Raw genomic sequence first — 144,179 nt, forward strand, 5'->3', positions numbered from 1 at the left:
TTCCATTGTATATGTGTGCCATATCTTCTTTATCCATTCATCTGTCGATGGACACTTAGGTTGCTTCCATGTCCTGGCTATTATAAATAGAGCTGCAATGAACACTGTGGTACATGACTCTTTTTGAATTATGGTTTTCTCAGGGTATATGCTCAGTAGTGAGATTGCTGGGTCGTATGGTAGTTCTATTTTTAGATTTTAAGGAACCTCCATACTGTTCTCCATAGTGGCTGTGCCAATTTACATTCCCACCAACAGTGCAAGAGTGTTCCCTTTACTCCACACCCTCTCCAACATTTATTGTTTGTACATTTTTTGATGATGGCCATTCTGACTGGTGTGAGGTGATATCTCATTGTGGTTTTGATTTCTCTAATGATTAGTGATGTTGAGCATCGTTTCATGTGTTTGTTGGCAATCTGTATATCTTTGTTGGAGAAATGACTATTTAGGTCTTCTGCGCAATTTTGGATTGGGTTGTTTGTTATTTTGATATTGAGCTGCGTGAGCTGCTTGTATATTGTGGAGATTAATCCTTTGTCAGTTGCTTCATTTGCAAATATTTTCTCCCATTCTGAGGGTTGTCTTTTCATCTTGATTACGGTTTCCTTTGCTGTGCAAAAGCTTTTAAGTTTCATTAGGTCCCACTTGTTTATTTTTGTTTTTATTTCCATTTCTCTAGGAGGTGGGTTCAAAAGGATCTTGTTGTGATTTATGTCCTAGAGTGTTCTGCCTATGTTTTTCTCTAAGAGTTGTATAGCGTCCGGCCTTACATTTAGGTCTTTAATCCATTTTGAGTTTATTTTTGTGTATGGTGTTAGGAAGTGTTCTAATTTCATTCTTTTACATGTAGCTGTCAAGTTTTCCCAGCACCACTTATTGAAGAGGCTGTCTTTTCTCCATTGTATATGCTTGCCTCCTTTAACAAACATAAGGTGACCATATATGTGTGGGTTTACCTCTGGCCTTTCTATCCTGTTCCATTGATCTATATTTCTGTTTTTGTGCCAATATCATACTGTCTTGACTACTGTAGCTTTGTAGTATAGTCTGAAGTCAGGGAGCCTGATTCCTCCAGCTCCATTGTTCTTTCTCAAGATTGCTTTGGCTATTCGGGGTCCTTTGTGTTTCCATACAAATTGTAAAATTTTTGTTCTAGTTCTGTGAAAAATGCCATTGGTAGTTTGTTAGGGATTGCATTGACTCAGTATATTGCTTTGGGTAATATAGTCATTTTCACAATGTTGATTTTTCCTATACAAGAACATAGTATATCTCTCCATCCATTTGTATCATTTTTAATTTCTTTCATCAGTGTCTTATAGTTTTTTGCATGCAGGTCTTTTGTCTCCTTAGGTAGGTTTATTCCCAGGTATTTTATTCTTTTTGTTGCAATGGTAAATGGGAGTGTTTCATTAATTTCTCTTTCAGATTTTTCATCATTGGTGTATAGGAATGCAAGAGATTTCTGTGCATTAATTTTGTATCCTGCTACTCTACCAAATTCATTGATTAGCTCTAATAGTTTTCTGGTAGCCTCTTTAGGAGTCTCTAAGTATAGTATCATATCATCTGAAAATACTGACAGTTTTACTTCTTTTCCAATTTGGATTACTCTTATTGCTTTTCTTGTCTGATTGTTGTGGCTAAAACTTCTGAAACTTTGTTGAATAATAGTGGTGAGAATGGGCAACCTTTTCTTGCTCCTGATCTTAGAGGAAATGGTTTCAATGGTTTTCACCATTGGGCACGATGTTGGCTGTGGGTTTGTCATATATGGCCTTTATTATATTGAGGTAGGTGCCCTCTATGCCTACTTTCTGGAGAGATTTTATCATCAATGGGTGTTGAATTTTGTCAAAAGCTTTTTCTGCATCTATTGAGATGATCATATGGTTTTTACCCTTCAATTTGTTAATATGGTGTATCACGCTGATTGATTTGCATATATTGAAGAATCCTTGCATTCCTGGGATAAATCCCACTTGTTCATGGTGTATGATCCTTTTAATGTGTGGCTGGATTCTGTTTGCTAGTATTTTGTTGAGGATTTTTGCATCTATGTTCATCACAGATATTGGCCTGTAGTTTTCTTTTTTTGTTACATCTTTGTCTGCTTTTGGTATAAGGGTGATGGTGGTGTCATAGAATGAGTTTGGAAGTGTTCCTCCCTCTGCTATATTTTGGAAGATTTTGAGAAGGATAGGTGTTAACTCTTCTCTAAGTGTTTGACAGAATTTGCCTGTGAAGCCATCTGGTCCTGGGCTTTTGTGTGTTGGAAGATTTTTAATCTCAGTTTCAATTTCAGTGCTTGTGATTAGTCTGTTTATATTTTCTATTTCTTCCTGGTTCAGTCTCGGAAGGTTGTGCTTTTCTTAGAATTTGTCCATTTCTTCCAGGTGTCCATTTTATTGGCAAATAATTGCTTGTAGTAATCTGTCATGATCCTTTTTATTTCTGCAGTGTCAGTTGTTCCTTCTCCTTTTTCATTTCTATTTCTGTTGATTTGAGTCTTCTCCCTATTTTGCTTGATGAGTCTGGCTTATGGTTTATTAATTTTGTTTATCTTCTCAAAGAACTAGCTTTTAGTTATATTTATCTTTGCTATCGTTTCCTTCATTTCTTTTTCATTTATTTCTGATCTGATCTTTATGATTTCTTTCCTTCTGCTAACTTTGGGGTTTTTTTTTTTTTTTTGTTCTTCTTTCTCTAATTGCTTTATATGTAAGGATAGGTTGTTTATTTGAGATTTTTCTTGTTTCTTTAGGTAATATTTTATTGCTATCAACTTCCTTCTTCAAATCGATTTTGCTGCATCCCATAGGGTTTGGCTCCTCGTGTTTTCATTGTCATTTGTTTCTGGGAATTTTTTGATATCCTCTTTGATTTCTTCAGTGATCTCTTGGTTATTGGTAGTCTATTGTTTAACCTCCATGTGTTTGTATTCTTTACAGTTTTTTTCCTGTAACTGATACCTAGTCTCATAGCATTGTGGTCAGAAAAGATACTTAATATGATTTCAATTTTCTTAAATTTACCCAGTCTTGATTTGTGACCCAAGATGTGATCTATCCTGGAGAATGTTCCATCTGCACTTGAGAGCAAAGTGTATTCTGTCGTTTTGGATGGAATGTCCTATAAATTTCAATTAAGTCCATCTTGTTTAATGTGTCATTTAAAACTTGTGTTTCCTTATTTTCATTTTGGATGATCTGTCCCTTGGTGAAAGTGGGGTGTTAAAGTCCCCTACTATTATTGTGTCAGTGTCGATTTCCCCTTTTATGGCTGTTAGCATTTGCCTTATGTATTGAGGTGCTCCTATGTTGGGTGCATAAATATTTACAATTGTTATATCTTCTTCTTGGATTGATCCCTTGAACATTATGTAGTGTCCTTCTCTGGCTCTTCTAATAGTCTTTCTTTTAAAGTCTATTTTGTCTGTTATGAGAATTGCTACTCCAGCTTTCTTTTGATTTCCATTTGCATGGAATATCTTATTCCAACCCAACACTTTCAGTCTGTATGTGTCCCTAGGTCTGAAGTGGGTCTCCTTTAGACAGCATATGTATGGGTCTTGTTTTTGTAGCCATTCAGCCAGTCTATGTCTTTTGGTTGGAGCATTTAATCCATTTACACTTAAGGTCATTATTGATATGTATGTTCCTATTACCATTTTCTTAATTGTTTTGGGTTTGTTATTGTAGGTCTTTTCTTTCTCTTGTGTTTCCTGCCTAGAGAAGTTCCTTTAGCATTTGTTGTAAAGCTGGTTTGGTGATGCTGAATTCTCTTAACTTTTGCTTGTCTGTAAAGGTTTTAATTTCTCTGTTGAATCTGAATGAGATACTTGCTGGGTAGAGTAATGTTGCTTGTAGGTTTGTCCCTTTCATCATTTTAAATATATCATGCCACTCCTTTCTGGCTTGCAGAGTTTCTGCTGAAAAATCAGCTGTTAACCTTATGGGGATTCCCTTTTATATTATTTGTTGCTTTTCCCTTGTTGCTTTCAGTATTTTTTCTTTGTATTTAGCTTTTGATTGTTTGATTAATATGTGTCTCAGCGTGTTTCTCTTTGGGTTATCCTGTATGCTTCTCTCTGTGTTTCCTGGACTTGATTGACTATTTCCTTTCCCATATTAGGGAAGTTTTTGACTATAATCTCTTCAAATATTTTCTCAGACCCTTTTTTTTTCTCTTCTTCTTCTGAGACCCCTATAATTCAAATGTTGGTGCATTTAATGTTGTCCCAGAGGTCTCTGAGATTGTCCTCAATTCTTTTCATTCTTTTTTCTTTATTCTGCTCTGCGGTAGTTTTTCCCACTATTTTATCTTCCAGGTCACGTATCCGTTCTTCTGCCTCAGTTATTCTGTTATTGATTCTTTCTAGATTATTTTTAATTTCTGTAATTGTGTTGTTCATCACTTTTTGTTTGCTCTTTTGTTCTTTTAGAGCCTTCTTAAATGTTTCTTGTATTTTCTGCATTCTGTTTCCAAGATTTTGGATCATCTTTACTATCATTACTCTGAATTCTTTTTCAGGTAGGTTGCCTATTTCATCCTCATTTATTTGGTCTTGTAGGTTTTTACCTTGTTCTTTCGTCTATAACAAATTTTTTTGTTGTTTCATTTTTTTTTTTTTTTTTGATGGGTGGTGCTGTATTCCTGTTTTACTGATTGTTTTGCCTGAGATGTCCAGCACTGGAGTTTGCAGGCAGATGGATAGGCAATTGGTCTTGGTGCTGAGATGAGGACCTCTGGGGGCTCACTCTGTTTGATATTCCCTGTGGTCTCAGGTTCTCTGGTAGTCCAGGTGTTTGGACTCAGAGCTCCCACCACAGGAGCTTGGGCCCTACCTCTGACCTGCAAACCAAGATCCCACAATCCGGTTGCTGGGGGATCCTCCCATCCCCTTAGGTGTCTGTGTTCCCCCACCCATGCCTGGTAGGTGCCCTCTGTCAGTTATTTTTAAAGCAACAAGTAAAATTAATTCTAATGTGACATTCTTGATGAACCTCATGTCATCAAAAAGTGCATGATAGAAATAATTACTTCTATATGGAAGGGAAATAATATACTAAAGTGTTTCAGATGTGCAATAATAAAGTTTTTATAGGAATTTTAAAATAAAATTATTTTTCTAGGTAAGCTAAATATAGCTATAAAACTTAAACATGACTGAACAAATCTGACATTTGATTCTATGCAACTTTTAATTAAAAAAATTTTCTTTTTCTTTCACCACCAGCACTTGTTACACATCCTTATTACCTGTATTTATTCACTTAACAATTGTCTATCAAAATTTCTACTACGTGCCAGGCACTGTTGTAAATGTTGAGGCTCTGAGAGTGACCAAGGTAGACAAGAGTTCTGACTTCAAATGCATGGAAGCAATCAGATTAATACAAGAATTATGGATTTCAACTGGGTTATGAAGGAACTAGATAAGACCCTAAGATGAAGGTGGAGAGGATGGACCCACTTCAGAATGTGTGGGCACAGGAGGCCTTATGGAAATTGAGGTTTGCACACTGAGAAGAGGTTAGGGGGAAGAGCATTGCAGGCAGAGGAAAGAAGTGATGTGACGGGCCTCAGGAGGGAAGAGTTTGACATTGTCTTGGGAAGCTCAGGGGCACCCAAACAAGACAACTGGACTGCACCTGAAACAGCAGTGCTTTAATCATTATGTTCACGATAAAGCACCCAGCTATGCTTTAACCATGATGCAAGCCTAATCCTCTCATTATACCAAGTTGTATCTATTTCAGGTTATGAAATGTCATGCTGGAGGGGAAATGACTGCACCATTTTCAGAAGACATCTGTCTTCTCCTGCCCTCTGGCATTGGAGCTCCTGGTTCAGGTCTTGTGGACTCCAGCTTGCTGACAGTGGATTGTGGCATATTTCAGCCTTCATAATCACACGAGCCAATTCCCATAATAAATCTCCTTTTATATCAGTATATCTATACATATCCTATTGGTTCTGCCTCTGGAAAACTGACTACTACAGTTGTATAGTTAACAATACCTAATTCAATTGATGGCATTCCTTAGTTGGTGAGTACTCAGTTTAGAGGTAATTGAATGAGCAGATAGGTGAAAGATTCAACTTCACTGTTCAGTAGAAAATACTTTTCACATGTACCTGGAAGCATTATAAAATGTTCAAAGGTATATTTTCTAAAATCTCAGGTGCTTGATTGCTTCTGATTAAAATTTACTTAAAGTTCAAACCAGACAAACAGTTTTATATATTAATAGAAGTCTAACTTTAAGTTTCAATTATTGTTCAAGTTGTATCCATAGTTGTAAAGAATTATAATCTTTTGAATTGTAATGGAGCTTGTTCACAGACACAGTCCCCATAACTTAGCATATTACTATATATTGATATTAGTACCATATTCTTGCCATTTGGTGTATGATGCCCAGGTGCTAACATAATGCAGTTTCTTCTTCATCTTATACTAGCAGATGAAAGGGGGCCTGAAATAACCAAATAAGAGGGTAGAGCTAGGGTTAGAGCTCATGACTCTTAACTTCTCACACTAATATTTGCCTCCTTCCTCAAACCTGTTCTGATAATTTTCTGGAACACAGTCATGGACATATATTTATTAAATGGTTGCTTTTCCAACAAATTGCAGTTGTCACTGTGGTGAGCACATCTCATGGTTCTGCTGGATCTAGCCAGTGTCCTGTATGCTGAGGTTACAGCCATTAGCGCCTCCCATGTGAGTTTCGCAGTAGTGATGTAGCGAAGGCCATGATGCAGGTGCTAAGAGACTGCCAAGTAGTGAGGGCAAGAAGAGGAGAAATGGTATATCCCAGCTTGAGTGGGTGTGGGGTGGAGAGGAAGCTAATTGAAAGGAGGCTTCCCGGAGGAGTTGGCGATGAAGCTGGGTCTTGAAAATCTTCATAATCTGGCACAGTTTGATCTCTGACCTCATTTTCTGTTCTGCCCAGCTTTGCAGTTTGCACCCTAGACATGCACACAGTAGGCACCTTTAAGCTCTTTGCTCAGGCTTTTCCCTCTCCCTGAAATCCCCATCTCACCTCTTTTCTCATGGTTAAGTCATACATATTCTTCAAGCCTAATCTCAGTTTTTATATCTTCCAGGAGACATTCTTTAAATTATTAGACTGAGCTGTTTACCTTGCTCTGTGCTTTTGTGGCCCATTGTATATATCTCACCCTTGCTTTAATATGCTATTAAAATTATCCGTCTGGGGGCTTCCCTGGTGGCGCAGTGGTTGAGAATCTGCCTGCCAATGCAGGGGACACGGGTTCGAGCCCTGGTCTGGGAAGATCCCACATGCCGCGGAGCAACCAAGCCCGTGAGCCACAACTACTGAGCTTGCGCGTCTGGAGCCTCTGCTCTGCAACAAGAGAGGCCGCGATGAGGCCCGCTCACCGCGATGAAGAGTGGCCCCCGCTCGCCGCAAGTAGAGAAAGCCCTTGCACAGAAACGAAGACCCAACACAGCCATAAATAAATAAATTAATTAATTAAATTAAAAAAAAATTATCCGTCTGTTCCTAGAATTGATCATAAACATCTTGTCTTATTTATCTTCATATCGCCCATTCTATCTATCTATCTATCTATCTATCTATCTATCTATCTATCATCTATCTAATCTTTATATTCACTACTAAATGCTTGATAAATATTTTTAAGTTGAACTGCAATATAAATTTATGCTAAAACTCTCCTGAAAATACTGCAGACTTGACGAATGTTGCCTGGAGTGGACCTTAGCTCTAATCCAGAAGTGGTTGGAAAGACTTGCTTTATTAACCCCTGACTATAGTGTTCTGCACAGCTGTTGCTTACTGGAAACTGACAGCAATATGTTGGCATAACGGCTTTTGCTGACATAGCTATTGCTTCAAAGTGTTGCACGGTGTCACTGACATTCAAAGTGTTGAGTCCTTTCCTTCCATGCCTATGGGTGACACATTCTTTTCAGTTATACTGTTCTCTGTTGGGCTTCTGAAAGACTGATGAGATGGAAGTGTCCAGGTAGATTAAGGACCACTATAGCATCTGAAGCAGTTAAATGACAAGCAGCTTCAGCAGCTATTCCTTTGTAAAGACAAGCCAAGCAGTAGTCAAGACTATGTGGTATTGATGTGAGGACAGACATATAGATCAATTGTTGAGGTATTGATGTGAGGACAGACATATAGGTCAATGGTTGAGAATGAGAATCCAGAAATAACCCCCCACTTACATGATCAATTTATTTTTGACAAAGATGTCAAGGTAATTCATTTGGAAAAAATAGTCTTTTCAACAAATAGTACTGGATTAACCAGATATCTGTATGAAATAAAAAAAGAACCTTGAACTTTGCTTCACACCATAAATAAATATTAAATTAAATTGACCATACACCTAAATGTAAGAGCTCAAACTATTAAACTCTAGAAGATAGAATAGGGTAAAATCTTTGTGACATTGGGTGAGAGAAAGATTTCTTGAACAACACACCAAAACCAGAAACTTTAAGAGAAAAAAATGATAAAATAGATTTCATCAAGATTAAAAATTGTTGCTCTCTGAAAGACATAGTTAAGAACAGAAGAAGGCAAACCATAGACTGGGAGAAAATTTTTGCTAAACATATATTCAACAAAGGGCTAATATTCAGAATATAGGAAGAACACTCATGACTCAATTATAAGGCAATCCAGGTTTAAAAAAATACTAGACACAAGACTTGAACAGAAAATTCACAAAAGAAGATATCTTAATGGTTAATAAGCACATGAAAAGATGCTCAACATCACTAGTCATCAACAAAATTGCAAACTAAAACAATGAAGAAAAAGATACTACTTCACATTCACTAGGATGACTACAAAAAAAAGATCAACACTAATACCAAAGGTTGGTGAGAATGTAGAGCAATTGGAACTCTCATACATTGCTAATGGAATGCAAAATATGGTATAGCCACTTGGAAAAGAATATGGCAACACCTTACAAAGTTACATATATTTATTATATGACTCAGCATTTCCACTTTTAGGTGTTTATCCAAGAGAAACAAAAACATATATTCACATAAAAATGTGTGACCATTCTAGCCAAAAACTGGAAGAAATCCAAATGTCCATCAACTGATGAGTAGGCAAACAAATTGTGTACCATAGAATACTAATCTGCAATAAAGAGAGGATGACATATTAGTACCTGCAACACAGGGATAAATCTCAGAAACATAACTAAGTGAAAAAGTCAAACACAAAATATTATGCATTGTGTGATTTCAATTATAAGAGAATCTAGCAAAACTATAGTCAGAGAAAGTAGAGCAGTGGTTGCTGGAGGCCAGAGGTATGACAGAGGGAGGAGAACAAGTATAATAGAAACAAGGAAGGAACCATTCTGTATTTTGGTTGTCATGGTGACTATGATTGTATACAATTACCAAAATTCATCAAGCTGTATATTTAAAACTTGTGAATTTTATAAATAGCATTGTGAAAAAGAGAAAAAGAACAAAACAATACAAGCTAATGCTTGCTGGGAAAATTAACATTAAGTTGAGAAATAGCACATGAAAAGGAGAAAATCTAGGCAATGACATAAGAGAATGCAGCAGGATGATCCTGGTTGCTCTACCTTCCTGGGCTGCTTGCAAACCAAATCTGACAGAAGCATGGTTGTTGCATGATTCTGTGTCTGGAAAAGTTGGGAGAACATTTCTGAAAGGCCGTATGTAACGAATGGTTCGTCATCCAGTGGAGAGGGTTAAAAATATTAACATGGTCAAGATTAATACTTACCAATTATTTACTTGTTTGGTGCATGCACTTTACCATGATTACTTAACAGGAGATGGCATTTAGCTGAATTACCTTGTACATAAATACATATTCCTTTAAAGAATGAGGTCAAAAAAAGACATACACGAGACCAATTCCTATTTGGTCTTTGGGGATGTGTTGTGTGTGAAATTTCTCAAGTTTACCAAAGCTAAATGAGTTTCTCAATACATTTATTGAATGACACATACTACTGGTTATATCAAATATTTCACATGATTGACAATAACAATAAAAGGCCTAAAGGAGATATTTTAATCCTTGAAAATTATGACTGTAGATAATTCTCTGTGGCAGGTACCTTTGAATGGGCCAGATATGCTCCTTGATGCTGGTTACAAAATGATGAACAGACATGTTGCCCATGGTCTAGAATAGGAGTTAATGTACAAATATCTGAGTTCCTTTTTTCAACAATTTTCTATTTCTTTTTGAGAGTTTAAAAATTACTCATAGTGTGAATTGATGCTTAATATTTTCTATATGTACTTCACAGTTCACAAGGAGGTTTTTAAAAAATCCTATGGATCTGGGGTGCAGTTACCATGGAAACTCACTTTCTGATTTGGTTTTTGCATTTCTTCCTATGGTACTGTCACTCTTGTCCTACTAAAGCAAGCAGTGTTTTCTTGCCCATTTAAAAACAAACTTTTTAGTGAGGTATAAAACCTACAGAAAAATGCAAGAGTAATAATCATCAGTGTGATGAATTATTCACAAAACGAACAGCCTGGTTTGGGTGTGTGTGTTAGATACATGCATGGGGTGTGTCTGGAAACAAACCACACACAGTCATTTTAGGAAGTCAACAAGGTCTTAAGTTGAAAAAGAAAGAACAATGTAAGTGTGCTACTTAGCTGGAAGGAGGTAAATAACATGATACTGTAAAAGTGTTAACACTTAGAGTTAAAGGTGTTTGCCTCTCAGGAGGGAGAATTGGGGATGAAAAGGTAGTGGGGCAATATTTTACTCTTTTCATAATTTATGTATTTGACTTTTAAAAACAATGCATCTTACATATTACAATTTGAAAAATAATTTATTATTTACAATAAATTAATCAACATCTATAATCTATCCTCCTCCACTCCAAACAAGGCCTTTGTTATCATTTTAAATATTCATCTAGGTTTTTATTTATTTTGTTTAAATTGAGTTTTATTTTTACCTTAATGATGTTATTTTAAATTATGTCTCTACTATTCAGGACTTATTTATAAATCTTAGCCACATTTTATTTTTTAACTATACGTTAGACCCACAACAGTGTCTAGTATCCATGTTATGATTCTGACACCAATTATGATGTGTTTTTTCCAACACACCACCAAGCAATTCTTTGACACCACATAAATGTCCTACAACTCAACTCATTTCAGACAGTATCTACCTGGTGATAGTGTCAGATCCCACAGGTTAAGTAAGGGCTCAGTCCTACAAGACGGCCCCCCTCCTCCCACTTTAGTCGAAAAGTCCAGGTTGTCACCTGTGCTTCTGACTGACTGGCTATAGATTGAAGGTTCCAACAACCCCTCCTTGGGTCTGATTAATTACCAGTTTATTACAAAAGAATATAACTTAGGAACAGCCAGATGGAAGAGATGCATAGGGCAAGGTATGCGGAAAGAGCATGGAGCTTCTGGACCCAGCTGTCCCTGAGCCCACTGACCAAGGTGTTCACCAACCTGGAAGCTCTCCAAACCCTGTCTTTTGGGTTTTTATGGAGGCTTCCATACTTTGGCATGGTTGATTAAATCATAGACCATTGGTGATGGATTCAACCTCCAGCCCCTCTCCCCTTCCTGGAGGTGGGCCAGGTTGGGGGTGGGGGGGGGGTGGGTATAGGGAGATTGAAAGTTCCAACCCTTTCTTCCCCATCCTTAGGCACTTTCCAAAAGTTACCTCATTAACAAACTCAGGGTGTGGTTAAAACCAGTTTTTTATGAATATCAAGACCCCCTTAATCACTCTTATCACTTAGGAAATTCCAAGAGTTTTAGTTCTGTGCCAGAAACCAGATGAAGTCCAGATATATATCTCTTATTATTTTTTTTTCATGATATCACACATCTTCCTGTTTCCTGGATATTTTATTGTTATTCCCTTTTTGGTGGAATAGACCTTCAAGTAATTCTCTCAGAAACGATTTGTGCTAAATTTTGAGTTCTTTAAATTCTTTGCTCATGCAAAAATTCAAGTCAAATGCTAACTCCTATGTGAAATTCTTAATCAAGTAAAATCATTTTAAAGAAATGAAGTTATTTCAGCAGATAGTCTTTCCCATCACAATTGATACACGTTTACTGTATTTTATATTTTACAGTATATTACATTGAGTTTGAGTTAACCTGACTTTCCACCTACAAGGCTATGAAATGGCCTGGCAACCAAGGATCCTACATGGTTAGTGACCAACCCTTAGTCGGTGTTCAAAGTTTATTCTTTTCTTAAATAACAGAAGGATAGGGGAGAACAGGAAGACAAATGACCTTTATGTCAGCAGCAGGTGAAAGAGTCAAGAGAATGGGAAATTCCTGCTAAGTCTTAAAGATAGGCCAAAATGCAGAGGAGGCTCTTTGTTTTCGTTATGGAAGGGGACTTGTTGGGCAAAGAGAAAATAAGATTCCAAATAGAAAAATGGCAGCATATGCCAAGATACAGACAAGTGAAGATGCACGATTTGCTTGGAGTGCATGGGTGACAGTGGCAGGATGTGAGGGGCTGTCAACATCCAGATTAGCCCATTTAAGGAGGTCCTGTGATGTCTTGTAGAATATGAGGAAATAGTAAGTTTTACCCTCTCTGGGATACCTATGTCCTCATAGGTAAAAGAAAAAATTGGTTATAATCAGTAATTTTTAAAATGTTCTCTAAAAAAGCAATGGGACCTTTCTTCCCCCGGTCCCATGCTAAACACCAATTTTTATGTGAATCTCCAACTTTGTTCAAGTTAAAGGTAGAGCTGTTCTAGCCATAATTAGGCTGAGGAACCTAGATCCCAGGCTACTTATTCTATACCTTTCCTTCCCTTTCTCCCTCTACAATGTGGCCACTGAAGAACTCACAGACTGCAGAAAATAAGCAGAAAAATTTTATGACAAGTGGTTCACAACTAGATGGTACCTGAGAAAGCATCATGTTAACTGTGCATTTCGCAACATGGTAAACAGTTTTTAAGTACAGCATCAATTCAGATATAGTAACACTAATTATCTGTGATGACTGTAACACCAAAATTTCTATGGTATGTATGTGGGGCTAAGGGTGAGATGGGGAGGAACACTGATGCAAAGGGTCTTTGAGGCCCAAATACTGAACTAGATGATCTCCAAGGTTCCCTTGCAATCCTCACACTAAAATACATAGTGGCCTGGGCTTCTTTATAAAGCCATGTCACTCAGCTCTGTAAAAAATATTTTACTGGTGTCCATGGATATTTTGACAGATTTGGACTAAAGAATAAGATTCCACAACTATGCCAATAACTTAATAGTTTATTAGTCAGTCAACAATATTACAAATATTTAAAAATTACTTAATATAAATAGTTGGCAGCAAACTATTCCATTACAGAGTTAAATTACCAGTACAACAGACAGACTGGAGATTTAGACACCTGGAAGATAACAATAAAATAAACTAAAGTATTTTAACAAAAAAATTTAAGCTGAAGGCGTTTATCTAGTGTCCATAAAAGCATGGGTTCTCTTTTTATTTAGAAAAAAATAAAAAACGGCTTTAACATCCCATTAGGAATATAAAATAAAATCAACTGAAAATATTAATTTGCATATCAAAGAACCATTTATAATTACAATCCAAACACTCCATAAACCACTTGTGCGATTCTATACAGAAACTGGGAATTAGAAACTAGTTGCTTTAATATTACAAAGATTTCAGCTCCAAAAATAATTCAACATAAAATAAACTTTAGCAATTAGTGTCATAAAATTATATATTTCCACATAAAAATACAAAATAATATTAATGACAAGAATATGAAAAATTATTCCAAGTATTTTACTACTATTAAAATAAAATAAAACCCAAAAAAACAAAATAGAAATATGCATGAAAAAAGTCTTTCCTTTTGTTAGCAAAACACTATCCAAAATAACTACAATCATTTACATCAGTACAAAGATTTCTGGATTTAAAAAATAGTTGCAATGACAAAAGGGGTATCTTTTCTGACAGTAAAAAATGACACTGTGGATAAAATCTGCAAAATATGCAATGAAAAAAATAAATTTGCATTAAAAAGGTTTACACTGTTATTTTTTTTATACAAACATTAGAAACAGTATTGCACATCACAACACAGAATCGAGGTTAGTCAGCCTTCCAAAATGTGTTATATTCAAGTTTTGTAGCATCTTTGAGGAGAGGCTCTGTGCAGCCAGATGCAACAGGGATAAAATATCAAGTGTTTTCCATACACAAATATATAAATGCTAAATGTTTCCTTCTTAACAAAAAGTGTGGATTTTTAAAGTTTTTTTTTTCCTCCACAGTCATACTTTTGGGCAGCAATAAGAACATTTAGGGAACACAAATGAAGAAGCTTTGAAAATACAAAAATACAATCAAAATTAAGAATTTTCTACAAAAATAGTAAAATAAATATGATCTGTAAATTAAAAAAAAATTCCAATACAGTGTTTAACAGTTAGAAAATAAGAATGTAGTAAATAAAAGGAAAAAAAGAAAAAAAGAAAAAAAAAGAGGTAGGGGGAAGGTGGGGAAGGAATAAAAATTAGACTAATAAGCTTTAATTGTAACAGAAATGAAGGTAAAACAAACCATACATTTCTGTCATTTTTACCCATGGCGAAAAGGGTGTTCTATTACATTTCCCTTCATTTCCAATATTTATTTCTGTTTAAGAAGGGAAAGTGATTTTCAACATCTCCAATTATTTTCATCATATAATTTATTTTAGTGTTCATTATTTAATACATGAAAAGGCTCTTCAATTTTAAACATTAAGCAGAAATTATGAAAATAAAGTTTAAAAATCTGCGAAATTAAATATCTAAATAATTAACATTGCAAAACTACTGATTTCTTTTCTAAATTCCAAAAATTGAGGTATAGCAAAGGAGATGTCATCAGTCAAAAAAAGTGTGCCATAAAATAGCTGACTGTTGGAAAAATCTCTCACAGAGATATAAAAATAGTGCATAACAAATGTCAAATGGATCAAGGTTGGCAGGGTTAAGGTTAGAAAAGAATACTCCAAAAATCTGGAGGATCATGGTTAAGTAACAAATAGGGAACATTGACAAATAAATTAGTAAAAAGCTCTTCTGAAAACAGCATCAACTTTAAACATTAAAAACTTGAACCACAACCACAATAAAACAGCAGAGTTAGACATGAACCACATATTTTTACAGTACAAAAAAGCACACCATAGACAACCAGTATTAAGATCAACACTTTGCTCACGTGAAGGATTGTCCCAAGGGGCTGCAATACGGCAACACCCTTGTAATTTTCTCTCTTTAGAGTCAAGAATCTTATTTCAGCATTTAAAAAAAACATCTACCATTGCTGGGTGCTTTGCTTAGATTGCAGAGTAACTCTTACATTAAAATATAGGGGCTAGTTGCATTAAAAATGCTCTAAAGAGAAAAAATATCACTAATGATATTCTAATAGTGTTCAGTACCAAAAGAAACTCATTAACTATTGCATGTTTCCATGCCACTTTCTCAAAAAAACTGCAAGCAAAGTCATTACCAAAATTCCTTCATCAAAATTTTTTTTAAAAAAAGCAATTCTTAACCATTAAGAACAACAATTTCCATGCAACAGTGACCCCAGTTTAGACAGAAGACCCCAATATACATAGGTCAAACATGTATGCAAGTTTAAGCCAGATTTCACCATTATCTTTAAGGTAAAACTGAATTTTATGCAACTAGCCGTCTGTATATTTCCCCATCTCCATTTTGACTTTACTTAGGTTTACTAAAGTTTTGCATTCTTTGATAAAGTTCCTTTGTTTAAATATGGGCTTCCTGTGGGTCTTACATTTGGTGACCAGTCAGCAGTGTGCTGGCCATCTTTGGTTTATAAAGGATGTCTTAACCATGAACTATCAAAGGGGCTAAAATCAACTTTCTTTAAAATTCTAGTAATTTTCTTTTACTCAGTCTTTTATCTATAGTATATCACTGCACATGAATTAGAACCGCACATCACAAAATTGCACAGGGATTACAAATATTACATCCAGTCTGCATAAAATCAAAGTCCACTACCGACCAGATCACAAAATGGCTGCACTCTCTAATCTAAATCTAATTTGCATATTGTACACATGTAGGACATTTTTTTTTAACTTGAAGTCACAATAATGCATGCAAGTTTGCTTTTTTTAAACAAATTTTATAATTTGTTCATGCTACCTAGATTCAAGAGAGCTTTTTTGAACATTTGCAATACCTCACCTCTTGTTAGTTAATAATTCTAGTGCATGCATATGGTGTATACAGGTAAGTAAACATGCATTTTTTTTCACATTCTAAAACTATGGCAGTTTAGGCCATATTGTGCTGCCTGCATTTTATCTGCAATGCAGTGTGTCTCTAACGTTTTCAATCCCGTATTAATAGGTGGCATTTACACATAACACCTATATAGCAGCAAAGCTAATACAGCTTGTGATTAAAAATGTTTAAAAATAGCTAATAAATCAGATTATCTTGAGGTATTATTTCTTGCAAGTCAAAATGGAGAGCAAAAAAATCAACCCTAATTTTTAGTTTATGTATACACTGAAAATAGCAACAATAAAAATAAGCATTTGTAGCAGACATATTCCATCTTCACTATTATTTTGCTACCTTTGGTAAATTACTGGGGCAGATCTTGAAGTTAAAAACCCACGTTTAGAAATAAGTGCACGCTTCACCCACTATATAGCAGCAGACTGTTTGCCCCTACGCAAAACATTCTCATATCTAATTTTAACTTTACATATAAAAATAACTTGGAGAAAATACAAAAAAACATTTTATTTTAACATGAAAATATCACAAAAATTAGTAAGCCTGAGATGTAGGGTTTTGGTGAAAAACAAGAGGCTTGTAGTGTTTTGGCTGCTGATAAAGATGCATGTATTGATAGCTGGGGTGAAAGCAGAAGAATGCACTTATTTCTTCTGCATGTCAGTATCTTCAGACACAGTAAGCCACATGCACCCTTTCTTTCCTTGTTAAACAGAGGCAGGTTTGCTATTCTTAGTTCCAGCGGAAGTGGATCTGACGTGGGCGATCAGCACCTTCCTTTACCAATGGCTTATGGAACTCACGTCCTGCACGAGAGTGGATATTTGCCCAACAAAACTCACAGTAATACTGCAGGCAAGTGACATTGGCACAAAAAAAGGGAGCAAATTTTCCACCACAGCGTGCGCCCTGGCATTCATCACACATCTGGTCATCTAGCACATATGGCTTTACCTCCACCTAGAAAAAGAGAGAAAACATATCTCATTAAGTCTGCTTCAAAAGTCACTTTAGCAATGCTTTAAAAGGTTCATACAATGTTCTAGAGAAAAGGACCAACATTCAATGCTGAGATAGCAGGCATCTTCCCTGGGTAATAGCTTCACCATATAGTAGGTTAAAAAAAATTAAATCATTTTGTTCTTGCACTAATCTTTTTTTATGTTTCATGTTCATAATTGACCATGTGATTAAATGAGCTCTTAGTTTGGTAATTTTATTGTATTTTGATATGTTTTCTTCTGAGAACTATAAACTGAATAGTATTTAAATAACTCTCTTTTCCAAAGACAAAAAATAATTTAAAAAAACTATAGAATCCTAATTGATTTGCAAAACATTCCACTCTCATCTTTCTTAAAGTAACATCTTTAAAACACCTGTGTGTTAATATTTTCAGAGATGGGGGTGACTGTGAGTGAAAAACAGAAGGGTATGGAAGACAAATAGTATTTACACCTTTGTTTTCTCATTCCAGTGCCACTTGTGAGATGGCATAACCCAGCAGCCACTGATCATGGCAACACGTCTCTACTATAGGTGAGAGCGATACCCTGCTTGTAAATAACTGGTACAGACAAACCAGAACTGCGGATAATCTTATTAAGGGTATGTCTAGACTTCTGTGAATTTATAAGATATGAAGTCAAAGTCCCACTGTGAAAGCCTGACTCAGTAGAAGACCTCAGACTTAGGTCAGCTCTGAATACTAAACTTTTTAACCTCAGTTTCTGTATCTGTGAGATGAGAAAGGCAATAGAACCTGCTTTATAGAGCTGTAAGGATTAGATTATGCAAGTAAAAGCACAGAAGATGGTGTGGCACATGGTAAATACTCTGTATATTAGCATTAGCTACTAATAGCTGCAACAGCCTTGCTTTCTGGCTTGTAATAACTTTATGAATGAAAGGTTACTGCTTTTGTCTGACTGAATAGTGCCAGGCAGCCTAAGATCTCTGCCTTTCCTTAGGAGAGGAGAGAAAATTGAGCGTTTAAAGGGCTTGGTTTGCCCAAGGTAAAAAATAATGACCCAACAATTTCTAGTTTGAATGTATTCTACTGAAATACTTGCATGTGTGCAAAAAATGAATATATAAGGGTATTTTTCTTCAGCATTATTTTGAACAAGAACAATAACAGCAAACTAGAAACAACCTAGTTGATTGATGAAAAGAACTGTAAAACAAACATTTGATAGGAGGGTAATGAAATTACATTTTTGTTTGCATTTGTATTTCATGGTTAGGGTTAGGATAAACATATTTTATATATATTGGACATTTTATTGTCCTAAATTGTATCTTTTGCATATTTTTAAATTCTAGATATTATTTTATGAAGCTAATCTACTTAACTCAAAAGCAAAACTTCAAAGATGAGAAACTGGATTTCAAACTTATGATTTTAGAATACAGTCAAAACCTATTTGCAATTAATAATAATCTCTAACAGCTCTTGAATGTGTGAAAGGGAGTTTCATTGATTCTTCACTATTCTTATTTTCCATTATTTTCCCTTTTTCACTTCAGAGGAGCTATCTGTGATACACAATCACCTGGATTCATAACTAATAAAATGATTAATAATTAATTAGCCAACTTGAAGTATATCACAATTCACTTCAGTAACTACCAGAAGTCACAGTGAATTACACTACTCATGGAATAACATTTAAAATTTAAAATGATTTACATATTTGTGGTGATTGTTCTTCATGGCTATCAGGGAGATGAAAGTAAACTTCAAAGTGTTCATGAGCCTAAAAGGTGAGTTGAATAAACAATTTTAATTCCCTCCAAATAAGTATCCTGTGTATCTTTGGATTATCAGCTATAAATTTAAATTTAATCTGTTTTTATGGTTTAATAACTATATTCTTATTAGAGAGATGAAAGGTATAAAGATTAAGGGTTTGATTTTTTTGTATAAGCAAAACTAACGACTAGTGAAGTATTTAAGGCTCAAATTCTTTCAAATAAAGTTCAAAACATACCTTAGTAGCACATATCTTAAAAAAATAAACTTTTCTCTCAGGTAGTTCAATGCCTTTTTAAGAAGGCAAGTGTTTCTCAATTCACTTGCTTTGTATCGGGGTTTCTCTTTAAGAATCGATACTTTGCCCCAAATAATTGGTTCTCCACTATCATTTTGGAAATAAAGAGGTATGAAGCATGACACTGCAATAATCTTTTCCCTCTGCTTTGCATATTAAACAACTATAATTATATAATATGTAAATAACTTCCTCTGTGACCCTATCACCTCTCTGCAAAAGTAGGGGGTTAGACTAGATCAGTGGTCTAAAGCAGAGGTCCCCAAACCCCGGTCCGTGGCCCAGTACCAGTTCGTGGCCTGTTAGGAACCAGGCTGCACAGCAGGAGGTGAGCGGCGGGCAGGCGGGCGAGCAAGCAAACGAGCAAGAGCGAGCGAAGCTTCACCTGCTGCTCTCCAGCTCGCATTACCACCTGAACCATCCCCTCCATCGCTCACACTGCCGCCTAAAGCATCCCCCCCACCCCCCCATGCCCGTCCGTGGAAAAACTGTCTTCCACGAAACCGGTTCCTGGTGTCAAAAAGGTTGGGGACCGCGGTCTAAAGCATGGCTGGACATCAGGATCACCCTGGGGGCCTTACAAACTACTGCTGCCCATGCTGCATCCCAGACCAACTACAGCAGAATCTCTGGGGGTGGGACCCAGATGTCAAGGTTTCCCTAAGTTCTCAGGTAACTTTAACGTGCAGTGGAGGTTGAAAACTACTGGATGAGAAGAACTCTAAGGTTCAAATCAGTTAAACAAAATTTCATAGCACGTCTGAGTAAAAGCAGAGCCCCTTTTCTTAGATACTTAAATTTTTTCTTTATTGGGGGGCAACATTTTAAGTAACAATGCAAACAAAAATGCCACATTGCAAGTGTGAACTGAACTTATGCTGTACTTCTTTTCTAAATGGTGTGATTTGATAATTAAATTTTGGGGACTACTTCTAGAGTCTATGGTCTATGGGTATTAGTCAACCAGCTCCCCTGCCCCCAAAACAGTACAGCCTCAGAGAAGAAGCTTCGAGAAACTGTTACACCGGTAAAATAAGAACTCACTCAAGTTATACCTACTATAATGGGTATAAAAAAGTTAATTTACCTCATATTTTTAGTATATCTCATCTGTACTACAAATGTAAACATGATTATTCAGGAACTATTCACAGATTTTAACATGAGATAGATTTGTAAAGAAACAATTGAGTTTTGTTCACTCCCTTCTCTTATTTCAGATGGTAATCAGTATTAGAAATTATTCAATAGGGTAGCTTTCACAGTTATCAGCCATAACACCTCCTAAAAGTTCTTATTGTGATGACCTAAGCAATGCTACTAAAGAGTAAATGTTTTAAAGTTTAGGACAATCATCTTATATATTTAGTTTATTTACATATTTATTTTTTTGCATATATTTAGGAAAATATATAAAATGTGTTTTTATTTTAGATTTTATAAATCAAAAATAAGTAACACTTAAATAACACTTAGTGCCAAGCTCTGTTCTAAGTGCTTCTACATATGTGAATTCACTTACTCTTCAAAATAACTGTGAAAGAGATACTATTATTGTTTTCCACTTTATAAGTGAGGAATAAGAGGCATAAAGAGGGTTCACTTGCCCAGGGTTACAGAGCAAATGGTGGAAATGGGATCCCAGGTAGTCTGACTCCAGAGTACAAGTTCTTAAAACAAGCTCTAGCCTCTATAGGTAAAAGGATATTAAGACCTTATTGGCTGATAAAAATTTTTGAAATGCCTTTAAAATTATATTTATATTTTGTGTATTATACCTAAAATTTAAAGTCTGCTCAAGAATTTTACGTTTCAGGGATATTTTGATATAATACTCTTTAAGAGCTCAAGGAATATAGAAAAATAAACACTTGGTTTTTGAATTACATTATTAACTCTGTAGGGTAGTAAGCTTTGGATCAGCACCTCATGATAGGACTTAAATGATTTCCCAATATGCAACTTACACGTTTATCAATATCACCGTGCTGAAGCTGAACGAACCGAGCACTAATGGCAGCAATATAGCTCTGCTGATTGGAGAAAGCAACTCGACCAGCACCTTTTGGATATTTTAGCTCAGGATCTGTATCAATTCCTGCATAACAAACGCCACCATACAGCCGGTCCATGATCATAGCAAGCTCCACTTGAAAAGGAAAAGAAGTTCACATCAAATGGGAGAGAACACAGTAAATCAACCATTTTTAAGTACTTCTTTTTTTTTTTTTAAGTGAAAGTCAATAGGATAATGTTCTTTTCTAAATCTAGTCCTTTCTCTTGTATACGAGAGCCCACCTGCTCTCACCACAGAAGAACTGGACAACTCAACTGTCTACTGGACAAGTCATATTGATATTTAACAGACACTGCATCACTCAGTATGTTCTAAATGGCACTCTTGATCTTCCACCATCCAATTAAACCTGCTCGAGTGAGTTTTTGCTGACTCAATGAGCAACGGAAAAGATGAAGTTGCCAACTGAAGACCCTTGGCTTCATCCTTTCTATTTTCTTTTTTCCCCACTGTATATGCAATCCTGTGATCTTGATTTCCAAGACATATCTAGAATCCAATCTCTTTGCCTCCATCACTAACATCCTGTTCCAAGGTATCATTCTTTTTCATCTAGATCATGGCAATAGCCTTATCTCCTTGTTTCTGCCTCCTGCCTCCTCCCCTGCCCCCAGTTTATATTCAAAACAGCAGCAAGATTGATTCTCTTAAAAATATAGCAGATACCAATGGCTTAACTGAAATTTCTCCTTGGGAACTCTGAATGGTGGCACAAACTAGCTTTCAAAACCAATACCACAATCTTCTTCCAACCTGCTCTTTCTCCAGTGTTCTTTATCTTCTCAGTTAGCGGTACCAGTGTCTACCTAGTAGCTTAAGACTGAAAACTGAGATTCAGCCTTTGCATTTATCTTATAAACATCTGTGACATCTGTTCACTTGGCTCTTCCACCACCACCACTACCACTAACCCAAGCCACCACTATTTGTCTCCTGGACTGCAATAATAGGCTCCTAAATTGGTCTACCTATAATTACTCTCAACTTGACTCCCCTCTCCACAAGTCATTAACTGAACTGGTCTCTTAAAAATGAAAATATGATCATGTCTCTCTTTTACTTAAAAACTCTTCATTGGTTTCCCGTTGCTCTGAGGATAAATAACAAGTTAGCTATTAGACTTGTATGATCTGACTCCTATTTACTTTTTCAATGTCTTCTTGTATCTCTCACCTCATTCCTTATACCCTAGGCAGTGACTCTGGACTTCCCTCAGTCTCTCCGATGCACTCTGCTTCCCTCCACTGAAGATCTTGGAATATGTTGCTCCCTTTGTCTGAAACACTCTTCACAACCTCCTACCACCTAACCCTGCTCCTTCTGTTCAATCTTTATATGTCAGCTCAAATACAAGTATCTTTAAAATATCAGACTACATCACATTTCCTTGCTGTATGCTCTTCTGTTCCCCTTAGTCTTTCTTTGTAGTAGCTATGTCTGTAAGTATTTACATGTGTGAATAGTTCTTTAACATGCACCTCCCATACTGGAAGAGGATGTTTGCAGTGATGGAAGGCGCTAACACACTTCACAAGGGTACACAGTATCATAAAACTTGCTTGTATGGCGGGCATTTACGTCTATAATTATGTTCCTATATGACCTCTTCTGGTAGATCTCTGGTTCCTGATTATTGATGAACAGAAGTTTATCATTCACTTATCTAAAGTGCCTTTAAAAAAAATCCCATATTTCTTCTTCAGATATCAGAACCAACCTCCATAAAAAGACCCCAAATTCTCATTATCTTAGAGAGTTACATTTAAGAAGTCATAAATGCAGTATTTGAGTGGATTCTTCTTACAGAGTCTGTTTGGAGTTAGCTATCAATATTGATAGATGAGTGTCCAATTCTCCAGTTCCTTAATGGTCTTAAGAACAATTCTCAGAATTTGTCTCAAAATTCTGTAGCAAGCAATTATTGGAGCAGGAGAATCTGCCCTTCACCCACCCAGTGGTGACATGTACACAACAGTACCAAATGCGTACCGAATCAACTCATATTTAAATGATTTTTTTAAAAAAACAAAATTTGTTAACATTCTACTTACCAGCCCTTAATGGCCTAGGAACACCTCCAACAAAAATTGTTTTTCGAGGATCCAAAGGCTGAGAACCATCCATCACAAAATCGCTATCACTTAAGTTCCAAGGACGGATCTGAACCTATGAAGAAAATGACATTACTGTATTAGGTCTCACTCCTTTAATAGCTGATGAGTTTTGTGCCACTGTACTGTTCAAAATTTTGGATAGATGGGTTTGGAAACAAACTGTGAATATTTTATCCAGATACAATAAATTATATGAATTTTAAAAAATTGAACTCAACATGGTAGTTTATTTATTTATTTTTTCACTAACAATCATTTCAAAACAGTTTTTGGAAAACTTGCATTTGTAACTTAAAGTTTGAGTAGCATTTACTTACAGGTTTGTCCTTGATAGTAGGGCTGGAAACACACAGATAGAGTTTTCCATCTTCTTCAATACAAGCATCAATTAGTGCCTGAACTGAGCTCTCTTCTTGAAAGAGAAGGAATGCATAGCCTGTAATAACCGTTAAGAATGAGGCAATATGTCAAGGTAAGTGATTTCATCCCAAATTTCAGTATGGTTTAGAAAATACATGCCTTTGAAAAAGATGAAATATAACTATAAAATAGGACTACAATCATTATACTTTCTCTAGGAGAACATAATATCCTATGGAATACACACAAAAAGAGATACTCAGTAAAATAACTAGCTACTTTATATAGAGCACTTACTATCCGATACTGTGATAAGAGCTTTACGTGAATTATTTCATTTGATTCTCACAAGTCTATGAAACATTATTCCCAATTTACAGAAAAAACCCTGAGGTGTCAGGTGGTTAAATTACTTGCCCAAAGTCAGTCACATAAGCAAGCAGTTGGCTGATTAATTTCAAACCTAGATCAGCTCTAAGGTCTCCCATGATACTGTCTTCTTAAAGAATGTGGCAGGATTAACCAGTTGAGCATCGCAGGAGCTGAAGTTTCCTTCAAATGCCCTCAGGGTAAGACAAGTTCTAGAGCATACTTTTGGACAGGTGGAAAGAGCACATGTGGAAAGGCCCAGGAATTTCCATAAGTAGAGGGAAAATTCCACAATCATCCTGACAACTTCCAAATGGTACTAAGAAAACTCCCTTAGGGAGGTTGGAATGAAACAGGTTCCAGACTTCCCTGGTGGCGCAGTGGTTAAGAATCCGCCTGCCGGGCTTCCCTGGTGGCGCAGTGGTTGAGAGTCTGCCTGCCGGTGCAGGGGACGCGGGTTCGAGCCCTGGTCTGGGAGGATCCCACATGCCGCGGAGCGGCTGGGCCCGTGAGCCACAACTGCTGAGCCTGCGCGTCTGGAGCCTGTGCTCCGCGGCAGGAGAGGCCGCGACAGTGAGAGGCCCGCGCACCGCGATGAGGAGTGGCCCCCGCTTGCCGCAACTGGAGGAAGCCCTCACACGGAGGCGAAGACCCAACACAGCCAAAAAATAAATAAATAAATAAATAAGTAATAATTAAAAAAAAAAAGACTTTAAGAATCCGCCTGCCAATGCAGGGAACATGGGTTCGAGCCCTGGTCCGGGAAGATCCCACATGCCGCGGAGCAGCTAAGCCCATGTGCCACAACTATTGAGCCTGCGCTCTAGAGCCTGCGAGCCACAACTACTGAGCCCATGTGCTGCAACTACTGAAGCCCGTGAGCCTAGAGCCTGAGCTCCTAAACAAGAGAAGCTACTGCAATGAGAAGCCTGCGCACCACAATGAAGAGAAGCTCTCGCTCACCACAACCAGAGAAAGCCCGCGTGCAGCAATGAAGACCCAACAACAAAGACCCAAAGCAGCCAAAAATAAATAAATAAATAAATTCATTTAAAAAGAAACAGGTTCCTTCAGGATGGGTCAGACTTTTATTTTATTTTATTTTTTACATCTTTATTGGATTATAATTGCTTTACAATGTAGTGTTAGTTTCTGCTGTACAACAAAGTGAGTCAGCTATATGTATACATATATCCTCTCCCTCTTGAGCGGAGCTCCCTCCCATCCTCCCTATCCCACCCCTCTAGGTGGTCACAAAGCACCGAGCTGATCTCCCTGTGCTATAAAGCAACTTCCCACTAGCTATCTAGTTTACACACAGTAGTGCATGTATGCCAGTGCTACTGTCTCAATTCATCCCAGCCTTCCCTTCCCCCTCTGGGTCCACAAGTCCGTCTCAAGGTGGATGAGCAGCAGAACACTTTTTTTCAAACAGCCTGGAAACTATGTTTGCACTTTGGATCCAAGTTCCTGCTTAGATTCCTGTACCTTTTGAAAATATGCCCCTCCTTCTTTCCTTGTGACAAGCAATTGTCTATTTTTAATCAAATATGATGTATCTAGCAGGCAGAATAGAGTTCATTATAAAAAGAAGGCATCGAAATTTACATTACAAGTTTACTGTTATGTGATTATTCCCAGCAGCAGATGACTATAAATGACCTAACAATACCCCTTTTCCTTGACAAGATATCTACGCACAAAACCTAGAGCACTGAAATCTAGTCCCAATGTGAAGATGTCTTCAATCAGGCCAACCATGTCTGTGCCATTAAACAATGGGAAGTAAGAGGTCATCTTTTACTAGGAATTCAAAAAACACAGCTTATTGCCAACAATGGCTTTTAGTGCCATAAAGGTCTGATGTGACACACAGAAAAAGTACTTCATTTTAATAAAATTACAATAACTGATTGCATAAATAAGTCATAAAGCCAACCTACACAAATAGAAACTTCCAAAGGTATGATTATGCAAGATTAAAACCACATCTTAGAACTTTTTAATTGCTAGAAACAATTTAAATAGACCTGAAAAAAAAAAAAAAGACTGGTTTTCTTTATGTGAAGGCTTTAATTTTGATACAAGCTAAGGTTTTTTAATTTTTTTTTAATTTTAAATTTATTTTTTTATTTTTGGCTACACCACATGGCATGTGGGATCTTAGTTCCCCAACCAGGGATCAAACCCATGCCCGCTGCATTGGAAGCGCCGAGTCTTAACCACTGGACCACTAGGCAAGTTCCCAAGCTAAGGTTTTGAGAGCTGTAATTGTTTTGTAATAATTGAGGGGATATAAGACCGATTTACTAAAATAGTATTTTAAAGTCAATATTTTTATTGTTATGTTTTTATGATGTTAATTTCTGATATTAATATTTTAATACTGCTTAAAAATTTTTGTGATTATTATGGAAGAAATGTATCACAAAAATTAATTAAGCAACATGGCAGGTAAATTATGATCTAGCTAAGGCAAGCCACTAAATATTAAAATACTTGTACCAAAAATACCATCTAATAGTTCTTTAGAATTTATTAGCACAAGCTAATGTTTACATAGGGTGAATCTTATTCACTGCAAAGGACAGGTATGTATAAGTGTGGCTCAGTATCCAATGTCTCAAATCATTACCTTAATTACAAGGTAGCTTTGTCAACTGGATGCTTCTACACCAGTGTTTTCCAAACCATGGAAAATGATGAATTACAGCAATGACAAAAATGCTTGAAAGCACAAGGTTTAGGAACATTGGTCTTTGGCAATGAGTACGATTAACTATAATTGTACCAAAATAGTATGATTTGCCACCGCTAATATTTTTTGTTGTTTTTTTCTTGTTTTCAGTTTGAGAAAATAAACTAACAACTACCACAAAAACCACAATAACAATAACAATGCAACAGCAACAAAGACAGCAACTATTCTGTTTCATGAAATTAGTGCCAACCTACCTTTCTTACATTTCTGCCCATGCAGAAAATGTGTATCTGTCTCGACAAAAACTAATTCTAATACCTTTCTAAAATTATATTTCAACTCCTGCCTGGAACTCTACTGAACAACGTTTTAATCTATCTAAATTGTATAGTATCTTTTAGATTTAGTTCAAAATTTCTCAATGAAGCTTTCCCCTACCTACTTCAGGTCAAAGGATAAACTATCCTACAGTATTTATAGTTGTATATATCGTTTATTAGGCAACTATCAATCCATGAATTACTGAGAATACAAAGATGAGTAAAGACACAGTCTGAGAGATTAATGGAAGAATCTGACATTAATAAAATAAAAACATATTTATAAAATTGTAAACCTGTAATATTGCAACTGAGGGGAGTGCTATGAAAGGGCACAGTTCTAGAAGGGCCTACAATAGGAGGATTTGACCTCATTAGGTGGGTCCTTAACAGTTTCCCACCAGCAACTGATATTTAAGCTGAGAAAAGTAGGAGATACACATATGAAGAGGCAGGGGAAGCCTTCAGGTCAAGAGAACAACAAACATAAAATTCCTGAGGCAGGAGAGAGCAAGGCCAGTTTGCAGAGCCAGAAAGGAACAAGAAGCAATACTGGGAGAAGGAACGGGATGGGGAGGGCGGGCAGGGAGAATGCATTTTTGCCTTTATCCTAACAATAAGAGAAACCACTGATGGGTTTTAAGCTGGAAGCAAGGAGTAGCACCATCAGATTGTTTTCACAGATATTACTCTAGCTATGCTGTGGGAGAAAAACTGGAGACAGCCAGAAATGTGGACAGACTAGTCATACACCTGAAATAGTCCAGACAAGGGATGATGGTAATTTAGGCAGGAACATTAGAAACCAACAGGCATTTTTATTGAACACTCAGTAAAATAAACTGTATAAAAGGACAAGATCATAACACTGAACAACAGATTAAAACTAAGCTAAGAAATGAACATCTACATCAATACGGAGCTAATTTTCTCTCTACACCAAGGATTCAGGACCTCCACGTCCAGTACACTCCAAAATCATGTGAAAATTTAGAGTATATGGAGACAGGTCCATAGCTCTAACTAGACTCTCATGGAAGCCTGGGATCTAGAATCTCTGGTTCAAAGGATTCTGTAAGTATAAGATCTAAAGGTATTAAAAAAAAAATCACCACATTTTTCCATTTCTCTAAGGAACTACATAAACCACTAATGGAAGTTCTATAATTCTCAATGACAAAAAGTAGAGATGGCCCATATAATTTATCACCAGAATCCCTTAGCTAGTTTTTATATGCCAATAACTCTTAACATGTTTCCTTTCCTGGAGCCAAATTCAGATTATTCAATAGATCTACTGGAGTCTTTTTTCCAGGCTTGAAAATCCACTCAGCCATAAGAATAATAGTGTGTTTTTTCATTTCTAAAATTACATTTCAATAATATTCAAAGTAAAGTCTTAGCCTTTCAACCTCCCCCTTTCTTTTATTCACTTCAGAGAATGTGCCATTAGCAATCTGACTGACTGGATTCATGCTCAGTTCTCTCCCCTTGCCTCCCCTCCTCACTCTGGGCGGGTGAGGTGATCCTTCCTGTCCCCACTGACTGTGGCACTGCTTTGCTCAAATGAATGTGTGCTCAATTTGTGATTCTTGTACTCTGGTGACCAGTCACAGTAGTATCCTGGCAATATGTAACTAACACAACTAGGCATCCTCTGCACATTTTATCTCTTTCTGTAGTTGAGTTTTTTTCTGACCATTCATTTTCTTCTCTATCTGAATTAACCAACAGAGTATATACTGCTCTCTTGTTATCTGCTATTATCTGGAACACTTATGTATATCTTGCAATACTTAAAATAGTCATAGGTTTATATTTGATTCTCACTTCACACATTTCTTAATTTCACTGATCAGAGACACTTCATTATATGTCTGTACCTAAGTTACTTAGAATGATACTTTAGGCAGAGAAAATTAGCTCTCATATAACTTATTCCCTAGCAAATATTAACAAAAAAATCTCTTACCTTTTGGTGGAAAATAGGACTTGCTTTCTGCTTTATGAGGCCAATCTACTACCAAAGGCCCAAATCTTCTGAAGCTAGCAGTTATTTCATCTTAAAAAAGTACAATAATATGCATTAGGAATCAGTTTTAATGATTCATTCTAAAAAACTCCTATATTTTATATGTTATTTTAAAGATTTAAAAATTTAAAGTACCAAATAGCCTAAGATAAACTAGAATATAAATACTAGAAACATGTCTAATATCCTCACTAAAATGATACATAAATCTTAATAGCTATTTTAATCAAAATAGTTTTTAAGTAGCACATTGGCTAGAATAATCAATTCAGTGTGACTTCTAAAATTTTATATACTAATGTATGGACACTAATGGATTTATAGTATACCAAATCATAAATATCACTGGCTTGAAAAACATGCCAACATTATATCAAGTTAAAGATCCATAAGAGATCCATTGCTGCTTGATAAAGTAAAATATTGTAGGAAAAAAAGGGCTGCTGAAACAAGACATGTAAAGCTATAATATTTCTAAAATATACTAGGGTCTGATACATGCCAGGTAGTTTCACTGAAAGACATACAGGTCACATCCAATGACATGTTCTAGGTTATTTTATCACATGGAAACTTTATTATACTGATTAATACATAGAATAAGTTTGTCGATATTTGAATCACAATTGAAAAAATTCCCAAAATGTAGCAATATATTCTCTATTAGTAAGTTGTGAATGAGAGTGGCAGATTTCCCACAGCTTTGCAAATATTAGTTTCAGTATTTTTAATCTTGAATTATTTTTCTTTTGTTATTATTACATATGATAATTTTTACATATGCTTATTAGTCTTTGCATAACCTAAATTTCCTGTTTATGTACTGTTTCCATTACTTGCTTGCGTTTTATAGCCTCTTTTCTTACGTGTTTCTAAAAGCACATTTATCCTTAAAGAAATTGAATTTTTAACTGTCATGCATTACAGGTAAAGTTTTGTGGTTGGTTACCTTTAATTCATTGTGTGTGTGTGTGTGTGTGCACACGTGCATGCATGCGTGTGCGCGTGCATGCATGTTATAGTCATACAAAAAGTTTTAAAAAGTTTTAAATAAATACATAAAACAAAAAGTTTAATGTATTCAAATATGTTCTATATTTAAAAACATAAGTAGGATATGAACTAGATGAAAATCTTATTTACAAAAAATGCTCACAATAACAATATGCATAAGATATAAAGTAAAGAAACAAACTTAAAAAAAGTTATTTGTTCAATTATCTTTATATTTCAACAGGTGACAAAATATTTAAACAGAGATGGATATCCATTTTAACTGAAAATCTCTAGAGGTAAAAAAAACTCCATATCCCCATTCACATTATATTTCAGGTTTGTTTTTTTATATGCCAAATCATCATTTTACCTTCATCAATATCTGGAGGAAGACCACCAACAAAAACTTTTCGAGAGAAACGTTCTATTCGCTCTCCATTTTGATGAGCTGAGTAACATGTGGGTGAATTTAAAACACCAACTTGATCATTATGACCATCATCCAGCAAGCCATCATCTATTGGAAAGAGGGAAGAACGACCTAAAATATAAGAACAAATATAACTTGAATCTCAGATCTAAGAAAATGATAAATTAAAGTCAGGCATAAAAAGAGCAACAACAGATTCAAAGGCTTAAAATTGAAGGTGACATAGGCATAAAAAAATTAAGGAAAATTCAGAGAGTTTAAAGGTTTAATTACCTAGATTCAAGAGAGAAGTTGTCTGAGGAATGACTTAGAAATAAGCATGGTCATATGACAACAATTATATCACAAACAAACACTAAATCACTTCAATTTCTTATGGGAAGCAGCAAGAATCTGATGTATGGAGATGGTTAGACTGGATGTGTAACCTTTTAGAAGAAAGGTTTTAGGAGAAACCTTTTAGAAATTGGTGGCAGAAAGAAATGGCACAGACTAAACAGATAAGAAGACAATAAAAAACCACTTGCAGACTACAGTAAGGACAAAAGCACCAAGTAATACTTGCATATAAGACCTTGAATTAATTTACGGCATGTGTGTCAATTACATAAAAAGGTAGACAGGGCTTCTGCACATATGCAAAACAGAAAAAGGCACCCCCTCTAGGACTTCAGTCCCCGTCTGAGCCCACCCTCGTACGGGCACAGCCTGTATAATCCTCTGCAGCAATCCTGATGCTAGACTCTGTGGCCTGCATAGAATTGGGGTTGAGGTGAGAAGGAAGGGGCTACATGTCTGTGAACTATAGCTAGCTAGATGTTAGAAATAAGAATTTTAATTTTATAAGACCAAAAACAGGGAGAAAGATCATATTTGGTATAGGAAACAGAAATTATTCTGCAGATACCCATGTTCACTGAGTAACTCTGGATATTTAGCTTTCCCAATACCTTTCTCATTGGTCAGGAATAAGGACCAATGAGAAAAAAAGTCAATATTCTTTGTGATCAAAGGAAAGAAAGCTCTTCAAAATGAAACTATTTTCCTTAAAATGAACCTCATCAAGAGCCATCAAAAGTAATATTAATTATACGGGGCTTCCCTGGTGGTGCAGTGGTTGAGAATCTGCCTGCCAATGCAGGGGACACGGGTTCGAGCCCTGGTCTGGGAAGATCCCACATGCCGCGGAGCAGCTGGGCCCGTGAGCCACAATTACTGAGCCTGCGCGTCTGGAGCCTGTGCTCCACAACAAGAGAGGCCGTGATAGTGAGAGGCCCGCGAACTGCGATGAAGAGTGGTCCCCACTTGCCACAACTAGAGAAAGCCCTCGCACAGAAACGAAGACCCAACACAGCCATAAATAAATAAATAAATATTAAAAAAAAAAGTAATATTAATTATGAATAACTGGTTCAACTTTCTATGGTTGGACTTTAAGTAAATAATTGTATATTTTAAAAGGATTAAGATGAGGTAGAGAAACAACATGCACATTAACTAGTTTTTGATTAAAATGGCAAACCCAAATTTTATACTTATTTCAGACATGGCAATACTTAAGTAGAAATACTGAATGCAGTGACAAAGAAAATCACTACATAAGCAATGTCACACAACTGACCTAAAATGACTTAAAATTTTTTCTTAACTATAATATTGTAAGAATATTCATTATATATTAATGAATTATTCTATATTTCTAATTATAATAAATACTAAAGTTAGTAAAATAACTATCAAAATCTATAATCTATATGTCTAAAATCTATTAACCAAAGTTCAGCTGAACGAAGGATGTAATGGAAAGGCTAGGAATATGTCACATACTGGCCATACTAACAAGAATCTTCATTGCTGGAAAATCATGACCACTTTCTTTCTAGAAGCCATAAAAGTTATAGAGTTAAATACCCGTTTAAAAGAGGAGTTAACTAAATATATATCATCAACAAAAATATTATTTTTTACCTTTCCAATTATCCTTCCCTATAACCCAAATCAACATGACAATAAAAGGAGAACCAGTTAATAATTATGTCTTCCATGTACTTTAAACATACTTTCTAAGAATGATCCATGAAAATGACTGGCAGTAAAGGTAAAATTATATGTGTTGAGAAAAGTAGAGTTTGATCATAAAGTGATTTGGACTAAAATATTTACAACAGTTTTCAACCAAAATTAAACTACCTTTCTCCTTTTTTGCTCTGAAACTAGGATATATTTTCAGGTTTTTATACCTCAAAAGAATGAAATTGACTGATAATGAAATCACAATATAAAATCTGTGGGATGTAGCAAGAGGTACTTACTTAGAGGAAAATTTTCATACTTACAGGGAATTTTATAGTTTTAAATGCATATTAGAAAATAAGAAATGCTTAAAATAAATAATCCTAGTTTCTGCCACAAAGAGGTAGAAAAAGAATAAATTAAATACAAAAAGAGTAGCATCAAGGAAATGGAAAAAGTAAAATCAATGACACAGAAAACAAACTAATGTAAAAAAAAAGTCAATAAAGGCAAAAGTTGGATCTTTGAAAACTTAAAAAATCGAAACACTTCTCAGCAAAGTTCATCAAGTTCATGAATAAAAAAGAAAACTAAAATTACCAGGAGAGGAAAAGAAAACATTTGTACAAAATTAGTCAATTTACAGCTTAAAGCTAAGCATGGTTCTTTGATATCAATGTATAACTGTACTTTTATTTACTGATTGTTGTTTTAAAAATAAAAACAAACACAAAACAAACTATTATTATTAAGGATGAATATTCCTCCCATCCTCAAGATCCTAGCAGCCACTCTACTGGGTTAAATAACCCACCAGTGTGATTTTTATTTCATATGCAAGGATTAAAAAAACTATCAAAACAACAGAAGTAGGTCCAGGACTGATCTCTCTCAGGCACCATCTGTTTAATCAGATAGAATCACTATCACACATGTTTCTCCAAAGAACTGAGACAGGAGCTATAAGGTACATTTATTACTTAAAAGTATTTTGCTCCAATAATAGGTCTGTCCTTTTATCACAGAGAATGAATAAGATATTTAATTTAAACAATCAATTAAAACCTAGTACCCTGTATGTCTTTGTAAATTAATGTCTAGACATAATATATTTACTTTAAAATTAAGTTCACTAAAATTTTGTTTCTTGTAAAAATTGGTATGTCTGGGTATAGGTGTTGGGTAGGTAAGTCAGTCTCTTCGAGGAGGAGGGATTAGCAATTTTTTCTGTAAAGGGCCAGATAGTAAATATTTTAGACTTCGTAGGCCATACATTTCTCTGTTGCAACTACTCAACTGTCATCACTGTAGCTCCAAAGCAACCAGACAAAAAGTAACTGAATGGCATGACTGTGTTGTAATAAAACTTTGTTTAAAAAACCAGAATCCTTGGCTTGTGGTTTATAGTTTGCTGACCCTGTCTTATAGTATTACCCTGGCTTTTTTTTGGTCATGCTTTGAAGATTTCGTCCATTCTCTGACAGTTATCAAAATAATTAACATACAGAAATCTGTTGCATTTCTACACACTAATAATGAACTATCAGAAAAGGGAAAGCAAGAAAACGATCCCACTTACAATCACATCAGAAAGAATAAAATACCTAAATAAACTTAAGTAAGAAGGTGAAAGACCTATATTCTAAAAACTATTAGGCACTGATGAAAGAAACTGAAATGACACAAATAAGTGGAAAAATATACTGTGCTCATAGGAGAATTAATATTGTTAAAATTTCCATACTACTCAAAGAAATCTACAGATTCAATGCAATCTCTATTAAGATACCAACGGCATTTTTCACACAACTAGAACAAATAATCCTAAAATTTGTATAGAACCATAAAAAAAAAAAAAAAACAACAAAACCTTGAATAGCCAAAGCAATCTTGAGAAAGAAGAACAAAGCTGGAGGTATCAGGCTCCCTGATTTTAAGCTATACTAAAAAGCTAGAGTAATCAAAACAGTATGGTACTGACATAGAAACAGACACATAGATCAATGGAACAGAACAGAGCCCAGAAATAAATCCTCGCTTATATGGTCAATTAATCTATACGACAAAGAAGGCAAGAATATACAATGGGAAAAGATAGTCCCTTCAATAAATGGTGCTGGGAAAACTGAACAGCTACATGCAAAAGAATGAAACTGAACTACTTTCTCACACCATATACAAAAATAAACTCAAAATGGATTAAAGACTTAAATGTAAGACCTAAAACTCCTAGAAGAAAACATAGGCAGTAAGCTCTTTGACACTGGTCTTAGCAATATTTTTTTTTTGAATATGTCTCCTCAGGCAAGGATAACAAAAGCAAAAATAAACAAATGGGACTACATCAAACTGTAAAAAGCTTTGCACAGTGAAGGAAATCATCAACAAAATGAAAAGGCAATCAACTGAATGGGAGACGTATTTGTAAATGATATATTCAGTAAGGGGTTGATATCCAAAATATATAAAGAACTCATTCAACTCAATTATCAACAACAACAACAACAACAATAAGCAGAGGACTTGAATAGACATTTTTCCAAAGAAGACATACAGATGGCCAACAGATACACAAAAATATACTCGACATCACTAATCATCAGGGAAATGCAAATCAAAACCACAATGAGATACCAACTCACACCTGTCAGAATGGCTGTTATCAAAAAGACAAGAAACAACAAGTGCTGGCGTGGATGTGGAGAAAAGGCAACACTCATAAAATGTTGGTGGGAACAAAAACTTATTCAGGCACTATGGAAAACAGTGTAGAGATTTCCTCAAACAATTAAAAATAGAGCTGCCATACAATCTAGCAATAATACTTCTGGGTATTATCTGAAGAAAATGAAAACACTAATTCAAAAAGATATATGTACCCCTATGTTTACTGCAGCATTATTTACAACAGACAAGATATGAAAGCAACCTAAGTGTCCATCAATAGATGAATGGATAAAGAAGATGTGATATATATATGCCATGGAATATTACTCAGCCGAAAAAAAATTGCAAATCTTGCAATTTGCAATAACATGGATGACCTAGAAGGTATTATGTTAAATGAAGTAAGTCAAAGATAGATACTGTATGACTTCACTTATATGTGTAATCTAAAAAACAACACAAATGAATAAACAGAACAAAACAGAACCAGATTCATAGATACAGAGACTAAACTGGAGGTTTCCAGAGGGGAGAAAGGTAGGGGAATAAACGAAATAGAAATAGGTAAAAGGGATTAAGAGGTATAAACTTCCAGTTGTAAAACAAGTAAGTCACAGAGATGTAATGTACAGCATAGAGAATAAAGTCAATAATACTGTAATAACTTTGTATGGTGACAGATTGTTACTAGACTTATCATGGTGATCATTTTGTAATGCACACAAATACTGAATTACTATGTTGTACATCTGAAACTAGTATAATATTGTATGCAAATTATAATTCAATAAAAAAATGTCAAAAAAGTATTTATCAAAGATGAAAATTTTCAGCCTTTATGTCATCATAAAAGGGTTTGGTAGTGGTGATATTAGGGGGTATACACTTACTCTGGCTACTTCACAAGACTGTTAAAAGAGTCAAATGAGTTCAAATTAAATCTAATCATAGAAAATCCCAGGTCAACTTTTAAGCAATATTTTAAGTATAATGTATTATTAATAATTCCTTATTCATTATAGCACATGAATATGAATGGCTACATACACAGTATGAATAAATCCAACCTCTCTAATTAAACCTCCATATTTTCATTCCCTTTAAAAAGTATTTCTCCTATCTTTTCATTCCATATATAATCTACTAAAATCTACTAACTAAAGCTTTGCTTGTCTGCTAGAAAAGATTGCTTTGTGGTGTTTAGTACCACTAACTAAAATACTGTAGGTTCTTTATTTCTACTATTTTAAAAAATATTCTATATATTTTTACTCCTTCTGGAGTAGAGCAGCCCTTTAATCCTTTATTAAAGGGAAGATTGCAATAATAGAAATATTTTAGATTGAGAGATAGAGTTTAAGTTCCATTTCACAACTCCCTTCACAATCTCCCACCCTACTCCAAGCTCAGACGAGCATGTTCACTCTCAGAATGGAATAAACATTGAACAGACAATAAACACAAAAGATAGATGTGAGAGTCTTTCTCCTTTCTAATCCTGGCCCCCAGGCAGCACTGAAGTAGAACTCTTTATGGCTTCCACAGTACAGAAATACATAGGAGTTGGGGCAGGACACAAATGAAAAGCAGGGAGAGAAACCTTTGCTTTTTCTTAATTACTTTCAGTATAATTAAATTTTGATTATTCCTAAGGTATATTTCATATATTAATATCTGTACCCAGTTTGATTTAAAGTTCTTATGTTGACATTATTAAAGATATTAAAATATATAAATTCATTTTGGTAGTAATTTGGTTTTACTGCAGTCAAGCGGGAAATCTTTTAAATGAAAACAGCTACTCTGTGCCTGAGCTTAAAGGTGAGTCAAAGGTGACAAAAGAAGAAAAAATAGTTCTTCCTAAACTAGATTATAAAGTCAAAATGCCTTGAGAAAATAATACTGTCCACCCACCACTGCACTGGTAAAGAACAATGTCTTATTTTTTGGCAAAAATTATATCAACTCAGTGTGACACATCCCACATCAACAGATCTGATGTGTATGAGATTTTTTTTTAGAAAAGAAAAATGACTAAATAAACGAATAAATGTACTTCCTTTGATGGACCAAATCTAAAACATGAAACCCATAAAAGGGGTCCTTGGTAGTTAAAAGGTTATTGATGTGATACTGATATAACATCTAGCATAGGAAGAGGAAAAAATGAGTAGAAAATAGGAAGAGAGCCAGGCTACTTCTAGTTCTTTCTGAGTCATTCCTTTGGTATGTGGGTTTTTTTTTTTTTAATGTTTTATTACTTACTGTGTTAAACTACTTTCAAACTCAAATAAAATCTCTCAACAGTTATTTCTAATGGGTAAACTTCTTAAAAAATTTTATTGAAGTATAGTTGATTTACAATGTTAATTTCTGCTGTACAGCAAAGTGACTCAGTTATATAAAATATATATATTATATATATATTCTTTTTCATATTATGATTTATCACGGGATATTTTCATCTGACCATCAAATCCAAAATTGTAAAAGCAGACTCCTACTATTCACAGAGGATCAACTAAAAAAATTACTAATGCCATGTAATTTGAGAGGAAAATTCAGGTGTTACCCCCCCAAACTAAGCCATATAAATGTGACAACTGTCACTTCTGTCCTATAGAAGGCTTCTACCAAAAGCCTTAAAACCACGTGAGATCTTTCTTCCAATGCTGGGAGGCAGTTCTGAAGTAGAGGAAATCTTTATGGCTCCCAGAGGACAGAGATATATATGAGTAGTAGCAAGTTCCTATCTAAAAGCAGAAATTTTTCCTTTTTCTTGATATTATAGTCACAGTCTACAATTATTGAACTGAGATAAAAGAAGATAAACAACATGACTTTCTTATACCTTGTTCCTAAGAAATTCCTAGATCATGATATTTACATTGGAGTATACCAAATCAGATTAAATATAAATCACACTAAGGTTAAAAGATGAAAAGTGTATAAAAAGAAAAGAATCCTAAATTGCTCTATAGTTTCAAAAACACCTAAAAAATCACAGATTGGTAAATGGGATTTTTCAAGAGAATTAAAGCTCCATATTAAAATAGCATAGTGAAATAAGATAGTGCATAGAACTGAAAATAGGCACCAAAATTCTCAATTCTTCCCCTCTTCTCAGTGGCTAGTAACAATCTTTAGAAAGTTATTCAGCTTCAGTTTTCTAAGTCTTGAGTTTCTATAACCTCTAATTTCTTAGAAAAATAAAGAACCAAGAGATTCAGTGAAGCATTTGAAGAAACCAAATTCTGAAAATGAAGTTAAATTCAGACAATGTGAAATACAAAACTCAAAATACTACTTACAAATATAAAGTACTAGTTTCTGTCATCAATGGTGACAAATGGTTTTGCTTGTTTGTTTTCAAAGTAACATACTCCTGACTAGATAAAAAGAAATTGAAGAACTGGCACACATATATAAAATTTATCAAAAGGCACTATTATCACTGTCTATCCTCCATGGCTCAAGGGAGATTTTACGGGTCAAGGAAAATCCTTTCATTCAGTTTGGCACTTACAACAACTACATAAATAGTATGATTGTTGGTCACTTAGAGGACAATCTAGTGTAAAGTTACTTTTGCTTCTTCTCATCCCATCGTCACATCTACCTTTCTCCCCATCAATTTCTGCACATGAAAAAGAAAAGCAAAGTTTAAGCCACGGAAAATGTCAGCTGCTTTCCTAGGAAGCTGAATAGTACAGTATCATATAGTCCTGGCCTTTTCCTTAAGATAACAAGAACCCAGAGGGGAAGACTTTTGTGGGAGAGAGAAAGAATGTGTGTGTGTGTATGGTGTTAGAGACAGGGAGAGAGAAACTATTATATTCTTAGAAGACACAGAGAAATATTAGCAACATGATTTCTATATATCAGTGTTAACAGTAATCTGTTTGGTATTTGTCATTTTCAACTGGGTCAAACTAATAAACTAGAGTTGTAAATTACATACCATAGATAAGACAATCAGTTACAGACTGAGAGAGCATGTCACCTTCACTAGTATTTATTAAACAAATCTCTTAAAAAAACTAAAAACAGCAGGTTTATTTTAAAAGATACACAAATAACTTTAAAAACAGTTAAAATCTGGACAGCTTAAAATGGAAAAGTTTATTAAATAACCATATTAGTATGAAAATGTACTTTAAAGGTTAAGATATTTAGGATTCAAAACTTTGACAAGTAAGTGCTCAAATCAAAATACAATTTTTTCTGTGAGTTTCCAGACATTGCATAATAAATCTGGGATAATTAATTACAACATTGATCAGTAAAACCCAATTAGAAAGAGTTATACCATAGCAAACAGAAATGAATTACCTCGTCTTCGCCCATAACTCCTTGCTGCATGTAAACAAAGGACAAATTGTAAAATGTCAGAACTAAAAATAAGCCCACATATACAAAAGCTATGTGGGCATCTGGAAATTAGTGCTACTTTGCCTTAAGAGCTACCACAATGTCATCACATAACATCGGCATGGTGTTTTAATATTTACAAAGCACTCATATGTGTATCATCTGAACTGTATAAAAACTGTGAAATTAACAGGAAAAATACAATTTATTCTCATTCATGTTAAAATTCATGAATAAGTATTTGTTTCATCTAATCAGGATAGGAATATGTAACACTTTATGGTTAAATAGCATCCCAAATAATATTCCCAATGAATGGAAATAACTTGAATTAAATCCTTGTTTTTCTACTTATTATAAAAGAGTGATATAGCATATACTGTCCAACTAGTAATTCATATCTAAATCACTTTATACCAAGCCCTGCATGGAAAAAGTAAATGGAAGACACAGAAGAATGAAAATATATAACAACGTTAAATTCATTCTCTGAAGCCTGTAGAGTTTAGATAGAATGTAAAGAAATAAATCCATGTTCAAACTTGCTTAACTGAAGAAATAATTAATGATATACCATAGCTAATAATGCTTCCAATCTTTTTGGTACAATTTATAACAGCTAACTAAGCGCTTATGTCTCTACATCTGGAGTAAGAGGGATTTAGATACAAATTATTATTAGTATCATCAAAGAATAGTACATGTGTTAAATATTGTAAAACTATAAAGCAGAAAGCATTTCAACCTATGTTATTAGCAGTTTACATAGTTCCTCATGGATAAAAAAATACAGCATTTTTCATAAGAAAGTACCAGCTTGATAAAATTTGCAACTTGTTTTTAAATAACTCCTCCCCCCAAATCTGAGTATACAATGAGTATTTCCACTCTGGAATTAACAGTAAACCAAAAACGACTGTCGAAATCAAGATCTTAATTTATGTTCATGGATTTTTTTAGGCCTGGGAAAAATTTGATATTGAAAAATTTCAAATCAAAATATATATTAAAAGTTGTCAGAAATGTAGTTTCTCCAAAGGTATAAAACTTAAAGATCAAAGGAAAACATTTCATCTCATTAAATACATTCTATTATAGAGATTTTACAAAATTAAAAAAAGAATTTATACTAATAAGGCTTTAATATAAAGAAGTGTGCCTACAAGGTGAGGATACAGCAGTAGTTCCCCTATAATAAAAAGGAGGAAAATCAAACTTGAAAACTCTTAATCGTTTACACTTCAAGAAATAAGTCAATAAATATTAGTCTTTTATATAAAGTAACTTCATTGGCATCCCTGCCATTCTACTGTCTTTAGTTATATAATCTGCTGCAGACTTAAACCTGTCCATGACGTCCAGTTACCTCAAAGCCTGGCAGATTTACCTGACCTGTATACTAGTTTATACATAGCTTACCTCTGTGTGTGTTTCTGTATATATAATCTGTATATATATATAGATTACATATAGCTTACCTGACCTATATATTAGTTTAGGATGAGGGTACAGGTGGAACCAGCATTTAGAATTTTGTTGTGTAGGTCTTCTAAAACTTATATAGGCCTTAAGGAAAACAGGGTTTCAAAGAGATGGAAGTCAACTATGGAAAATCAGACAACAGGAATTATAAAAGGAGCTATCAAGAACAGGCTATAGAAGAATGAATTCCCTGAAGTCTTACTAGTTGTATTAAGCATGGAAATGGTCAATAAGCCCCAAAACACTTCACAGCATGTCTTAGGAGCTGGGCTTCCTGCTTATCCTTAGGCCTGGTCTAATGGCATTAATCCAGTATAAATTTGCTTTGGGGAATTTCATTCATAGCTGTAGAGGGTCAAACATTTATAAAGCAAATGAAACTGTTTTAATCAAATTTAAAGTCAAATTATGAATTATGATGAAATAATAATGTGTAACATAATTCATGATCTATTGAGAAAATTAATGACATCATAACCATTTACGCTTCTTAGCTGAGGCTACTCAATATTAAAATAGTGAAAATATGCACAAACACTCACAACATCTTAGGTTTCATCTCAGTCCTAGGCTTGAACACATTATTTAGAAAATTTCTCCAACTATCTCATACCTGAGGAATTTTAGAATCCTGTAAAGAGCTATTGCACTTATTTTTTGGACAACTCTCAGATTCCAAGTCTTTACATTACCAAAAATAGAACTGACTGCAGATGAAGCTAAACCATGTGAAACGTCTCCTCTTCCCTGTCATGGAAATAACCAATCTGCTACCACCACGCTAAACAGTGGTATGTGTACTCACTTATTCTACCGATATTTCTATGTGAATTTCAGGGATATGTCCCACTGCAACTGAATCAGAATTATCAGAAATCCTCAGTGAGAAAGAAAAATCATTAAATGTCTAGTATTCATTATGTTTTAATTAAAACAGACTTCGTAAAACAATATGTTCCTCCCAAACTCATTTAGAATATGATTTAGAAAAAAAGCAAATAATTTGTTGTATAAAACACTGTATTTATAATATTAAATTTCAGTTACATAAATTTATAAAGCCTTAGAAAAAGTGAGGAATTGGCTATTTAACATACATGTGTAAATATATATATATTATGCATGTGTGTTAAAATATATATTATACACACACACATAAATATATTTCTTTGTTTTAAATGAAGGTAATAAGAAAGATGTGAGAAAAGCCTGAAGACCTTGCTTATACAAGGGGCTTTACATTTTGGTCCTGGATTACCAGTGATCTTATTTAGATTCTAACCCACAGCTACTAAAAAAGAAACAGGATAATTCTAACATTCTCCTTAGGACCTCTGTGCCCTTATATATTGACTCTTAGCTATAGTTTGTGGTACCTGAATTACTGCAGCTGGAGGAAGGGATAGGTAAACATACCAAATCAGCTGGAAATATTTAAAGGTTAAAGTTCTCTTGGTGTGAAACTAATGACATTCTTATTTTTTGCTCTAAAAAAGCCAAAACCAAGGAGAGAAATATGCCTCCCAAATCATAATCCTTTTCAAGATCCAAAATAAATCTGCTGCTATCTACTTCACTTCCATCAGCATAAAAAAAAAGAACTGATTGCATACTCAAGTTTCCTAATTTCATAACTTAATATACTTAAAACAATTTCATTACTGAGTAAATTTTCTTAATTAAAAGATACACATAACTTCCTCCCAAAGTAGAGCAAGCTCTTGATTACAAACATGGCTGTATGTGGCTAATCACGACAAATCTGAATTTCAAACCAGTTTGCTAACGCCACCCCCTCCCCATACTTCTGCTCTATCTGTTCTCCTTTTGAAAAATCATATGTACTAATAAAAATGTAAGCTATTTTCCTTGGGAGACATGTGAAGGGAGTACAGTAATTCCTACAGTAATAGAAACAAATACTCAAATACATCATTTTGTATTGCTCCTTACTTCTATGGAAAACAGGGTGTTTTTCAAAATTTTGTATTTTGTTTTTTACTATTGATAATTAAAAGTATAAGATTTATACACTTAGAAATAGAAACATTAAAGCCGTCATTCTAACATCAGACAGTAAAACCTTTGGTTTTTAGACAATCTACCCATTCCTATATAATGTGACTTCCCTAAAGTACTTCTGGATGTTAAATTTGGACTCTTCTACAAAATTTGAATTATTCAATAGTGGCAGTGTCCACTAGTCAATTCAGCTGGATTTCTAACTGAATTGAGGAACGTGGTCTGTTCAGAAGTAGGAGCCTATTTGCAGTTACATTTCTATGGCATTTTTTACTGTTAAAATTTAAAAAAAAATGTATATAACAACTTCATGAGACATACAGGTGTGGGATTATAACTTTTTCTATATCTGAGTAAACAGAGGCTCAGAGTTAAAGGATGTGCCAGGGGTAGTTCATAGATTTACCTATTTTGACCAACTTCCTGACCTTTATTCCAGTCCCTGTTTATCCCTTATAGGAATATTTACATGTTTAGCCATAATGCTAATTAATTAGAAAGGCAGAATCACAAAATCTTTACAATGTTTGCCTTATCTTCATAACAACTACACTCATATTTATGTATTATTTTTTTAATGGACTCAATCAAGCCTAGCACCACTGTAACATCACAGATTTCTGCCAGTTCTGTATTTTCTAAGGAATGTTCTTAAGCTGTAATAGTCATGTGTTTATTTTAATGTGTATTTGTGCACCATCAGAAATCATCTTAGGTACCACAAGGGGTAAGTGTACCACACTTTAGAAAACACTGCTTGAGAAGTCATTTTACTTTTATTGACTCAAATTTTGTCCCTAAATAGCTTCTTCCAAATGGTTCTAGTTTGGCTTTTTGAAATAACACAAAACAAGCCTTCTTTGTCCACTATACATAACATTCTTCAGTTGAAAATATCAGTTATGTCTTCTCTTAATTTTATATTCTCCAAACAGATCTAACTCCATCTATTCACAGGACATGATTTTTACTCTTTCAAAGTCATTTTTGTCACTGTTCATCACCCATTGCCACAACAAACTTTGACTTTCAGGAACTGTTCTAAATACTGTACATGAATGAATTCACTCACTTCTCACACGATCCCCCTGAGGCAGGCAGCATGCTGCCTCTCTTTTACACATGAGGACTCTTGAGTCAAAGGGAAGTTAGGTAAGCTGCCCAAGGTCACACAGCTAGAAATAGCAAACCTGGGTGTAAACCCAGATAGCCTGGCTCCAGAGTCTGTGATGCTAACCACTACGAACTACTGCTAAACCACCACACAAAATACTGATGCATAATTTATTACCAATATTGATTTTCTAAGTCTGTAATATTAGCTATGCTTGTTGCTTAAGTAATACAACTTACTTAATCAATTGCCTAATAGTGAGTGAAATCTGTAACAAACTAAAAAGAGCAACAATTTAAAAAGCAGGTCTATGTGCCGAGATGCTATAATTTCTTTAATCAGTCAATAATATTTAATAATAATTTAGTATAGGCAGAGGTTTGGTATTAAGATCACTTAATTCTCACTTCTTTCTTCAATAACGTTGATGTCTACAAAAATTATCTAAATCCTTAATATTCAAATACTTTCTAACCCTATAAATATACCCAATTTTCTGCTCTTGCTTTCCCTCTTAACCAATGATCCCAAATGAGTGAAGTGTTTTTTTTTTCTCTTTGGATCAAATTATTTCTACTGGCCTAAACACTTTTGATGTCCTAGTTTCATTATAATTTTTCTCCCCTAGTCCCTTACCAGAAGAAGTTCAGAATTTCCAGGATGGCTTACTGTACTGAGCATGTACTGTAGCCCTAAAATGGCATTCTGTGAAAAATGCTCACATAATGAAAAAACAGATTTGTCCACAGATGCAACTCTTGCCTGCCTTAATTTTATATTCTCCAAACAGATCCAATTCCTTCATCTATTCACAGGACATGATTTTTACTCTTTCAAAGTCATTTTGAAAATATGAATTTGAAAATATGACTGAAAATATATATTTAATAAAATATGCTTTTGTCTACTATGTTATGAAATACTTTCAACCTAACATCTAGATTATTTATAAAGGCTTTAGACAACTGATAAAGTCAATTAGTTTAACAATGTTTAGTGCAACCAAAAAGTATAAGCTGTAAAAATAGTGCGGCTACTAAGCTCTGCTCACAGAACCAACACATTCTACTGTGATTACGATATACTTCTAAATCATCCTAGTTTACTATGCATTCAGCAGTCTAAGAACATCTGTGAATGATCTAACAAATTATCTCATACAGTACTTTCCTTCAGATGGATTTTAACAGAATACGTGAAACATATGCAAATTCAAATTTTTCAACTGAATTGGCTTTTTTTAGAAGTTAAAATAGAAATGTGAATGATCTTTATATACCACATAGACTGTTCCAAAATAAAAGAATTTAAGGAAGTCAGGATCAATATATTAAAAATTTATCGTTACCTAAAGCTATCATTATTTTATAAATCAAGACCTGAGAGTAATAAAGATTATGATCTATTTTCTGTTTTGTAAACTCAATTTCAACAGTCCAATTTTTAGTCACAGATTTAGAGTTCAGAGACCAGCTACTTAAATGATATGTTTTTTTAATTCCATGGTAGAAAAAAGAAGTCCTGGAATGTAATTTCTAGTACCTTTCTGGTCAAAGTCTATGGAAACACCAAAATTCCCTAACTTCATAAATGTGGACTACTAGACCGTTGTAAGATCTAGCCTGAACATGGCCTCAGCCTAGAGTGCAGTCTGGCCCCATTGTTAATACCTTGACGATTCTACCTCTAACCATCTTTGATGATCCTTACTAATAGTTAATCCAGTGCTTAGACTAGGCTGGCATGTGGTGGGCGACTCAATACAGAAGGGTCAAATGTTGAATGAATCAATTTAGCACCTCACTTAACGCTTTGCGTCTTCAATTTTTCTCTCATTCCAAAATCCTATCTACCCTGACAATCTCCTAGGTAGCCTAGACTTTATTCCTACCTTTTCATCTTTACTTAATATTAGTTTTTACTTAACACTAGAGTTCACATGGTCTAGCTTTACACTGGCTGTTTTTTCAGCCTTTGTTTTTCAATTTCATTGCCATCTTTTTTCAACAAAGCTTTAGCTGAAAAAGAAGTGCCAAGCCATTCTAGTAATTAATTATGTATTTTAAAGGAAGTCCTATGCTATCTTTACCATTCCTTCTTCATCCTACTTACCTCTCCTCAGACCCGCCCTCTGATTTAAAAATACCTTTGTGAAGGATATTTTAATCCTGCATGTCTACTCCCACAGTCATCGATGTGCTAGGTACTGTGACTCTGAATGCAATGTTTGCCCCACAGAAAGAAAACAACTTCAATGAAAGTTTATTTATTTTTTCCACCAGAATAAAATTCACTGTGTAAACTTTCTAGCTAGAATAAATTAAGTTGGTGTGACTCCCATAATTATAGAATCACCAGTATATTCCTTAGGTGAACATAAACACAAGTACTATAATAAGTAACAAGCTCTATGCACTTTGCAAATATTATCTCATTTAATTTTCATAATGAACCTTGAGACTGTTACTCCCATTTCACAGATGGGAAACTAAGGCTCACGGAAGTTACTTGACCAAGTTAATACAATAAACTGGAAAGCCGATATTCAAACTCAGGACTGTCTCCAAAGTCATGATGATTGAATTAAATCATACTGTCACAAATACACTTTAATGACTGCTTTGCCAGTGAGAATACACTCAAACTCCTAATTCTGCTTTCTGTACAGGAAGAGTTGTAGCTTTATTTTTATATTGAATACTTATAAAATGATTAACTTGTGTATATGGGGAAGGTTTAGAGAAACATGTATTCATTCATCTTTATTTATATAAATCAACTGGAAACATAAAATGTTGTTATAAAACTTACCATTTAACATCAACAGATTGTCAGTTCCTGGATGTGGATAGCTCAATCGACCTTTAAAAAGACAGGAAAGGGAAGTTTGAAGATTATGGAACTGTTTGAAAAGCAAAAAAATGGAAGGGGAGTAAGGAGGAGAAATGTATTGAGCACAGTACAGTTCTTAAGGAATAAAAAATTAATGTTTAGCTCAAATTGTATTAACTAAAACTATCCCTGAAAATTGAAAACAAAAAGAAACAGTTAACTTTAGTTCTTAGAATATAAGAGCACAATGTGATTTGGGAGCAATGCTTATAGAATAAAGCCTATTTGTTTTTTTTTTAATGTGAAAACGATGTAGGTATCCTAGTCTTTCAAACTTAATATAGGATGTGAAATTTTAAAAAATATTTTCAAATCTGTTTGTAATTTTTGCTAAAGATCTCTTTTCCCAAAAATGATATTTGAAGGAAAGAAACTTACATTCTTAAATAAAAAACCAAAATATCATAATAAAAAATAAGCCCCCAAAACTTATCACAACTTACCATTGAATTCAATACGATTTTATCAGTTTCATTTAAATAAAGAAGTTTAATAAAAACATCTTAAATGTTTTATTACAAATGATATTGGAAATTTAACTTGTTCAAAGTTTATAAATGTCATAAAAATAAAAATATAAAAAATGAAAATATTAAAGCTGAAGAGCATAGTACTTCTTTTGAGTCATCCTTCATTAGAAGTTTTGCATTTACTAAAATGCGGAAGGGACAGTATACTGTACTACATACTGCTGTGGAAGAGAAAAAAGGTATCCATGAATAAACTGTGGTTTATCCAGCAGTTTTACATCATAACACTTATTTGATTAAATGCCAATAGTGAGGATGATCGTTGTTTGTAGTCCATTAAAATACAGGATTTTCCTCTAATGCCTGAATCTCTGATAGTCTATTAGAAAGGTACATGAAAATCCATTTAGAAAACTTCTAAAAATTAAGTATTTGTGAGATTGCATTTCAGCAACCTTTAGCACAGCCCTTTAAAAAGACAATATGATAGTGTGTAATGCACTGACACCAGAGGGGGGGGATCAATAAATATCTGAATGGATTTGACATGATTAGTAAGGAGTACAGATTAACTGCATCTACCTTTACCACTTCAGCAAGTACTTTATACGCTAAGGGTCCTTTCCAAAATATCCCATGCAAAACAGATATTTTCTATTGGCTTTTAATTATGAAGTTAAAGAATTTGATTATCTCCAGTGCAAGAGCCAAGTGGCAAAGGTAAGCTAATTCTGACATTAAAATAGATAGCTATGTAGGTGTATCTGCATATATATATATATATATATATATATATACACACACTTATACATACACACACACTTCATCTGAGCTCTAATTTAACTACACATTTTGTTTTCAGACTCAACATAGTTAAAGTAAATGTTTCTGTCCTTCAAAGGACAATTTACCACCTCTCATTTACTCTTAAATTTCATGCAGCAAAGACATTAGTTAACTAAATGACCTCAAATAAAGCTGTCATACTCTAAAAACATACAAATACGTTTATTGTTGTGATACTTTAGTATGGAGTAAGAAATAGAAGAGTATGCACAAAAGGCACAAGACAGAAAGAGTCAGGAAGCAGAGCTTTCTTAAACTGGATTGCAACAGCATGGAACAGTACTTTGTCTGAAGGATCATAGTTTATTTTGGAAATATGCTATTTCTAAACATCTTGTTGCAGCTGACCAAATTTACAGAACAACTTAAAGCCATGAAAAAAATCACTGTTATTTCTTACTTGAGATTGAAAATCAAAATCCCTACAAAAGTGGCAACCTGTATTGCTCCGATCAGTGTAACAAGTTCATTAAGTCTTGTATACTGATAGTGCAGGATGCTGAGGATACACACATGAGTGAGATACAGTCTCTGCTTATGATGTGGTAGGAGAGACAGACACAAACATGCAATTTCAATAAACTCTGCCAAGTGTGAAGAGTTAGGTACAGTATGCTATATAAAAAAACACAAAGGAGTATTTAACCAAGCCCAGCGATTCAAGTAAGACTTCCAAGAAAAGTAAATTAAGCAAAGCCTTAAGACTAGTTCCACTTCAAAATACACTCAACTTTCAACTGCCACATAATTATCTTCTAATAGGTTCACTGTTCACTTTATTTGTCCCAAGACACAGGTAACAAGATATTTTCATTACTAATAGTTTTTTGACTTCTGGTCTCTGAATGGACTTAAAAGGCACACCTTACGTGGAAAGTTCAAAAGACAGATATCTATTTGCAAATGGATATACATCTGTAAATATGTTCTAAAATACAATTCTCCAGAGAAGAAAATCTCTCAGTATAACTAATGAAATATTCCAAAATGAAATAAGCAAATTTAGACTGTTTTAAAATTACCCAATTACTTTTCCTCTGCCACAGTGAAATACTAATACATCTTTACAAGTCAACTTTCACAGCTATATTTTACATGGGATAGTATTAAAATTACTTTAATTAAGAACCTGCCAATTGATAGTAATAACTAACACTGGAGGGCTTATGATGTGCCAGGAGCTTTTCTAAGTTCTTTACAACCAATTATTTAACCCTCATAATAATCCTGTGAGTTAGGTACTATTATCTTCCCACTTGAAGATAAACTTTGCCACAAAAGGTTAAATAGCTTGCCCAAGGTTACCCCACTGGCAGGTGGCACTGGCAGAATTCGAAACAGGCAGATTAGCTCCATACTTAGTCACTATCTTATAATGACTTCCTAGCTAATAAAATAATCTGGAGAAAAGTATGCATGGTTGGTTGTAGGGTAAATTCATCCATTAAAAAAATTCACAGAATGATTATGTAGCATAATAGCTAACTTATACTTTAATATAGAAAAGAAAAATAAGAAAAAGCCACATTGCTATAAAACCAATTTCTCCCTATTATCTAAGGGCCTGTGGCACAGACCGGTAGTTGTAGACTAACACCTGTTTCTGTCAATACTAGGACACCCAAATGGACAGACACAGGGCTGCCCAGAGTAAAAAAGTAAATTTCCCAGCCTTCCTTGTAGTTAAGTATGCCCATGTGTCTAAGATGTGGCCAACAGGATGTAAAACAAAATTGGTAAAGTGAAATTTCTGGAAGGTATCCTTAAAAGGGAAGATCTTCCCCCTTTCTTCTACCTTTTCTCCTGCTTGTTGGAATGCAGAAGCAACAGCTCAACTGAATCAGCCATCTTAGATCATGAGGCAGAAGCTGGGTGTGAAGGATAGCAGAACAGCAAGACAGAAGGACCCTAGATCCATGAAAATCACAGTACTGCTTCTAGGAGTGTTATGTTTATGTAAAAGAAAAAAAACTTCTATGTCGTTTAAGCTGCTTATGAGTTTTCTGTCATACCAGAAGAAACTAACCTTACAAATAAAGTCCTCTAGTAATGAGTTTGGGTAAACTGAATTTTAGGTAACTGGGCTATTATTTATTATTGTGAAAATATGATAAAGTATAATAATTTAAGGTGGTTTTAACATATCTATAAGTAATGGGTATATACTACCTCTTGGTACTTTTTCTTTTACATTAAAATACTATAAAATTTAAAATAAACAATTTTGAAAAATATATATTTATTCTTAGGTGTCAGTGAATAACTAGAGGACCTACAGTCTCAAAAATTGTCTTATTAGTCTATTATGATTTTAATATGCATAATACATATATAAAAAGACAATTCATGTTAGCCATTTCAGATGCATATTAGAGCATCAAAAAACACTGAGAAATATGACAACTGCATACAACTTACCAATTGTAAAGACAAATTACCAGTTACTAAAATTTTAACAAAGCAGTATTTAAAGACCTGCAATAAGTTAGGCCAATATTAGACTATTCACATATATACATTTATTGATATATATCAACATATGAGTTCTTTCTCTAAACAACTTACTACCAATAAAAAGAACTTACCAAATAGTGATAAAATTATAACATTTCTTATTTCACTTTTTCCTTGGATTTAAACATTCTTTTAAGTTATAGAAATATGAATTGGAAAGGATAAAATGAAGCAATCACTTCCTCAACATCTCTTAATGTTCGTGTATTCTCAAATTTAAAGTCTCTAGTTAACAAGAAGATATCCATCTGATGAAGTATCATCTTATTTCCTTTCCCAGATACCATACTCTCTTGGTTCTCCTCTATCAGCAGCCACTCCTTAAGTCTGCTTTGCTGTATCCTCTTCCTCTTTTCAACCTTTAAATGCTAAAGCCCCGGTGTTCAATCCTTGGACTTCTCTTTCTACACTGCCTCTCTCTGTGATATTATCTACTACCAAAACTTCATATGTCATCTCCAAGCAGATGACTGCAACTGCAACTCTCTACCTCAACTCCATATTTCCCCAGATCAGTATATAGCACTTTTTTCCATTAGTTTGCTCATCCCAAAACCTTGGGTTACCTTTACTCCTCACTCTGTCTAAGCTGTGTATAAATCTGTCAACTGTTCTATTATCAACATACAGATCAACCTGATTGCTCTTCACCAGCTCCTTCACTGTCTCCCTGGCCCAAGCCATCCCCATCTCTTCAGACTGCCAGAATAACCTCACTGTCTAGTCTCCACTCAGCAGTCTGTGTGATCCTTTTAAAACCTAAGTCAGCTCATGTTGTTTTATTGCTTAAAACCCTCCCGCACTTAGAATAAATATCTGGCCCCTCGTGCTCTACCATTCTAACCACATTGGCTTCTGCTATTACATAAACATACCAGGCATATTCCCATTTCAGGCTCTGTATTATTTCCTCTCCTTTCTGTTTGAAATGCACTTGCCTAGATATGACAAAAGCTTGCACCTCTCACTTCACTTAGGTCTTTAAGAGATGCCATCACAGACCATCCTGTCTAAAACAGCAGCTTCTTTCTTTCTCTATTCCCTTGACACTATGTTTCTTCCTTCATAGCACTGATCCCTGTTGTCTCTATCCTTCATTCAAACAGATGCATAAGGGCAGGACTTTGTCTTTTTTTGTCTTTTTTATTCCCTACTCTAGCATCTAAAACAGAGCTTAGTACATAACAGACTCAAATATGTATTAAATGGATGAATGAAATAGCTCATTCTGTTATGTGAAGCATAAGCTCAATCTAAAGCACAGTACTATATATGTTTGTATGTGGGGCATGGAAAGGACATTGTCTCAGTGAATGGAAAAATCACAGAACAAGCTTTTATCAGTTCATTTCTAAACCCCTTAAATATGGGGAGGGGAGGGAAAAAGACAAGTCTTGCTTTTTGCTCTTTGCCAAGATTAATTTTTCCCTTCTCCACAACTGTTTTCTTTTTCTTAATGAGTACATCCAAAAAATGATCTCCAAAGCCCCAATATTCACCGTTAATGATGCCTCATTACTGATGAGAAAATTGCTGAAGAACAATGCCACACATTCTGCCAACTCCTTTTAATAGGAAAAATAAACATTTAAATCGCATATTAGAATCATAAAGAGTTTGAGTTAGAACATTAAACCAACTAGTAAGAGAGGCAGTATGGTGTGGTGGTTAAAAGCACAAACTCAAGAGCTATTAAATTCCACCACTTACTAACACTGAAGCTTAGACAATTATTGTTAGTAAGCCACCACAGTCATCCAACTGTAATTGTAAATTAAGGGTAAATATCTACCCTTAGTTGTGAGAATTAAATAAATTAAATAAGTTAATACATACATGTAGAGTCCTCAAAACAGTGCTTGGCATACATCAAGTGCTCAATAAATGCTATGTTATATATTGTATACATATATTAAACACACACACATACACACACCCTCAAATGAAAAATTCTAATACTTCCTTTTTATATGCTTTAAATAAAGCATTGCTCCCACTGGTTTGGTACACTCTTTTCATATTTTTTTCATTATCTACATTTCACCTTTACTTTGAAATCTAATTAGGAAAAAAAAAAAATGGTTCATAGGAAGCCTGGTAAAAGCCACTCAGAATGTGGTCATTACCAACCTTGAGTAACTCCAATCTCTGCTCAGATCCTATGGGTAGGACAGTCATTCCTGACCTCACTCCCAAATCTCAATGCATGCCTCATAAAAGCCTAAGAATAAGATCATACAAATGTAGAAAATACCCTTAGATCCAGATCCCAAGAAAGCAACAGAATCATTCCTTACCTACATCTAATAAAAGCCATCAATCTACTTTAGTTTCCAGGAAAATTAATCAAGTTAACTAACTCTTAATTCAGGATCTCATCATAATTTTTTCACCTAATAATTATTTATAACTTTTAAAACTTTTATCCAATTAATGACTAGAAAATATATTAAGAAACACCAAGAAACATAGACTACCAAAAAGTTTATTTCAAGTAAAGTAGAACCACAAAGAAAGACAAAAAAACACAAAAGGCTAAACCAAAGTCATTAATCATCTGGTAAGATAATGTATTATCGTAAAATTACTTCAATAAAACTGGTACTAACTGATATATGCAATTAATGTTAAAATCAAGTTGCACTAATGGTCACAAAACTTTAAACTGTAAAAGGGTTTACTAACAAAAATAATATTAAGAATAACAAATGAGCAATCAAACATCATCAGTGGCAGTATAAACTGGCATAAAACTTAAAAATAAGTTGCAATATACATCTAGAGCCTCAAAAACAAATGTATTAAGTCTATTCTATGGAAATAAACTCAGAAAGAGCTCACTGAGTTTTATTTAAAAATTGAAATACCTAAATGTCCAACTGTAGGCGAATGGTTATACAAACTATTTTACATGTGTGTAAATAATTTTAAAAGTTCTAAACAAATAATGATAAAAAATTATTGTGGAAAAATGTTTAATCATTCAGCCAATAATTTATTGAGCCCCTTCTATTTGCTTGGCACTAAAACAGATGCTGATTAAAAATAAAGCAAAAACAGAAGTGGTCATTGCTCCCATGACACACTATCATGTGAAAAGTTCTATACACTGAAAAAAAAAAACAAAAAAAAACCAAAACTGACTGAATCAAAAATAAATGAGAAAGGTGCTCAAATTAAAAACGGATATGGTTCCTTAACAATCTTTACCAAAGTAACCTACTATTGACTATAGTGTTAGGGAGGCTTCACTAAGGAGGTAAGCGGACTAGGGGTTACAGAGACTTCCAGCTGAACACGGAGGACTGAACACAGTGCTCATCTCTGCTGCTTTCTGAAACCACTAAAATAACAGCACATTAGAACAAAGAGAATGGGAACAGATCACAGAAGAATCATATCAACACTTTCAAAAGCTGTGAACATGAATGGGTGAGTGGTAGCTGACTTTGGAGACCAGAAATCATTGAAAGCACTGAAAGCAAAACTGGTGTGTGCCTGGGGAAGATTATCAACAAACAAGCCATTTACTATAGCAGAAACCTGGAAAGGTTCAGAAATAAGAAGCTCTGGTTATTACTGAGAGTAGATATGAGTAGAACTGAAAACAGGAAGGCTGATGATTGCTTGTCAGTTTCTACATGAACCAGAGAGACACGCAGCCCCTCCTTTGGCTCTTCTAAGAAGGCTAGTAGGCAGGCCTACAGCTCCCAGGCAGAAGAATGGAAGACATACAACCAGGTTCATTCCACAGACCAAAAGAAAAGACATGAGTACAGACACTGTGATAGTTCCATGATTGGCTTACAGTAATGCTCACTAGATTATAAGCCCTAACTACATACACAGTTTCCAATCACCATTTTTGTCTTATCTTTAAAAATGAATGGACAGCAAAGGATCATAAGATATTTGACGACAGCCTCCAGCATGAGAAAACAAACAAATAGAAAAGAGGAACTTAAAAGAAGCAGAGACAATACAAGGAAATGGAAAAATAATCTTCAAAACTATAATACAGTGTTTAAAGATAAATACTCCAGAGAAATAAGATCAAAGAATAAAAATAGGAAAGTTTTCAGAATTTTTTTAAAGAGGGTCTTAAAAGTTGTTCAGAGAAAAATTTTAAAATAAAAAAATTATTAGAAGGGTTGAAAATAAGAGATGAGGAAACCTTTCCAAAAGCAAAACAACAGATAAAGCAATGGAAATTAGAAAAGCAAATGATGAGTATAGGAGGCTTAATATTTCAAGAACAGGAGTTTCAGAAAGAGGTAACATAAAAAATAGAAGGGAAGAAATTATCAAAGAAATATGGAAAATTTCCAAGAACTGAAGGAAATTAATCTCTTAAATAGGAGGGCTCAATGAATGTGCGGTGCAAGAAATAAAACAATGAAATGGAAGGAAGGAAGGAAGGAAAGATGGAAGAAAGGAAAGAAGACAGGGGAAGAAGACAGATAGGTAAACCATACATTGGAAAGACCCGCATTCATCATTACAAAATTTCAGAACCACAGGCATGAAAATATTCTAAAAGCTTCCAGTAAAAAAAAGCAAAAATTAAAAAACAGAAAACAAGACAATCAATCATACAAATGAACAGGTTTTATAATGGTATTATATTTACAGTAGCCCTGGAAGTAATGAAGCATTGCTTTCAATATTCTAAATTACTAATATATAATTCCACATCAGCCTATCATCTTATGTAGGTAGAATAAACATGTTTTCGTACATACAAGTCTCAAAATTTATATCCCACCTGAAGGAAGGTTCTGTAAGACAGGCCCAATAAAACAAAGGCATAAACCATTAAGAAAGCACATGGAGATCAGGACATGAGTTCCAAAGGAAAAAGGAATTCCTGGGATTAGGGAAGTCCCAAAATGACAGTTACGGTGGGCTACAAGGATACCTACAACAGCAGGAAAAAAAAATCTATCTAAATGACTATTTGATGTTTTTACATGTATTGAGAGCAGCTTCAGTGTTCTATAAATATATTTTGGGATGAATTAGTGACTAGTACTTAGAAAACTAACCAAACAAACCAAAAGAGATGATGATTAATTCCAGGAAAAAGAAAGTTATATGAAAAAGAAAATGTTATAGTACAGAACATATGAAGTGCACCTATGAATAATATTTGCATTATCATAGTAAATATACCCTCTAATTTAAACAAAAGTGGTCCTAAAATAATTTTGAGAGGACAGAGCAGGGAAAATGTTGGGGTATGGGTAAGTTAAAGTATATAGTCAAAAGATAATACCTAAAATGTAGGAAATATAAAGCATACACCACTTAATATTTACAAATAATTACATGAAGAATTGGTAAAATAAAGTTGAAAGTGGCTACATCTAGGAAACAGGAATCAGAAGTAAACAGAGAAGAATGAGGGAAAAGACTTCTATTTTTAGCTCTGTAAGTCTTACGGCACTATTTCACTCTTTTTTATTTTTTTAATTTTATTTATTTATTTATTTATTTTTCACTATTTCACTTTTTAATCTATGTACATATATTTTTCTTAACTAATTTTTTAAAAGCTAACCCAGTTGGAGGGAAGGTAAACATTGGAATATCTCAAATATCTTATGCTAACATATTTAAAAAGAAAAGACTAGAAAAATTTTACATCAAAAATATCAAACGTGGTTATTTTAGCTTGTGGAACTATTGATGATTTCAAAACTTTTTTTTCCCGAGTTTTTCCAAATTTCTTTTAATGAATACATACTACTTTTTGTAATAAGAAAAACATTTTCAAAAGGATAAAGTCCTATACTCTGGAGGGAAAAACCTTCATTAGAGATTCTCAGATCCTTTTCAAATACCATAAGCAGCTAAAATTCATAGGCCTAGTTATCCCATATACTTGCTTTTATCACTGCAAATTCTATATAAAAAGTATTCTTTTTGTTTTTATTTTCAATTTAAAAATAAGAGTTATAAGCCCATGTTTAAAGTTCTAAGAAAGATGCTTTGTGTGAATAACAAGCTTTTAATGAACACATATATGCCCTGAATAAATAAATGTGATTTTTAAGAAAATTCATTGCCATTTCTGTGTGATGGGTTTTAGTTTTTAAAAAAGAAACTGCAGTCTGATGTAACTCAGATCATTTAGTTGAATATTCAAAGATGCTTGGAAGAAATAACAACTCAACTATACTCTAAATTTAATAATATTTTTGCTAATTAAGACACATACATAAAAAGAAATAAAAATTTAAAATCTCTATCCATGATACCATATTTCAAATAAGTCTTCTAAAACAAGAACTTTTACAGCCACACTTTCAAAATTTCCTTTTCAATCTGCAGGCATTACGACAGAAGGTAAACTCTTGTAAATCGTACTTTCCTTAAGATGAACTAAATTCTGAGTAGTTGGGGGTAAAGGTATCAGGTATGTCACAACAGTGATCAACTCTTAAAGTCAGAATACATATAATAAAATGTATATGGCTTCTATATAAATACAATTTATTCCAAAGATAATGATTTTTTTCTCTTTATCAAAGACCAGTGATCTACAGGAAAAAGAAAAAAAAAATCAATGAAGTAAAGGGAAAAGAATATGTAAATTCTACTTGCTCCTTTTTAAAATAAAAGGAAACATTTTATTTAAAAACTGAAAGCATACATAGCAATCCATCCTTAATTATCTTTTTTTGAAGACATTCTAATGAAATGATTTTTGTCTATACTTTTTTTGGCACTTGTGAAAATTTTGACTCAGGAACCACAAGTGGCTAAAGAAAAGCAAAACTGGTTCTGAGAAATGCATGTCTCTCTCTGTCAGAGTGAGTAAGCTAGGGCAGTTTAAGAGGAGCCATGTAACTACTTTGGCATGGATATTATTGGTATCAGTTTTATTATTCACTCTGCTGTATTTTAATAAATTCCACTAAAATTTTAAAAATTCTTCACAGATCTCCTTGCTCTTGTTCTCCTATATGAGAGTTTCTCAAAGTGTACTCGTTGCATAGTCTGCAATGCACAATCTCTAGGAGCAGGGCCCTGAAACCTGCCCGTTAAACATGCTCTCCAAGTTTGAGAACCTCTGTCCAGCTTAGAAGTTCTTAAGTTCAAAACGTAAGTTCTCACACCAGACGTTTAGAAATTTATACAAGTTATTTTGTGACTCTGTATTTCAATTGTATACTAAGGCAGGCGAAGAGAATCAGAGGGAAAAGAGAAGTGTCTTCTTCGAAGAAATGCGCAAGAATTTACTTGGTACTACCAGGACCATTAGCACCTTATAGAAGTCATTCCTTATTTTCTCAGGGGTTATTTTCCTTAAAATAAGCAGAGATTTTTACTTCAGGAGTCTTAGGAGTTTAGCAGTCAAGTAATAAAAATGATGCTAGATATATAAAAACACATAATAAATAAAAACATTTTAAAGGCATCCACTTCTAAAATATGTTGGTATTGTAAAATCATGCTCTAAATCCTTTTTCCCGAATTCCCCTGAATTGTTCAGGGAACATTAGTAAAGGCATTGTGACTTGCTGAGACAGATCCTCCTAAGATTGTTATATAAGCTACATTTCTTCCTACTGTTCTCAAATGATCTTTTATGCGCTTAAATTAAATTTTTTTGTTTGCCCTTATGCTTTGGAGGAGGGGGTAAGCAATTTTTGGTAAAAAATGCTTACACAGTAAGACCTTTTTTGTAAATTGCTGAGAGCAGAGAGGGAAGAGAGATTAACAATAATCACTGTCTTGTTCTTTTGTTTAAAGGGGAATGAACTGACCCACACATACATAAAAAGATCACAGATTATTTAAAATAGGTATGCAAACACAAAACTGCAAAATCACAGAACTGCGCTTGGCAAAGCATGATTTACTTTAACCATTAAAAGAATTTATATTTGTCCTTTCTTTGAAAAGGAAAATATTTGTCAAAAATCAAGACAGTCATCAGAAAATAGGATGTTCATGGTGAGAAACCACTGCAGAATAAATAAAACAGATCAGTCAGTGCCACTCGTACTAAGGAAAGTATAAGACAGTGTGTTACTGTTCACAGTACAGAGGAAAAGGCAGCAGCCTCCCCCCAACTCCCCCCAACCCTTGGACTGGCTGAGCGGTGTTATACCCAACCAGCATCAGGCAGCCCTGAACAATCTATGCCAGGACTAGTCTGCTTTCAGTTCCTCAGTTGTGATGAGCTCTTAAATACAACCTGGTCCCTTTGTCTAGTTGACACTTTCCCCCCAATATATTTTCATCTTTGTGCTGCTCAGGTTTCAGGTCTCAGCTTTCTTTACTCCATAGCTACGTTAGGTACCTCCACCTATTACCTCCCTGAACACTTTATAACCTCTCTCCACACTATTTCTAACACTTGTAGCTATATCTATACATAATCCGCATGTACTGCATGTATACATCATGTTATATTAGTATATTCTATGTATCTATGTATATTACACATATAAGGTCTCTCTTTCCCCCTTAGGCTGTACATTCCACATTCCACAAGAACAGAGACCACGTCTGTTTCACATAATGCACAGCAGGGTCTTGGACACTGCCTGGTACAAAAGTAGAATAAAAGGAACAAAAGTGGAATAAAATACATTCAGAGCCCCATCTTTGGTTGCCATCACTTCACATCTTCAGAGCCTTGACAAGACCCTTCCACCTGCTATGCCAGACTATAAAGACCTTAACGTTAAACAATGACCTACTGACTTGTAAAAACCATCAGGCTTGCATTCTGGGCTTACGTGGGGGTGGGAGGGTCCTTCTGTTAGTATAATTAGTCAGTTATCAGTCATGCCAGTAACCTGCCATAGACTTTCTTTGGATTCCGGAGAGCTGCTTGATTGCTTTTCTGTCTATCAACATTAACTCTCACCTGAAGTACTTTCTCTTTCCCTTTAGAGAAGCAGAACCAAATGCAAATTTAGTTTTTGCCTTTCATCTCTGTGGAAGGCAGCCTCCATGACGGCCTCCGCTGATCCCTGCCTCCTAGTAGCCACAGCTCTTGAGTAGCTGACTCCTCCCCAGCTGAGCAGGGCTGGCCTATGTCGCTAGCAGGATGTCATGGAAATGATGGTGTGAGACTTCTGAAGCTAAATCATTGAAGACACTGGGGCATTCGCCTTGAGCTTTATCATTTGCTCCGGGGGGAATCCAGCACCATGCTCTGAGGACACTCCAGCAGTCCTGTGGAGAGGTCCACGTGATGAACTGAGTTCTCCTGCCAACAGCCTGCACTAACTTGCCAGCCACGTAAGTAAGCCATCTTGAAAAAGGATCCTCCAGCCTTAGTCAAGCCTTCAGATGACTGCAGCCTCACTGATATCCTGACTGCTACCTCCTGAGATCCTCACCAGAACCAACCAGCCAAAGTGCTTCTGAATTCTAACCCACAGAAACTGCATGTGACAATAAATGTTTATTGCTGCTTTAAGCTACTAAATTTGGGGGTAATTTGTTATGCAGCAATAGATAACTAATATAATCTTTCATCACTCAAGTTCACACAGAAAATTTTCTAGAAACTTTCACCATTAACACAAAGGGAAATAAGAAATTCATTTTTATTTTTGGTTTTTCAAGTTTACCCCACAACTCCCTTCTCCTTCTTCATTAGATCCCATAAAGAAAGACAAAGCAAATGGTTGGTTTTTTTGAAAATATTTTAGAAGGATAAAATAAGATTCATTCTGTTTTTTAGAAAAAAGAAAAGAATTTCCTTATATTAAATAGAGAATAGAATTTTCTGAAAGGGATGAAAAGATAAGAGAGATGGGATAGAGGCTGAAGTGATGACCTAAAGATCAGGAATGGAAGGGAGGAGAAACAAATTCAGGGATTGGTTTCGCCTATTTGTCATAACCTTGCTTTCGCAGATTTTACTGAGGCCCAGCACAAAGAAGATCTGTAATGATCAGAGTGCGGGGAGGAAGATACACAGTATGATATCCCAGAAGGCAGGGAAATTTGTACTAGTAATAAAAGAAAAAACCAAGTGGAAGCACTTGGTATCAAGATAATTTTTAAAAGGTATATGATGGCAATTTGGCAGAAGTACCAGTCTTATTTCTTAATTCTATGTGGAGAAGCATTCTCAAAATGTTTTTTTCTTTTATTTTCTTTCTCTGTTCCCTGTCATAATAAGTGTGGAACATAAAATACTCCAATTAGAAACAGAGATTTGTCACCATGATTCCTAAAGGTGGTGATAAGCATGTTTTTCCCCTTTCCACATCCAAAGATAATTTTTCTAACAAAAGAATTTTGAATTAACTTGAGTTTTTTAATTATTAAATTCCTCTTAGCCTTATGCTGCTTCCATTTTCTTTTTCAAATTCTTCTTTCTAGGTTTCCCTCCACTTTTATTATAAAACAGGCTAGAAAAAAAGAAAAACTGAGATAATTAATAGTGAGATAATTAATGTTTTCTCTTAACATGTTCAAAGGGCTTTTTTAAGGAAGACTGGGAGAAACAACAATGAAAAAGTTTTAATTATTCACTGGTAACAGTTAATACTGACTTTATCTTGTATTACAATTTCTAAGGGTTTTCTATCTACAGAAGGCAAGGAAATAAACAGAGGGAAATTCTTCATAATCACAAGCTGCTTGCCGGTTTCTATTCTTAAACAGTGGATCCAAGACAAATGCCGCTGGAACTGTTGGGATAACAGTGAAAAAAAAACAAGCCCTCAACTACAGATACTCAAAAAACTAGGCTGAATATCAGTTAGAAGCAACCGCTCTCAAAAAAACGAAAAACAAAAATCAAAATATAATTATCATTATTAGTTTGTGAGCAGAATTAACATTATCACACATCATTGACAATCACCAATGATCCCCTGAGCTTCTCTAACAATAAAGGAAATAGAAAGACAAACTCCTTCACAAGCAAAATCCAGAATCAGAACAAAAATGTTTAGATATCTGATCAATATTGCCAACTCAGCCAGAGCCATCATCTTGCTGCCAACTCTGAAGTTCTAGAGTGTTTAGGCTAACTCTTGTAAGGTAATTCTTGGCTTTACAGAATTAAAAACGGAAAGATTACAAAGTAACCCGTGGTTTTGATTCAATGAGAGATGCTGAGCCAGAACCAACCAGTTAAGCTGCTCCTGAATTCCCGACCCCCAGAAACTGTGTGAGGTAATAAACATTTATTGTTGTTTTAAGCTGCTAAGTTTTGGGATTGTTTATTAGGCAGCAACAGACAACTATTCACATAGTTTGCTAGATTTTCACCATTAATGTAAAAGGCAAGGAGATACTTTTTATGAAGAAATATAATTACTAACATGTAATGTGCAGACAAATGAAAACAAGTATGTTAACGGAATTTCTTCAGATACAGTTAACTGTAACTGTGATGAGACTGATAGTGTAAGATTAGTGGGGCTGATTCTTCCTAATTTGCTCCAACTTTTACGAAGAGCTTCTCTACCTTGAAACACTTTCAAATCCCTATGATATGACACGTAGAAGAAAAACGACAAGGGAAGTTAACCTAGAACAATTTTAGGATGGAATTACTGCAAACTGCGAATGCAAGTATTCCAAGAAAATTATTATTATTTTTTAAGATTTCTGTATTTGAAAGAATTCTAGAATAGTGACTATAACACCTTTAGATCCATTCTTCATCCTTTGGTGAACAGACGAGCATCTTTAAACAGTGGTTTTTTCTTAAATGACAAGTCAAGAGACGTAAGGTTTACATTTCTCTCTGTATAAATTGACATAAAGCTAAATAAGGAAAAAGTATGACCTTTCATAAAAACAAGGGTTCTTATTAACAAACAGAATTTTATAGATGAGATAGGTGTTACTTAGTGCTCATTTTCATGTGAAAAATGATAAGCAGACAAAATGGTGGATAATATAAGAAAATAAAAATCACTTACCCTTAAGAGGATCATGCTCTGCTCTCATAATATCAATAAGGGAATTTTCCAGAGAGTGCATATTCAAACTGTCATACATTCGACTTCGATCCTAGAAGAGAAGAAAAAAAAGAATATAATATATGCAATTTTTTCAGAAAGTGATGATTAAATACTATCTAAATCTTCTTACATAAAATAGGACATCTGACTAATATAATATTACTAGTCAGTTTGCATCCCAAGACAATACCAATACCTAAGGATCTCATGAGCTACAATATCTCTTGTACTGGAGGACAATATATTTCATACATTTATCTCCAAAATCACATATCAAAAGCAATCTTATTTCATTGGCAGTATTAATGCAATATAGTAAAATAATTTCTGTCGTTATCATTCTCAACTTATAAACATTTCTGAAATGTTATACGCACAGAAAGCATTTTTAGTTGTTATTTAACTTTTAAACTTTTCACATATATCTAGGAATTCAGACACTGGCACTTGAAAAATAAATATTTGAGGTGAAAGGGCTTAATTCCATAGTGCACCATACTTTAAACATCTATCAAACATCATATGTTATTTGATTTAATAGTCAGAATTTCATAATGAATGCATAAACATCTTAAATAGTAAAAATCAAAAACATTAAATACCAATATTGGAACCAAGACTAACATCTAGAATACTTATATTTAAATCTTGCTCTCTGAAATTCTCACATATTGGCCTCTGCATTTCTAAATCTTCCCTCCCCTCTACCCACCCCTGCAAAAAAGGAAGGTGGGGAGAAAAGGGTGAAAGAATTCTCATTGCAGCAAGTTTCCTATACCATCAAGTCTCAGAACGAAGTCTTGTGTGTAGTTGCAAGTTTTCTTTGCTGAATGTTATATCCCTCAACTTGCTTACTAGAAAGAATTTGATTCTTTAATGCTCATGAATATATACTGTATTCTGCTCAATATACACTCAATATACTTGAACAAATACATATATAGGGAACCATTACAGCAAGCCCTGGCCTGTGCTCCTCAAATCACCAAGCAGTCTACTCCCAAAATATGTCAGTGCCAGCCCCCACTCATTTAGGTATGTGCGTGTATGTGTGCTTGTGCAGTGTATGTAAATGAAGGAGAGGCAGGGCAGGCCATTTTTAACTCTCAAAAAATGATTAACATAGAAAAAGGAAAGGGAAGAACCGGAAAAATGGAAAAAACGTTTCCACAGAGATGAGAATGAGGCACTTCTTAACCTGGGTCTCTGAGCTTCAAGAAGGACCACGAAATCTGTGAGAGTATATATAATGTTCTGTACATGTATGTACCCATATTTTTTTTCTGAAAAGGTTTATGGCTTTCATTAGTTTTCCAAAGGAGTCCACAATCCAGAGAAGATCCAGAACCAGTCTTTTAGAAAGCTGAGGAAAAACATAAGAAGCTTTCCTGAGAATATGTTGATTTTTTATTCTACTTTGATGTTTAAATCAGGGTTGGGAGCTTTTAAAAGCTAGGGGGACAGAATCACTACTGTAGACTAAACAAGTTGCTGTCAAAGAATTTGAAAGTGTGAAAAAAGTAACAGTGAATGGAAAGACTGCTAGACTTGGAGGACCTTACTGGAGTTTTATCACTAATTACCTACATTAGTACCCCTTACTTATTTTTACTTAAAGACTCCTGAGATACAACACACCCATCAGTAATAGGTGTTCACTAGAACAATGATCTTGATTGGTGAGGGAGGCACAGAGAATCACTGAGCTATAACAGCGGTTCCCAAACTTGAGTATGCTTCAGAAACATCTGGAAGGCTTGTTAAACAAACAGGTTGCTGGGACTCATCAACAGTCTGATTCAATAAGTTTGGAGTAGCCCCTGAGCATTTGTATTTCCAGTAAGTACCCAGGTGATACTGAGACTACTGGTCCAAAGACCATACTTTAAGAAGCACTGAGCTTCTTAACCTGAAGCTACTAAACCTTTTTAGGCTCTGTGCCATCTTCCAGAAAATAAAATAATCATGTCGAACTAGCCAATGCCTAAAGTCCACTTTAAGAATAATAGAAATAATAGAAAAGCAAAAGACTCAAAGTGGTATATAATAAATAAAACCGGAATAGAGAAGAGCAAAAATGAGCAAATATTTCCACCTTTGTGTTTCTACTGTACTTGTTCATAGCTAATTTGTTGGTTTTCCTGCCTCTGCCACTACACTTCTAAGCTAATTAGGGGTAGGGACCTTCTAATTATGGAATATAGCTAGCTCTCAAATGTTTGTTGAATGAACAGTACTTTATCTTTACCATAAAAACTTTGCAAAAATGTTTAAGTTTAGCTCAGTGAGGGCAAAGACTGCACTTTTAAATGGTAATTATAAAGGACTATAAAGCCTTCTCAGAATCCTCCATGGAATAGGTACTCAAATGTTAAGTAACTAAACTGAGACAAGTATCAGATATTAATGTGACCTTGCTATCAACTTGAATTTCCAACCACACAATGAAAGATTAAGTACTACTATATTCAAAGCTCCAAAATGTACTTAAAATAGAATTTAGGGGCTTCCCTGGTGGTGCCGTGGTTAAGAATCCACCTGCCAATGCAGGGGACACGGGTTTGAGCCCAGGTCTGGGAAGATCCCACATGCCGTGGAGCAACTGAGCCTGTGCGCCACAACTACTGAGCCTGCGCTCTAGAGCCCGCGAGCCACAACTACTGAGCCTGTGCACCACAATTACTGAAGCCCATGCGCCTAGAGCCGGTGCTCCGCAACAAGAGAAGCCACCGCAATGAGAAGCCCGCGCACCGCAACAAAGAGTATCCCCTGCTCGCTGCAGCTAGAGAAAGCCTGCATGCAGCAACGAAGACCCAACGCAGCCAAAAAAATAAAATAAATAAATAATATTTTTAAAAAATAGAATTTAAAAAGTAAACTGTCATGACAAAAATTGTTCATGTAATGGAGCAAAAAAAATCTCAAAAGGTATGCTGTATCATATAGGTTCTAAGATGGAGTATATTCTAGATACTTTATTTCTATTTAACTTAAATTCTTACAAAGAAAATGTGTTATGGTTCAGAGCTATCTTCTCAGGCTGATATTTTCTGAACAGAATCAGACCATGCCCTGTCTTTAGTCAACCTATGAACTCAATTAATGGTGACTATTAATACCACCCAAATGATATTTCCCACACAACTTCTATTTATTTATTTTTTTGGCCAGCCACTACTTCCATTCCAAAGAGTATGCTCTTGCTTTACAGCACAGCAAAATTAATGTAGAATCCTACACAACTGTCAATGCCATGGACAATATTTAAGGTATGAGGAGAAAATATTTAAGCAAGCTATTCAATAAATATCAGTGACCACTATATGTCAACTCTGATAACTCTTATTCAAAAAAAAGCTGCATGTATTTATAGCTTTAGCTTTAATGCGTACATCCAACTGAAATAGTGAGATGCCCACTTATAAGGTCCCTTATTTTCCTTTGCATATCAAGTCTTTCATCATGAAACAAACTCCTACTTCAGCAAAGAAAACAGCAAAGCTATTTTAAAACTGTTAACTAAGTTATACTTTATTAAGTATCAGCTGCATCCCACATGATTTTTAAATCACTAAACACAAAATAGCCTTGAGCAGGCAAAGAGCTCATGACATCTCAAAAGTCACTTTCTGGATAATGAAACCTAGAGGTTCATGTTAAAAACATACAGATAATTCCATTAAGTAAAATGTGGGGATTAAAATACGACTTCTGAAAAAAATACGACTTCTGAAAAACAAATCTGATAAGACAAACACTCATGCATTCTTCTGAAATAGGGATATTAGAAAAAAATTGTGTTCACATAAACTACTATTGGTTCAAAAACTAAATGGAAATCCTGAAACCATTTTAAAGTAACCATAAATGCACCAACACTGATTACCATTAAAAAAATATGGAAAATCATGGCAATGTAACTTACATTTATTACTACATGGCTATTTGAAAACAGCCAAGATATTTCACAAAAGTAAGAATCTCTATCAGGAAAAGTTTACCCAAATCTATGTTAAGTATGAAAGCTATGTGGCAAAGAATCAACTAAATGGGCTTTCAGAAACTGAGATTACAGTATCCCACAACAAAAATGAACAGGCAAAAATTAGAACACAATGGTGGAAAAACTGTAATTTCTTATATTCTAATATTTTATTATTTTCTTCAACCCAGACATTTGCAAAGACTTATGGAAGCAACAACAATGAAGTCCTAGAAAGACTGAAAAACATAGAAAGAACAAAGTCATCCTAATTTTAAAAAGGATGACCTGAGAAAGACTACAAATGCTGAAAAATAACTAATGTGTTCAACAATGATATTAAAATACAACAAAAGGAATTTGAACTTAATTAAAAGGGAACTTTTTTATGGGATGCTGTATTTTTGCTTTGACATATCCAAAATCCTGTTTTACTTCAAAAGAAGTGATTAAGTAGAAGCTTTTCCTTTTGACAATGATGTATCCTTCCTAAGAAACAGGAGGTGGATTATAGAAAAAACCTGCATCATCATATTTAAAGTTATACCAATGCTTGGTCATATATTCTTCTGCCTAGGTAGAAAGATCAACTTTTGTTGTGTTTTTGTATTTAGTCATCCAATTTTTCCTTTAAAATAAAAAAGCAAATTTGTACTAATATTGTTCTCAATTTTAACACTGATTATACGTTTCTGATTACATTCTGCTATTGCACTATATTGAATTAGCAGATGATGTGTTGCTCTGCCTCACTGTACAATGTGGCTCTCAATCTCATACTCTCTAGTTGTTCCACACAGATATTTCTTACTCATCCAGCTGGACTTTGATCTTCTCAAAGGCAAAGAACACTATTTCCCCCACATATCCTAAGGGTAATTAAAGTACTACCACATATACAATGAATATACATTTCTCGACCTTCCTTCGTTATTCTGATCCTCAACAACGTACTATAACAGTGAATTTCAAAAAAAATTAAAAAAAAATTTTAAAGCCCAAAATGGCCAAAGCTAATCTAGTATCCACAATGGTTAAATAAAATGGAAAGGTAAGTAGAAAATATCTGGGGTACTAATTTATCAAGTACAATTAAAGAACTGAACACAGGATAGGAAACATAAAAAGGATCCATTACTTAAGCAGGTGTAAGAGATCCCATTCTGTCTCATTTTCAGTAGGTGTGACAGTTTGATAACAACTAATGTCCCTATAACTAATCTAGTTTAAGAATCACAACTTAAGGAATGTTTTATTAAATGAAAAATTGGACTTGGTCTTGTTTTTTTTTTTGTATAAGGTGAATAAAGTCTCCAAATAGTGTATTTTTCTGAGAGGTCCCCCATATTATCATTTATCATGTTATCATAATAGCATGGATATTAAAGATTAGCAGAAAATATCTTCAATTAATTCAAGATAGTTTATGTGACATGATCAGGAACTGCAAGCAGAACTTCTGTAAGACCAAAAGTCTAGAGCTAAATATATAGATAATCCCCCAGCTAGAGAGCAGGCCAACACTCATAGGCTTCACAGGCTGTATTACAGTTTTGAAGGCATCATGTTGCTCTGTTTACAGAAAACTGATATGCCATATGTAAACTTCTAAGTAGTAACCTCAACTACTAGTATATTTACTCTTGATTTAAAATATTCAAGTATTAATGAATAAATATGCTGTAGCCTTATTATCTACCTGAAAAATTCAATTTTAAGGTAATTTAGAATTTATACTTTTGAGTATGACTTCTTGCAAGGGTAACTAGCTAATAGCATTTTAAAGAAAAGTAATTCTTAGCTAGCCTTAAAGAAATTAATAAGACTATCTAACATTCATTTTAAAGTCAGAAGTGTGTACAACAATTTACATTTGTTTTTAAAAAGTTTTAAATTTAAAGCTTTTCCATAAAAAATAGAGGCCATTTTAAATAAGGAAATGCCAATCTGAAAAATTTTACATACAACTGAAATAAAAGCTACAAAACTACAAAATCTTTCCCATTTACTAAGTTCAATTACATGTCCAGCTCTTGGTATATTTAAGGCCAGGTACAAGAATTAAGACTTCAGTTCTAGAATTTAGTACATTTTAGGCTTAAATCAATTCGAGACCAAAAGAAATAAAAAAGTTAAATGTTTTTAAACAATGTATTTGTTAACTAAAATTGATTGGTATTAAAATGTTATATATGACGAAAAAATATCAGGAATGAAAATAATCTACCCAGATATTTAAGCATCTAAGTATTTTCTATAATTTAACTTTGTCAAATAGTGAGGAACTACCCAACTGTTTAAGATACCAAATACAGTTTGTAGCTTTTGCTGTATTTCTAAGAACCTCAACTTCAAATACCTCAACCTTTTATGGAAAGATAGAAACAGAGAACAAATTTTGTATAATAAGTACCCTTAGGGTACTCAAAGGAGACAACAACATTGCTTTTAAGACCAGGTGGGAGGTCATACAGGATACCTCCACTGCTTGGGACCAATGCCCACTGCTTCCTCCCCAATAAACCAAGACCCTTGTATTCTAAAAATAAAGGAGGGGGGAGCAGGAAGCAGGGAGCAAAATAAATGGCCACAATAGATGAAAGAAATCATAAGAGCTGGCTAAAAAGGCCTTACATGATCTAGTTCAAGGTCTTCCTTTTATAGATAAGGAAACTATGACCCCAAGAGATGAAAGCCCATAGACTGTGTCATCCAGTGTCACAAAGGTTGTGAGAGGAAGAATAAGAAGATTCAGGTTTCAGACCTCCTTTCCTTCTAGTTCAGTTCACTTTCCACTATCTTTTTCTTCACCATTCTCTTCAACTTCATCATCACATCTCTGGATCAAGAGTCCACAGGGAATGCCAATATCTTAGCGGTTTACCAAAAAAAATTAACCTTTAGCATCAAAATCCTTTTTCCTAAAATGAATTTACCTAAAATCCTAGGTTATAAAATAGGTAAGAGCAGAGAGGCTTTGAAGTCTAAGTGGGAGGGCTGGCCCTCATCCTGTGGCCCTCATCCTGTGGCAGCCCCAGGGGCACCTCTGCAGAGCCCAGTTTGAAAATTTCCCTTTCATTTTCACCTCTATCTACTCTAGCATTATTCTACCAACTGAAGCCATCTTAATAACCTAATTTCTCAACATCTGCCCCCCACCCCCATGGATCCTCATGGCAGCTAATCTTCTTTCTCCATAGATATATATCCCTCACACAGATCCTCTTGCTTCTTCCTGCACAACCTTTTCAAATAATTATGTCCTTTCCTGTCTAAAAACATGTCCCTTGCCACCTTCAAAATTATTATCATAATTTTCCTCTTCTAACATACCATCCTCCTAGGCATTTATGTATTTAATTTGAACACCATAAAAGTGCTGCCATAAAAATATCACTAATCTGGCCTAACTGAGGCAGAGTAGAGAAGAGAATAGAAATATATGGATAACATTACAGCATTAACAAGACAATAAATTACAAATTACATGAGACAATTACTTATTTCTAAGTGGAGACCCTGGCAGGACTACTTTGGTAAGTAGGTAGGACTTGTTTACAACTAGTGCTAATGGTTGATTATTGAAGTTACTGCCAACCTGCCAGGTTAGAATGCTATTTACAAATGTAATGTTAATCTATTTATACAGTCCTTACTTGTAAAATGATTTCATGTTGATAAAGTAACTAAGGATAACAGAGCTCCATTCAGTGGACGCCCACAATGTCAAGTCTATGCTCATTCAAACTTGGGCTCTGTAGGAAAGAATCCTCTTATGTGAGGACTGAGTGTTCTATTTGTCCTGTAATAATTCTCATCAGCTGGTACCCAGTATGCATTCAAATTTCATCTGCAGAAGAGAGATAGCATTTTGTAACCACAAAGGACTTGAAGGTAATTTGATTAAGACTGACTCTCAGCTTTTCGACTCAGAGCTTTTCCATAGGAAACTGATTATTTGGAAGAAGACAGTCTATAATAGCAGTAACAAAATTTAGAATAGAGAAATACTATAAAGTTTTTTATAAAGGTAAAAACCTGAACTAAGGGCTTTCTTAGAAATACATCTCAAGACAAATACAGCAGATTTCATGAAAAAAGTTTGCCAAAAAATTTTATAAATCATTTATGAAATGTAAGATTAGATGTTAAGTAAACATATGATTTTATACCTAATTGCAAATGATTCTGAAAAGAGATAAAATGTGCTCAGTTTGACTGATGTTTAAAGTCAGGTGCTCTTGGGTATATGATTCCTTTCTCCAAAAACAAATTTATTATGTTTAGGACATACAAAATGATTATGAATTACTTTTAAATTTAAAAATGAAGCATTTTATATTAAATAGTTTAAGTGACCCTTTAAAAATAAATTGCTTTAATGCTCTCTGACATATGCTTAAATAGGTATAATTGGAAAATAAATAATAAATCCTACTCATAATACAAATACTAAACTCCTAGCCAAAATCCTGAAAAATATACACTGTGCAGCCTACCTGGTCTATTCTGGATGTTCCGGCTGCAGTGCACCAACTATCTTGGAGTGAATCTGAGCCCCAAGCTGGCAACTGCAAACTAGATCTCACCTTCAATAGCATAGAAGTTTTCATCAGAAATAAGCAGTTCTCTTCCCCATACCCACCCACAAAAAAAGAAAAAAAAAGAAGAATGAAAAGAAAAAAACAATCAAAGTTTTTTCTATCTTGTATCCTTGTTCGATCCTCTAACAGTTTAAAGGGAAAAATATCTCATTTTAAATAATCATAAGGGGACTTTATTAACCTATAATATCAGCAAAATATTAAATGCCCTGAAAAAAATGTCTAATCATTATAAGTATTAGGCCACATTTAGAAAAAAAATAGTCACTGAACCAGTGAACAAATTTTAATTCGATGTAAAAAGCCCTAATGTTATTTTTTCATGATCGTAGCTGTACTAACTACATTTGAACATACATACAGCTGACCATAATTATATTTATGCACAATTACGAAACATTTTAGTTCAGCTATATTGGAGGAGAAACTCATTTTGGTGGCCTGTTAAAGATTAATGAATTAAGGCATTCTTAAGGAGCTGCAAAGTAAAAGCTTCAAGATGAATTTAAGAAATACAGCAGGGTTTTCTACACTTTATGAAGCTTATTTTCTATTATGTGTTTAGAGATTTTTTTAGTCTCAATTTTTTTGTATAGGTATTTTATCCTTTGATAATCAAATTATATGCTTAAAAATTAGAGCTTTCTCTTTTTTAATCCGTTAATTTTACCATACTATTACTACTGCCACCACCCAATTTCCTATTTTGAAAGATTAACATTAGAAATAAGGCCATTTACATACCATTCTTACCTGTAAGGGTAAGAGCGTATTACTATTGTTGTCTGTTCTGAACACATTATCTTCAATCCAAGATTTTGGAGTCAGTGATGGAGTAGAGCGAGTAAATTTCGGCGGTGCTATGACATTACCAGAAAACGGTTTCTTCAATGGAGATATCTGATTCATAGTTCCTGGAATTCCCATGTTTCCAGTTCTACGATGATCTCTGCCATGCATTGCTCCCCACGACATACTTCCAGTGCCCCAGCCACTGCTTTGATGGTTGCTCCAAGGAGATTGTTTCAGAAGAGGCTGGGGAAAATACATCTATTTAAATTATAGGCATTTAAAGAGTTTATAATTCAAATTCAAATTTAGGCGTGAGCTAAGAATTTATATGATCTTAAAAAAAACGAAATATATAAAGGCAACAGAATATATCATAACTAGTCTATAAAAAGTAATAGGCTTGACATCTTGCTTATGAAAACATATTCATTTAATGCTAGCTGAGTTTTCATACTCTTGTCTACTATAAATTATAATGAATCAAGCAGATATTTCATGACAGTCATTAAAATAGAACCATGCAGTTACTTTTTTCTCCCCTTTAGAGAGAACTGTATAAATGACAGATATGAAGAAAAAAATAAATACTTTAAAATTGAAATTAACTTTGAAGATCCTTAAAGATATAACCTACACTATGATCTTAAAGCAACCATGTTCCGCTAAGCACAGAACTAAAAATATGATCTTTATCAATTAAAATATACCAATCATATGAGTGAAATATCTAGACTTTAGGTTTCTAAAACAAACTGTACCACTGCAAAAGTGGATAATACCATTTGGTGTTATTCTACTGCACAGATTAAAAATGCCTTTTGAGATAGGGAAAATATAGCAAATATGTCTTTTTTTTGCACTGCTTATTCAACTTTTAAGATATTTTATTCCAGTTTTAATGTAGTTTCTTTTAAAGTTTTGTAGTTTTTATTTCACTTAATTATCCATGAACTGTTAAATAATTATCTGATAGGTGGATTACCCATAGGTGGATACACTAAGATAAACAACTATATACTTTGATCATTCTAGTAAAGATCTTAGTAATAAAAGTGTCCATTAACTTCATTCATTTTCAAAAGTAAAGTAATATTCCAAACTCGAACCAATAGCAAGAAAAGTTAAGTCATCAAAGAACGAAAAATTCACCAAGAGGATACAACTGTAGATTTTGAAAAGTATTAATTGCTAGCAATTTTATTGTCAATAAGCTTATAATTTAATAATTTTGTGCCAACATTTAGCCAAAGGGAATATGGGTCATGCACTTAACTGTAAGTCAATAGGTTACTTTAAGTCAAGCACTCTTAATATTAAACCTGCTTCTGTTTTTTTTTTTTGTAAACCTGGTCTATAGTGCCTATTACTTATTAAAAATGTTTTTTTAATGCTAATATAATCATGAATATATACTACCCTTTCCCCCTCTATGTAGTTCAAAAGGATAGCTAAGGGACCACGGACATATTCCATTCTTCAGGACCTTACTTTCGTCACTGATGCAGTGTTTAAAGTTCTCTTCCAGTGACCTAAAATTCCATGTAACAGCTGTGACCTCTTACACTCCATTGCAAGACCCATCTTTTGACAAAAAGCAGATTACAGTTAAATATGGATCTTGGTATACGGTCTTCTAATGATGTACCAAGGCCTTAAGAATACAAAAATACCTACAGATAATTTTCTGTGGCAAGTTTCCAGTTAAAAAACGAAGACACTGACACCCAAAAGACAGTTGTTCAAGATTATGTAAATCATGGAAAAGGGGAATACTATTTCAAAATTACCTATTTTCAACCCTTATAGGCCACATTCTCCTTCCTCAGGAAGAAACCAGTGATTCAACAAAACCTGTTGTTATTCTGGTTAATTTAAATAAACTGTTAACTGTTAACTTTGGTTAGTTTAGATAGTATTCACCTTTTTAAAAGGGTAACCCTTAAAAACTTTAACTGGGCAATGGAAAAAGTTATATGAGTACGTAAGTAGTGGTTAAGGTCCAATCTTGCTTCCCTCTCAATCTTAATCACGAAATTGGCCTTAGACAGAATGATCACTATAACAAATGCTGACTAGATCAAAAAAGAACAACAAAATACTCCTTCAATGTCAATTAACCAACCCAGCGGCCACTCAAACGTTGTTTTGAGAGGATAACAAAACAGACCTTGAATCAGAAAGGACCCGGATGAATTAAAAAACCTGCCTGCTGTGATTTCATAATTATACTACCCACTTAAAATACACACACCCTATCATTCAAGAGAAGGTTAAGGCCACCAGAAAAAAAGAAAAAAAAGAAAAAAAGTGAAAGTCTTCTCTTCAAGGTAACACACAAATAGCAGACTCGTTTAGTTTTAAAACCTACAGAATAGTACCCAAACATTAAAAAGCACAGAAACTAAAACCGTCTTGGAGCATCTCAGTCAACCATCTGACAGCTCGGGGGACCGACCCACGTCGGGAGGCAGGTGGGCAGGAGGAGCGCGCCCGGGACGCTCCTCGCCGACCCCGGTCCCGGTAGGTTGTGCGGGCGGCCACTGCCTCGCCCGCGACAGCTCTCGCCGGCCAATTAAGAATGAAACAAACTCAAAAGAAAAAAAGCTTTTCCGCCCGTTCCCTCATTGGACGACGGCGAAGGGTCACGGGCTGCCTACACGCACCGTCTCCGGTAATCATTCTCCTCCTTCCCGGGTTCGCTTCCCACAGGCGCTCCCCGCCCCTCCCCGAGGCCGCCGCCCGAGCCCACTGATCCCGCGTCCCCGACCCCAGGTCCTCCGACCCCCGAACCCCGGCCGTCTCGCCGTGTCTCCCGCACTCGAGGAAGCCGGACGGCCGCTCACTAGGCCAGGGGGCGCCGGCCGGGCCCCGGGGTCGCCCCGTACGAGGGACGAGAGGGACGTCGCGCCCGGCCGCCCCCCACCCCAGCCCCGGCGCCATTCCGCCCCTGCCCTAGACCCACCGCCACGCCGGGGCTTTCGAGGGGGCGCCCGGCCGGGGCCACTTCCAGCGGGACCCGACTCTGGAGCCCCACAGCCCACGGTGGCCACAGCCCTCCCGCCCCGCCGGGGTCCGGTGTCCCGAGTCCCGTCGCCCTTTTCCGCCCTCCGGGTCCTACTCAGTCGGGCGAGGAGCCCTCGCCGCTGCCCCTCGGGGCCGCGCCGGGCCGAGCCCAGTCTCCGGCCGCCCCCGCCCGCGGTCTCCCCGGCCCCGCGGCGCAGCCGGGCCGTCGCCCGCCGTACCTGGTGGTGGTTGTAGGAGTTCCTCTGCTGCAGGAAGGCGGCCGCGGCCGCCTGATGCTGCTGCTGGAGCTGCGGGCTGACGGGTGACCTCCGGCTCTGAGGCTGCTGCGGCGCCGCGGGCGGCGGGGGCTGCTGCTGCTGAGGTAAATTCATGGCGGGCGGCGGTGGCGGGGGCACGGCGGCCGCCGAGAAGGGGCCTCCGAAGCCGCCGCCGCCCCCGCCGCCGCCGCCCGCCGGCACGCTGAGCCCAGCGCAGCCGTGCGGGGACACGGGCGAGAAGCTCGGGAAGAAGGCCGGGTTCATGGACGACGGCAGCCCGGGGTAGAAGCCGTTCTCCGAATCGGGGCTGGGCGGCGGCATGGCGCTGAGCGAGCCGCCGCCGCCGCCGCCACCCGGGGTGGCGGCCGACGAGCCCGGCTGCGGCTGCGGCGGCTGCTGGGGCGGAGGCGGCGGCGGCTGCTGGGGCGGCGGCGGCTGGGGCTGGGGCTGGGGCGGCGGCGACGCGGTCTGCACCGACCAGGGGGTGCCGAAGCCGGGCAGCGGCGGCGGCGGCGACGCGGAGCCACCTCCCCCTCCGCCGCCGGGGGGCCCCCCGCCCCCGCTGCCGCCGCCGCCCGGGTGCGGAAGGTCCGGGCTCTGCAGGCTGCTGAAGGCGCCCGCGCTGAGAGCCCCGCCAGGCAGGAGGTTACTGGGACTGTTGAGCAGAGGATGGTTGGGGGACTCCATGGAGCCCGGCGCGGGGTTCACCGGCGGCGTCGAGGGGGCCAAGCCCGCATTGGGGGGTTCGGCGGCGCTGCCCTCGCCCACGGCCGGGGTCTTGCGAGGGCTGCCCGCGCCTCCGTGGCGGCGCCGCGGGGCTGCAGGCGGCGAAGGCTGGAGCTGCGGGAGTGGGGGCAGGTCGGCCGGGCGCTGCTGCGGGGCGAAGTCCTGCGGCGGGAGGTGCTGCGGGTGCGGGAGGCTGAACTGCTGCTGTTGTTGCTGCTGTTGCTGCTGGCGCTGGGCGAGCTGCGCCGGCTGGAGGTGGCCGGGCGGCGGCGGCGAGCCGAACCGGCCGGGGCAGTGGAGCGGCGGCGGCGGCTTCGAGTCCGGAGGGTGGGGAAGGCGGGGAGGGCTGAACTCTTTCCTCTTCTGGCTGCTCAGCTGCTGCTGCTGCCGCTTACTGAAGTCCTGCGGGGAGGAGGTGCGGCAGCAGCAGCAGGAGGAGGCGGAGGAGGAGGGGTGGTGCAGACTCGGTTTGAAGTCCTGGGAGGGGAGGAGGTGGGTCACACCCGCGTTCGTGCCGCCGCTGGGGTGGTGGTTGGGGAGTTTCTCCGTGGCCTCCGCCCCCGAGAGTGGCCGCGCCGGCTGCTGTGTCAGCCTCAGCAGCAGTTCATCCTGCATGGTCTGCTGATGCGCCGGGAACGGGGAGGAAGAGGAAGCGGTGGCGGCCGAGCTGTCCGCGCCGCCGCAGCCGAAGGGGATAGAGAAGGGGGAGGCGGCCTCCGAGAAGCCGGTGACAGGCAACGGTGGCGGCGAGATCGGGCCGAAAGGCGTGGCGGAGGGCAGCGGGGCGGCGGCTGCCGCGGCTCCAGCGGCGTAGGGACGGTACGCCCCGCCGCTGAACAGGGACCCGGGACTGCTGCTTCGGAGCCGGGCGGTTTGCAGCACCCCAAACCCTAAGTCCCTCATTTATCAGGCCGGCGGCAGCGGGAGGAGACGCACCCCGTCCGCTGCCCCGCCTAAGAAGCCGCCGGATCTGGGGCGGTGCGGCCTTGGTGGAAGGAGGGGGAGTCAGTGAGAGAGGGACACCGTGACTGAGCCAGGGGCACCGACTTCGGCCCCGCCACCCCTCGCGGCAATGACCGCCACCTCCCGAGACCTGCTCGGGCGCAGCCGCCGCCGCCGTCGCCGCCCTGGCCGCTTAAGAACCCCGGAACGTGCGTCAGCGCCACCTCACAATCGCACCGCCCCCCGCGGTGCGTCCCGGCACGCGCGAGCTCGAGGCCGCGGCGCCCCCGCTGCCCCGCCCCCGTCCCGCCCCTTATTAATATGCGGCTCAGCCGGGGCCGCGCGAGCACTCTCGGGAGGGCGGGAGAGCGCGGGCGCGAGCGGCGCGTTCCTCGGGCTTCCCCTGCGCCCGGGGAAAGGAGAGGCCGGTTAAGGCGGCGGGCGGCCGAAGAGGCCTGTGCGCCCGGTACGAGCGCACGAGGGCGAGCAGGCGCGGGGGGCGCGGACGGTTACTGGGCAACCGCCCCTCCCGGCGCTAGGTCCTCGCAGAACCTGCAGCAGGTCGCACGCGCTACTTTCCCCCCGTCCAGTCGCCCTTGGGGCCCTGCCTCCTTGTCACCTCCGCTTCGTCCTCGGTCACAGGAGCCTTGGTCACAGGGACAGGGGCTACCCTAGGCGGCGCTGGCCCGCGGGGGAAACTGAGGTCGGTTAGTGGCTTTCAATGTCGGCAGCGCGAGGGAGCGGGGACCCGGCCCCTGCCGCCCTCCGGGCTCGGCGCAGGAGGCCTCTGGCCGACTCGCCTGTGCGGGGCTCCGCCAGCCTTGCCGACTGCGGAGCGCGTCGCCTACACCTCTGGCCCCACCATGGCCCCGACTCGCAGCCCTCCTCGTCGCCCTAGAAAGCGCCTCCTTTTCGCTCCGGTTTCTGTTTTTAGCCTCTCGTGCCGAGTACTGTTATCCACCTTACCGCAGCCGCGTGAAATTGTTTTCTGTAGGGTAAACACGAAGGCCCGGCCATATACCATACATTTTCACTTAAGTAATGAGGAACAAAGTCCCTGGAACCCACCGCGGCTCCGTGCGGTTATTTACACACAGACATGCATATAATGGGTTCCGAGGCGAGCTCCCTTGGTAACCCTGGGCCCGCTCCAAATCCTCCTGTTTCAGAAAGCGTTTCGTGTGCTGCCGTCGGGACTGCAGTGTGTGGGACTCCTCCCCACCACATTCATTCTGGCATCCCCGCCCTTTTCCCCTAGGGAGACTCTAATTTAAACATTTCCGAAGCTTTATGAATTTCCAAGGGAGAAAGATTTCTCACATCAGGGGGGAAAAGGAGGTTCTGACTCAGCAACAGACTTGTTGAGGCTTGCAAAATGGAAGGGGAGAGAGAGCTTTCCATGGTAGAGCTCTTGTTGGAAGCAACAGAAGAGGAACTAAACCTGTGTATTTCCTAAAGAAACATTTTACATAGAGAAAACATATATATATATATATATATATATATATATGAGGGTCTAGCTAAAGGAATAGCAGAGGGATCCATACTAGTAAGATATGGATTTCATGTTCCTGTTTTGCAATTTTACCTTTTCCTTGGTGTTTAGAGAAGTGAAACTATTGAAAGAATCCTGGAATACAGACTAATAATCTCAAAAGCAATTGAAAATGGGTTCAGATTCTATTTGATTTGGATTGAGAACTGAACTAAGATTAATAGTGTTATAAATTAGCACACTTTTACTGATGTAGGCAAGAGTGTGCACTTTTATGAGTCCTCATTCTCTATTAGTTAAATGTCATCCCCTTTTTGCTTTTGTTACTTCAGTGTTTCAAATTTATATAAATCAGAATAAATACAGAAGAAAGAGGAAAACATTGCAAGGGGAAACTACATTCCATGTATAATGTTTATGTTTAATATCCTGTCTAATAAACTAAGTTTGACATTGCCTTTAAATAAGGAAAAGGTACTTTTTAAAAACAAGTCATAAATGGTTTAGAAATCAGTGGGTACATAGAAAATTGGTTTGAGTTAATAATCTCAAAACCATTTTTAACAATCCAGCAAAATATAAAACTGGAGAATTCCTTTTTTCTTCTAAATTACAATGTCTAGAAAATAACCTGAGCTCTTTAGAATTAAAAATATAAATGGCCATTTTCACAGCACCTATTGACATATTACTATTATTCATTAACATATTTTGCACGGAAAATATCCGGCAACTGAGGCATGTAAAGTATTGAAATGAAGAATTTTATTTCTAAGTAAAGTTATATTTGATTGGACTCATCTGCAGATCCAAAGACAAATCTTGAAAATGTAGGCACGAAAATTAGCTCAATCATCCATTAAAATTGCAGTTAGTGCAATGTAAGAAGAGAGAGCATACGTTTAAAAGCTAAATGGTGCCATTCTGGGCTGAAGTTTGAATAAAAACAAGATTTCTTAGTGTGCTGAGACTAGTTTTGTTTTAGAGCATTTAGAGCTCTCCAAAACGGAAAAAGCCATCAAGTTTGGTATTATGTAATAAGGTCAAACTTCATATTAAGTACACTAAATTCTGAAGTTCTACTGCCAGATCCTCTACTTACTGCTTTAACATCTGAGAGAGTGTTGTGAGGGTCCTGCTTTTTATAGCAAAGAAAGTTATATTCTGAAATCTAGAACTTTTAAGCTGGTGAGTGTCCCATCATTGAAAATATTCCAACATAAAGGTTTCCTATAGTGGAGGTAGAGGTGGGTGGGAGGAGAGGGGTTGTGGCCCTCTAGCAGGTCTAAAGCCAAGTTCTTATGAATCTATATTCTAAACATATTTACATGAAAATATGTTAATTGTATGACCAGTAATTCGTTCCCTGAGTTTAATTTGACTGTCCCTTGTTCATTTCCTCCACTGCCCTGGGCCAGTGTGTTTAAAAATATTTTGCTGCAACCCAGGACACACACATACACCTGAAATAAAGCTTTTATTAAGCAATTCTTACTCTTGATACATGCAACAAGCTCTTTTAAATTTTTATTTTTTAAAAGAATTGATCACTGAATTGATCTCAAATCACTAAGTTGATTTTAAGACTCACATTTAGGTGTCATGAGCTGAAATTGAAGAACACTGTCATAGAAGACTATTTCACACTTTCTCTATCTTAAAGCCTCCTCACACCTTCCTCTGTCCTCACTCTCAGCTGCTGAGCTGGCTTTCTATTTCACTGAGAAACTAGAAGCAGTTACAAAGCTTCCCCAGGCCCTCACGGCTCCCTTTTCTAGTCACTGCCTCTGTCCCTGTACACCTCACCTTCCTTCCTGGTACATGGAAGGCCTGTCCATACCCCCACTTTCCCATCTAAGGCCAGCCCCTCCACCGGTACACCAGCTCCTCCTCCCGCTTGCTCAGGACACAGCTTTATAGACATCCCAAATTTAACAGGCCCAAAATTGAACTCCCCACCTTGCTAATTCCCATCTGGGTAAACACCACTCCATTGTTCTAGTTGCTTAGGCCGAAAACCTTGGAGTGGATCTTGACTTCTATTTTTGTTACAGGATATCCAAGCCATCATTATTACATGCTGCTTGTCCTACCTTTAAGTTATATCCAGAATCCAACTACCTCTCACCACTCCCACCTCAAGCAACCTGGCCCAGGTCACCATTTTTTCTCCCCTGGACTGTTGCTCTCAACTCCTAACTAGTTTCCCAGCTTCTGATCTTGTCTACAATCTATTCTCCATGAAGCAGTTGGAATGCTCCTTTCAGACAGATCACATCATCTCCTCTGACGAAATACTTATCAGAATAAAAGTCAAAACATTTTCAATAACCGAAACGTTCTTCATGATTGCCTCCTGCCCCTACTAATCCCCCTGACAACTTCTACCCCACAATAGAATACTTATTTCTTTAATGTACAAGGCCAAGTCGGCCCCAGGGACTTTGCTCTTGCAATTCCCATTGTCTGGAATACTTGTCCTCCTCAACACCAACAGGGCTCACTCTATCAGTGTTCTCATCTCTCTCTCTTTCCCACCTCTTTTAAGTCTCTGCTCAAGCTCATTCTTCTCAGTGATATCTTCCCTGCCCGCCATTGTAAAACAGCAGCACCCTCCCTCCATTCCAGCCTCCTTCTCCCCCCCTTAGGTGGTTTGATTTTTCTCCATCTGGTCCACTATGTACTTAAATTGTTTATCTGTCCTCCCTATTAGTTCGCAAGCTGCATAAGGGAAGATACATTGTTTTGTTCACAGTTGCATCCTCAGCACCTAGAACAATCCTGGCACACAGTAGGCACCCAAGAGTTGTCAAATGCATGCACTGAATGAAGGCATCGTGGAATTAACAAATAGCAGTTTTAAGAACTAATAGCTATAAATATACTGTAGTAATATGAGAGTCCGTTTATCAGTTGCTTGTTTGTTGGCAAGAGCTATCCAAACACCACCCAGATACTCTTAGGAATTATAAGCAAGGCCAGAAAGTTACAGGCATTGACAGGATACGTGAGTGAGGACAGACAGGGCAGCTCAGGATTTTAACACAAGGGAATAGATAAACCTGCACTCTAAGAGGCAAGATTTCTGTCTTAGGAACATGGAGAAGGACGTAGCCTCCAGCACAGGGGTTCATTACAGGAACTTGAGCAAAGACAGGGAATCAAAACTCCAGCTCATAGAAACAGTGATCCAGTTTAGGCAGCATGGTAATGAGGCTAATTTGATGCTGAGCCTCCATGATGCTGGTTTCTTATTGCTGCCCAGCCTGTGAATGTATCTGACCCCACAGGATGGGAAAGGATTAGTCATTAGGTGGGAGCTCATTAGTGTTGGCTTTGGGTTGGAGGAAAAAATAGAACTTAAGGTCTACATTAACCCTGTCCAACTTCAGGGTGCTTTATTGACAAAGTATCCCAGTGTAACACCATCTTCAATTACTTCTGGTTCTTCCTCCACTTTTCTAAACCTTCCTTCATTCTCTCCTCTACCCGCCTCTCTCTTTACATATCCCTTTTATGTTGGAGTTCCTTAGCTTATATTCTTGGTCTTCTTCTCTACTTCTACATACTCTTTCTAAGTGACTTTATCCACTATCATGTTTTCAAATATCATCTGTCTCAGACTCATGAATTCAATGCGTCCATACCTGAACTTACCGTCTTCTCCCAAACCCGCTCCTCCTCCTTACTCCCTATCTGGCCGACGGCATCATCACGCAACCAGTTTCTCAAGCTGGAAACTTGTTATCCTCTTCTTCCCTCTCTCACCCTCCAAAAACAATTGCTTACTATACTCTGTCAATTCTGCTGCAGAAATGTTTCTCAAAGGTAGACCCCTTAGCCCTTTCCCCTACCCAAGTCTTAGCTCTGAATTTTTTCTCTGTCCTGCTCTAGTGCACGGCCTCTTAGCTGGCTTCCCTACCAGTTCCTCTTCTGAATCTATTCCCTTTAATAGTCCCAAAAAAACAACTATGATCCTGTTACACTGTCCTGTCAATAATCACTCTCTAGCTTCCACAGTATCAAGTCCAACTTGCTAGTAGACAGGACCCTTCAGAACTTATTTGCAACTTGCCACTTTGCCTTTTTCACCTGTCACTCTCCATACTACCAGATTCTCTGAATTAGCCATGTCGTTTCATAATTCTGGGCCTTTGCACATGATGTTTCTAGTTCCTGGAATGCCTCTTTTCATCAGCTAATGCTTCCTTTCCTTTCAAGACCCAGTCCAAATGCCGTAGCCTTTCCTGACTCCCCCTGGACAGTGAGCTGAGGCCTGTTGTACACTCTTAACATGGTCGTAATAATTTTTTTTACTGTTATAACGTGTGTCACATGGACATAACTAGGAAACAATTACGTTTCCTTGGCTATCTGCCCTTTTAGACTGTGAGTTGCTATGGGTCATGGTTTTCTGTATGTATCTCTGCATCTTTCTTGCCTGCCACAGTACCTGGAACATGGTTCCCAATAAATTTTTATTGATTATTAATTGCCCAATTAATGCTGTAGGAAGGATGAAAGGAACGAGAGAAAGAAGAAAGGAAGGCAAAGAAGAGGGAAGGAGGGAGGGAAGGAGGAAAGTGTTTCCAAAGCACACTTAAAAGGAGATGTACCATTTTCTAGAAAACTGTAGCATTATTGAGTTATGGTTGCTGGAGGAACAAAAAATAAACAGACCATAACAAATAACAAAAAAATCTCACTCCCCTTCCCAGCATTTTCTTTGATAATACTAAACTGAAAGCTCCATTCTTTTTTTTTTTTTTTTTCAAATTTATTTATTTATTTTTGTCTGTGTTGGGTCTCCGTTTCTGTGCGAGGGCTTTCTCTAGTTGTGGCGAGCGGGGGCCACTCTTCATCGCGGTGCGCGGGCCTCTCACTATCGCGGCCTCTCTTGTTGCGGAGCACAGGCTCCAGACGTGAAGGCTCAGTAGTTTTGGCTCACGGGCCTAGTTGCTCCGCGGCATGTGGGATCTTCCCAGACCAGGGCTCGAACCCGTGTCCCCTGCTTTGGCAGGCGGATTCTCAACCACTGCGCCACCAGGGAAGCCCAAAGCTCCATTCTTGTTATTACAGTCTTCATTCTGCTTACTCTGCCATTCCATTTTGACAAAGGGAAGTATCTAGAATCTTCCCCTGATGATAAAGTGTAGCCCCCAAACACAATAAAAGGTTTTCCAGATGGTGTTACCCTTTTTGAAGCCTCGGAGATTTGTCATTCAACTCCAGTGTTCCCATATAGGGAAGAAGCCTTCAATGTCTCCAGTAATTCCTGCCATGATGCTATTGGGCACTTATGTAGACTGACTTAATTGTTCCATTCTCACCTTTTATCTTTAGGCCTAGTCAACTTGATTAGATTACAAATCTTTGGAGACAGTGGCCTTATATATTTATTTTCCTAGTTCTTCTTGATTCTTTTATGTATCCATTAACTATCGAGTACCTACTATGTGCCAGACACTGCCAGGCACTGGGGATACAACCATGAACAAAACAGAAGACACATATATAATTCTGTGCAGAGTCAGAGATACTGTAAATAAATGTTTGCTGTTGATACTAGTTATGATAATTCCCAACCCTAATTATCTTGACAGATTCATGAACAGTGAGATTCGAGGCTGAAACCGACCTACTAAATTGGAGTCCTACGTGCTGCAACATCGCCTTGCTAGTCTGGTCATGGGTGGAGCCCTGGGATGCATGTTGGATATAGAGGTAAGGCAAATTCATCAAGAAGGCAGAAGAAACCACACACTGAAACACATTGTAATGCTGGCTTGCAGTGAGATTTTCATTTGTTTTCTCCCATACTTGTCACAGTATATTTTGTGAGTAGATAAAGCAAAAGTAAATAATATTTCTATTTTACAGTTGGAAAACCAAAACCCAGGAACAAAATAATTTGCCACAGGTAGTTTCCATAGCCTGGGCTTAATGCCTCCATCTCCCCATTTCTCAGTCTCCTGCTTCATTACTTGGACATAAGGCTATCACCCGAAATATGCAACATATTTGAGAAAAACAGAGCTATGGTGACAAGCCCTAAAAACATTGGTGGCTAGTCTACCAAAGGATAAAGGATGGAAAGGATAAGCCTTGAAGCGTTCTCAGTAACACCTGACTACATGAATAACAATTGGCAGTAGTGACTCAGAGTGAAAGCATCTTATTTTCAAAATTCATATCCCATGAAAATTCAGAAATAGTCCTCAAATGTGCTTACTCATTTTTCTCCTATTAGAAGAATGAGGTCTGACAGTATATATTTGATATACTGCATTTAATTCTTTTCTTTCACATTCTGGAAAGCTAACTCTTTTTATTGATAAATTATTCTATGCAGAGAAAAGTGAAGATGCATTTTGACTAAATACTAAATATTTAGCCTTTATATAGATGAAGGGTATTACATCTATCAAATTTGATCTTAGAAAGAAGATTAAAATTAGTAAATGTTTATTTTGGAGACTATGAATGTTCAATAAAAAAGAAAAACAGGAGGTTTACTTGGTAGGAGGCATTGATACCAGCCTTTGTGCAAGGGCTGATTAAGTGTAACGACGGTGGATGGAAAGCATTCTGAAGAAAGGGGGTTGTCTGATTTTAGACCAGATTTGTACATCAGCCTGATTGCTATCAATTTACTTTTACTCACTGTCTACTTTGTGTCTACATAGGAGTCTAGGACTTTATGTCACCATTCATCCAAGTTTCATTTATAAAGTATACATCATTGTATTAAGTTTGCAGACCATATTCCATAACAATATGAAGAAAAATAGATGTCAATTTTCAATAGAAAAATTATAGGTAAACTTTTATGAAAAAACCTTTAGAAGATTTTCATAAAGGCATAAATCATTCATATGAAAATGCTCATGTTTTAGGCTGATCCATATTTAACTCACATTAAGGGACATGGAGGAGGGGTATGTTGGACACAGTGGGGCCTATGGAGTCAGAGACCTGACGTTTAGTCCCAAGTCTTTCTGTTACTGTGTAACTTCAGCAGTTAAGCTTTGGGAACCTCAGTTTTCTCATCTTTGAAGTGAAGGAAGCAATGACCGTCATCTGTGAAGTGGGAGTTGTTGTGAAGATGATTAGCAATATTTTAAACGGAGAGTCTTCTATGATGTTTGACGCAGAATGTATGTTTAAACAAACAAACAAATATTGACTATCATCTGCCATGCTGCGTAAGGTAAAGAGTAGACTAGAAGGCCAGCTAGAAGAACACACTGGTAGTCCTGTGGGGGGCGGGGGGGTTGATAACAAAAACAAAAACAAAAAATTACCAAAAACAGGCAAATGGATGGTGATAATGGTAGTAAAATCCCATTAACAGAAATGGAAGGATAAGTCCAAATGAAAAATGGAAAAGGTGAGGAGGTTAAATTCTTCCTACATTTGAAAGGAAGAAAGAAATTCTAAAAGTTAAATATTAAACATCTTCAATGACTATTTAATCTCTAAGGAAAACCAGTGATGTAAACAGGGCAAACTCAGGCTTTACGGGCAGAACTGAATTCCAGTACTAGTTCTGACACCTACAGGGTGGAGTGTGTTAGCCTGGGCAGGTTAACCATTGTCAGTCTGTTTTCTCCTCTGATAAATAACATGAAAAATACCTAATGCCATGAGACCACTGGTCTTGAAACTAGGATCCATCCAGATCATCTCAGTCCAATAGAAATATATTGTGAGCTACAAATGCAAACTACATATGTAATGTGAAATCTCTTAGAAGCCACACTGAAAAAACGAAAAAGAAGTGAGAGAAGTTAACTTGAGTAATATATTTTTTAACTCAGTATATGCAAAATATTATTTCATTGTGTAATCGATATAGAAGTTATTACTGCATCTGCAGCATCTATTGAGATCGTTGTGGTTTATTCTATTAATATAATGTATTATACTGATTGAGTTTCAGATGTTAAACCAATCATATATATGATTACACACCATGACCAAGAGGAATTTCTCCCAGAAATGCAAGATTGGTTTAACATCTGAAACTCATATATATATATGTATAGCTGGATTTGGATTGCTAGTATTTTGTTGAGGATATTTACATCTGTATTTGTAGGGACTATTGATCTGTAGTTTTCTTTTCTTGTCATGTCTTTGTCTGGTTTTGGTCTTAAGGTAATACTGGTCCCATAGAATGAGTTGGGAAGTGTTCCTTCCTCTTCTAAATCTTTGTAAGAGTGTCTGAAGGATTGACATTAATTCTTTTTTAAACGTGTGGTAGAATTCACTAGTGAAGCCATCTAGGCCTAGACTTTTCATTGTGTGAAGATTTAAAATTGCTAATGAAATCTCTTTACTTGTTATAAGTCTATTTGGATTTTTAATTTTTTCTTTTTTCAGTTTCAGTTGTTTGTGTTTTTCTGGGAATTTATCCATTTCATCTAGGTTATCTAATTTGATGTCATACGATTATTCATAGTATTCCCTTACAATCCTTTTTAGTTCTGTGAGGTTAGTACTGAGGTCCCCTCTTTTATTGCTGATTTCAGTAATCAGAGTCCTTACTTTTTTTTCTTGGCCAGGCTAGCTAAAGTTTAATTTTGTTGATCTTTTTCAAATCACTAACTTTTGATTTCATTGATGTTCACTATTATTTTTATTCTCTGTTTTATTTATTTGTGATCTAATCTTTATTATTTTCTTCCTTTTGCTTGCTTGTTTTAGCTTCTTCTTCTTTTTTTAGTTTCTTAAGGTGGAAGTTCAGGTTATCGATTTGAGATCTTTATTCTTCTTATAATTATAAGCATTATAGCTATAAGTTTCCCTCTGATTGCTGTTTGAGCTGCATCTCATGAGTTTTGGTATGTGTGGTTTTATTTTCATTTATCTCAAATTATTTTGTAATTTGCATTGTGATTTCTTCTTTGACTCAATTGTTATTTAGGAGAGTTTTATTTAATTTTCACTTATCTGTGAATTTCTCAAATTTCCTTCTATTATTATGACTTTTCATTTCCTTCCATTGTGGTCAAAGAACACTGTATAATTTAAGTACTTTTAAATTTATTGAGGTTTGTTTTATGGCCTCCTAACATATACTCCTAACATATCCTGGAAAATGTTCCATGTGCACTTGAGAAGAATGTATATTCTGCTTGTTGTTGATTGGAGTGTTCTGTAGAAGTCTGTTATATTTAGTTGGTTTACAGTGTTTACGTTTTCTGTTTCCTTGTTGATCTGCCTGGTTGTTCTACCCATTGTTGAAAGTGAGGTATTGAAGTTTTCAAATATTATTGTTGAATTGTCTATGTCACCTTTTAATGTATGTATTTTACGTCATGTTTTGGGGCACTCTCTTGTTGGATGCATTATGCTTATAATTGTTTTGTCTTCATGATGGACTGACCCTTTTATTATTATGTCCTTTTTTGTCACTAGTAACAAAATTTGTCTCTAAGTCTATTTTGCCTTATACTACTGTAGCCACTTCAGCTCTATTTTGGATACTCTTCGTATGGGATATATTTTTCTATCCTTTTATTTTCAACTTATTGTGTCTTTGAATCAATTATGTCTCTTGTGATGGCATGTAGTTGGACCATGTTTGCTTCATTTGACCATTCTCTGCCTTTTGACTGGACAGAGACACACATTCTTATTAGAGGAATGATATTATCATTATGTCATAAACTGTACACTCATTGCTTTATTACAGATTTGATACTGAGAGCTAACATATTGCTTTACCTTCTTTTTATAATTTATGAAAATGGATTAATCATTCATATTAGATCTATATTATTTTAACCTTGACTACTTTTTATAATCTGTCTTACAGGATTCATTTTGCAACTTATTTCTCATTGTTTTTATAATGTTTCTTGCAATGCTTATTAACATATGTATTTGAATTGAAATAATAAAAGCAGAATTCTTCTGAAAGTGTAATTCAGCTTATTGTTTGCCATGGATTTTTTTTTTTTTTTTTTTTTTAAATTTTATTTATTTATTTATGGTTGTGTTGGATCTTCGTTTCTGTGCGAGGGCTTTCTCTAGTTGTGGCAAGTGGGGGCCACTCTTCATCGCGGTGCGCGGGCCTCTCACTATCGCGGCCTCTCTTGTTGCGGAGCACAGGCTCCAGACGCGCAGGCTCAGTAGTTGTGGCTCACGGGCTTAGTTGCTCCGCGGCATGTGGGATCTTCCCAAACCAGGGCTCGAACCCGTGTCCCCTGCATTGGCAGGCAGATTCTCAACCACTGCGCCACCAGGGAAGCCCGCCATGGATATTTTTGTAAATTGACCTAAATATACAGCTCCACAGTTTTGATTTAATATATATGTATAAAATCCAGGAAGAAAGTATAGTGGAAATGTGAGTTGAAACAGACAAAGGAAAGGCCTAAAATTCCCAAATTTTGCAAAATAGTTTTTCATATATTTTTAAATAGCTGGTCTTGAGTATTAAATTATTATATATGTATTAATTTGATACATTTAAAATGATATAGTAATTATATTTAAAGTGACAATATTAAATATATATTGAAAATTACATCCTTTGTGACAATGTCAACTTATGATAAAAATTTTAGATACCTTAAAATGTACAAGACATTTAAAACTGTTCAAAAATACACGATATTGTTTAAATGTTCAAAATGTCTTCGGGTGATTCTCGAGGAAAAATGTTTGAAGACCAGGTCAAAGAACAAAGGCACTCTAAATTCATCATCTCTGGTTGCCTTATATACTTCTATATTCCCAGTGCCAATCACATCTCCATGACTGAATGAATGAATGAATGTCTTGAATGGTTAACATTACAAATTACACACTTGCTGCCTAAAGAAAGGATGACCCTGGAGGTGGATTTTTCCCTCTCTAGGATAGATAATTATTAGTTGGTAGGTAGAGAGAGTGGGGTCCTGATGGAAATGAGGAAAGGATACCTACACTACTGACTTGATAAGACAGCCTTGGGTGACTAACTTTACCCTTGTCAGACTCCAGCAAAATGAGAGAAAGATTGAGACCTAGACTTAAGGGAACCCAATGAAGTATTATACTGAGATCCATACATAACAATTATCTTGAATTCTATAAGCATTTTTTGAGAATCTACTTTTCCATCACTGCTAGGCACTGGGCATGCAAGGAAGAAGACAGAGCATAAAGAAGTCTACTGAAGCAGGGTAAGTGGTGTAAGAGAAACATACTAATTTATAGGTTGAATTATTTGAAATTACTGTTATTTGGCCATTTTTGATCTACCAAAAATATGGTAAATCATATGGTTCAATCTACACGGTATGTGTAAATCTAGGATAAAGAGCAAGAAATCCTGAGGGATTCTGGTTAATCAGGGAAAGCAATATGCAGTCGTTGGCATTTGAGCTGGACATTGAAGGATGGTGGATGGATAGCTGGCAGATAGGATATCTGAGATAACAGGATCAACAAGAGCAAGAGTAGAGAGAATTGGAAGGTACATGTGTGTCCTGGAAAGGTACATTGGGTTTCCTTTTTGTTGAGGCTGAGAAGTGTGAATAAATGTAGAAAGGAGCCCGAGATTTGAGTTAAGAGTCCTGTAGGCCTAAGAAGATGCTATTGAGTCAGCAATGGGAAGCCACTGAAGGCTTACCACAGGGAGTATTGTGAACAGATATAATCTTTAGAAGAACTCAGGTGGCTGAATGGGGAATGAGTGATGGGTAGGGAGGTTGAGACTGGAGGCCCAGAGATGCATAGGAAGCTCCTGCAACAGTCAAGATGAATGCAGTAGATGTGTATATGGGTTGAGAAATAGGGCATGTTTCTCAGACAAATTTATCATGGTTTGGTCATTGATTAGGTTGAGGGATTAGTTGTAAGAGGTGTAGGTTCAGGAGTGGAGGAAGGGAGTAAGCTACATGGGGATATCCTGCAGTGAGGGTAGAGTTCTGTGCTCTGGGTCTTAGCTCTGAAAGTAGATGCAGTTATCAGGGGAATTTGCCTAGGAAGAGCAGGGAAACAGAGGAAGGCGAAAGGACAGAGCAGGGGATTAGGAATGGATCTGTGCCCTGTGCTTAACTACATTTTATCTTCATCACAACACTTGTTTACCTCAGTGTCTACCCTTCACAAGTCTGTGAGACCTCCAAAGGTGGGAATTAGATCTTGTCTATTCTTCAGCGTTCTCAAAGCTCATACATAGTCAAGGGGTAGCCACTTAAAAAAATCCTTGCTGTTTAGCACAGGGAGCTCTACTCAATATTCTATAATAACCTATATGGGAAAAGAATCTGAAAAAGAATGGTTATATGTATATATATAACTGAATGATTTCGCTGTACACCTGAAACTAACATAACATTGTAAATCAACTATACTTTAATATAAAATACAAATTAAATTAGAAAAAGTCCTTGCTGAATCAAATCTTAACTTTTTATGGAATGTTTTCTAGGTTCTTGTCATTGTTTTAAGTGCCATACAGGTGCCCTTCCATTTCATATTTTACAGATGGGGAAACAGAAGCATTCACTTGTTCAATGTCACAATTAGTGAGTGGGAGCCTGGATTTGAACTCAGGCAGTCTGACACCAGAGGCTGCCGGCACAAAACTCCCATGCATGCTCTGGAATGAATAGCCAGAGTGATATCCGTTTGGCACTTTACAGTTTAGGGTTGCTCTCATAGTCAGTTCTAATATCCTCAAAGTACCTTTGTGAGATGGAGGGAGGGGAAAATCTTATTGAGTAAATGAAAGTTAAGTGGATTCATGAGGAAACACAGCTAGTAAGTGGCAAAACCAAGCAAAGCCACCATCTTCTGAGTTACAACCCTGTGTTCCGTTTCAGTCTTGCTTTCTGTGAGTCCAGTTGTCTGTCTTATTGCTCAAGAAGATAGAATGCATCAGCAGGTGGCTGGAGAGGGGGGCTGTGGGAGAAGCAGAAATACCTCTTGACTAGCTGGACGTGTTTCCTTGAGGGATTTAGGAACTTCGTTCTGGTAAGACTATAAGGTGTTTGTGGGTCAGACTTACTTGTGAAAGCTAATGTGAATGTGAATATGAATAGTCTCTTTTATTAGTAATCATGAATGCTCAGTATTTAGGCACAAGTCACATGTAAGCAAATGATTGGTTTGTTGATTTTAGATGTAAATGAAAAGTAATCTATTGACTTATCTATTCACCCTTGCTGGGGACATAACCTGGAATCTGTCCTTAGGTGTAATGTCAGGGATCCCTCTACAGTCTAACCACCCCAGCCTCCTTAGAGACCTCTATGGTTCATTTACTAAGGAGGATAAGATTTGCCCTCTTAATAGGAGACTGGAAAAGAGAACGATGGATATTGAATTTCTATAGGCATTTGTTTAACCTAATCCGCTACCACACATAGACTCTTCTTTGATGGCTGGTCTCCTTAGATAGGAGAGACTCATGAAAGATTTCAAAGGAACTGAAAATGAGATTGATAATAAGCTTCATACTTGTCTTCAGCTCATTTCAGTTTAGAAAAAGAAAAGTGTCGGTGCCTCTGACAGATACTACCTTGTTTGAATTTTATGAGTCCTAGGCAAGGTTGGCCTGTCATTTCTCTGCCATTATACAAGATTGGTTTTCTTGCCAAGTTTCACCATTGCTAATATAGACTCTGAAGCAGCAAATACCACAGAGGATTCGTAGGTGAGACATCTCCTGTTTTGTAAGTAGACGTGTTTATTTATACAGAAGGTGAAAGTATATCCTCAGTGTGACCAATATATTTAGTCCCTTAACCTCTGAAATAAGTGCTGTTTTGATAATTATAACAGAAGCACCTACATTTTTCCTGTTTAAAGAAGGGACTAAATTAGTAGTTCTTGTCTATAGTATTAACTAACATATAATATTAACCATTAATTTATAGTAAATATAAATGTGTATTTAGGACTCTCTACATGCAATGTGCTATTCTAAATATTTAATCCACTTTACAACTCTATGATAAATACTATTATTGTTTTCATATTAAAGGGAAGTGAACTGAGGCACAGGACTGTTAAGCAGCTGGCTTAAAACTGCAGAGCTAATGATAGAGCCAGAATCCCAGGGGTCCTGATCTTAACTGTGCTAAAATGTTGTGAGTCTAATGACTTTGTCTCCACAAAACTGGAAAAGACTTCTGAGAACTGGTGGGACATTATAAAGATCTTCTAAAGATGGGAGTAAATTTAGGAAAACGGAGAGCTAGAGAACTTAACAAAGTTTGTAAATGAACGCTCTCTTGTGTAGCTTTGAGGGATTCTTCTTCCACTTCTCTCTGACCTTAGGGTTTCACTGAAATCTTGAGCAGGGTCTCTCGATGTAGCAGAGGCATGATGATGTCTTAGGTTTATGAGAAGCCGATGGCTTTGTGCTAGCATGGTTTTCCTGTTGGTCTTACTGAAACCAGCAACCATAGATTCCAACTGCTTCATTCATGCTCACTGATGACGCCCCTCTTCTCCGTCAAACACCATACAAATGGATACCATTCCTTCGTTGTTCCCTTTCTCCCTTCCTTCCATTCTCTAGGTCAATGAAATTAGTTAAACGAGCCTGATTCTGTGCCAGGGGTTGATGATTAAATAAATACATATGTAAATAAAATAAGACAAGCGTTCCTGACCTTTAAAAAGACTCAAATGTGGCTTTAAAAATGGCCATCTGCGGAATTCCCTGGTGATCCAGTGGTTAGGACTCAGTGCTTTCACTGCCAGGGCCTAGGTTTGATCCCTGGTCAGGGAGCTAAGATCCTGCATGCCACTCAGTGTGGCCAGATAAAAAAAAAAATTGAAAATGGCCATCTGTTCGTAGTATAAGTAGGTACAAAAGAGGGAGTGCTTACCTCCACCTGGGGTGTCAGGAAAGGCTTCATAGAAGAGGTTAGTACTTGAACTGAGTTTTAAAAGATGTGTAGGTTGGGGGTGGGATGGTCAGAGGAAAATGAGAAGAGCATTCCAGGAAGAGGGATCATCAGTAAGAGTAACAAAGGATTGGAGGAGGAAACAGTAGGACTTGAAGGAAGTGGAGGGAAGATTTCCTGGATGGGGCAGGGGTGTGGGGTGAGGCCATTAGAATAAGGCTGGAGAAGTAGGCAAGGGCCAGACCAGGTATGACAAAGAAAAGGAAATCACTGAAAAATCCACCTCCAGGACCTAAACCCAACACAACACCTGTATATGGTGATCTTGTTTTAAAAATTCCCTGCAGTTCATCAGATAATATTTGAACTTCAGGGCTTCAGGGATAGTGGATACTTTTATTAACATATTTTGTGATATTTTATACATGTCCTGGCGAGATTAACACATCATCTTCTATGAGGAGAGTAGCTAGTGTGAACTTAAGATCAGTTTGATCTTTGATATAAGGTGTAAAGAATTTTTTTTAACAATCACCCCAGAGCTTTTGTATAATACCTGTTTTCAGTTCTAATTTAATGCAAGATATGCTACCAAGATTCAGTATTAATGCCAGCATTATTTCATTACAAATATTTCCATCTGAGTACTTTTTTAAAACCAATACATAGTGCTTGCTATATGCCAGGCGTTGTTCTAAGCATTTTACAAATATTAAATCATTCAGTGATCTAAAAACACAATAAGAGGTAGGTACTGTCATTATCGCTATTTTACAAATGAGGAAAGAGTAGTTGAGTAACTTGCCTGAAGTTACAAAGCTGGTAAGTGGTGGAGCTGGGAGTTGAGTGCAGGCATCTTACTTCAGAGATGCTAGACCATGACTTTGTTTTTAATTATCATTTATCTACTCTTTCAACTTACTTTTTTTCCAAACTAAATTATTAGACAGGTTTTGAAGTTCTTTTGGTCACTTGTTTAACTGGCATCACACTATATTTTATAAACATTTCAATACAAAGATTACATTCTTATATATTATATTCGACATTTATTTTTAGGTTATAGTTCTTGACTCTGGCTACACATTAGAATTACCTAGGGAGCTTTTTTTTTTAAAAAAATATTGTTGGCCTGAGACGTACCTCCAAGAGATTCTGATTTAATTGGTTTGGGTGAAGCCTGGACATAGTATTTTAAAAACTCCCCAGGTGATTCTAATGTCATCTAGGGTTGAGAACCACTGATATAGATGGATCATTTATTGATTACTTTAAACACTATGCTACGTATTTTACACATCATTTTTAACATTTTTGTCATTTCACTTGACAACCTGATTAGATAGGTATTATAATTATTGGTGTTTTACAGATGAGGAGATCGAGGAACCAGGAGGTTATGTAATTTGTCCAAGATCACACAGCTAGTAAATAGCAGAGACAGGATGTATGAGGTAAAACCACATTTTCTTAATCATAATGTGGTTGAGCATCCCATAGCATAAAAATAATTAATATACTGTATCATAAATTAGTTGATCAGCATTCTGGAATCTATTTATTTTATATGTAGGTGCTAAGATGCTGAAAATTTGAAAAATTTAACTGCCTTTCCATTCAGTTTCTTAAAAATACTTTTCAAACCAAATTATGTGCAGTTATATACTTTTTCTGTTATATACATTTTTATATTATATATTGTTATATATGCCATGCGTTTGTTATATTAGTAGACTTTTTATTCTTTTGTATTTCTGCATATGAATACATAAAACATTCTAAATAAGTCTCCAAATATGTAAATACCTTATTAAGACTACTGGATGTTTTCTATTACTACTGAGAAGAAAGTGATACAAAAGCAGTTTATTCTTAGTAGAAAAGATTTGGGTTATACTGTGTGAAGAATTTTCTAACTGTAAGCAGCATCCTCTAGCTAATATACTTTGAGCATATTTGCTACATGGCAAGTGAAGTGTCTGCTACTTTCCATGCATTATTTCAGTAATACATTTAATGCATTCACTCATCTCAACCCATCTATATATAGAGTCTGTCATACAGAGTGAAGTAAGTCAGAAAGAGAAAAACAAATACCGTATGCTAACACATATATATGGAATCTAAGAAAAAAAAAAAAAGGTCATGAAGAACCTAGGGGTAAGATGGGAATAAAGACACAGACCTACTAGAGAATGGACTTGAGGATATGGGGAAGGGGATGGGTAAGCTGTGACAAAGTGAGAGAATGGCATGGACATATATACACTACCAAATGTAAAATAGATAGCTAGTGGGAAGCAGCCTCATAGCACAGGGAGATCAGCTCTGTGCTTTGTGACCACCTAGAGGGGTGGGTTAGGGAGGGTGGGAGGGAGGGAGACGCAAGAGGGAAGAGATATGGGAACATATGTATATGTATAACTGATTCACTTTGTTATAAAGCAGAAACTAACACACCATTGTGGGGCAATTATACTCCAATAAAGATGTTTAAAAAAAAAAAACTCCCACACTTATGTATCTAGCTCAGGACTCATTTCTGAAATATGAATTTATTTATCCAGCTGCCTACTGATAGCTTCACCCAAATGTTTCATAGATATCTCAAATATAACATATCCAAAAAGAAACTCTCAATTTTGCTCCATTTTTTTCTTCCCTCAGTCTCTTTTATCTCAGTAAATGGCTCCATCATCTATCCTGTTGCTTCAGGCCAGAAACCTAGAACTCATCCTTGATTCTTTTTGCTGTCCTCCAAAATGGGCTTGATGGTTTCATCTCCAAAATGTGTCTCAAGTCCATCCACTTGTCTACATAGCCACTGCTACCACTATAGTCCGTTCATCAGTGTATCTTGAACAGACCATTACGATAGCCTTATAACTGGTCTCCTTGTTTCTTTCCTGTTCTCTTATGATCCATTCTCCACCTTTCACCCTGAAGCCAGTGTTGCAGTCAGGGTCACTATTCACTTGCTAAAAAAATCTTTCAATGCTTTCCTTGCCTTTGCCTACCAGGTCCTGTATGATTTACTGTCAACTCCCATCACTCTTCCCCTCTCTCACTGTGTGCAACCACATTGGTCGTTCAGTTCTTCAGCCACTCCAAAAGTCTTCTTTGGCCCAGCAGACTCTTCCCCCAACTGCATGGCTGGCTCCTCATCTTTCAAGTCTCATCTGAAATGTAATTTCCTCACAGAGACCTTCATGGACCATTTTCTCCAAAATGCCTCCTTTCCCAGACCGTTCTTTATTTCCTTATTAGCACTTATCATCACTTATGAGATTTAATTTATTCACTTATTTTATTGTCTATTTATTTCATTGAATGTAAGATCCACGATGGACTCATATCTGCCTTGTTTTGACTTATCTCCAACTGGTTCCTTAGCATATAGCACAGAATATGCTCACAAAAGAATATATTTTAGTTCTATGTTAAATGAATATAAATGTCATGAATCTTTGATATGTAATAAAAAACATAGTGATTTCTTCCTGAGATCTTAAAAGAAAATGCTAGTCTAGTGGTTCCCAAACTGTGTTTTATGCAGTGATGAATTAAGAAAAGAAAGCAAGAGCCAAATTTCTGTCGCCAAGATTTTGCTGTTACTGTTAAGTCTATATATAAACAACAACAAAAAAGCCACAGTTTCTATGTCCACTGTCATTTTACCAGACAGAATGATGGAGAGTTAAAGGCATTATATGCCAAAGACACTGTAAAGGTGTAGAAATGGAAATAGTGTGATAGTTTTGAGCAAATAGTAAAATTATTAGAAGAGAGTGACCAATAAAGAATTTGAAGAATTTGATAGGTTTATATAATGGAGAATTTTATATACTATACAAAAGCATTTGAATTTTATCCTATAGGAAGTGAGGCACTCTATAGGATAAAAGAGCTTCAAGCAGGAAAATGACATGCTTCAGTTTGCATTTAAAAATTTTCATTTTGCGTCCAATGTAGCCAATGGCTTGGAGGGAGATGAGACACAAATCAGTGAATCCAGCTAGAAGGTTGTTATAATCTATGAACAAGATGGCAGATCTGGCTTGAAGTAAGCAATGACACTGAGGACAAAGGGGAAGGAACAGGTCTCTCCTATTAGCTTTTCTTGGAATGATTTCTGTGAAGCTCCAACAAAGTCGTCGTGTTTCCAGTTTCAGCTTATATCATCCACCTATGGACTTTAGAATGAATTTCCATATTATTTATCTGTTGGCTTCATAGCTGTCTTTTTTGATGACTATACTAAAAAAACCCCACTAAACTATAGAGCCTTCATTGTGAGGATTAAAAGAAGAAATGGATGTGAAAGCACTTTGCAAAGTACTATACAAATGGAAACTATTTTTATTACTACTAAGTCAATTTAGTGTACAAAGAGAAAAATCACTTTCCCACATGTACGCTCTCGTAAGCCAAGTCCCCAGGCAGGATGAATCACTCTTATAACCATAGCACTTTTTTGTACTTCTCTCATAACACCTCCATTAATTATAAATTGTTTATGCATTGGTTTTTCCTTGTAGGGTATAAATCCTTTAGAGACGGATAGTCCTATGAATCTTTGCAACCTGGTTTGTGGTAGACAGTAAGAGCTCAGTAAATGTTAATCACATGCATGAATGAACAATTAGTTCCCAGGAAATGATAAAGGCAGATAGTAGGGAGCTGATGGGGACTTTAAAAGTAAAATAAATAATAGAGTAAATGTGTTAAAATGAAATGATTCAGAGTGATTGATGATCATATATTTTCTTTTAGTCAGAAGATGTATATAGATTTACTATATTGCCAGAATACTATATTAACCTACTCTTAGTAAAATTAAATATTTTGTAACACTGATAATTAAACATCCTTTTATAGTATTGTATTCATTTATCTATTCATTTAGCAAATTTCTTTCCAATGTCTGGTAAGTACAACGCACTGTACTATTGGTTTTATTTTTTTTTATTTTTAATTTTTTCTGTATCACCCTAAGTGTCCAGCAGCAGATGAATGGATAAAGAAGATGTGACACATATATACAATGGAATATTACTCAGCCATAAAAAGAAATGTGCTATTGGTTTTAAATAGGCATGTCCCTCTCCTCATGAAGTTCCCTATCTAGTGGGGGGGGGCAGTGGTGAGGGGAGGAGGGCCTGCTCCATGCCAAACACTATCCTTGGAATTTTACATATTTTATAATAATAATTACCATTTACTGAGTACTCCTATAGTCATAACCACCCTGTAAAGTAAGCATTATTATGCCCGTTTTGCAAAAAAGAAACCTAAGCTAAGAAAAATTTATTAATTTATCTGAGATCACAGAGCTGGCAAGGGACTAAGGAAGGCTGATTGATAACAAGGAAGAACATAAGGATTATTTTTTATTTGAGAATCTAGATTCTCTTGCGTCGTTCAAGTTAATTCAACAAATGTCAGTGGAATGCCAACAAGGACAGATGCATAAAATTATAGTGAATTATAATAATAAAGTCCGCACTCTCATGGGATTTTTGATTTGGTAGAAAGAGTTAGAAAAATAAACATAATCATAAGGTAGGATTTTAACCAAAGGTTGACAGGTCTTTGGGGGAAAATGGCTCTCAGGAACTGAGCCTTATCAAAGTGTGATATGAAGAGCATCCTGGGTTTGGGGGTCAGAAGACCATTATTTAAGGCTAATTCTCCTTGTTGTGGGACTGTGGGAAAAACACTTAGGTTTCTGGGCCTCATTGCCCTTATTTGTTAAATATGGACAATAATAGATTATGTGTCTACTTTATTTTAAGAATTAATGGGTGGAGGTAAGGGAAAGCATTTTCTAAAATGCAACACAGATTTATGATAAAGAAAGCCAATTTCCTAGGAATGTCTTTTTGGTATAAGAGTCTTCAAATAAGAGAAGGCATAGAGAAATGACTTATAAGTCTTTTTCCCTAGTATATAATGTGGTGCCTGTCACATAGTAAGTGCTTAGTAAATACTTATCAAGCTTAGTTCCTGAATGGCAGAAGGAGACCAGAGGAAACCAAATCTCTCCTCCAGCTAGTGGGGAAGATATATTGTACTCAACTTCTTGTGACCTTTTCAACACATCAAGTAGTTGTCAATAAATGTATCAGTTATAATCCAAAGTTCCTTTTAAATTGGGTACTTTTATTTGTTTGTTCATTCAGTTGTTTGTCAGAGATGTATATTTGTGACTGTGTGTGTGTATCTGAAAGAACATATTTGGGGGTTGTGATGACCTGTTTTCATATCTATTTATTTCTGTTAGGTATCTGTTCCTTTCTACTGGTGAGTGCTCACAGCATGCAGCACTCTTGGGGTCAAGAATAGAACCATATATTCTCCATGGATGTTTATATTTCAACAGGTATTATAGACATAGGCTTATGGGATAAAGTTTAAGCCTGGTAATGCTATGCACTAGCCAGAGAGAGGATTTACTTGAGGAAGTCTGGCTTACTTAACACCATGAAACCATACACCCATAGGCAGTTATCTATCTGCCTACCAAGACTAGACTAGCCTTAGCTTGGATCCTTAGCTAGACATGTACATACCTTTGCTACAGATATGACAAATGAACACCACCTGCAAATCTTAATCTTGTGTTTAATTACAATGTTAATATTAGTAAACATTATAAGAAGTCTTTTTTCTAGCTTTAACATCTCATTTAATGTCACTCAAAATTGTCTCTATAATAAAATGTCATTAAAAATGAATGTTCAATACTTCTGCTTCCATGAAGATAGAATAGATGATCTTTCCTATTCTTCCCACCAAGTACTACTAATAAGCCCGGACATTATATATAAAGTAAACATAGACCATCCAAAAGGCCGAGAGAAGACAAACTATCTGGAACCTTGGAACCATAGGAACAATAAGGTCGTGAGATCCTTGGGTGTCCTTTTTGCCTTATCTATCTGAAAATTGGAGCTGGAGAAGCTAGAATCTGCAAATGCCACAGGTGCAGACCAAAAAAAAAAACCCCAACAAAAACTTGCTCTCTGTAGCCAAAGGACCAAGAAAAGGGCAGGCTCACATCGCAGAAAGCTTTTAGACAATAACCAATCTACTAGAGCCAAACACCACAGAAAAAATTGTGACCCCACCTTCACCAATGTCAGCAAAGACCAAGAGGGTAGCCTAGAGTTCCACCCTCGTTAGGCTGTAACAAGGTACCTCTTCACCTCCGGGTAGTGTCAGAGAGGGCTGAGTAGGGAGATGGGACTTTCATCCCTGCTGAGTAGTCATGAAGTTCCTTACTCCATCTACAGTGTCAGGAGGACCATGTGTGAAACCTGGACTTTCACCCATACCTTGCAGTAATGAGGTTCCCCTTTCCCTCCCCACTGGGCTGATGTCAGAGGAGACCTGGTGATGAGTCAAAACTTTACCAGTGGTTTTCACACTCACTACCAGTATCCAGTGGTCATGGGGCCATACAAGCTCTGTGGTGACATAGGAAGACATGTGTGGAGCAGTAATGAAGCACTCTTACTCCTCCCAATCAGAGTGGTGTCGGGGAAGGGAGGCCTCATTCCTCCCATTTCATCCCAGTGGTACTGTGGAGTCCCCTGACCATCTCAGGTGTCAGAAGAGACCAAGTGAAGAACTTGGGCTTCTACCCCCACCTGGCAGCAATGGGGCAACATCCTCTCTTCCCCTGCCACAGCAATATCATGAAACACAGCTAAAACAGAAAGTTGAAATAAAATCTGTAGTTTTTAAACAAAATACCAAAAATGTTCAGGTTCCAGTTGAAAGTGATTCATCATACCAAGTCCAGGAAAATCTCAACATGGGAGAGTAAATACAATAAATGCTAACACAGAGATGACAGAGATACTAGAATTTGGGAAATCTTCAGTCATTATTTTTTTTTCAGCTTTACCCTCTTTCTCCTCTTCTTTCCATATTCTGGTAACACAAATTTTACAACTTCTATTATAGTCATACAGGTCCCTGAGTGTCTGTCTGTCTCTCTCTATTTTAGTTTATTCTCTCTGTTGTTCAGATTGGGTAATTTTTATTATTCTTTCTTCTAGTCCACTAATTCTTTTATCTATTCCTTCCATTCAGATGTCAGAAATTTAAAACAGCTATCAATAAAGTATTTCAGTGAGCAATTACAAACATGATTGAAACAAATGAAAAACAACAACAACAACAACAAAAAAACAAAAGTCTCAGCAAAGAAATAGAGGCTATAAAGAAACCTAAACTTTAGAACTTCAAAATACAGTAACTAAAATAAAAAAACTCAATGGTTGGACTAACAGCTGAAAGGAGGGATCAGAGGAAAGAAGCAGTAAACTGAAAGAAAGAACAATAGAAATTACATTTATAGAACACTTCCCCCAACAGCAGTAGAATACACATACTTTTCAAGCACCCATTAGACATGCACCAAGTTAGACCATATGCTGGACCATAAAACAAACCCAACAAATTTATAAGAATTAAAATTGTCTAGAGTATATTCTCTGACCACATGGAGTCAAACTAGAAATCACTAACAGAAATATAACAGGAAAATCTCCAAACATTTGAAAACTAGACAACACACTTTTAAATAACCCATGAGTCAAAGAGGAATTCTCAAGGGAAACTAAAAAAAAAAACACACAAGCATTGAGCTGAATGAGAATGAAAGTAAAACATATTAACATTTGTGGGATGCAGCTATACTAGTGCTGAGAGCAAAATTTATAGCACTAAATGCTTACATTAGAACACAGAACAAGTTTCAAATTAATAATCTAAGCTTCCACCTCAAAAGATTAAAAGAAGGAAAGCAAAATAAACCCAAAGCAAATAGAAGGAAGGAAATAATAAAGATAAGAGCAGAAGTTAGTAACATTGAAAACAAACAAAAAAAATAGAGAAAATCAATGAAACAAAGAGCTGGTTTTTAGGAAAGATCAATATAATTGGCAAGCCATTAACAAGACTGACAAAGAAAAATGGAGAGGAGCCACAAATTGCCCAATATAAAGAATGAAGCAGAGAATATCATTACAGATCCTGCAAACATTTAAAAGATAAGTGAACAACTCCACACACAAAAATTTGACAACTCAAATTTTTCCTCAAAAAGCACAAACTATCACAGTTCACTCAATAAAAGACAGATAATTTGAATAGCCCAACAGCTCTTAAAGAAATTGAATTTGTAATTTTAAGACTCTAGGAAAGAAATCTCCTGTCCCAGATGACTTCACTGGATTATTCTACAAAACGTTTGAAAAAGAATTAACACTAATTCTACATAATATCTTCCATAAAATAAAAAGAAGAAGACAGAAAAGGAGATAGCACTTCCCAATTCATTTTATGAAGCTATTAATACTATGACATGAAAACCCAAAAGACAATTCAGAAAATGAAAACTATACATGACTATCCCTCATGAATATAGACACAAAAATCTTTAACAAAATAACAGCAAATAAAGTTCAGCAATATATAAAAATAATTATACTTCATAACCAAATGGTATTTATTCCAAAAATGCAAGACCTGTTCAATATTGAAAAATCCATCAGTATAACTCACTATATTAGCAGGTAAAGCAGAAGAATCATATGATCTTTTCAATCAATGCAGAAAAAATCATCAGACAAAATTCAGCACCCATTCATGATAAAAAACTCTCAGAAAAATAGGAATTCAAGAGAACTCCCTCAACTTGTTAAAAGGCATCCACAAAATATCTTAGCATTATATTTAATGGTGAATGAGTGAATGATTTCCACTTAAAATTGGGACCAAGACATAGATTTTAGGTTTCATCATTTTACTCAATATAATAGTGACGTTCTAGCTTATGCAATTAAGGCAAGAAAAGGAAATAAAAGGTATACCGATTAGGAAGGAAAAAATAAAACTGTCACTATTTGCAGATGATGAGTGTCTGCATAGAAAATCTCAAGGAATCTACAAAAAAAAAAAACCCTCCTAGAACTCAAAAGTAAGTTCAGAAAGATGACAGGATACAAGGTAAAGAACAGAAATCAATTGTATTTTTATATACCAGCAATAAACACACAGACATTAAAAAGTATAATACCATTTACAATTGCTTAAAAAATGAAATTCTTAGGAGTAAAGTGTAAATATAACAAATATGTATAGAACTTGCATGCTTACAAGTACAAAACACTAGTGACAGAAATCAAAGATCTAAATAAATGAAGAGGAATGCCATGTTTATGGATTGGAAGATTCAACATAGTAAAAATGTCAGTTCTTCCCAAACTGATATAAGATTTAATAAAATTCCTATCAAAATCTCAGTAATATTTTTTGGAGATGTAGGAAAGATTATTCTAAAATTTACATGGAAAGATAAGGGAACTAACATAGTGAAAACATTTGTGAAAAAGGAAGAATGAAGTGTGAGAAATCACTCTATGCAATCTCAAGACTTACATAGCTATAGTAATCAAGACTGCATATTACTGGTGGGGAGATGGACCCATAGATCAATGGATAAGAATAGAGTGTGAATCTATAAATTGACCACACAAAATCGCCCAACTGATTTTTGACAAAGGTGAAAACCTAAACTTCACACATTATACAAAAGTTAGCTCAAAATTGATCATATAGTTAAATGCAAAACATAAAACCACTAATCTCTTAGACGAGAACATAGGCAAGAATCTTTGTGACCCAGGGTTGGGTGAAGAGTTCTTAGATATGACACTAAAAGTACAATCCATAAAATTTTTAAAAATGGATAAACTGGACTTCATCAAAATTAGAAACTTTTGCTTTGGGAATGGCATTTTTAAGTGGACAAAAAGACAAAATACAGACTGGGAGAAAATATTTGCAAACCACTTATCTGACAAAGGACTAACATCTAGAATATATAAAGAATTCTCAAAACTCAACATCAAAGAAATGAACAACCTGATTAGAAAATGGGCAGAGGACATGAACAGACATTTCACCAAAAAGGATAGACAGATGGAAAATAAGCATGTGAAAATTTGTTCAACATCATTAGCCATTGGGGAAATGCAAATTAAATCCACAATGAGATAACACTACACAGCTATCAGAATGGATCAAATAAAAAATAGTGACAATACCAAATGCTAGTAAGAATATGAAGAAACTGGATCTGTTCATGTGTTTGTGGCTGGTGGGAATGTAAAATGGTATAGCCACTCTTGAAAACAGTTTGGCAAATTCTTTATAACCTAAAATGCAACTACCATATAATCCAGCAATTACACTCTGGGGCATTTATCTCAGGGAAATGGAAATTTATGTTCACACAAAAGCCTGTACATGAATGTTCAAAAAAACTTTATTTGTTCTGGGAAAAACTGGAAATGACCCAGATGTCCTTCAACAGGTGAATGGGTAAACAAACTGGGGTACATCCGTGTATTTATTCAGCATGTGTTTAGTGTCAGGACTCTACTAGGGTGCTTAAATACATTTGTGACTTAAATCTTGGAAGGTAAATATTATTATCACCCTAGTTTTGTGGATTAGAAACTCGAGGCTTAGAGAGATTAAATGGCTTTCTCAAGGTCATTCAGAGCAAAGGCTGGAATTTGCAACCAGGGTTTTTGACATTCCAAAGCCCATTTGCTTTCCACTACAGAGACTGTCATTAAAATTAAGTGAGGGACTATATGTGTTTGTAATCTGGAAGGATGTAGCTCATCATGCTGTATCCTGTCTAAGGATTGGTTCTGTCAGCAGACCTTCAGTACAAAGCGATTGCCTAAGAGCAGACTTTCCTTTTCTGTAGTAGATATCCATTGCTTTACTTAAGCATCTGCAAAGTCATGTCATAGCATTTGTATAGTCTTCTCCAAGAAAGAAGGTAGACCTGCACACACTCTCCTCTGTTGACTCATTTCATCATGTGAAAGAACTAAATCTTGTTGACACCTTGATTTTAGCTTCTAATGCTCTGACTAGGTTATAGAATCTAGCCACCCTGTGCCTGGGTGCCTGACATGCAGGGCTTTGAGCTAATAAATGAGTGTTGGTTAAGCCATTAAAATAATGGTAGTTTGTTACACGACAATAAAAATCTAATATACCTTCTATGTGTCGGGCACAGTACTTGGTTCAGGGAATATAACATGACTTCTTCACTCACAGAGTTTGTATTCTGGGAAGAGGATAAGGGATGAAGGCGATGCAAAGAAGAAAGACTAATACATAAACACACAGTAAAAGATCAGACTGTGGTCAGTGCTGTGGAGAGTATTATAATGTGGTGATGATCGAGAGTGTGTGGGGGTTCCTTCTGATCAGTTGGTCAGGGAAAGTCTCTTTGACGTAGCTGTATTTGGAAAGGCTTTCATGACAAGAAGATTCCAGCCAAGTTCAGTTCGGCGGACAAAAGCTATCCAGGCAGAGAAGGGACCAAGGTAAAGGGCTTCATGTGAGAAAGAACTTGTGATTGACAGATAGATGGAAGGGCAGAATGGCTGGGACCTAGACGATTAGGGTGCCAGCAGAGGAGATTGGAGAGGTGGCTAGAGGCCAGGTCAGGTAGGATTTTGTGTGTCATGGTAGGCAATTTGAGTTTGACTTTAAATGTGTTGGGAGCCATTGGAGAACTTTAAACAAGTTGTCATGATATGATTTACATTTTCAAGATTTTGTACAGTGTAGAGGCAAATAGAAACACTCCAATTAAAATCAGAAATAGAGCAAGACTTTTTTTCATGAAATTAAAATATTTTTCCCAGCTGTTTATGCAAAGAATATATTAAATTTTTAATGCAATCTTTGGTTCAGAGATATTTTCCCTTTTTACTTATTTTGTGGCTATTTATCCTCCCTCCTCTGTGTTTATTTTCTTTTTATCTTGAGAAAATTAGGAAAAAATTACAGAAAACAATATCCAAATGTCCAACCAAGAATTCACATTTTAATATACTTACATGTTCACTTCAAGTTCTTATATTTTTTAATAAAAGAAAGATATACTATGTATAAAAGTAAAGTCCATTTTGTCCTTTTTTCCTATCCTATTTTCTTTCTAAGCAGTTAAATGTATTATAGATTTTGTGTATGTTATTTTAGGTTTTTGTTGAATTTTGATTTTTTAAATACACATGTATATTTTTATTATTTGGTGGATTTTTAATTAAAAACACTATCCTTTATACATTATTTATATGTCATAAAATTTACATAAAGTCTGTAATAAATGTAAAAAAATAAGATTTTATAGGCCAATAGGTAAACAGGCAACCAGTTGGGAGTTGATTGCGGACATTCCGATGAGCAAAGATAGTGGCTTGGACAAGGAGGTGATGGTGGAGGTGGAAAGAAGTGGACAGATTTGAGGTCTGTTTCAGAGGTAGTGTTGATAGGTCTTGCTGAAAATTAGATGTGAGAGAAGAGGGAAAGAGAATACTCAAGATAATTCCTAGATTTTTTTGACTTGAGCAATTGAGTGGCTGACATTGACTAAAATAGGGAAGATTAGGGTTGGATGATGGATGATGGCCAACCAAGTGGTCTATTTTGGCCATATAAAGTTTGAGATACCTGTTAGATGTCAAGTTTGCAGTTGAGTTTATAAGTTTGGAGATCAGAAGGGAGGTTAAGACTAGAGACATAAATGTGGGAATGATCAGCAAAATGAATTATACTTAAAACTTTGAGATTACCTGCAGAGAGCCTGTAGATAGAGAAGAGAAAAAGAATGAGGACCGAACTCTGGTGTACTTCAAAATGTAGAGATCAAAGAGTAGAACTAGCATAGGAGGCTGACCAAGAATAGCCAATACATTAGAAGGAAATAGGACAGTGTGGGGTCCTGGAAGCCAAGAGAAGAGAAAGAAAGGGTCGAGTTGTGAAATCAAGTCAGTGACTTTATGCAGCTCTTTTCCTTTTGATTTCCACCACGACCTTGTGCAGTAGGCAGTGACAGAATCATTATTTTCATTCTGGAAATAAAGAATGGCTTGAGAGATTAAATGACTATTCCCAAATGACCTGGCTAATCAGAGGCCCTTCAGCGTGTGTGGTTCCTGAATCCCTACCATTCGAGGAAACCCTGCAGCTGCCCTGTCTTTTTTTGTTGGGTTGTATTATAGTAATGTCCTGGGGCCTATGGTATAGTTAACACTCTGTGCCTCTACAAAAAAATGAATGCTAGGGTTTTATAGGCTTGCGATTAGTTTTTATGGTTTTCCTGCTTCCTCATTTGTTGTGACGATGTCAACTAGCACTCCTCCCTGCTCTAAATGTCCCTGCCTGGAGCAACCCTGGCTCGCCTTCTCTTATTTTAAATTTATTGTATTCTTTATGATTTATACCTGAATTCCAAATGTGTGGCAGGTATCTGAATTCTCCATAGATGATGCTAAGTATAGAGTCCTTTAGTTCTTACATCATGTTTGGTCATGTTTAATAATTGTTAACACTGGGTCATATTAAGTGAAACAGAATATTAACCTGGAGTTTTGGTATTCTTGCAAAAGTGTTAGGGCTTGGAATAAATAATAGTACTGAATTTTCTCTATTCTTTCATAGCAAATAAATCTGAACCAAAACCATCTCTCTATTGCTAGTTCTGGAAAAGCACTCTGTTTTAAATTTGGCTTTCATCTTTAGGAAGTCAAAGATCACTAGGATCAAATGACCTCAAACCCATGATTGAGAATGTTCTGGGTTTTTTTTTTGAGGGGTCTTCTCTGCTTGGTTTAAGGGGCACTCAGATACTGAGAAGCAATAAAAAAATAAATTTAAACAATGAAAATCACATAGAGCAAGGCACTAGAAAAAAACTCATTTGCAAGATATGGAGGCTGAGTTTACATATACAATGAGTTGGTTGACTTGGTAGTATATTGAAATTAAAAATATTTGTTCTAAGTGTAAACCTAAGCCAAAATTTATAAGTAAACTAAATGGACTGAGATTGTTTTTAATGAAAAAATTTAAGGTACTAGTTTGGATGTTTAGTTCACAATAATTAATTCTTTCCAAAATAAAATGTGTCATCTTTTTACTTAAACATGTCCTTGATTTTTTTGCCTAATGTAGAAGGCTGCCAAATTATAATGTTAAAGGAAAAAGGTACCTTAAAATTGTTAAGTATTTAGAGGCTACTTAATTCTTTTATGGGGAAATATGTATTCCATTATGAGGAGAGCAAGAGAACAAGGAGGGAGACATTTTTGGAGTCTTATTATGTAGTGGGCACCATATGACACGTTTCTATATGCATTACTCTGTTTTTTTATTTAAGTGTATTATATCATTTTTCCTTCAGATGAAGGAACAGAGAGAGGTTAATCGACTGTCCCCAAATCACACAGCTAGTTAACATTGGAGCTGATATTCAGACAAGACGGTCTGTGTGAGTCTGTCAGACACAAGGCCAGAACTCAGGGAGAAGGAAGGCCTCATTCCTGGTGCCTAAAGCACACTGCATTCTCCCAACACAGGATTGGCCTTTATCACCACAACGATGGCAATGTCATCTTTACTGTCCTTGCAAAGGACAAAAGGCTTGATTTTATCAAATGCCTGTTTAGAAGAAACATATGCTCAGAGGGGGGCAGTCATCTGAAGGATCTGAAGATCACTGTATTAGTTGGCTAGGGCTCTGGTAACAAAGTACTATAAATGGAGTGGCTTAAACAACAGAAATTTATCGTCTCACAGTTCTGGAGGCCAGAAGTCTGAGATCAAGGAATCTGCAGGGCTGGTTCCTTCTGGGGGCTGCGAGGGAAGAATCCATTCCAGGCCTCTCTCCTTGGCTCTGTCTTCATATCGTCTTCTTTCTATACTTGTCTCTATGTTCAAATTGTCCTTTTTATAAGGACACCCAGCATATTGGACTAGGGCCCACTCTAATGACATAATTTTAGTTTGATTAACTCTGTAAAGACTCCAATTACGGTCACAGTCTGAGGTACTGGGGGTTAGGACGTCAACATATGAATGGGGAGCACATAACAGCCCATAACAATCAGACATCTTTAGTTCATTAACTTATTAATTTATTGGTCCCTTATACCAGATCAGACACTGTGCCAGGAATTAAAGCGTTGAGGCAGTCAGTTCCTTACTCTCTATCAGAGAAGACAGGTAATAATCAAGTACCTGCAATAAGAAGTGGAGAGTGACGTGCTTAGAGAACTACGAGGAGCTATAAGAGATGACTAGGAGTTGATCAGAGGAAGAAATTCAGGGTAATGTGTTTTCAAACCTCTCAGCTGAACAGACCCCAAGGATAGAAGAGTGTGATATCACCCCTCTGGCAGTTTGGATATAAACCCAAGGCTGTCCACACAAGTGGGGCATTCCTTTCATTGAGGTTTCATTCTCTTTCTTTCAAAGAGTGTATGCATCTTATATTCTATTCTGTATATATTCATGTTGGTTTAAATATGTAATTAATGTTTTAAATCCTTTACCACCAAGATAACTACAAGGCCAAAATGGCTTCCTACCTACCTCCAGGAAGAGGTACCATTTCACCTCCTACTGTGTTCCCCAGGGTACTCATTTTACCCCAGTTTGAGAAACATGGCTTTGATCAGTCTAGATTTTATCCCTGGATTAATCCAAGGTGTTTGACAGTTGCTTTGGTTTGGACTAAGTATCTCAGAGTAGCCTAAATTAAAGTTGTGTTGCTGTTGCCAGATGTTTTAAAACTTGCTGTTATGTATACTGTGGGGATGTTACTGATAGTTCCATTTAGTGATATCATTTAGTGATCCTTCTGTGAAGACCCAGGAGAAAAAAATATTTTCTCTGAGGATTCTGGGCCAGAAATAACTTAGCTCTTCCTAAATATACTGTGACTCTTTTAACTGATCATTCTTCCTTCTATGCTTTGGCTGCTAGGAAGCTCAAAACTAAATTACCATTTCTTCTTTAGTATCTAGGGATTTACTGTAGAAGTCTATTTAGTAAATTTCCCATTTTGCCTTTATTATCTCTTCACCTTTATTTTTTAATTTCAAATCTTCTAATAATATTATGTATTGTTATATAGTATATATGATTATATATATTATACAATAATATTATAATACTATTATATTACATCACAGTGTCTATCATCTTTAGAATGCATTCTAAGTTCAGTGGACATTGCTGTTTATATATCCCATATCCAGTCTCTTCACCCTTTGTAAACCATCCCAGTGTTCATTCACTGATGCCACTCCTTACCATCACAGCCCATGGTTTCAGGGAGTCTGGCTCCATCCTCAGTTCAGGAGGTGGATGTGAGCAGCCTAGGGATAATTCCTCCAATGATGGCACAGTGGTTCAGGAATCCAGGCCTAAGACAGTCAGCACCTGGCAGATCCCTGGACTCAAGGGTTGACTCATAAATGGGCATGTGACCCAGATTAGCCCATAGAGACAAGAGGGGAAGTTTCTTGGGTCTCTGAGTTAGATATTTCCTATCTCCAAATAGGAAACCACTGGAAGTTGGAGGGAAGTAAATATACCAAGAAAATGGTGTTCACAAAACTGCAGAGGAACTGAGCTAGCTTCTCTGTGTTAATAAATCCCGAAGTCTAACTGGTCTCTAGGCTTCTCCTTACTAGAAGCAAATACATCCCCTTATTATTTAAGCCAGTCTGAATTTTTGTTATTTTATTTTTGTTGTTGGTGTTGTTACTGTCCTTCAAACCACCTCAAATCCCTTTGGGAGCAAGATAGAACAGAAATAAATAAAACCAGACTAAAAAGTGAAGCCCATGTCAACAACAGGAGTAATTCATGATTGTCTCTTGGTCCACTTCTCCAGCCTTATCTCTTGCTCTGTGTACTTCTTCTACCAGCTCCTTTTCAACTCCAGAATGACTGGCTAGTCTCTGGATGCATCAAGCCATGACTGTGTGCCTGCTATTCCATATCACCACAATGTCTTGTTTCCGTCCATTAGCAAGTGTCAATCCAAACATCACTCCTTAAGGAAGACAGACCTGGGTTTGCTTTTTTTTTTAATGCTTCCTTGGCACCTTTGTACTTCATGTCTCCATTACTGCAGCCATGGCATAGCTTTGTAGCTGCTTATGTGCCTCCTCTAGGCAGTAAATTCCTTGAGGACAGGCACCAGGCCTCTTCACCTTGGCATCATTACTGCCTGGTACAGTGCCTGACAAATAGCATGTGCTCAATCCCTTTGTGTATAGTTTGTTTTCTTTCAAAGTAAGCAACTGGAAATTGAGAAACAAAGATCCATTGGGTTCATTAGTAACAGAAGAGTTTTAATCCTGGAGAATGATCTGTCTTGTGCTATACTATGGAAAAAGCTTAGAAAATCCAGGTTGGATTCTATAATTCAGAGTAATAGAATTGGGAGTGTTCTTAGTTTAACCTTCTCAGTTTTCAAATAAGGAAGCTGAGACCCAAAATGATGAGATGACTTGCCCAAGGTTGCATAGCTTATTAGACTCAGGGCCAGGAAGAGAACTCAGGTCTCCTTCCCAAACTGCTGCTGTCCAGCTACTCTTCTGCCTTGCTGTGTGCTCTCAACCCCTTGTGTCACCGTGACTTGAGTAACCTAAACCTCGCTGAGTCCTTGTTTTTCCATTGCAAGAACGGAACTGTTCTCATGGATATTTGGTTAGAACCAAATGATATAAAGTGTGAAAACACTTTGAGAACTATAAATGCGCCTTCAAAATATGAGGTTTCATTATAGGATGCTTCTCGACCCTGGGTACCATGCAGAAAAAGTCACTCATTCCCTTTGGTGACAGGAAACATTGTATAATCCTTCAATTTGGCAAGCCTACAAAGAATAAAATTCAAGACATTACAGAGAGCATCTTTTTTCCATTTGTTTTAACAAGCATTGTTTCATTTTAATAATCTGTGACAGAATGTCTGGCTAATAAGAAAAGTATGGTAAATTCATGAGGTAAAAAGAAATACAGTCAGCATTGTAGAACTTTCCTGAAACACTTTGCTATCAACCCTTTTGTAAAGTGGGAAGTCAGTACTGGTAGGTGGGCTCATGTGGGATTTGCCAGCCTTGGAGATTTGTGAGAAGAGGTGGAGTCAAAGTGGGTTGTTTATTTCAGTGCTGCTCAATGTGCCTGGTTTATGCATAAGAAACAAAAAAAAAAATCTGGATATGAAATATTTGGGGGCTTGTCAGGCCATGAGCATGAAATGAAAGGCATGCCAAACCAGCCATTTTCTGTCCCTCCTATCACCTCATGCTTGCTCTTAACAATGCTTATGTAGATCATTTAAGCAGTTTGCAGTTCTTATCAAAAACTACTGTGTGAGAGATACTGGGCTAGGTGCTGGGAATATAGAGGAGAATTAAACCAGGTAATGAGATGTATTAAGTATAAGGCCCTATAAGAGAACATATGGGGCACCTCATTATTCCCAGGGATTGTCTGACATATCAGAATGCTCCTCTAAGCCAGTTTTTAAGCCTGACAGTCAATCTCCTTGGTAGTTTAATACCAGCTTCCCACTTCTGAACTTTCAAGGTGTCTTCTTTGTCCCTTTCATATCACATTTAATAATAATAATAGCTACCGCTTAATGCATGCCAATGTGAGAGATTCCTAAGTAGCATTTTATACAAATACTCATGTACAGTTTAATCCTTCAGAATAACTCTAGTTTTTCTCAGGAAACAGAATCCAGTATAAGGCTTTCATAACACCATCACTGACTCTCCATACAATTTTCTTTTCTGCTTATCTAAATTATTTTTGCCAGTCTCTTCAGTCAGATTTTTTCTATTAATGTGTATTTGTGTAGTTAGATGATGATGATGATGTTGATGATGATGATAGTCTATGTTTATTTGGTCCTTACTCTTTTGCTAGATATGGTGCCAAACTCTTCACAAATCATCGTCTCATTTAATTGGCTCAATAAAAGTATGGGTTAGGTCTGATTATTCTCCATATTTGACAGATGAGGAAATGGAAATCCAGAGAGGTTAAATTTTCCTGATAGATACACAGCTACTAAGTAAGGGACCTGGGATGAAGTCTGTATCCTTCCAGATCTTGAGCTTGAAAATTGAGTGCTGTGCTGCTTCAGTGTCTTTTCTGGAGCAGGCAAATCTTATCCATAGTTAGTTTATTTTATATGTCTGCTAGAAGCTCATCATGTAGAATTCTGCCTGGACTGCCCTATCTATTCTCTCCACTTGGCTAACTCCACTGTTCCTTTGAAATTGACATTAGGCTTCCAGTTAATCATAGCGATGGTTCACACAGGCTTTTCTCTTCTCCCTCCCCATACTCTTGATATAGTGGCAGAAGCGTAAATATACTGGTCTTCAAGGACAAAAAGGATAGAAGGAAGGGCAATAATGAATAGAATGGTTCAACCACTTTTCTGAAGATAGGAAACAGATGCAAGCGTGGCAAACAACTTAGCAGAGCGGAGAAAGTTCCACTTAAATGCCTTCAGATGACTTGCCCATGGAGCCTCTGAGAGACTCTGTGAGAAGAGCACCAGGAGCAGTGGAAGGAAGGGGGGGCACAGGCTAAAAACTGGGGGACTGGCAGACAGCTGGCTCCCTCCTTAACCCTTCATAGCCAGAAGGTGGTTTCTTCCTTGCCTTTGGAAAATTAAACTTGTGGGACTCTGTTCTCCGGGACACCAAGGTCTGGGAAGAGCAAGGTGGTATGGAATGGGGCTAGAACAGAGGATTGAGAACACTCTATATAACAAACTGTGAGACCATCAGCACCCTTCCTGATTTCTTAGAAGGCCAGCATCCAAGCATATATCCCTTTCCTGAAGCTCTCTAGAAGCAGATTGGAAGATCATTTTGTGGAGAAATGAAGTAGCTCCAAAGAAAAGCTTTCCAGAGACAGACAAATGGAGCTTTCCATCCACCAGGATGGCGTGCCCTTTCATTACCCCAAGTAAAACCTAGCAATTAAGTCTCTGTCCATGCTCACAGTGCTTCAGATAAACATTTGGTGCTTTACCCTTAAAAAAAAAAGAAAGGGCAATCCAGGATAACTATTTGAGGATGGCCTTCCACATGAAAGTGATGAAAATGCACCCCCCCCAAACAACCAAACAAAGAAATAAACAAACCAACAGAAAACAACAATGAAAAGGAACTCAGTGAAACAGACAATGCTGGAAGCAGGGGAAAACTTTAAAAAATCTGCAATTTATATCTTCAGAAAGATAATTTGTTATATCTATAAAATATCAATAGGATGCTTGGGAAAAGGAAACAGAACAACAAAGAGCTCTTGGGGGAAAAAGATGATGTTTTTATTTCACAACCCCCAAAAAACTAAAAAGTTCATAAAAATGTTGAAAAGTAACTTTGTTTCCCAACAAAAGGAAAAATGATGGACAAGAAGGAAGAAAATACAGGAAAATTAAAAGCTCAACCCAGGGACTCCCACATTTATACACTGGAGACTCGGAAAGAGAAGATAGAGAAAATGGAAAGGATTAAATTATCAAAGGACTAATGTAGGGATGTCTCCCCTAACTGAAGTGTGTGAACTTCTATATTGAGAAACTCCTCATTGCTCAGCACCCTGTATGCAAAAGACCCTACACCAAAGCACATTAGTGTGAAATTTTAGAACACTTGGAATAAAGGCAAGAGAGAAAGACAGAGACAGAGACAGAGATAGATAGAGACAAGATTCAGAATTCAAAATGGCTGCAAACTTAACCATAGTGACACTGGATGATAAAACAGTAGAGCAATATTTTCAAATTTGGAGAGATAATTATAGTCACCTAGTATTCTATACACAGCCAAATTATCAATTGAGGATGTAAGGTATTATGTAAACATTTTCTGACATGAAAGGCTCAAACATTTTATCTACTACACATCTTTTCTTAGGAAGCTACTATAGGATGTGCTTTACAAAATGAGGAATCACTTAATAAAGAAATGGAAGTCAAGGAAGAGGAAGACACGGGTTTTAAAAACCAGGGCATTTAGTGCCTGGAATTGAGGAGGGTAGAGAAAATAAGGCCCAGTGTGCAAGACTTATAGCAGGCTTGGAGACAAATAGGTCCAGATAGGAACAGAGGACTGAGGTCAATGAGCAAAAGGATGAAGGTTAGATGGGTGGAAGAGGAGAAGGCAGGAGACAGAAATAAAGCGTTTGAAACTGTGGTTGAGCATTTGTGAAAATTACTGATAGATTTTGAAAAATTTGTTGGGATAGTTGGGAAAAAAGTAGCAATAAGTACATTAAAAAATGAACAAATGAAAAAGAATCAATTAGCAACCCTAAGAAAAACAGTAAGTTCTATTATAAAGGGTATGAAATGCCAGTACATTACTTGGTTTAATAATAAACAATATTTATATAGTCATAATGATGCAAATATTGATTATTTACTAACTCAATATCAGATATATAATTAAAAAGCTGAAGATGGTGTAAGAAAGCTGAACGCTTAACTTTTATAACAGGAAGTCAGTATATAAGGTCTTAAATTTATAAAGCAATATATAGCAGTTTGAGCATCTAGTTTAGAGAGAGGGAGATAATTGCCAGGGAAAGTAGGTAAAACAGTTGAAAGAGATAGGCTCTAGGGAGTAGGACTGGGGATTTGGTGGTGAGTGGGGCAGTAGATTACCATTTTTCAGTATAAACGATTTTATTTGATTTTTAAAAGTCAGTGTTTATTATTTAGATAAAATAAGACAACCTTAGCAATTATTCTTTCTGTGTAGGTTTCCTTGATGTCTCCCATAGAGTCTAAATTAGTTGTCTTCCCCTCTTCTCCCACCCCAAATCTTGTCCTCATGTAGGTTATATGATTTATTACACCAGTTTCATTGATTTTTAATGGTCCAGTTTTGCCTTTTACACTCTTTGAATGTAGGGACTATGTAAGAAGTTTCCAAAAATCTCCTGGTTCACTTTGCCCTCATTGTCTCAGTAGTTTCTTTATGGAATCTCTACTCTGAAAGTAACACCTAGCAGGTCTGTTTGTTGAGTAATTAGGTCCAAAGAACTTAAGATCATCCTTTATAAATGTAAGTGCTTTGGGAAGGAGCACTAAGAGCTTACAATGTATATTTTTTCATTTTGAAGCGGCCCCAGCTTGTGTCCCTCAAAGTGGTAGGGGGAGCTACCTTCCCCACAACAGGGATTGCTTAAGCAGTTAACCACAACAATAACGGAAATCAAAAATTAAAAAAGAAAAAGACTAACCTAGAATTCTGCCCCTTGAAGAATCACTTGTTTTCCTTTTCCTTTTCCTATCTAGTACCTGTCCATATGCAGACCTGAGATTTTTACAATCAGTGAAGATGTAATGTCACGTTAAGACTTTAGTACACATAGTTTTCCTCGCTGGTACATCGTTTTCATAATGGTTATCCTAAACAGCTGTATATTTCAACACGTTGTATTTATTGAACCATATCCCAATGAATGGATATATTGATTGAATCTTTCTTACTCTACAATTAACATCTTTCTACACATATCTCCATTTTTCTTTTTGATTATTTACATAAAATAATTTCCTGGTAGGGGCTAAAATGGGCATAAATCTCTAGAATTTTTATATCTTAAAACTGGAAGAGAAGTTGCAATATCAGATCTCAAATTGAAGGCAGGGATGCCTTTTAAAGCAGCATGCCTCTTCCTGACTTCTTCCAATAAACCTTACTTCCTCACGTGGAGGTTCATCCAATTTGTTTAGAAAACAGAAACTTAAGTCCTGGCTTTTTTGAGCCAAAAGCAGCATCATTTACTGTACTTGTTGGTCCTCATTCTGTCCTCAGGAGCTGCGCAAAACCAGTGTGTTCTCTCCTTCCACGTGGCAGCCCTTCAAATGTTTGAAGATGATGATTATGGACAAGTGACCTTTGCGCAGTCTTTCAACTGAAATATTCCCCGTCCATAACTGAAAATCCTCCTATTCACTCACCTTTGCCATTTTCTGCCCCAATTACCCAAATCTTCTTCTCTCCCTGCCAATAACCCACAGTTGTCCCAGCATCCTTGATGGGCTGCCTTTCCAGGTCTACACCACTGCAGTCTGTTAATTCAAAGATGCCATCATTTGTAAGATGGACCATCATTTTTATGTATCACTAAGAAACAAACAAAGACCTCTGCCAATTATACTCTGACATGACATCAATTATAAGGCGCACTTCATTTTCAGAGCTGTTAAAATGTGAAAATAATGTGTGTCTTAGAATCAGTGAAATACAGCAAGGCAGTTGTTTTTTTCTAGGTCAGCTTCAGACTGTAAATATGTGCCATGCAGTGTGGGCCCCTGGACTTGGAAATAGTATTCCCTGGGTGGTTGACTTTCCCTGGCAACGGTAGCTGTTGCTGCCCAGGCCTGTCCCAGACCTGGGGGAGGTTTTGTAGTCATGTGTGATATGGTTTGGTACTCTTTTGTGTGTGCTTGTGTGTGTGTGTGTGTGTGTGCATTGCAAAGTCATGTTTAATTTAATTTAATGATTAAATATTTGTATAGATTGTGAAATGATCACCACAGTACAGCATGTAGACAAATTCATAAACACAGAATCCACAAATAAGGAGGATTGCCTGTATTTCTAAAAAAATCTTATTTCACCCTTCTTCCTCTTCTCCCTCCCTATCTAACTACCTGCTTGTCCTTGTATCTTTCTATCCATTGAGAGATGTCTGGAATTGTACTCAGCAAGAATTTGACAATCACCGTTATTGGATGGTGGAATTTAAAATTTTTGTTTGAAAACAAAAATATCATAGAACACATTTTTACAAATATAATGATGTCATTATTAAAATTGATATTAAAATATAATATTAAATATAAAAATAATAGTAAGAATTTTTGTTTATTTACCACAATGGTATTCGTGCTTTTTTTTCACACTGCAATTCAATATTTCATGAGGATGTGAGGAATTAAGCAATAATATGCTGTTGGTTTTAGTGTAAACTAGCACAGTTTTTTTTGAAGAAACTTCTCAAAATGCATCAAAAGCTTCAATGGTTTTATCCCCTTTTATCCAGTCATTTCATTTGGAAATTTCACCCATGGAAATAATCACAAAAATTTATTAACAATATTATTATAGTTGTACACATGTAAGTCAACCCAATAAACCATCAATAAGAGTTCAGAAGAAAGAAATGCTTTAAGAATTTGTATGACATTCTTAACATAAAGATAGAGTAAAATATTTTACCATTGTATGGTAAAATACCATACAATGCAGATATGTACATTAAAAAGTCTTGAAAAATATACAACCAAAATGTTAGCAGTGGTTATCTCTGGGAGGCAGAATTCTAGGTAACTTTCATTTAAAAAAAACTTTTATGGACAGTCCACAATTTCTACAGTAAGTATATATTTATAATGAGAAGAAGGATAATAAATATTATTTTAAAATAATACTTGGCCTCTCAAGAAAACATAATGATCAATAGCATAATTTACATAAATGCAGATGCCTGCTTTCTTGGTCATTTTTTTTTGAGGACCTTGTACTTGCTTGGCATACTCCTAAACATTGTATCATTTAAAGTGATTTGCATTGTAGCCTTGTGAGGCAGGTTTAATTATCTTCAATTTATTGATGACAGTACCTAGATTCAGAGAGATTATACCCATAACCTAAGAGCCCCCCATTAAATGGGGACAGAGTCAGGATTTAAACACAAACTTTTGACATCTACCTACAAAAGCCAATGTGAGAGTTGTGAGGCCCTTGTCCTGCAGTGACCAGCAGAGCAATCTGCTATTTTATTGCAAAAAAAGACATTTTCTATAGTGTATCTCATTTAAACCTCACAACAACCCAATGATTAAATGATAATACTACTAAAGATGGTCCTTTATGTTATTATCAGTAATTTTTTCAATCAGGAATATATGATGTTCAATATAGCATTCATTCATTGAACCAACATATTCCAGGTGCCTATAACATGCCAAGCACTGTTGTAGGCACTGGTGATAACAGCAATTAACAAAGTCCCTGCCCTCATGGAGCTTTCATTCTTTTTTGGAGAGACAGATAATAAAAATATTAACATATGACATAGAAAGTGGTGATAAGTATTGTGAGTAAAAGAGAAAGTGGGAAAGGGCCTCCCCTATTTTATGATCCTTTGGGATTTTGAGCAGAGTGGGTTTCCTTGTCCTGAGGTGGAGAAACTAGGAGTGGAGTGTGTATGGAAAATCAAGATCTTAAATTTGAGATGCCTGTTAGACACCTAGTGGAGTTGTCAAGCTAGCAGTCACATAAGTCTGAAGTTTAGGTGAGAGGTCAGGTACGGAGGTATAAATTTGGGAGGCGTTGGCTTATAGATGGTACTTAAAGTCCTAAAATTATATGCAATTATCTAGGGAGACACGCCCTGGAGCACACCAACATTTAAAGGAAGAGAGGAAGATTGGGAGGCACTAAAGGAGACTGAAAAGAAAAGAAAGGTAGAAAAAAAAACAGGGGAACGTGGTGTTACAAATCATTTATTGTAGAACCTGGATTAAAATGCAGTCCTTCTGACTCGTGGTGTTGTGCCATTCCCCAGTTATTGAAGATTTTTATGATACTTTTTTCTCTTTTTATGCTTATCATTTTTTGTCCCTAAAAGTGTTATTTAAATAGTAATTGAAGTGGTAGATTTGCCAGATGGTAATTGCTAAAATGACTTCCTTTACTCTTTAAGTCTTTTGGGCACCATTCCAGTTTTCTATAGCCTTCAAACATATGTGTAAATAGTTCAGTGAGTCTGTTATCTAACTCCCTGAACAGCAAAGCTTGATATTATCCAAAAGCCAATTCTCACTCCCATAAAATGGAGCAGTGAACCATTTAGCTTAAAGGACTTTCATGGGAGGGTCTGTATTCTTACATGGTCGTTCAAAATTCTTGCTTTGTTATTTATTTTTATTTTTACATTTTTACCTATATAAAAGTATAACCTTTATATGATCAATTGAACTAATTTTAAGCTCAATGAATTTCTACACCTGTGTTATGTCTATCTCTCCACCATGCAGATCAAAACTTAGAAACTTTCTAGCACCCAAAAGCCTGCTTCATGGCCTTTCTCAGTCAATACCCACCCCTCTCTTTCCCCATCACTATTCTGTGTTCCGTTATCATTGGTGAGTTTTGCCTGTCCTTGAACACAATAGAAATGAAATTGTACAGTATTTTCTTTGTGCCTGACTTCTTTTATGTAACATAGTGTCTGTGAAAGGCATCCATGTTGTTGCATGTAGTAATTCATTCTTTTTAAAATTTCTCTGTAGTGTTTCATTTTGTGAATATACTCCAGTTGATTTATCCATTCTACTGATGATGGACATTTGAGTTGTTTCCAGTGTCTGGGTATTATGAACAAAACAACTATGGTAGACACACATTTGTTTCTCCTGACTGTTTCTCTGGAAGTAAATTGGTGGGTTACAGTGTGTATGTGTGTGTATATATATATATATATATATATATATATTCTAGCCTCTAGGAAATGCAAATTAAAATAATGAGATATCATTTATTGCTTATAAAATTAGTAAATATTTCAGTATATTTAGTACAGAAGATCCACCATATTCTGTTCTCACTTTCATACATGACAGGTGGGAGGATAAATTTGTATGTCCATTTTGGAAATCATTTAGTCAGTATTAATAATAATGGCCTTTAAAATTTTTATACCACTTGGCCCAGGAGTCTTTTTTTTTCTTTTTCTGTTTTGGAGCCTACCCTAAGGATATTTTATTATTGTAAATATTATTTAAGGTTTATATTTAATATAAATATATTAAACATTGTTAAATATTATCATAAATATTACTAAAAGTTTATGAACCAAGATACTTGCTGGAGAACTATTTGTAGTGAAAAAAAAGAAAAAAAACAATGGAAATGACTTATGCCGAACAGTAGGGAATACTTGAAGTAAAGTAGGCAACAACCTCTCAATGCGATATATGACGTTTTGTCTATGAAGAATTTATAATGGCATAGAAATATGATTTTCTAGAATGCTAAATTTAAAAGCAGAAAATGTATTTAGAGTTTGAATATAACTTTGGGAAAAATATATAACACAAAGAGAAAAAAAGCCCCAAGAGGAAATATTAACAAAATGTTAATGCTGACCAACTGAATGCTAGGTTACTGGGTGATGTTTTTCCTTTTATCTATTTTGCAAATTTTCTAAAATGGTTAGTGTTGGTTTATTTAAATATTTTGAAATTTAAGTCTCCACTTGCATTGCCAGTGGCAGGATGGGATGCTGGTTGAGCATATGATTCTAGAAGTCATATTTCCTGGGTTCAAATCCTAGAGTCCTGGTTTCATTGCTTGCTAGCTGTGTTTCTTTGGTCAAGTCTCAGGTCCATTTAATTCACCAAGTGTTTACTGAGTGTCTAGTATGTGCCAGGCATGGTTCAGCAAACAAACGGGTAAAATTCCCTGTGCTCGTGGAGCTTCCAATCTGGTGTGTGCCACCTGCGAAACGGGAAGCAGCAGAGTGTCCAATGGACAGGGTGACGACGAGCCAACGCGGGGGAAGTGTCTGAAACACGTGAGCCCTCAAGAAGTGCTAATGATACCTAGTACTTTTATATAATAATACCTTGTATTTTTATATAAAAATGTCCACTATAGTTATAGAGTTTGCAATTCCCAATTTCACTATCAGTTAAAAAAAAAAACTCTCTGAAAGAATGCATTTGACATGGTGTATAATTGACCACTTTTGCTGGTCATTTGAGAGAAATACTGATTACCCACCTAATCAGTACTTTTTTATTCTATACTTACCACGGATCATGGGACCTGGCTGGGACCAAGAGGAACCCAGTTTTCCAAGTGCTTCCTAAGAATTTCTGCTTCCTCATACTCTTCTCAGTGACAAAATTATTTCTTATTATCGTTTGTAGTAGTCTAATATTTTTACCATTTTCAACCAGTGATGCAATTATTAGTTTAGTGCTTTCAAAACCATTAGTGTTTTAGTTTTCTAAGGATGCCATAATAAAGTACCACAAACTGGGTGGCTTAAAACAACAGAAAGTTTACAGGCTAGAAGTCTGGAATCAGGATATCAGCAGAACTACACTCCCTCCAAAGGCTCTAGGGGAGTGTATTTCATTGATTCTTCCAGCTTCTGGCGGCTTCTGGGATGTAGCAGCATAACTCCAATCTCTGTCTCCATATTTTCTCATAGCCCTTTCCCTGTGTATCTCTCTGTACCCTCCCTCCTTTCATAAGGATACCAGTTATTGGATTTAAGGCCTACCCTAAATCAGGATGATTTCATCTCAGGATCTTTAACTAATTACGTTTTCAAAAACCATACTTCCAAATAAGAACACATTGTGAGATTCTAGGTGAACATGAATTCTGGGGTGTGGGGGCACACTATTCAACCCATGACAAATAGCAATAATAATATCAACAATATCACTCTTGTGATTTTTAAGTTCTTAATATTGATGATAAATAGAATAATGGTTTCTTTAAATGTATGCTGTTCATTGCCTTCTTATAAAAGGTGGATGAGGCCCAGATTTTTCAATAGTGTGATTTTGAGGAGCATGAGCCAGAAAATGTTAAGAAACAGTGTAACCTAAGATGCTTAAGGCTCTGATTTTGTGAAGCTTTGGGAAGACTCATATATCTCCATGAGATATGCAAATGTTAAGGGTTGTGTCTAAGGCAAATTTACTGGAAAAACAGGATATGAATGAGGTGCCCAAACATTTGGACAGAGATTTTGTTCTTCTTTGCCATTTCTCTTGATGTTGTAGAAATTCTGATAATCCGTTATTCACACTAAGTCGTTCATATGCCAGTCTAGTTGAATGTTGTTCCTTGTGACTCTTCTATTGGTAATGGGAATTGTTTCCCCAGTAATTGAAACCTTTAAATTCCGATACCTCAGTTGAGGCAAATTCCAAAAGCACTTACTGTAAACTGAACATACAGGAATTAGTTTCTGGTGGGTGTGCATTTTGCAGTGTTTTATAGTTGTATGAAATAGATGTAATAAGGGAAGACTTTGGACCACAATTGTCTTTGCTCTGCTGTGACCAAGCAGCAACACCAGGATGTAGGACAATGGCAGAGAAAGAAGACTGACGTTCAGTTACCCATTATTCAAAGAAGTATTTATCGAACACCTACTATGCACCATGCCCTAGGCTGTGTGTTGGGAATACCACAGTGACCAAAACAGTGCACCTTCCCTTAGAGAGATCCCAGTCTTTTAGGGTAGATGAACAAGTAAACAGGCATTCAGAGTGTAGGGGAGGAGGTCGGAATGGGGAAGAGTTCTAAGATACAAACAAGCAGAGCACCATAGCAGTTAAGAGAAGGGGCATCTAATTTAACCTATGTGGTTTGGTGGTGATGGTTGGTGTCGTAAAATGTTTTTTGGTGAAAATTCTCAACTAAGCAGAGGTCTGCGGAGCTAGCAGTCTCGATTATAATTACTCAGTAGATCGTTTTTGGAAGGGGAGTGAAAGAATGTGCTCACAGCCTCCCATGCTTTTGAGCAGAGTGTTATTTCTACTTTTCTCACTACAACTACAGTTGGAATCAATAGCGAAATGCATTAGCCTTTGCACAGGGAATCAGAAATTTAGGGAATTATCCAGAATTCACAAGCCAATACAGTGCAAATGAATTGACACTGGGAATATATCCTATAATGTATTGTCTGGAAGAAAGCCTGATACAGTTATCTCCATGTAGTAGTTGTTCAATTAATGCTAGTTAATAGCAATGACAAGAATTTATTAGGGGTAGTCAAAATTCTAGTCATTTGATGAATCTGAAGTTTTATTCTGAAAGTTAAAATAACTGAAATCTCAGGGAAGAAACAGTTTTGTTGTGAAGCTTATGTCTTCTAAGTATTTTTAAAAATTGTTTGTATATGTGTGTGTTTATAATGCTTTTTTTTAAAAAAAAAAGAAGACGTGGTGAAAAAATCGACCTTCAAAAAATTAACTTTATTTTTTAAAATTATGTGAAACATTTAAAATACAGAAAATGTGAAAAGGAATGATATGACAGTGTCCAAAAGCTTTGTCAAATCTTAACATTTTTGGCATGTTTGCTTCAAAAAATGTTTTTTAGGAAATAAACCATCACAGATAGAGATGAACACCCTGTGTGTTCCTCTCCCATACCATTTCCTTTCCTTATTAATCAGAGATTAACAGCTAAATCCCTCTAGAATGTTATTATGAACTGGGTGTTTGTTGTTACCTAGTTGCCTACCTTTATCCAGTCTCCCTTCCTCCCTTAGAACAGATGACTTTTGATTTTTTAATTTTGAAGAGGTATTTTTTTATTGTTGCTTGTTTTGTGACTAGTCTATTTAAATTGTATTTGCTCCTGTTTCTTTTTTTTTTTTTAATGTCTGAAACATTTATTTTAACATATTTCCATACCAATAACCCAAAGAAAGTTTAGTATTAGTTGTTTCTTTTTGTTTGTTTGTTTTTTTATACAGCAGGTTCTTATTAGTCATCAATTTTACACACATCAGTGTATACATGTCAATCCCAATCGCCCAATTCAGCACACCACCATCCCCACCCCACTGCGGTTTTCCCCCCTTGGTGTCCATACGTTTGTTCTCTACATCTGTGTCTCAACTTCTGCCCTGCAAACCGGTTCATCTGTACCATTTTTCTAGGTTCCACATACATGCGTTAATATACGATATTTGTTTTCTCTTTCTGACTTATTTCACTCTGTATGACAGTCTCTAGATCCATCCATGTGCTCCTGTTTCATGGATGCAATATCTTTTACTTCTCTGGGAATGTTTTTTCCCTTTGATTTCTTTTGCTTCCTGCATTTTATCTATTTCTTTGTTTCTTTTTCAAAAAAATAATTGTGTTGGTCTGTTTTATATTATAAGTGATCTTAAAAAAAACCGATGATTCTTTTCTGTCCATTTATATTGAAAGTAAGGCACATAAAATCTTATTGAAAGCCCAACACATGATGTCAAGGCTTATTGAGTGGTGAGCTTCACTCTTAGGCAATTTTCTTGCAAAATTTCTAATTGTCCAGCAATCGTAGTCTTTTTACTTGGGCTTACAGTCTCCTGAGGAGTTTCTGTATGCTCCAGTCTCTTGCCCGTGGGTATAAGCCTGGCTGCTGGGCTTCGGGGAGTTGAGGAAAAGAAAGGTTTTGGACTCTCATTTCAGCATTTTTAGCTTTGCACACTTCCCTCGGCTATACCTGGTACCCCTGAATCCAGTGTTCACTGCCCTCAGTGATAAACTTCCAGTCTTCTGTGGCCATGGGGTGAGTGAAGAGGGAAGAGTAATTATGTCATTTTGGCTACAGGAGGTGCCCTAGGAGTCTAACTGCTTCTTTCACACATATACACCTTTAATCAGTCCTTCTAGTCTTTGATCCACTATATCTCCAACTTCAAAGATATCTAGCATTTCTAAGTTCTGGTTTCTATTCCATTAGGGTTTGGCCAGGAAATAGAGCTAGGCTTAGGCTTAGGGTTAAATGAGAGAATTTTATTTATTCTCTCTCTCTCCATCTGTATTAATCTCACCTTACCTAATGATTTGACAGTTGCCTTCCTTTTGCTCCCGGACCCGTGTATAGATCCCTAGGTCTCACCCTAGCATTTTAGGAATCCTGTTCCACATACAACATTAATGGGAATGTTGTAGATCCAGTCTCTTTGTCAGCATGTTGCTTGATTCCATTCCTACTTGAGAGGTAGTGCCTGTGTCCTCTGGGCTCTCTCAGGCCTGAAGCTTGCTCAAATCCATAGCTCCAGATGGGAGTGGGCAGCAGGCATTTCCTCCCCTTTTTCATAGGTGGGAAAACCCTATGTATCCATCCTTGTCCTGGCTCCCCATCTTGGGTTGTGACTTGTTTTATTTCATTCACTCTGCAAAAGCTGAATCTTCAGCCCCACTGCAGACTCGGAGCTCAGGAGCCTTATGGCTACAGCCCCTCTCACTCATTTGTGTCTTTGTTCCACTCCTCATTCAAGAAAGATAATCTTTTTCTCCCTTTATTCCTGGAAATATCTTTTTATGTATATCTATCTATCTATCTACACACATTTATTCTATATATGTATATATTTATTGTATATATATTTATTTATTTTATTTTTTCCCTATCACTTCTGTTTGTTTGGAACAGAGGAACAGAGTATGAATTCAATACACCATCACCACAAAAAGTCTAAATATTGATTCATCAAAAATTAACCAGATGTCAGCAACAAAAACAAAAGCCAACAACCAAAGGAAAACCCATGCCCTTTCACCTGGTAAAAAGTGGTAAGAGTTGATTGAGTCTGATTTGGATCGATTAACCAGGATACTGTATATGACTGTGCTTTGTAATACCGAAAGCCCCTCACAAATCTTAATTATTTATTTTATGTTTAGGTGTCCATGTCACCTCATTAGGAAATTCTATAAGACCTGCCTCACACCGCCCCTATTTTTACTGATGTCCCAAACATAAAAGATGAACTTCTAAAGACCTGGGATTTCTCTCTGTCTCAGACGCATTCCCTGAACTTCCAACACAAACAGAAAAGCATTTTCCTGTCTCTGGAGTCCTTGAGCAATGTTTGGCCAAGAGACACACGAGACGAGGGTTAGAAGTGTGTTCTCAGCAGGCTGGGTGAGTAGAATGGCCTCCTTCCTGCACAAGCTCTCCAGCCCGGGCCCACTGCCAAGAGCACAGAAGTTCACCAGAAAGACAAACAGTGAGAAGTTCACCAAACACTTGGACTTTAATTTGCTTCTTGAAATGTCAGGTTATTTTCTTTCTTTCTGGCAGAAATTGTTGTGCCTTCTCTAACCTCACAGTCCTACTCCTGGTAGCAGTTTTCCCAGAACTTCATTAGTTCAATTCAGTAAATATTTACTGAAGTGTGCCAGGCAGTGTTAGGTACTGGGGGTGTGATGATGAATACAGCACAGTTCCTGTGCTTAAGCCCTCACAGTCTGATGTCGGGAGTGGGGGAGGACAAACTGACTGTGAATCAAGAGAATTAGTACAGGTGGCAAACCTTTGTGCTTGGAGCTCTGGCTGTGGCGTCCAGCTGGCCAGGTTCACAGCTGCAGGAGCTGTTATTCACTGTGAGGCTGTGAACAGTTAGTCAGCCTCTCTGTGCTTCAGTTCCCTCATCTGTATAAAGGACATGATAACAGTATCATGTAGGGTATATATGTACAGGCATACATATGTACACACATATACATTCAGGATTTATTATGGTACTTATATATATATTGTACATATGTTTTATATACACTCACACTCACAGATATATGTATATGTATATATGCTATATCTATATATATTTTATCTATATCTAGCTATATCTATCTACATGTATATGTATATATGTTGCAGTCTGTATATATGTGTGCTGTATATATGTATGTATGTATATTATATTCTGTATGTTCTGTATGTAAATATACTGGTATTATAATATGTTTATATGGTTATATATTAAATCAATATATATTAAATGTATATAATTGAGCCTGCCAAACAGGAAACACTCCATAAATGTAAAACTGGATTATTACAGACATTTTAACTATGGAAAATGAAGGAGAGAGATTGAACTAATAATGGATGGAACATGGACTTCAGAGTCAGACAAGTCTGGGTTTAAAACCTTGCTCAACATCTTATAACCTAGAGTAACCTTGTATGTGAAGTCCTTAGGCCATTTCAAAATCAATGCTCAAAAAGAGCTGCTGTTATTATTATTATTCCTTAATTGGGCTGAAATAAAGTTTCCCCTGCTCAAAAATAATGATTACTATATTCGTATTGATATAGAACAATTGTTCTTATTGTTGAAAATAAGAAATATATCATTTCTAGCACAAAGGGGGCCATTACAGGTAATCAATAAATGGCGATCATTTAAAATATGATTATCATCTCCAACTATGTATTTTTGATGTAAAGTGTCTCTTACGGGGCAGAGAAGACTAAGTTTCCACTCAAATTTTCCACTCTTCCTTCTATAGGATAGAGTTATATCTGGGAAAAAGTTGCCAAACCAGGGACTACATCTTCCCTTTTGGGCCAAGTACCTGGTTCTCATAGTAGAATATGAAAATAAGTTATGCATGTCCAGGTAAAGGTGATTAGGAAGTATGGCTTTTCTCCCCTCTTTTTCTGTTCTACTAGCTGGAAGCAGAGGACTCTGAGATATTAAGAAGTGACAGAACTGTAAGATGCAAAATTCCTGCGTTCCTGAATCACCATGTGGAGGAAAGTTATCTACTGATCAGGAACACCCACACTGGATTCTTACCTGAGAAAGAAATGAACTTTCATTGTGTTAAGCCAATTTGAGGGTCTATTTGTTAAAGCATCTAGTATTATCCTAATAAAATGGAATATGCTAAATGCTGAAGGTACCAGGGATGAACTACAGTTAGGTAAATTTTAGAACACTCTCAAAATTAGGCCATTATAAAGGTCCAGTTAAAATGTTGAGGGAATTTAAAAAGAGAGAGAGGCTCAGCCGCCACACCAGAGGCGAGTGTTGTGCTCCAGGTGCTGCAATCCCAAGGACACGGCTTCTCTGACACTTCTGGCCAGGGGGAAGCGGCAACATCCATGGGGGGAGTGGCCATAGTCACCTCGGCTCCTCAGGGGACTCAGGTCCTTCCCATCACCTTGCTGAGAGCCTGTCCCGGCCACGGGGACACCTCTTTGGTCATCCCTCTGAGGCTCGCAGGACCAACGGACGGCCGCAGTGACCGAGGACCAGACTGCAGGCAGCGGCAAGAGACCTTCAAGATAGTGGAGGAGTAAGACGTGGAGATCACCTTCCTCCCCACAGGTACATGAGAAATACATCTACATGTGGAACAACTCCCACAGAACACCTACTGAATGCTGGCAGAAGACCTCAGACTTCCCAAAAGATATATATATTTTTTTCCTTTTTCTCTTTTGGTGAGTGTGTATGTATATGCTTCGTTGTGGGATTTTTGTCTGTATAGCTTTGCTTTTACCATTTGTCCTAAGGTTCTGTCTGTCCTTTTTTTTTTTTTTTAAGTATAGTTTTTAGTGCTTGTTATCATTGGTGGATTTGGTTTTTGGTTTGGTTGCTCTCTTCTTTCTTTCTTTCTTTCTTACTTTTTAAGTTTTTAAATTTTTAATGTTTTTAATTTTATTTATTTTATTATTTTATTTCTTTCTTTCTTTTTTTCTTCCTTTTCTTCTAAGCCGTGTGGCTGACAGGGTCTTGGTGCTGCGGCCAGGTGTCAGGCCTGTGCCTCTGAGGTGGGAGAGCCAAGTTCAGGACATTGGTCCACCAGAGACCTCCCAGCTCCACATAATATCAAACGGCAAAGGCTCTCCCAGAGACCTCTGTCTCAACGCAGAGATCCAGCAAGCTACACTGCTGGACACCCTATGACAAACAACTAGCAAGACAGGAACACAACCCCACCCATTAGCAGATAGGCTGCCTAAAATCATAATAAGGTCACAGACACCCCAAAACACACCACTGGATGCGATCCTGCCCACCAGAAAGACAAGGTCCAGCCTCATCCACCAGAACACAGGCGCCAGTCCCCACCACCAGGAAGCCTACACAACCCACTGAACCAACCTTAGCCACTGGGGGCAGACACCAAAAACAACGGGAACTACGAACCTGCAGCCTGCGTAAAGGAGACCCCAAATACAGTAAGTTAAGCAAACTGAGAAGACAAAGAAACACACAGCACATGAAGGAGCAAGGTAAAAACCCACCAGATTAAACAAATGAAGAGGAAATAGGCAGTCTACCTGAAAAAGAATTCAGAGTAATGACAGTAAAGATGATCCAAAATCTTGGAAATAGAATGGAGAAAATACAAGAAATGTTTAACAAGGACTTAGAAGAACTAAAGAGCAAACAAACAATGATGAACAGCACAATAAATGAAATTAAAAATTCTCTAGAAGGAATCGATAGCAGAATAACTGAGGCAGAAGAACGGATAAGTGACCTGAAAGATAAAATAGTGGAAATAACTACCACAGAGCAGACTAAAGAAAAAAGACTGCAAAGAATTGAGGACAGTCTCAGAGACCTCTGGGACAACATTAAATGCACCAACATTCGAATTATAGGGGTCCCAGAAGAAGAAGAGAAAAAGAAAGGGTCTGAGAAAATATTTGAAGGGATTACAGTTGAAAACTTCCTTAATATGGGAAAGGAAATAGTCAATCAAGTCCAGGAAGTGCAGAGAGTCCCATAAAGGATAAATCAAAGGAGAAACATGGCAAGACACATATTAATCAAACTATCAAAAATTAAATGCAAAGAAAAAATATTAAAAGCAGCAAGGGAAAACAACAAATAACATACAAGGGAATCCCCATAAGGTTAACAGCTGATCTTTTAGCAGGAACTCTGCAAGCCAGAAAGAAGTGGCAGTACATATTTAAAGTGATGAAAGGGAAAAACCTACAACCAAGATTACTCTACCTGGCAAGGATCTCATTCAGATCCGATGGAGAAATTAAAACCTTTACAGACAAGCAAAAGCTGAGAGAATTCAACACCACCAAACCAGCTTTACAACAAATGCTAAAGGAACTTCTCTAGGCAGGAAACACAAGAGAAGGAAAAGACCTACAATAACAAACCCCAAACAATTAAGAAAATGGTAATACTAACATATATATCAGTAACTACCTTAAATGTAAATGGATTAAATTCTCCAACCAAAAGACATAGACTGGCTGAATACTAGCAAACAGAATCCAACAGCACATTAAAAGTATCATAAACCATGATCAAGTGGGGTTTATCCCAGGAATGCAAGGATTCTTCAATATACACAAATCAATCAATGTGATAAACCATGTTAACAAATTGAAGGAGAAAAGCCATAGGATCATCTCAATAGTTACAGAAAAACTTTTGACAAAATTCAACACCCATTTATGATAAAAACCCTCCAGAAAGTAGGCATAGAGGGAACTTACCTCAACATAGTAAAGGCCATATATGACAAACCCACAGCCAACATCGTTCTCAATGCTGAAAAACTGAAACCATTTCCTCTAAGATCAGGAATAAGACAAGGTTGTCCACTCTCCCCACTATTATTCAACATAGTTCTGGAAGTTTTAGCCACAGCAATCATAGAAGAAAAAGAAATAAAAGGAATCCAAATCAGAAAAGAAGAAAAAAAGCTGTCACTGTTTGCAGATGACATGATACTATACATAGAGAGTCCTAAGATGCTACCAGAAAACTACTAGAGCTAATCAATGAATTTGGTAAAGTTGCAGGATACAAAATTAATGCACAGAAATCTCTTGCATTCCTATACAACAATGATGAAAAATCTGAAAGAGAAATTAAGGGAACACTCCCATTTACCATTGCAACAAAAAGAATAAAATACCTAGGCATAAACCTACCTAAGGAGACAAAAGACCTGTATGCAGAAAACTATAAGACACTGATGAAAGAAACTAAAGATGATACAAACCGATGGAGAGATACACCATGTTCTTGGATTGGAAGAATCAACATTGTGAAAATGACTATACTATGCATAGCAATCTACAGATTCAATGCAATCCCTATCAAACTACCAACGGCATTTTTCACAGAACTAGAACAAAATATTTCAATTTGTATGGAAACACAAAAGACCCCAAATAGCCAAAGCAATCTTGACAAAGAGAAAAGGAGCTGGAGGAATCAGACTCCCAGACTTCAGACAATACTACAAAGCTACAGTAGTCAAGACAGTATGGTACTGGCACAAAAACCGACATATAGATCAATGGAACAGGATAGAAATCCCAGAGATAAACCCATACACATATGGTCACCTTATTTTTGATAAAGGAGACTAGAATATACAATGGAGAAAAGACAGCCTCTTCAATAACTGGTGTTAGGAAAACTGGACAGCTACATGTAAAAGAATGAAATTAGAACACTCCCTAACACCAAACACAAAAATAAACTCAAAATGGATCCAAGACCTAAATTTAAGGCCGGACACTATAAAACTCTTAGAGGAAAACATAGGCAGAACACACTATGGCATAAATCACAGCAAGATCCTTTTTGACCCACCTCCTAGAGAAATGGAAATAAAAACAAAAGTAAACAAATGAGACCTAATGAAACTTAAAAGCTTTTGCACAGCAAAGGAAACCTTAATCAAGATGAAAAGACAACCCTCAGAATGGGAGAAAATATTTGCAAATGAAGCAGCTGACAAAGTATCAATCTCCAAAATTTACAAGCAGCTCATGCAGCTCAATATCAAAAAACCAAACAACCCAATCCAACAATGGGCAGAAGACCTAAATAGACATTTCTCCAAAGAAGATATATAGATTGCCAACAAACACATGAAAGGATGCTCAACATCACTAATCATCGGAGAAATGCAAATCAAAACTACAATGAGGTATTACCTCACACCAGTCAGAATGGCCATCATCAAAAAACCTACAAACAATAAATGCTGGAGAGGGTGTGGAGAAAAGGGAACCCTCTTGCACTGTTGGTGGGAATGTAAATTGATACAGCCACTATGGAGAACAGTATGGATGTTCCTTAAAAAACTAAAAATAGAACTACCATATGACCCAGCAATCCCACTACTTGGCATATACCCTGAGAAAACCATAATTCAAAAAGATTCATGTACCACAATGTTCATTGCAGCTCTATTTACAATAGCCAGGACATGGAAGCAACCTAAGTGTCCATTGACAGATGAGTGGATAAAGAAGATGTGGCACATGTATACAATGGAATATTACTCAGCCATAAATAGAAATGAAATTGAGTTATTTGTGGTGAGGTGGATGGACCTAGAGTCTGTCATACAGAGTGAAGTAAGTCAGAAAGAGAAAAACAAATACCGTATGCTAACACATATATATAGAATCTAAAAAAAAAAAAAAAAAAATGTTCTGATGAACCTAGGGGCAGGACAGGAATAAAGACACAGATGTAGAGAATGGACTTGAGTACGTGGGGAGGGAGAGGGGTAAGCTGGGACGAAATGAGAGAGTGACGTGGACATATATACACTACCAAATGTAAAATAGATAGCTAGTGGGAAGCAGCCACATAGCATAGGGAGATCAGATCAGTGCTTTGTGACCACCTAGAGTGGTGGGATAGGGAGGGTGGGAGGGAGACGGAAGAGGGAAGAGATGTGGGGATATATGTATGTGTATAGCTAATTCACTTTGTTATAAAGCAGATACTAACACACCATTGTAAAGCAATTATACTCCAATAAAGATGTTAAAAAAATAAATAAGAGAGAGAGAACCGGAAGAGATATCATCAAAGATAAGAGCTTTGCCTGGAACTTGAAGAATTTGGACATTTAGCAAATCTGGGTGAGGTATTTACTGGAGGTAGAAGAAGCCAGAGAAATGTAAGGATAGTGTTTTGTAGAGAGTGATTACCTGCTTTAAACTTGCATGCAGAGGGTACAAAGTGGAATCGAGAAAATTAAAGATAGGAAGGTGGATAGAATCCAAATTTTGAGGAGAAATTGGAATGAAAAACAACTGTCTGACTACTTTATTCTACCAGCAATGGAGAATTATTGATAGGTTTTGAGTAAGGGAAGGGATATGATCAGATTTGCACATAGATCACATTTATCTGGAAGTCCTGCAAAAGATGGTCTTGAAGAGAGAGTAACTGAAAACAGGGAAGTTAATTATGTGAGAAATGTAATCATCTATGGGAGAAGTCACCAGGATTTGAGCTAGAAAATGGTGATGGAAATGGAGTAGATGAGATGAAAGCAAAATATATTATGGAGATAAGATAATAGATACTGTCAATTGATTAGATTTGTGGAGCAAAGAGACAACAAATATAGAGTCAGGTTTGTTAACTTGGGTGACTGGGAGGATGATGGTGACATTAGTATAAGTGAGGAAGGGAGGATGAGTATGGAGGAGGAAATGGGAGAGAGTTAAATTTATTTTGGATGTTAGTAATAGGATATTTGTGTGGGATAGACTGTTGATGTTGACAAACAGGTGGTTCTTGTTTATGGACTAGTGTTGAGGAAAGAGCATCAGTCACATCAGTAATGTTTCTTGTAAGAGGTGGATTTATAAGGACTATTTGAATGGGGATGTCGGAGACTGATTGGTGAGCTAAAGAAACTAGAGACACAGCGTCTTACCTCAGGCTACTGTAACAAAATATCATAGACTGCATAGTTTAAACAACAGACTTTCTTTTTTTTTTTCAGTTTTGGAGGTCAGAGTCCATGATCAAGGTGCCAGCCAATTTGGTGTCTGATAAGAGAGGTCTCCTTGGGTTGCAGGCAGCTGCCTGCTCACTATGTCCTGACAAGAGGAAAGAGAGAGCAAGATCTCTGTTATCTCTTCTTAAAAGGGCACTGATCTCATTCATGCAGGCTCCACTCTCATGACCTAATTACATCCAAAGACCTCATCTCCAAATACCATCACACTGCAGGTTAGGACTTCAACATATGATTTTGGGGGGACATAAACACTCAGTCCTTAATGCACAGATATTCAAGTCAAGGACAAAGTAGCTAAAGTCAGGGTAGAGAATATTCTTAAAGAAGTTTAATCAGAAAAGGCAAAAGTGATTGAAGCTGAAAATTTTTAGTCATTCCCATAATATTAAGAGAAAGAGAAACATTTAATCTAATTGATCACTGAGGAGAAGCCAGGAATGTGGAAATGCTACCTGTCAAACTTTTGAAAGTATCTGTCATGACAAGATTTGAAATTTGGCTTTGCATTAATATCCCATGAATGAGAAAAAACAATTCTGAGGCTTTCAATACAAATATTAGTTTAGCCGATTTATAAAGTTTATTTGGTATGGTCTCCTTGCTGAAGATGGTTGTTTCTCTTATTCGGTTCACTTTTGATCTGAGTCTCTTTAGACTTTGTTTGAACATTGAATCTGTGGATTATAGGAATTATAGACCTAGATGAGCCCCTAGAGATGATTTTAGAGTCCTGTTTTTCAAACTGTGTTCCTAGGAACCCCAGGGATGAAGAGGAGGTGTATCACAGTTTACCTTAGGTGTGAGAGTGGTGAGTGCCTGAGTGGGAATAGACACCTCCCATATTACCCCCACCCCACTCTTCAACCAGCCAGATCAACATAGATTCTGTGTTATATATTGGGTTGGCCAAAAAGTTTGTTCGGGTTTTTCTGTAAGATGGTACAGAAAAACCTGAACGATCTTTTTGGCCAACCCAATATTAGGCTTCTAAGATGCCATTTGAAGAAAGGATTTCATGCCTCTATGTCTACACTAATGTGAAAAGCAATGTTCGAGATCAAGATCAAGGGTCTGTAAACTTGGTCTGTAAAGGGCCAGATGATAAATATTTAAAAAGTTGAAGTCCATACTGTCTCTGTTACAGCTATTCAACCACTGTAGCAGAAAAGCTATTATAGACAATACAGAAAGAAATGAGCATGGCTGTGTTCCGATAAAACTTTGTTTACAAAAACGTGTTGGGTTTGCTTATAGACCCTGATCTCTAGCAACCCTCCACTCATTTTACGTGTTAAGAAATAAAGGTAGAGTGAGATTAAAAGACTTACTTAAGGTAATATAACAGTAGTTGTTATGAGAATGAAACCTCAGGCTCCTCATTCATTTCAGTCACTCTCTACTCCACCCCATCCATACGCAGTGTTTCTCAAAATTCCTCAACATGATGTTCTGTTCACATTCTCACATTCTGTAAGATTCAGTTAATTATATATCCTTGTTGTGTACTCTCTTCACAAACGGAATGCTTTGCAGGTATTGTCTCTTTTAATGTTTGCAACAACCCTATAATGCAGATATTATTCTCCATTTTATAAAGAAGAAAATGGAAGTTTAGAGACTTGCCCAGTGTCACAATTTTAATCGACTTCTGAATAATCCTTTTTGGCTCAGGCCACTCACCTTAGAATTATCACCGACTCCTCCCTTCCTCTTGGGCACCACAGTCAATCAATCAGGAATTTGGCTCTGCCTTCAAAATAGGTTCAGAATACAGCCACCTCTCATCACCTCCACGATTACCATCTTGGCCTCATCTACTGTCATCTCTCCCCGGGATAACTGCAATGATCTCCTGGCAGTTCCCCCTGCCTCTAGCTTTGTACATTCAAGGTTTATTCCCACCATGGCAGCTGGAGTGTTCTTGTTGAAACACGAGACAGATAATGGCAATTCTCTGCTGAAACCCTGCCGTGGCTACCCACGTCACTCAATAAAGGCAGAAATCCTACTGTGGCCATCATGGCCCTGTATAAACTGCCCAGTCTTAACTCTCTTCCTCCTCTCCCCTGTCTCTTGGTACCTAACCTTGTGGGCTTCCTTACTGTTCCTGGACAGATCTGGCTGGGCCCTGCGTTAGGGCCTTGTCTGTATCTGTTCCCCTACCGGCATTGCTTCCCCTCCTCCACCCCATATCCACATGGTCGCCCACCTACTCACCCTCTTCTGGTTTCTGCTTACATGCCATCTTCTCAATAGGTCTAGCTTGAAAACATTATTTAATACTACATTCTAAACTTCCTTGCCACATATGTTCCAGGCCGATAACCCAGTTCTATGTTTTCTTTTTCCCATAGCGTTTACCAGCTTCTAATATACTGTATGATTTATTTATTATGCTTCTTGTTCATTGTCTTACTCTCTCTCAGTCCCCAACCAATGTCCTTGACTGTAGAGGGAATCTATATTTTGTCAATCTTTGTTTCCTAGTGCTTTGAGCAGTGCTGGGCACTTAGTAGGCACTGAATAAATATTTATTGAATGAATGAATGAATGAATGAATGAAACTTTCTTATTTAAGGCCAGGTTCTTAATACCTAAATTATATTCTAAAGGAGTGAGAATTAAATGAGGTAATGAATGAACAAAATGAGTGACTCTTCTACTAGTTTGAGAGTTCACTGAGAGACCTTGGGTTGTCTCTTTATTACGTGAGCATGCCTGGCTCAAAGAAGGTACTTAGTGACTGCTTGCAGAAGTAATGTATATCTTGCAGCACCAATTCTGACATTTGGTAGCCCTGTTACCCTGTAAAATACTTCCCTCCTGTTTTGGCCCATCATGACCACAATTACTTCTCTTAGCCAAAGAAGCCCTTTTTCTCTTGGCTGAGATTCAGACCCTGCTGCTATCAGCAAGAATGGGCAACAAAAAGGAGCTTCAGAGGGAAGGACAACAGTCACTTTCTTTCAGCAGGCTTCCTCCCAGGCTGTTTAAGCCTCTCTCCATGTCCTCTGTTTTAAACCTTTTTGCTTTCTTTGCTCTGCAGGATTCTAACTGACAGCCCAAAGAAATGACTCTGGCTGGAAAGTATAAGAGTGGGAGAGTCCCGGGGAATCCTTTCCTCAGGAAATACTGAAACTTCTTGTATTTTATATTCCAGAGCCCAGATATTGGGGCAAAATCAAAGAAAATAGCAACTTGGTACTTACAAAACAGCATTCTTTAGCAGCAAATTTGTCTATGGCAAGTTCAGCCTGAAGACAAAGCCCTGATAACTCCTTCGAATGCTCTTGCACCCCAACCTCCAACCTTAAGGTTTTTCATGTCAACACATGCTGAGTGTCAGAAAATTACAGGTACCAGCTCTGCCACTTAGGAACTATGTCATCTTAGGCAAGTCACTTAGCTTTTCTGAGCTTCATTATATTACCTGTAAAATGGAAATATTAAATCCAGAACATCATGAGAAAAAAACCAAGATACTGTGTTATTTGTGAAATGCTTTCTGATTTTCTTTAACAGTTAATTTCTATATATGTGACAAAATCTCATAGCTCTACACACACACACACACACACACACACACAGAATACATCTAAAAATTGGTGAAATCTGAATAAGATCTGTAGTTGAAACTGACCAATGTCAATTTCTCGGTTTTGATGATGAATATAAGATATACAGAAGATGTTACCATAGGGGAAAGCTGTGGGAGAGGATACACAGAATTCTGCATTATTTGACAATGTCTTGCGAGTCTAAAGTTGTTTCAAAGTAAGTTTTTAAAAAAGTTAATTTCTGCTGCTTTTTGTTCTCTTGAAACACCTTCCAAATGCTTTTAATAGAACATGTCATACTTAGAACTGCTGGATCTGATTCTCGCAAGGACTCTGCGCTCCTTGAGGGTGCAGTTGCTTTCTTATCTGTTCTTATTCACTAGACTAGCATACTGCTTTGGCACAGGTTGGTGTTCACAAATTTTTATTGATTCTTTCAGCTCAGAATATCAAAATAAGCAACCTCTCTTCTTAGATACTCTGGTGCTGAAAATCTCTGAAAATATTTAAAGAAAATTAGCTTTTGTTGACGGCCAGTCACTTTATATAAAGTTCTTTTAATTAATCCCCATAGCAGTCTTATGAGGTATAAACTATAATTCCCATTTTACAGATGAGGAACCTGAGCCTCAAAAAGCTAAATCTACTCGCCAAAGATGGGCAGGATGGAGGTAGATTCAAGCCCTAAGTCTGTCTGGCTCCAAAGTCCATCTTCTTTCATTCATTCATTCATTTATTCAAAAATGTTTATGGATCAACCAGTATTTGTCAGGGGGTCATTCTCAGACCTTAAAATATAGTCACGAACAAACAGAAAGATTGCTCCTATTGTGCGGCTGATATTCAAGTGGCAAAATACTGATGATAAAGAGTAAATTAAATTAAAAAAAAAAAACATGTGGACACAAAGGAGAAAGAACAAGGATGGGAAATTAAGACAGTGGGGACTGAGGGCAATTTGTAGTAGGAAACAGAATGTTCAGGGTAGGCTTCATTGAGAATACAGGATTTGAGCAAGGTTGATACAAGATTTGAGCAATGGAGTTAACTAAGCAGATCTTTGGGGAAAGAGCCTTCTAGGTGGAGGAGCAGCCAGTGCAAAGGCCCCCAGACTGTGGACACGGGCCTGGTGTGTGTGTGTGTGTGTGTGGACAGGCAAAGAGGCTGCTTTGATTGGAGCAGAGTAGGCACATGGGGAAGTAGCAGGAGAGGTCAGGGATGGAATGCAGATCATAGTGGACCACAGAGGTCATTGCAAGGACTTGTGAGGAGTTTGGTTTTGCTCTGAGACAGGAACTACTGCAGGGTTTTGAGCAAAGGAGTGACATAAGCTGACTCACACCTTTATGGGCTCTCTCTGGCTGCCGTGTGGAGCCTAGACTAGGCTGAAGAAGTCAAGGTCAGAAGCAGGAGACCAGATGAGAGGCTGTTGCAGTATTCCAGGCTAGAGATGGCAGTGGCTTCAAAATGGCAGTTGGAGTTGAAGGCTTACCTTTTTCCTAATACCTCTCTCACCAGATGATGGCCTGTCTTTCACTGGTGTTTACAGAACCTCAGACAGTTGGTTCGTCAAGTGCAAGGTGGCCTTTTCTTTCTCCCCCTGTACCATGTGGCTCAGATCCTCGCTCTTTCTCCTCCCAGCTTCCCACACATGCACCCTGAAACTGGCCCTGCACATCCTAACTCCTTCCTCTGCTCTGGGCCACTGTGTGCCCCGGACCTTGCCACAGTGGCCCCCAGACTCTCTCTTGCCTGCCTGTCCCAGTTGGCTATTGTTATTTTCTCAGACACCTGTTTGCCCTGATCTGTTATATGTTGTGAAACAAAAAGGCTTGCGTTCGCTAATGGATGAACTTGGAAACACAGTGGGGCCTCCACCCATCACCCCAATGCTGGGAGGCTGGCAAACTGACTCTCAGTTTCCACTTCTGCCAGCTGGGGATAATCAACACCTGTCTCATGGGAACGTCGAGTGGCCCAATGGGACAACACGTGGGGAGTTGCGTTGTAACAAGAACATTCCGTAGATAATAGGGAAGAGGAAGGAGACTTTGTCCAATGCACACTGGAGTCAAGCACTTAGGATCCAGTATCTCATGTGATCTTTACAAGGACTCTGTGGGTTGGTGCTAACCTTCCTGCTTCCCAGATGAGAGAGACTCAAGAATAAAGTAGCCAGCAATGAGTCTGTTGCCAATTCTATTTTGGGGGTGCGGGCAACCTCCAAAGCAGAAAGAAGGTTCACATCTGTAAAAGACAACAAATTCCTTGCTAAGAAAATAAAAATGGAATGATAAAAAGAAAAGCTTGATTTCTCGGGCCCGGGCATGATTGAGTCAATGAGTCAAACCAGCAAATTCTCCAGTGCCTCTGTCAGTGCCAGCCCTCATGTGGATGTTGACACCAAGTGAGGGTTTCCCACAGCCTGCTGTGGGTGCTTCTCCTTGGCCTACAGAGGGAAGGGGTGTGTGAATGCTTTCCCATGACACCAAAATGCAGCTAAGCAGAAAGGACACATGGCTTGGGGCTGGAAAGACATTTATGACAACCTGGCAATGGAATCCATTTGGCCCAGTCCAGCTAAGAGTGGCAAGTTGGGGCAAGAGTCGCATCTAATGATAAAGAACTCCTTTTCATTGTGTGTAGTTGTCTTCCCCACTCCCCACAAGGTGCAGGGCTCATGGGCATGTGGATTGTGCCTGGGGTGCAGAAATGTACTGAGAAGGTGGTGCCTAGGTAGCCCTGCCCTGCGTGTGTTAATCACCCAGTTAGAAGGCCATTTGGGCTGATTTGTACCTTGTCAGCATTTTAAAAACTGGTAATTTTCTCACCCAGAATGTGTTATTTCCCCTTTGCCAGAATCTGGAAAGGAGGTCAAAGGAGTTGACATCTCCAAAGCCAAGAGCCTTTTATTTCTTCTGCTGCAGGAGTTTTCTGAATGCTGATAGAAGTATGGCTGTGATGGCTAATTGTATGAGTCAACTTGGCGAGGCTATGGTGACTAGTGGCCTTCCAAGCAAAGATTGTGTTTTCCCAAAGAAGGAATTTGGTCTCCAGATTGTAACATAGAAATCCTGTTTGAGTTTCCAGCCGTTGGACTCAAGTGGTATTAGAAGGGTGTCTGCTGTTTTACTGCAGACTTGGAAAGGGAGATTCCACACCGTTGCCTACTGGATGTCAAGCTGGTAGGGCTGGGGCTAAGCAGCAAGGCTGCAGTGTCTTTAGCCACTCAGCCTTTTGCAACAGGCTTTTCATTTTGTAGGAGAGAACTGACTGAGTACAAAAGAATACAACTGTTGGAGTCAAAGGGCCCAGGGGTATGTCCATGGGCAGATTCCAGACATTCTGAGAGCTTCAGTCCTTTGAGAACTTTGAATTAAGTTGGGGTGCCCATACTTTTCTCTGTAGAGCATCTCCCCTTTTATTTACTGTTGCCACATGGAACCCATATCTTGATTTTATTCACCAAACATATTGAGTGTATTTACTTTCTATTGGTTTTTATTTATTTTATTAATTTATTTTATTTATTTTCATTAAGTGATAGTGTTACATGTATTAATTTATTGTATCTCCTCATTGTGATGATAAAATCCCAATCATTAGCAAAGAGGCAATTTTATAGTTAAATTAGGTGACTTGATATTAATATTGCTATAGCTGCTTCTCTTTTTGTCAACTTTTGCCTATCATATGATTTTCCAATATTTTATTTTTTATTTTATTTGATATATTTATTTTAGGAGTGTGTATTATGATACATGAAGTTGTACTAAAAAACCTCAGACTCTGTCCTTTAATAGAGGAATTTAACTTATTTACATTTTTGTGATTACCAGCATATTTGGCCCATGTGAACATAATTTAATCAATGTAAGTTACCCATAAGGATAGCTGAACTATCGAAATAGGTTGGAGACTGCAAAAGCTCCCTTTCAGTACTCCTGAAGTCCTTTGGGACTCTAAAATTCCACAATGTTCCTCATTTGTACATATGGATGCTGGAACCCTTATCTGAGTATTCTCAAAGTGGTACCTAGTCAAGAAGCAGGGTCCAGCTGAATCATGGCCAGGGAGGCTTCCATTTGTGTATTTACAAGCTGCTTCCCTCTTTGCTTCTGCATCTGTCCTGCTTTGCCTCTGGATTTGTCCTTTCAGATTCCTGGCTAAGGAGATGACTGCCTGAGTGATACTATTTTTGTATTACTTTCTAAGACACAATTATCTCTGTGAAATCCTGCAGTAGCAATTCACTCACTCATCCACACATCCATGCATTCATGCATGCATGCAACCATCCTTCCATCCATCTGTCCATCCATCCATCCATCCAACAAATATTTACCAGCATACTTCATCCACCAGCTCTTGTTCTGGGTGCTATTAGGAGAGATCCCTTAAGTGTACAGATAAACTATTTTGGAGGTCTAGAGAAATTCTACCCTTGGGGACCACAGGGGACAGTTCTAATCTCCTTTTCCATGGACAGCCTCAGCTCTGCAGACCATAGCTTTGTGTTTGTTCTGGCCTCTTTCTCTGCGCACTGGCCTGTGATCTGCAGTGCCATGGCTGACCACTCTTCTCTGCCTTGGCTTCATGTCATTCTGCTCCATCGTGACAGTTCCGGGCCTTGGAGTTCCTCTGAGGGCTCCTGCTTGGGGTTTCAGTCACCTCCTCCTCTCACTCCTCCCTGGAATCGTGTTTCTGACAGTGAGGACTGATGTTGGCCCCTCTCCTCTCTTGAGTCTCAGGCCTTTTGATCATGGTTGCATTTCTCCAAGTGGATGATTCCTTTTCTTCAGGGGTGGCCCTTTTAAAGACTGACCCCAGCCTGGAAGCCCATTTGGAGCTGTGGGGGAAGAGCATCCTGTCCTGATGGATAGACATACCTGCAGTCTCCAGAGTGGCTTTGCCCCTGGACCTCACTGCTCATGCTTCATGCTCGGGCTGAGGCTCTTGCTGCTCACATATCCCCATGACCCCCTGCACGCTGTGGGTGGTGGCACAAGCCAGGCCTCCTTGTCCTTTACTTCTCTCCTCGATGTGATTTCATGTCTCTCCCTTAGAAAAGAGATTGACATGAAAAACAAACTGAAAGTAGTGTAAAGAGTTCCATGAAGAGACGGCTGCAGTGCTCTAAATCACCACCTCCCGAGTCCGAGGTGGTGGGACAGGTGAGGTTCAGCGAAAGCTTTCTAGCAGAGGGGCCTGTAATAGGAGGCTTGAGTGGTCGAAGGGGTTAGCGGTAAACTGGAGGGTGGGCAGGAGAGTTTCAGGTGGAGTGAACACCTTGAGAGGTGATCAAAAACCTGGAATCAGTCCCCTGAGCCAGGAGCACTGGGTGTAAGGGAGAAAGTGACGTGGGAAGGAAGGAAAGGTAATCTGGGGCTATGACAAAGGAGCTGTTTCTCACTCTCACTCCTGGGATAGTCCCATCCCAATGGGAGGGAAACACCTGATCCATAATCCTCTCCTCAAAGAAATGAATCTCCTCCAAGGGGTACTTTCTGATTGGAC

The 144,179-nt window shown here is 37.1% G+C and overlaps 1 protein-coding gene across 14 annotated transcripts; it reads right to left on the reverse strand.

The window, feature by feature from the left end:
- Positions 1–13,314: 13,314 nt before the first annotated feature.
- On the reverse strand, positions 13,315–77,684 carry CPEB2 (cytoplasmic polyadenylation element binding protein 2). Of its 14 annotated transcripts, none has more exons than XM_082461982.1 (12): positions 75,775–77,684; positions 72,494–72,775; positions 71,636–71,725; positions 63,113–63,203; positions 47,290–47,340; positions 39,822–39,845; positions 30,750–30,920; positions 29,324–29,413; positions 23,919–24,037; positions 23,539–23,653; positions 21,378–21,559; positions 13,315–17,317 (listed from the first exon to the last, which is right to left on the reverse strand). In XM_082461982.1, exons 1-12 carry the CDS (start codon positions 77,440–77,442, stop codon positions 17,090–17,092), a joined length of 3,111 nt encoding a protein of 1,036 aa, XP_082318108.1. In that variant the 5' UTR covers positions 77,443–77,684; the 3' UTR covers positions 13,315–17,089. The 14 variants fall into 14 exon arrangements, with proteins under 14 accessions (XP_082318108.1, XP_082318110.1, XP_082318102.1 ...); XM_082461984.1 differs by having other exon boundaries at positions 30,750–30,896; positions 72,485–72,775; XM_082461976.1 differs by having other exon boundaries at positions 72,485–72,775.
- Between the last annotated feature and the right edge of the window lie 66,495 nt (positions 77,685–144,179).

This window comes from Balaenoptera physalus (genome assembly GCF_965194825.1).
Source record: "Balaenoptera physalus genome assembly, chromosome: 5".
In the NCBI taxonomy this organism is placed as follows: Eukaryota; Metazoa; Chordata; class Mammalia; order Artiodactyla; family Balaenopteridae; genus Balaenoptera; species Balaenoptera physalus.

What these genes read in the sequence shown, in the direction of transcription:
- CPEB2 (XM_082461976.1), bottom strand. Translation starts at nt 77,442, where the DNA reads ATGAGGGACTTAGGGTTTGGGGTGCTGCAAACCGCCCGGCTCCGAAGC. An exon ending in GAACATCCAGAATAGACCAG is followed by an intron (nt 63,204 to 71,635) that starts GTAGGCTGCACA and finishes CTTCTCTTCTAG; the next exon opens with GATCGAAGTCGAATGTATGA. An exon ending in AGAGCATGATCCTCTTAAGG is followed by an intron (nt 47,341 to 63,112) that starts GTAAGTGATTTT and finishes GTCTTTTTAAAG; the next exon opens with GTCGATTGAGCTATCCACAT.